Below are 144,179 nucleotides of genomic sequence, written 5' to 3' on the forward strand. Positions count from 1 at the left end.
ATGTTGAAGAAACCAGGTCTATGCAGAGGTAAGGGGAACAACTTGTTAGTCAATGTAGATCACTTCTAAAATTACAAGAGCAACTTTGCTGAACCTGAAGAATTTATGCAGTAAAAGATAATCAAGAGTCCTAATCTCAGGGATTATCAAACTGCTAATTATCCACTCTAAGCCTCTTGTTAACATTTTGCTTTGGATTAGCTGCCAGGCTGATTTTTGGCATTAACTTCTATACCTTCAGCTTTTGATAGACAAATAGGATAAACTTCTTGCTACCAAGTAGGAGAAATATCTTGTCACCAAATCCAGTAAGAATAAATTACTCATTAAAGGGAAAATGAATTGCAAGTTTCTTCTTGAAGACCTGGAAAAGTACTACCATTTCTTTTCAAAATGAATGTTTGTCTCCTATCATTTTTTTGTTGTTAACTCAAGAAGGGGACTTCATAGGATACTTCTAACAGTTGACATATCCTTCTCAATTTTTTCAACCATGTTTCTGTCATTTTCTAGGGCCCATATCTAAACAGTTCTATTTATTTTTCTGCTCTCCATCTATTCTCTCCTTCACTGTGCTGCGGACTCAGTGATTATTTTGATGAGGTTTTTACCACCCAGAAATGTCTTTGTACCATTGTTTTCAATGGCTGTTATAGCTGAGACCATCTGCTTTTTTTTTTTTTTTTTACCCCTTCTCCTGTTGTGTAAAACATTTTTGAAATACAGTGCAGAAAAGAAATGCAAGCCTACATCCCTGGGCTGTGTTGTGCCTTGCATTAATTTTCAAGCTGCTTTGCTCTGCAGTACTCATTTCTCTGGGAAAATGGCAAAGTGTTGATGCCTTGAGGGCCTGACTTTGCTTTTTTTCTTAATCATAAGTAATTAGAGAAAATGCCACATGTTGTTTTGGATAGTGTTTAAGTTCAGAAATGCTGTGAAAGGGGGATATATTCCACCAGATTAAAGATATCCGAAGGCAAATTAGTATCTTCAAAAGCTCAAATGGGTTGATTTGTTACTTCAGCCCACTCTGCAACACCTGGCTCGGCATAAAATTGAAGACTCAGCCTAAGAGAAAAATTTGTAATGAGGCACCAAAAAGAAATGATGGCTCAGTCTCCTTCTCTGCTGTGCAGTTAACCTTCTAGACAGGAAGATGGCTATATGTGGGGTGAAGCATGCCATTAGGGCCCCTCTCCCCCTTCCATAGTAACCCACGTGTCCTTTAGGAATTATTCCCCCGGGTCTTAAAAGTGTCTCATTATAAAAACTCTACTTTAAAAATTTAAGTACCTTCCTTAGGTGATACTTCTGCAGATATAAGTTTCATGTAATTGTCTAAGCTTGTCTGCTGGCGAGGAGGGAAACCATGTTGAAAAATAAATAAGTATCTAGGTTGGGGGAGCAGGAGCAGCAAGACAAAGGACAGGCGAGTTGAAGAGCTAACTCACCAAAACCCCAAAGCTGACTCAGGATCTCAGAGGTAGAAATTAAAGAATGAAGAGGCATTTGGGGTTCAGGAAATACAACCTCCAAATATGGCACCCTGACATATGCAGTGTCTTAGGCTGAAGGTGTTTGAGGAAATGGTAGAAGTAGAAAGGTCACTTTGATCTCCTATCCCACCTTATCCTTCTTCCCTGAAACAGATCATAAAATCTTCATGTAACAGGGGCCCTCCCTATACCCAGAGGAAAAGAGCAGGGACATCAGGAAGAATCCTAACAAACAGGTCTCACTAAGGTACCCCCATGTTATTACAATGACTTCACAGTCCTTAACCTGTTCTTACCACAGCTGTTCCCTTTCCATCAAACCTAGCACAAAAATACAAAGTCTGTTTCTTGGATCTTCATTTCCTTGCGAAGTCTCCCATGTCACATACAACTTCTTATTTTTTTCTTTTTTTATCGTAGTCTATTTACAATATTGTGCCAATTTCTACTGTACAGCAAAGTGACCCAGCATACAACTTACTTAAACAAATGTGTGTACTTTTTTCCTGATAATCTGTGTTTGTCAGTTTACTATTTTCACACCCAGCCATGGACCCTAATAGGATCAAGGAAAAACCTTTTTGTCACCTACAAGCCTGAGGCAATAGCCGGCAAAATCAGGGATCTTTCCAATTGTATGAGCTTCTCCATACATTTCTGACCTAAATCAATGTGGGGTCCTGTAGCTTCATTGTCAGGGACTATAGAAGTTGCCAGCTCATGGATTATCTCTTAGGTGTCCACAAAGAAAGTGCATGCCCACCTGATCTTTAGGAGAATTTAGCATGCTTATGAAGTGACATCATAGTGTAATTCTGTATTTACCTTGGATAGAAATAGGATGTTACCACATACTTTATTCTAAAAGGAGTTGTTAAAACCTAAATATCTCCTCAACTATACACTTCCAAACTCTGGATCTTAAAAACAATTAGATGTTAAGACCTTTTATGTCTCTGAAAACACACACACAACCTCCATCCCCACAAATAATAATAATGGCAATAAATACAATGATGGTCAAAAATGTATGGACACTGCAATAGCCAGTGGTCTGCCAGTGTCCTTGTCTATGAACTCTGACCTAAAGGACTGATGTTTTCATAGATAGCTGAGACTATTTCCAGTAAAAGCAGATCATTAAGGTGTTTTGTGAACCTGGTGAAAAATATCTTGAAGCCACTTCCAGCCACCAATCTTTAACTGAGGACCAGGGAGCAAAAAGCCCAGTAATGGATTATTGTATGATCTTGCTCAAATCATCCATGAACTCCAATCTGTAGTTTCTTTAGATGTGAAAAGTGGAAGATGGACTCAACAGAAGGCTTTCAGTCCTGTCTCTGGAGCCCTCTAGTTTCTGTAAAGTTACTTTCAAGGGTTACTTCAGTACTGAGTTGTGGGGAGAGAGAAGCTGTGTGAGGCTCCATTCACATACTCTGTCCCTTCTACTCCTCTGCCCTAACCAGGGAAAGGGTCTCTTTAGATGCTGGATCAACCCCCAAAAATCACCATTGTCATTATCCATATCTTTCTCAAAATGGACTCACATTGCCCTTCAAGTAAGACATGAGGTCTGCAATGTTGCACCCCAATTTATTTCCCAAAATTCTGATATTTTTAAGCCTCTGCCTTTGTTCATCTACCCTTGGACCATGAATAACATATTTGGTAATTTCTGGCTTTGAAAATTTTCCCCATTCCTCAAACCTAAGGACAAGAAATATTTGTTCCCTTTTCCTATTTTCCCACTTGTTCCCCATTCTTTCCCACCCTTGCCCATTACTTCACTCCTTCATATGCATAAATTTGTGGAGCACTGTGGTGGGTGTGGGTGGGTGTGTGTACCAGAGAGCGAGAGATTCCTCTAGCAAGCAAATTTGATAAGTACTCTCTTATTCAAGTTTATTTTTATACATGAGTATATGCTCAGTAAATGTATATTGAATAGAAAAACATTTTTAACAAAAAGTTTTATAGCTCAAATATGTGGGGAAATCACCTGGATTGAATTACCTAAAGGTTCTTTGTAGTTCTCAAGCTGTGGAATTCATGTAAGATGTTAATGCTGTATAAATTTGTGTGTTTATGCAGATGTACCTGTAGCGATATATCAGAATGTATTATTCTTATAGTGACTGCCTAACATGACACTTGTTAGTAATGGTTTCTGGTGATGGCCTCTGGATAAAATAAGTAACAGAAAGTTAATTCTTGTCACTGAGGTTGTTCATAGGGTTGTATAGCTAGAAGGGCATTGCAAATTCCCCTAGTTCAGCCCTGGACCTCATCTTCTCACCCGAAGTTCTAGGATCTGCTGTATCTATGCTCTCAGATGTTCCCTATAGTCTGCCCACCCCCACCCGGGATATTGCACATGTGGTCAGTATAAATCTCTGCCGTCTGGGTATTATGTCATCCTGCCAGGTCTCTGCTGGAGATCTGCTGTACCTATCAGGCATCTCGGTGCTCCTTGAGTAGCTGCAGTTTCCTGCCAGGGTTCTGTTGAGTCAGCTACCCTAGCTAATGGCCTAGAAAAGCAGTGCTCTGCCTGAGGTGATGACTCCTGGTGCGTCCCAGGGTGCTAAACCAACACTGTTTTTCTTTCAGTTCTCACAGTCTTTTGTGCATCTCTGCCTAGTTTCTCACTGTGTTCTTCTTTTTGGAGATACTGAACAATAAATCCTAGGTCCAGGTAAGGGGAACAGAACTCTCTTCTGTCTTATATATAATTCCCTGCCCTGCATACACACACACACACACAGGACACACACAATATATGTTATATATGCATATATATATATAATTTATTCTCGGTCAGAAAAAAAAATACAAGATAATCACAACCACAACAAAGCCAGAATAAGAAAGACAAAATGCATGCTCATCTACCCATGCTAATAGATATGCAGATGCCCTGAAAGGTCAATATTTATAAGGAAACCCAAATTTCTCAATTCAGGTTTGACTTAGCAGGTTTGATCTAGCTGGGATTCCTATCTTCAGAATCTACTACTGTCACCAAAGAACTCTTCATTTTGCAAACATCTTCAAAATTCATGGGGTTTTTGTTTGTTTGTTTGTCTGTTTTACTGTAATCTATTAAACAACACAAACTTTGTTCTATATGTTGTACACTCAGCACCCCAAATAACCCTGTGAGGTTGAGGTCCTTATCCTTACACATTTCTCTCTCAAAGTTAAGAGTAACTTTAGTTTGATTTTGCCTATTTTATTTGCCTATTTTAGTTGTAGATCCCCCGAGTTTATATTCAGGAGTAAGACACTTCCACATAAATAAAATTTCATTTGTTTTTTACACCATCTGTACACCTGAACTTCCAAATCCAACCTAAGACTGATGAAGACATACCATTTGATTTTTTCCACACCTGTTCATATCATTCAACTTGACCTAATTTTAGCTTTGGCAGGAGGAAAGAAAAAGACTTTCTTTGTGCGTAGGATGAATAATGTGAGTAACATGAACAGAATCAGAAGAGGAGTGACTGATTAAACTATTGATTACCTCCACTGCTTAAACTAATACATCAGACAGTTTAAACTGCAGAAACTACATTCAGATAATTAGGCAGGGAATCTTATCTATACCTAGAGGAACACAAAAATAAAAAGCAAGTGCTAGAATCCATGGCAGCAGCCTGCACTGGGAAGGTTACCTAATCTGATAGAATTCTCCCAGGAGTGAGCTGAAGAATGAGGGCACAAATAAGGCCAAGTGCATTCATTTTACGAGAATGTCCTTTTCTGAATTAATTCCTGAGTTTGTGTGGGTAAGTTTTATTAGAATAAACTGTAGGGATAGAAGAGTTCTATTAAAACCACCCTACAAACTGTAGTCACCAAATCTAGGTCAGAGAAGAAAAGAGAAAATAGTGGATTCTATCCCAGGGAAGCGATCATAAAATAACTGCTGAGGACAGAGTGGAATGAGATGGAATGAGAAGTGAAGCGGTGTTAACTGTGGAATAGGGTAGAGCTTGAAGAGCAAAAGAGGATTAAGGGAGGAGAGAAGATATGAATAGATCCCACTGACTAGTGTCTAGTGTATGTGACTGCCCACTTAGGAATTTTTCTCTAGACACTTAGAAGGAGAAAATCCCCATTCTTTATACCCATCATCCACTATATTATTTGCTGCCAACTTCTTGCTCCAGTTTCCAGTTTCCCCCTTTATCACACCTATTCATTTCTTTAAATAACAACTTTTTCCTTTTTCCCCATTTCTCCTCATTACATATCCTACCTAACCCTAACCTTCTCCCTTTATCTCTCCAGTGAATCTCTCTGCTGGTAAATTCCCTTTTCAAAGTTAAACATCAAAGCAAATAGCTTCTGCACTCTCGTAGCCTTTCTTGGTTCTAACTAATAAATACAAAGGCCCCATCTGACAGCCCTTAACCCCCATTTGGATATCTCCCCTCTCAGGCATGGTTCATGTTAAAGATAAATCCATATCTTACTCCATATTTATCAACAAAGCAGAGCATTTTTCCTCAGCTGGCTGATAGAAATTTGTCCCCATCTTTGCAGTTTAAAAACAAGTATAATAAAAGCACAACCTGAAGTTTTCATTTCCCCTCCGTTCTTGACAATTTCCATTGTTATTCCAATCCGTAACAAATAGAAGATATAAAAATATACTCCATCTTTTCTCAGAAATGCTCACTTCTTATGGCGTATCTTAATTAAACAAACTCTTCCAAGTAGCATAATCTTCTTACGTTTAAATGCAAAAATAAAGTACAATACAAATATTAAATATCCAAACACTTCATATTATTACAATGGAGGTTTGTTCCTTCATTCAACAAATATTTAGGGAGTTCCCGTCGTGGCGCAGTGGTTAACGAATCCGACTAGGAACCATGAGGTTGCGGGTTCGATCCCTGCCCTTGCTCAGTGGGTTAAGGATCCGGCGTTGCCGTGAGCTGTGGTGTAGGTTGCAGACGCGGCTCGGATCCCGCGTTGCTGCGGCTCTGGCGTAGGCTGGTGGCTAAAGCTCTGATTCAACCCCTAGCCTGGGAACCTCCATATGCTGCGGGAGCGGCCCAAGAAATAGCAACAATAACAACAACAAAAACAAAAAAAGACAAAAAATATATTTAGTATCTACTAAGTGTCAGGTACTATTCTGCTGTTGGTGATACTGCAGTGCCCAAAACAAAGACCATGACTTAAAGGGACTCAATTTTTCTGTTACCCACACTTGTGATAATTAAAAAAATAAGGTCCAGAGTTATGGGTGACCATCCCAAAATTTGATGATAAATAGCTAAACAATTTTGGATACTCCAAAAGCCTTAGTGCAATGACTTTTGTTAACACACTGGGAGGAGGAGTTTACAGCATTAATTTACTTAAGTCTTCTCCTGATTATGTTCTGCCACAAATTCTTTTTTAAGGAAGAATTGGGTAATATATGAAAGTCTTTAATTCAAAGGTGCCCCACTTGTCTACATGCCTAAAATAACCCTGTTATCCAAGACAGTCTGCAGTCCCACTAATGGTGATTGTCATGATTCCAGCCATGTAGAGAGATTTATTTACTGGATAATGAAGTTAAATTGGATCAAGTAACTAGAAAGAGTGTTCATCGTCTTGAATTGTGTTTTTAGGCACAGCCTACTGAATGAATAAAAATATGTAAGAATAAAAATTATATTAATATACATACTAATTAGTATAGTATATTGGTATATATACTAATTATTCCATATATTAGGAAATACATTAAAAAATTACCCCTCCTGTGGAATACTACGTTTTTTTGAACTTGTACTTTTACATAAAAAATATATATGTATACACATGTATACTATAAACATATATTTCCAAAGCATATATATATATATATTTATGGATATATGATCACATTAACTATCACATGGTTATATTTATCTATCAGTTCTGGAGACTAACAGTGGTTATTGTGTATGTGTGTATGATTGTCCACACTTAGAATACTTGTATCAGTGAAGGGACACAGCAGCAACAGGAATCACTATTTCATAGAATAAGTGTTCTACATGCATTTCTTCAACTGATCTGAAGCTAAAGAGCCTGAGGTTTAGAGAATTTAGTAACTTGCCAATGGGCACAGGACTTAATTAATTGAGAGTTTAGGATTAAAATTCAAATTTCTTATCTAGTCCTTTTCTTTGTATGGAATGTGAAAAATACAGGTATTCCAAAAGTTCACCAAAAATGTGCTATCACACCACAGGCTAACATTACACTATTAAAAATTCAAAGGGTTATTACAGATTGTCTTACTGTATAATGAAGTTATATAATTGCAAATAGTAAAAATATTATTGTAACGTAAAGCATGCAGTCTCATGTATTTGAGAAATACCTTATGTACATGTCTGGGCCTTTGTATCTATGATTGTACTGTAGTGTATCCTTTGTTTTAATAGGTGGAAGCAAAATAAAATTTTAATAAGAACAGGGACTTTGTTCCCCCTATATTCTCACTGCCTAGAATAATACCAATAGTAGGTGCTTAATAAATATTTTCCAATAAATGAATGAATCCGATAGGCAGGAGAGCATTTTTTTGAAATCATCGTGGTCATTTTGTACCTCACTTCCAAAAAAAGATTGAGATAGAATGCTTTCTAATGAAATTATATGAGCTGTTGTATGTCAGAGTTTATCCAATGAAATTCCATAAATTGCTTTGTGAAAAAAAGGATTATGTATTCAAACACATTTGGAAATCAATGTCTAAGTTACTCTTTTATAGGATTTGTAATAAAAATTGAATTTTAGAAATTTTTAAAGTCCCACAATGAGGAAACCTACTTAAATTTCTGTGACACAGGTTTTATCAGCTTGTGTATTGTAGAATCTCTCTCAGATAATACCTGATAAAAGCACTGATAATATTTTCAAATGAAATACTTTGAGGGAGACACTGCTGCTGGTTCAAAAATAGTTCAAGTTTTTTTTTTTTCTTTTGATCATTTCTCTGCTATTAAAGCAAGCTTCACAAAACTGTGTCTTTGTGTCTAGGCACTCATTTCACTCTGTAGATAACATTAGCAAGAGAGACCATTTCTCTTTTCTCAATGTCATTTTTCTATACCAACTTCTTATCTGTACTTTCGTTGGTGCCCCAGATAATAATTTTGAATTGATGGGTACTATCATACTTTGTGTGTTATATTTCTTAAATGAATACTTAATAAACTCCTGCTATATATCAGGCATTATTTTAGGTACTGAGTATATAACAGTTAAAAATACCTGGTTCATGAATTATAAATTCTGATAGGGAGATAAACAATTTTAAAAAATTAAAATACAAGGTTTGTTAGTGAACTGGTGAGGTACAAGAAATAAAATATGGAAAGGGGTTAGAGAGTGATATAGCGAGGGGATTGAAATTTTAAATATGATACTGAAGAAATGTTTGTGAAGATTATTTCAGCAAAGACCTGAAGGAAGTGAAAGCTGAAGTCCTGAGATTATATGGGCAAAGAGACCATTCAAGCCAAAAGAAGAGCAGGTCCAAAGACCCCGATGTGTAAAATTACTTCCCCATTTGAAGAGTATCAGGGATTTTATTGTCACCAGCGTGCACTGATTAAGGAAGAATGTGGAACGAGAAGTCAAGAGGCAGCATAAGGCTAGGTCATGAGCTCAGTTGGCCTTATAAGGACTTTAGTTTATTCACTGACTGATATAAGAAACCAAGAGAAGGTTTTGAGCATAGAGAGTTAATGAGATGACTTATATTTTACAAATATCATCCTGGCTTCTGGATTGACTAGAGAAGAGAAAGATCAGAATCAGGAAACCAGTTGAGGCTATTGCATTAATTCCACAGAGAGTTAGTGGATGAGACCAAAATATTATGGTAAAAGAAGAAATGGAGAAGGTAAGGGAGATATTCCCATTGTGGAGACTGAATTTTTCAAATTCAGGACCTACAGGAATTGCTTTTAAAATAAATACAGCATATTTAGATATTTCAAGTGCTACTTCAGTGATTTTGGCACGAATAACTAGGCAGTTGGCAGTGCCATTTACTGAGATGGGTGGGAGGTGGTCATAAATGTAGTTTTGAACATGTTAAGTATGAGAGGGCAATTAGATGGAGCCATTGATTGGGAATTAAATTATTCAAATCTAGAGTTTAGGTGCTCAAACTGGAAACATTGATTTCAGAAATAAAAACAGATGATATTTAAAGTCATAAGACTGTAGGGGATGGAGCAATTCGACGTTGAGAGCATAGAATCATGATGTGGATCTGGAAGTGGAGACTGAAAGCATAGTCAGTAAGGTAGAAGGAAAGCAGAGGCTGAAGGCAGCCCTGAACCTATGTGAAGGTTTGTCAAGGAGAAAGAAGGAATGGTCAACTATGTCCATTTCTGCTGACAGATATGGGAATTAATCATCAGATTCAGTAACCAGATATTAATAAGAGCTATTTCAATGGGTTAGTAGTGGCAAAAGCCAGATTTAAATAGGTTCAAGAGAGAAAAAGGAGAGAAGACTTGGAAACAGTAATTATGTTTAACTCCATGTTGTTTTGGTTCTAAAGCACAAGAGAGGTGAGGTGGTAGTTAGAATGCAGTGTATCCTGAGGTAAGACTGTATTGGTATAAACTTCCCTCTTAGAAATGTTTTTCCTGTGTATCAAAAAAATGCTTTTGCTGTGTATTAGTTTTGGATCATTGTGTTTTCATTTTAATCTGTCTCTAGGTTATTTTTTTTTAATTTCCTGATTTCTTCAGCATTCCATTGGCTGTTTAGTAGCATATTGTTTAGCCCCCATGTTCTTGTGTTTTTTACAGTTTTTTCTTGTAGTTGAATTCTAACTTCATAGCCTTGTGTTTGGAAGAGATGCTTGATATTATTTCAGTTTTCTTAAATTTACTGAGTCTTGGTTTGTGTCCTAGCGTGTAATCTATCCTGGAGAGGAATGTGTATTCTTGCTGCTTACATATAATGCTCTATAAATACCAATTAGGTCAATCTAGCCTAATGTGTCATTTAAGGTTTGTGATTTTCTGTATGAATGATATGTCCATTGATGTAAATGGGATGTTAAAATCATCCACTATTATTGTGTTATTGTTGATTTCTCCTTTTATGCTGTTAGCATTTGCCTTATATATTGAGGTGTTCCTTTGTAGACTGCATATATATTAATAGTTATTATATCTTCTGGGATTGATCCTTTGATCATTTTGTAGTATCCTTTGTTTCTCATAACAGTCTTTATTTTAAAGTGTACTTTGTCTGATGTGAGTATTCGCTACTCCAGTTTCTTTTGATTTCTGTTTGCATGGAATACCTTTTTCCACCCCCTCATTTTCAGTCTGTATGGGTCCCTAGATCTGATGTAGGTCTCTTGTAGACAGCAATATATGGGTCTTGTTTTTATATCCAGCCAGCCAGTCAATGTGTTGTGGTTGTTGAATGTAATCCATTTACATTTAAGGTAATCATTGATATGTACGTTCTTGTGCTCGCTTTGTTAATTGTTTTGAATTTGTTTTTGTAGGTCTTTTTCTTCTCCTCTTCCCTTCTTTGTGATTTGATGATTGTCTTTAGCATTGTGTTTGGATTCATATTATTGTGTTCCTATATATCTATTGTAGACTTTTGGTTTGCAGTTACCATGAGGTTTTGACATAACAGTCTATATATATGTACATGATTGTTTTAAGTTACTGTGCTCTTAATTTCAAATTTATTTCCAATATCCTGCATTTGTACTCTCCTCATGATTGCTGGGCTTGATATCATATTTGTGTATGGATGATTTCCTACTTTTACTATATATTTGCCTTTGAGCTTTACCATTCATAATTTTCTTGTTTCTAGTTGTGGCCTTTTCTTTTCCACCCAGAGAAGTTACTTTATCATTTGTTGTAAGGCTGGTTTGGTGGCCTTCAATTCTCTCAGGTTTTACTTGTCTATAAAGCTTTGGCTTTTTCTGTCAAGTCTGAACAAGAACCTTGATGTATAGAGTATTCTTGGGCTGTAGGTTTTTCCTTTTCATCACTTTAAATATAGCATGCTACTGCCTTCTGGCCTGCAGAGTTTCTACTAAAAATCAGATAATAACCTTATGGGAATTCCTTTGTATATTATTTACTGCTTTTATCTTGTTACTTTTCATATTTCCTCTTTGCCTTTAAATTTGTCAATTAATATGTGTCTCAGGATGTTTCTCTTTAGGCTTATCTGTGTGGGACTCTCTGGACATGGGTAACTATTTCCTTTCCCATGTTAGGGAACTTTTCAGCTATAATCTCTTCAAATATTTTCTCAAGCTCTTTCTCTCTCTTCTCCTTCTGGGATTGATATAATGTGAGTTTTGGTATGTTTAATGTTGGCCCAGTGGTCTCTTAACTGTCTTTATTTCTTCTTTTTTCTTATTATCTTGCATGACAGTCATTTCCACTATTCTGTCTTCCAACTCCCTTATCCATTTCTCTGCCTTCTTTATTCTGCTCTTGACTCCTTCTAGTGTATTTTTCATTTCAATTATTATATTCAACTGCATCTTAAATCTTCTAGCTCTTTTGTTAAATTTTAAATCTTCTCTTTTGTTAAATTTTTTTTGTATCTTCTCAGTCTCTGCCTCTATTCTTTTTCTCAGATCTTGGATCATCTTTACTATCATTACTCTGAATTCTTTTTCAGGTAGGTTGCCTATCTCTATTTCACTTAGTTGTTCTTCTAGGGTTTTATCTCATTCCTTCATCTGGAACATATTTATCTGCCGTCTCATTTTGTCTCCCTTCTTGTGTTTGTGGTCTCCATTCCACAGATTGCAGTATTATAGTTCATCTTTCTTCTGATATCTGCCCTCTGATGGATGAGGCTGATCTAGATGCTTGGGCAGGCTTCCTGCTGAGAGGGACTGTTGCCTGCCCACTGGTGGTGGGAGCTGGGTCTTGTCTGTCTGATAGGCAGGACCATGTCAAGATGTATGTTTCAAGGTAACTGTGGGCTCAGGAAGACATTAAGCAGCCTGTCTGCTGATGGATGGAGCATTGTTCCCTCCCTGTTTGTTGTTTGGCCTGAGACACCCCAGCACTGGAGCCTTCAGGCTTTTGTATAGGCCCTGCTCTTGGTGTCAAAAATTGCAACTACCAGGAAAGCTTATGCCAGTGAATATGCCCCAGTACCTCCTTCCCCAGAGTGAGCCACGGGTGCCCCCTGCCTCCCCAGGAAACCCTCCAAGACCACAGGTAGGTCTGTCCCTGGAACCTATGAAGCCACTGCATTTGAGACTTTATGTGCACTCTCCAAGAGAGTGGAGTGTCTGTTTTGCCCAGTCCTGTGGAGTTCCTGTGATCAAGCCCCTCTTGCCTTTAAAACCAAGTCCTCTAGGGACTCCTCCTCCGAGTGCCAGACCCTCTGGCTGGAGAGTATATCATGGGGCTCAGAACTATTGTCACTCCTGTGGGAGAACCTCTGTGAGAGAATTATTTTCTAGTTTGTGGATTGCCTACCCAGCATGTATGGATTTTTATTATGTCACAAATGTAACCCTTCTACCATCGCATTATGCCTGCTTATTTCGTCTTTAGATACAGAATATCTTTTTTGGTAGCTTCCATCTTTTTTTGTCAGTGTTTGTTCAACAATTGTGATTCTGAGGTTCCCTCAAGTCCTTCTACTCCACTATCTTATCTCCAGCTAAGAGTGCAGTGTACAGGCAAGGTACTTTGGGTTTTTATTTTTGTCTCAGTATTTATAAAAAGTCTATTTTGGTAGAAATCACAGCTTGTGTAGAAACTATACTCCTGTTTTCCAGTTGAAAGAGAAAACTGATCATATGAGGAACAGATTTATTGGCTCTGTGGCCTTGAGTAGTTGAAAAAAAGAAAAGTGTTCAAGTAAAGAGGCTGCCTGAGGAATATAGAGAGTACACTTAGGGTAATGAGGGAAAGGCAAGAATTTTGGTTACAGATGTAGGGAGGTACATAGATGTGATAGTGGGGGCAGAAAAAGAATTGCTTTTTAATTATTTTTCAGCAAAGTACACAGGCAAATAATCATAAGTTTAGAAGGAGGAGAATTTAGGAAGATTTAAGAAAAAAGTATGAAGTAGTTATCTAGGATAATGGAGGAGTAAATGGAGCAAGGAAAAATAACTGAATTACCTGGCTAGGCTAAGAGACAATTTCTGTTTAGTCTCATAAATTTAAAATGAAACCTGTCAGCACATTTGTGGGATTTTCTTCTGTAACAATCAGCCACTTAACTGATGTAAAAATCAAATACCTGTGGGTATGGATTTTCATTACATTTGGAGTTTTCCACATTAAATATGATGAAAAGTGTGAGGGACAGGGTATGATGATGATGGTGGAACATGAATCTAAATGGATTTAAAAGTGTTATGGAAGGAAAAGTGAAACATAATAGCAGTAATAGATTGTAAATCCTTGTCCAGTAAAAGAAATGTTGGAATTAGGGTCCTTGAAGGAATGAAGTGGGAGAGACTAGAAATGGTGGTCTAATGTGTCTTGTTTGAAATTTATTTTAGATGAATTGAAGTTTTGTCAATGATAAGCCTAGTTCATAGCCGTGGAAATAAGAGAATAAGGTAAGGATAGCACAAGATAAGCAGGAGGAAGAAAATGAAAGATCTGGTAAGCCATGGTATTAGGAGAATCATCTATATAGATACTGGAATCCATGAATTAATACTGAAATAGCATTGGAGAGAGTGACTCTGAGCCTGGAACAAATTCTCTAAAGAATGAAGCTGAGTAATCCAAAGGTCAAAAGGTGACTGTCACGAGTAAGGTAGTTGTTAGGAATCTCTGAGAACATAAGATTATGAGATTGAAAAACAGAGGTTTATGTAGGAAACAACTGAAAATAGCAATGAGGACCTGAAGGACACATACACTAATTTCAGGCATAAGGAGACTTGCAGGCTAATAGTCGCATCTTAGGGGAGCTGCAAGGGAAAGAATATCCTTAGGAGGGAATCTCATGAGAGAAAAAAAGTTCAGGAAATAGACAAGAACTTGATGATACAAAATATTTTGCTGCGAGTGATAATAAGAGAGATGTGTAGAACAATATGAAAGTCTGAGAGTGTGGGATAACCTGGACATCTTACACGGATGTGGGCAGGATAGGATTTGCCATCAAGGGCACATGGTGGTGATGAGGCAGGAAGTGCCAAAGAGGCAAGAAGGGTGAGCCCATCCAGGAACACAGAGCTCTGGAGACTTAAATCCACAAGACATGGACTTTATATGCTAGTCAGTGTACATAATGAGCTTATATCTCTAGGTTATTTGTAGAGCAATGGTCAGTTGCATTGTTAGTATTTTCATTTTCTATTTTTCTTCTTTCAAAAACTACATTCCAGAGAGAGGACAAGATGGCGGAGGAGTAGGGGGACACGCTCGCCCTCTCCCACAAACACAACAAAAAAAGCACATCTACAGAATAAATGACTCGCACAGAACAGCAACCAATCGCTGGCAGAGGAACCTAAACTCCCATAACGGCAAGAAGTTCGTGACATTACTGGGCAGAACGGAAGAAAAGAGGAGAGTGAGAGAAGGTGAATCCGAGCAGGATGGGCGCTCCCGAGAGGGAACTGCAGAGGAGAAAGGGATCCCGCACCCTGGAAAGTCACCTGCTCGGGGGAAAGATCAAACAAACCGGAGGAGTCTCCAATGCAGAGAAGAGTGTAGCAGTAAGTTGGAGTATGGAAAAGCCGATCAAGAACCCAACGGACCATCTGAACTACGGGCACAGTCACCAAAAATAGAGACGCCTGGGTGGGGGCTGGGCACCGAGATTTCAGCGCCAGAGGTTAGACCCTGAGAACAAGCTGGGGGGGCAGGGTGGAGCGGAAACTGCGTGGGAGGTCTAGAAACCATTTGACGGGGCAGAGACTGCCTGGGAGACTAGAAAACAAAGCTGTCGCAGAGGAAGGGAACAATACTCTAGGGGTGGGAAGTGGAAAGCCGCATTAGAGGGAACCTGGGAGAAGAGCCTGGTCTGCGCCTGTGCTGGGGAGAGGAGAGAAGAAGGGGTGGGTACCCAGAGAGAATACTCCCCATGCCACAGCAAGCTTACAGGCCCGCTAGCTAGCTGAAAGCTGTGCTTCCCAGTGCATCCCCTCCCCCCACCCCCGCCAGCCCCTACGCTCTCCCTGGACCTGGGGCTGCCTGCGATCCAAGAGGGCTGGCCTCAACAATTGCCTGAAGCCTACCACCGCAGGGGCTGTCCCTGCACAGGCCTGCTTGCCCTTTGGAGGGGCTACACTTCTTCAGAGCAGCACCAAACACCACCAGCCCCCGAGAAAAGGCCTGCAGCCCAGAAAAGCTAGAACAAGCCTAGCCAGGCCGTGAATAGATCTGCCTAATTCTCAGACAGTTTTTCTGAGTCGGGCTGCCCCAGGGAAGAGCCTCTTGGGTTTCCAACGGCCCTGCTACCCGCCCAAGCCCCCAGGGGATGCCCTAGCGGATCAGCTGCATAGGACTGCCAGCTCCAGGCAGGACCCCCTGCAGCCCAGAAAAGCTGCAACAAGCCTGGCCGAGTCGGGAAAAGATCTCAGACGATTTTTCTGAGTCAGGCTGCCCTGGGGAGGAGCCTCTTGGGTCTCCAACGGCCCTGCTACCCGCCCAAGCCCCCAGGGGGTGCTGAGACCTAGTGGACCAGCTGCATAGGACTGCCAGTTCCAGGCAGGACCCCTTGCAGCCCCGAAAAGCTGCAACAAGCCTGGCCGAGTTGGGAAAAGATCTCAGACGGTTTTTCTGAGTCGGGCTGAGATCCTGGGGAGGAGCCTCTTGGGTCTCCAAGGGCCCTGCTACCTTCCCAAGTCCCCAGGGGGTGCCCCACTCCCACGGAATAGCTGCTCAGCACCACCAGCCCCCTGGAAGAGCCCCTGCAGCCCAGAAAAGCTGCAACAAGCTCAGCCAGACTGTGAAAAGATCCGCCAACATTCTCAGGCTGTCCTTCTGAGTTGGGCTGCCCTAGGGAAGAGCCTCTTAGGTTCTCAGTGACCCAGAGAGCTGCTCCAGCCCCCAGGGGGTGCTGCACCCCTGAGGAACAGCTGCCCAACACCGCCAACGCCCTGCAAGAACCCCACAGCCTAAAAACACCAGAGCAAGCTCTGCATGACCAAGTGAAATCTGCTACCATCGTGGGGTGGCCCTCCCAGTCCTGTCTGCCCTCAGGAAGTCCTCCTTTGCTTCAAAGAAACACTGATAGCCCCATCAACACTCCAGAAAAGCCACACTGCCTCAAAAAAGATTGACCAACAACGCCAGCCCTCAGGAAATATTCCACCGCAGTGACAAGGCAAACACTGCCCGATCACGGAGAGTACAACTCCCTCAGGAGAAAGAAAACAACAAGCAAGGTGAAGAGCTGAGAAACCACCCCCAGTCAAACCAACAGGAGAACTCACCTAAAACAGTCAACAATGAAACAGATCTCTGCAGTCAGACAGACCTGGAGTTCAAAAGAGAAATAGTGAAAATACTGAAGGAATTCAGAGAAGATATGAACAGTAATGCAGATACCCTCAGAAAGGAACTAGAAAATATAAGGAGGAGCCAAGAAAAACTAGAACATTCATTTGCAGAGATGCAAACTGAACTAAGGGCAGTAAAAACCAGAATGAATAATGCAGAAGAACGAATCAGTGATATGGAAGATAGAATAATGGAAATCACTCAATCTGGTCAACAAACAGAAAACCGAATCAAAAAACTGGAAAGCAATATAAGAGACCTATGGGATAATATAAAGCGGGCCAATCTACGCATAATAGGAATTCCAGAAGGAGTAGAAAAAGATAAGGGGATGGAAAAGATATTTGAAGAAATTATCGCTGGAAACTTCCCAAATCTAAAGGATACCGGGTTCAAGATACAAGAAGGACAGAGGGCCCCAAACAAACTGAACCCAAACAGACCCACACCAAGACACATCATAATAAAAATGGCAAAAGTTAGTGATAAAGAGAGGATCCTAAAGGCAGCAAGAGAAAAACAGAATGTTACGTACAAGGGAACCCCCATAAGAATATCAGCTGATTTCTCTACAGAAACACTACAGGCCAGGAGGGAATGGCAAGAGATATTGAAAGTGCTAAAAGGAAAAAATATGCAACCTAGAATACTCTATCCAGCAAGAATATCATTTAAAATAGAAGGGGAAATAAAAATTTTTCCCAACAAACAAAAACTTAAAGAATACAGCAACACAAGACCCAGGTTAAAGGAAATACTGAAAGGGCTTCTCTAAACCAAAAAGAAAGGAAGGAAAGGGAAGAAAAAAGAAAAGAAAAAAAAAAAGAAGAAGAGGAAGAACTAGGACTGAGGAAACCGCAATCAGAGAGCAGTCACTCAAATAAGCCAGCGTACAGACTTAATCATGAACATGCTTCAAACAAAATAAAATTAAAAAGAAAAAAATAAAAAAGTGTCATCAAAACCATAAAATGTGGGCAAGGGATGTTAGGAAATAAATAACCCTTTTTGTTTGTATGTTTCTCTTCTTAATTTTAATATAGTAATGAAGTGTTTGAACTTACAGGACCATCAGGCTAAAACACACAATTATGGGAAGGGGTTAGCATTTTAAAAAACAGGGCAACCACAAGCCAAAACCAAATAGTGCATTTGCAAAAAATGAAAAAAAAAATACACTCAAGCAGATAATAACAGGAGACCATCCAACCAAAAAAAAAGAAAGGAAGAATGGAGAACCATAGAATCACCTGGAACACGAGGTTCAAATGGCAATAACTAATCATCTATCAATTATCACCTTCAATGTCAATGGACTGAATGCCCCAATCAAAAGACACAGAGTGGCTGAGTGGATAAAAAGGCAAAAACCTTCAATATGCTGCCTACAAGAAACTCACCTTAGGACAAAAGATACAGATAGATTGAAAGTGAAAGGGTGGGGAAAAATATTTCACGCCCGTAGACATGACAGAAAAGCAGGAGTCGCAACGCTCATATCAGACAAAATAGACTTTAAAACAAAAGACATAAAGAAAGACAAAGAAGGACACTACTTAATGATTAAGGGATCCATCCAAGGAGAGGATGTTACTATCGTCAACATATATGCCCCAAATATAGGAGCACCCAGATACATACAACAAACATTAACAGACATAAAGGGAGATATTGATGAGAATACAATCATAGTAGGAGATCTTAATACCTCCCTCACATCAATGGACAGATCCTCTAGACAGAAAACCAATAAAACAACAGAGATCCTAAAGGAAACAATAGAAAAGTTAGACTTCATTGATATCTTCAGGACACTACATCCAAAAAAAGCAGAATACACATTCTTCTCAAATGCTCATGGAACATTCTCAAGAATCGACCACATATTGGGACACAAAGCGAATCTCAATAAATTTAGGAGCATAGAAATTATCTCAAGTATCTTCTCTGACCACAATGCCATGAAATTAGAAATCAACCATGGGAAAAGCAAAGAGAAAAAACCTACTCCATGGAGACTAAACAACATGCTACTAAAAAACCAATGGGTCAATGAGGAAATCAAGAAGGAAGTTAAAAACTACCTTGAAACAAATGATAATGAAGACACAACCTCTCAAAATCTATGGGATGCTGCGAAAACAGTGCTCAGAGGGAAATTTATAGCAATCCAGGCCTTTCTCAAGAAGAAAGATCCCAAATTGACAACTTAACCCTCCACCTAAATGAATTAGAAAAAGAAGAACAAAAAAGCCCTAAAGTCAGCAGAAGGAAGGAAATTATAAAGATCAAAGAAGAAATCAATAAAATAGAGACTCAAAAAACAATAGAGAAAATGAATAAAACCAAGAGCTGGTTCTTTGAAAAGGTGAACAAAATTGACAAACCCCTGGCCAGACTCACTAAAAGGAGGAGAGAAAGAACCCAAATAACCAAAATTGTAAATGAAAAAGGAGAAATCTGCAACGGATACAGCAGAAATACAAAAAAACATAAGAGAATACTATGAACAACTATACGGCAACAAGTTTGACAATCTGGAAGAAATGGACAATTTTCTAGAATCTTACAGCCTGCCAAAACTGAATCAAGTAGAAACAGACCAACTGAACAGACCGATCACTAGAAATGACATTGAAGAGGTCATAAAATCACTCCCTACAAATAAAAGTCCAGGACCAGATGGCTTCACAGGTGAATTTTATCAAACATATAAAGAGGAATTGGTGCCCATCCTCCTTAAACTCTTTCAAAAGGTTGAAGAAGAAGGAATACTCCCAAAGACATTCTATGAGGCCACCATCACCCTCATTCCAAAACCAGACAGAGATACCACCAAAAAAGAAAACTATCGCCCAATATCATTGATGAATATAGATGCAAAAATTCTCAACAAAATCTTCGCCAACCGAATCCAACAACATATCAAAAAAATTATACACCATGACCAGGTTGCATTCATCCCAGGTTCCCAAGGATGGTTCAACATACGCAAATCAATCAGCATCATACACCACATTAACAAAAAAAAAGTCAAAAATCATATGATCATCTCAATAGACGCAGAAAAAGCATTTGACAAAGTCTAACATCCATTCATGATCAAGACCCTCGCCAAAGTGGGTATAGAGGGAACATTCCTGAATATAATCAAAGCCATTTATGATAAACCCACAGCAAATACAATCCTCAGTGGGGAAAAACGGAAAGCCTTCTCACTCAAATCTGGAACAAGACAGGGATGCCCACTCTCACCACTGCTCTTCAACATCGTTTTGGAAGTCCTAGCCACAGCAATTAGACAAACAAAAGAAATAAAAGGCATCCATATAGGAAGAGAAGAGATCAAACTGTCACTGTATGCAGATGACATGATACTATACATAAAAAACCCTAAGGACTCAAACCCAAAACTCCTTGAACTGATTAATAAATTCAGCAAAGTGGCAGGATATAAGATTAACATTCAGAAGTCAGTTGCATTTCTGTATACCAGCAATGAAACATTAGAAAAGCAATACAAAAATTCGATACCTTTTAAAATTGTACCTCACAAAATCAAATACCTCAGAATACACCTGACCAAGAAGGTAAAGGACCTATATGCCGAGAACTATAAAACTTTAATCAAAGAAATCAAAGAAGATGTAAAGAAACGGAAAGATATCCCATGTTCCTGGATTGGGAAAATCAATATTGTGAAAATGGCCATACTACCCAAAGCAATCTACAGATTCAATGCAATCCCTATCAAATTACCCATGACATTTTTCACAGAACTAGAACAAACAATCCAAACATTTATATGGAACCACAAAAGACCCAGAATCGCCAAAGCAATCCTGAGAAACAAAAACCAAGCAGGAGGCATAACTCTCCCAGACTTCAAGAAATATTACAAAGCCACAGTCATCAAAACAGTGTGGTACTGGTATCAAAACAGACAGACAGACCAATAGAACAGAATAGAGAATCCAGAAATAAACCCTGACACCTATGGTCAATTAATCTTTGACAAGGGAGGCAAGAACATAAAATGGGAAAAAGAAAGTCGATTCAGCAAGCATTGCTGGGAAACCTGGACAGCTGCATGCAAAGCAATGAAACTAGAACACACCCTCACACCATGCACAAAAATAAACTCAAAATGGCTGAAAGACTTAAATATACGACAGGACACCATCAAACTCCTAGAAGAAAACATAGGCAAAACACTCTCTGACATCAACATCATGAATATTTTCTCAGGGCAGTCTCCCAAAGCAATAGAAATAAGAGCAAAAATAAACCCATGGGACCTCATCAAACTGAAAAGCTTTTGCACAGCAAAGGAAACCAAAAAGAAAACAAAAAGACAACTTACAGAATGGGAGAAAATAGTTTCAAATGATGCAACTGACAAGGGCTTAATCTCTAGAATATATAAGCAACTTATACAACTCAACAGCAAAAAAAGCCAATCAACCAATGGAAAAATGGGCAAAAGACCTGAATAGACATTTCTCCAAAGAAGATATACAGATGGCCAACAAACACATGAAAAAATGCTCAACATCGCTGATTATTAGAGAAATGCAAATCAAAACTACCATGAGATACCACCTCACACCAGTCAGAATGGCCATCATTAATAAATCCACAAATAACAAGTGCTGGAGGGGCTGTGGAGAAAAGGGAACCCTCCTGCACTGCTGGTGGGAATGTAAACTGGTACAGCCACTATGGAGAACACTTTGGAGATACCTTAGAAATCTATACATAGAACTTCCATATGACCCCGCAATCCCACTCTTGGGCATCTATCCGGACAAAGCTCTCCTTAAAAGAGACACATGCACCCGCATGTTCATTGCAGCACTATTCACAATAGCCAGGACATGGAAACAATCCAAATGTCCATCGACAGATGATTGGATTCGGAAGAAGTGGTATATATACACAATGGAATACTACTCAGCCATAAAAAAGGATGACCTAATGCCATTTGCAGCAACATGGATGGAACTAGAGAATCTCATCCTGAGTGAAATGAGCCAGAAAGACAAAGACAAATACCATATGATGTCACTTATAACTGGAATCTAATATCCAGCACAAATGAACATCTCCTCAGAAACGAAAATCATTGACTTGGAGAAAAGACTTGTGGCTGCCTGATGGGAGGGGGAGGGAGTGGGAGGGATCAGGAGCTTGGGCTTATCAGACACAACTTAGAATAGATTTACAAGGAGATCCTGCTGAATAGCATTGAGAACTTTGTCTAGATATTCATGTTGCAACAGAAGAAAGGGTGGGGGAAAAAATGTAATTGTATACATGTAAGGATAACCTGACCCCCTTGGTGTACAGTGGAAAAATAAAAGAAAAAATATTAAAAAAAAAAACTACATTCCAGCTTGACAATCTAGTGACTCGGTGGTATTGAACCCAACTGTTAATAAACATAAGGACATAGGTTCAATTCCTCACCTTGCTCAGTGGGTTAAGGATCCAGCATTGCCATCAGCTGTGGTAAAGGTTGCAGATACAGCTCAGATCTGGCATGGCTGTGGCTGTGGCATAGGCTGGCAGCTGTAGCTCAAATTCACCCTCTAGCTGAGAACTTCCATATGCCACAAGTGTGGCCCTAAAGAGCAAAAAAAAAAAAAAAAAAAAATTGACACCTGAGCCTATAATAGTTTTCCTCTGATACTCATGAGCCTATAATAGTTTTCCTCTGATACTCATGTTTCTACTTTCTTATAAAAATGTATTTCATCATTTCACACCATGATCAATTTTTGGAATATGAAAAACAGCAATAACTGGTTTGATAGTAGTTACAAAAATGTTTTCTTTGTGAAAATTTTTGTTTTCTTTGTGAAAATTTTTGTATTTATTTTTTGTTAAAGCAGTGGATGGTGGTGGCTCAAAGTGTATGCTTTTAGTAAATCAGGGATGGTTTGAATCCAGGAAAGGATATATGTAGCAACTCTGAGACCTTGAATGATGAACTTGTCTCAGTTCTCTTATCTTTATAATGGGTGCATTGGGAATGCTGAATGAGGCAGCAATTATAAAGCGCTGAGATGCACAGTACAAATTAAACATAGTAATGTATATCCATAGCTCAATTTTAGCATCTGTTTTTACCATGAATAATAATCATTATGTAAAATGTATAGTCCCTTGAATAGTGATGAACTACTAAAAGCAAATGTTCCTTAAAAATTAAGAGTTGAGTTCCCTGGTGTCTCAGTGGGTTAAGGACCTGGTATTATCACTGCTATGGCTCTGATTACTACTGTGGCATAGGTTCAATATAAGAACAGAATCTTGCAATGGGTACAGCTAAAAAATTTGTAAAAAAATTGCTACTAATTTAGTGCACCTATAAGAAGTCTACATCAAAATATCGAGTATAAATCACAAGATAGAATCCTCTTGTTCTATTTTTCCAACAAGCAAGTGGCACAATTTTGTAAACAAAATTAAAATTTAGTCTTTAGAAGAGTGACCTTCCCTTAGTAAGCATGTAATATATATTTAAAACTTTGTTGAAAGGTATTTTTCTTTCAATGTTGAAATGTATTTGTCTTTCAGTATCATAAATTTTTAAAACATCTGTAAAATAGAATTTTCATTGAATTTCTAAAATCACAAATAGTAAAATAGAATGTCCTGGGAAATAAATGTAAAAAGAAGAGGAGTTGAGGAAATATATTAAAAATAACCAAAAAATATTTTAGCTTACACATTTCCACTTTCACTTAGAGCTTTAAAGCTTTCTTAAATACTTTCTTCCAGCCCCATGGCCAATATAGCTGCCACCCCTACACTATCATTCCTTTAGACATGTTACTGCCATGAGATGTATTTTATTAAATGACACATAGGGTTGGTCTTCTGTGAAACCACGATAATTAGCTGGGCTTCAGAGGCAGGTAGAAACCTTCCACATGAAAATGATCCTCACCTCATTGAATATGCTTTTTCATTAATGTTCCATTAACTGGCTGACAATAACTCCTAAGCTAATGAACAAATCTGAATGTAATTCAACATTTATTAAGTGGCCTGCATCCCTATTACAGCTCTGGCCCATCTTACATAGGTCACGGGAGAAATGGGAGAAGGAAAAAGAACAAAAAGCCAGTGACTTCCATCATCCACCTCTCATTTCCCTTTGAATGACGCTTACTTTAATTAAGAGAAAGTTAAAATAGGTGCAGCCAAAGTCAGCTTATTGGATTTTTAAATCACAGCGTCCAGAGACTGATTGTTCATTATAATGGTACTTATTAAACTCTTAACCACTTCACTTTTAGGTAGCAGAAGACTAAATCAGGCACAGCATCAATGAACCAAGAGTAGCTCTTCTTATCAGAGATAGGAAATCAGTTCAGGAAATCAACCTGATAAGACTTTGCATGTTAAGTTTCCTATTAAGATGCTTCCAGTTTTCCCATTATGTTATTTTAAATCAATAGAAATCTCCTGAGTTTTTTACTTTTACTTGACCAATTCAGATTTATTCTGGTATAAGTATTGTATCTCACAGTATAGATAACAGGTATCTGGCATTTGAAGCACTATACTCTTAGGGAATTATTTTAATATTTAGGATAAATTTTTTTCTACTGTATGAGTCAAATGCATTTTTTCTTAGATACTAGTGTTTCTCTTCTGGTATAAAATGTAATTTTTTTTATTCTTCATTCTCAAATACACTTACGGGTAACTATAGAGTTCCATATCATTTTGCTTCATGCACTGATATGATTGTACCAGTAATAATGTAAATCAAAACCATACATTCTGAAATTCTCTTTCTAGAGTTATTGGCATACTCTATTTCTTAAACATTCCAGTGAAAACTGATGCACCATTTGATGAGATAAATTTTGGAAGTTTTCACTAATGAGGATCTGACGATAAGGAGACACTGAATATCTTATTTTAAGGCCTTTTCAGAATCAATAAATTGTGTGAATGAATACAACTAAAACTTCTTTTAAGTCAGTGTAGTCTTGGGAATATGGCTTTATATTTATGATGGATCTGATTTCTGAAAACGCTTTAAATTATGAAAGAAGGGTTTACATAAACTTTGACTTTCTATTTAAAAGAAAAATATGCATGAGAAATAATTCAAGTGCTGCTAGAAGACATAAGTCAGACAGAAATTCCAGTCTAACATTTATCAGGATAACCCACTCTGTTCTGTCCCATACCATTTTTTCATAAGTCAACCAGTGTTCACTGGATTTAGTCACGTGCCAGTCTTCGGTCCTTTTCCATTTAAATGTTAAGAATTGGCTGAATAATCTCAAACAGCCTAACCTGTCACCTAAAATGATTAGAAAAAAAGAACACCCAAAACCTAAAGTCAGCAGAAGGAAGAAAGTAATAAAGATCAGAGAGAAAAATCAATAAAATCAAGGGCTGGTTCTTTGAAAGGTTAAACAAAATTGATAAACCTCTGGCCAGTGAAAACCTTCTTTTTGCTAAGAAGAAAAGAGGACCAAAATGAAAAGGGAGAAAAAACAAATTGATATCACAGAAATACAAAAAAACACACAAGAATATTATGAACAATTATATGCTAATAAATTTGACAACCTTGAAGAAATGGCTAAGTTTCTAGAAACATACAGCACAACTGCAGTTAAGAAGAAATAGATAACTTCAACAGACTGATCACTAGAAGTAAAATAGGATCTGTGATTTTAAAAATTCCCTACAGACAAAAGTCCAGAACAAAATGGCTTTAGAGAAAAATTCTACCAAACATACAAAGAAGGAACTTATACTCCTCCTTCTCAAACTCTGCCAAAAGATTGAAGAGGAGGAAACACCCACAAAAACATTTTATGAAGCCCCCATCACTTTGATACTAAAACCCAAAGAAACCACCAAAAAACAAAATTATAGGCCAATGTATTTGATGACTATAGATGCAAAAAGTCTCAACAAGAATATATGCAAACCAAATCCAACAATACACCACAACCAAAGTTGGATTCATCCCAGTTTCACAAATTCAGTACACATACATCAATGTTACACACATCGACAAAAGAAAAAAGCCACATGATCGTCACAATAGATGCAGAAAAAAAGTGATAAAATTCAACATCCATTAATGATAAAAACTCTTATCAAAATGGTTATAAAGGGAATATATCCTAACATGATAAAAGCTATTTATAGTAAACCTACAACACAGCCAATATAACACTGAACTAGTAAAAAGCTGAACGCCTTCCTACCAAAATCTAAAACAAAACAAGAATGCCCACTCTCACCACTGCTGTTTAACAGAGTGTCGTAAAGGTATCCAAATTGGAAAGGAGGATGTAAAATTGTTATTAAATGCAGATGTCCTAGAGTCTATATAGAAAACCCTGAACACGCCACATAAACTATTAAACTGTTAAATGAATTCAGCAAGGTAGCAGCATAGGAGATTAACATACAGAAATTGGTTGCATTTCTGTACACTAACAATGAAATAGCAGAAAGGGAATGTAAAAAAAAAAAAAAAAAAAAAAAAAACTTTTAAAATTACATCAAAAAACAAAATACTTAGGAATAAAAACCTGACCAAAAAGGTGAAAGATTTATGTGCTGAGAACTGTAAAACACTAATAAAGGAAATTGGAGATGATTCAAAGAAATGGAAATAGGAAGCATGCTCTTTGATTGGAAGAATTATTGTTGTTAAAATGACCATACTATCCAAAGCAGTCTGTGGATTTAATGCAATTCCCATCAAAATACCCATGACATTTTACACAGCACTAGAACAAATAATACTAAAATTTATATGGAACCATAAAAAGCCCAGAATTGCCAAAGCAATCCGGGGGGGGGGGGGAAGAAAAGCTGGGGTTATCACTCTTCCAGACAATAGTACAAAGCAATGGTAATCAAAACAGCATGATATTGAAACAAAAATAGACATATGGAACAGAATAGCCCAGAATAAAACCATATCCCTATGATCAATTAATCTTATAGGAGGTAAGAATATACAATGGGAAAAAGTCTCCTCTGCAAGTGGTGTTGTGAGTTGAGTAACTGCATGTAAATCAATGAAATTAGAACACATGGCTCACACCATACATGAAAACTCAAAATGGCTTAAAGACTTGAATGACACCATAAAACTCCTAGAAGGAAAGTGAGACAAAACATTCTCTGACATAAATCATACCACAATGTGTTCTTAGGTCAGTCTCTCAAGGCAGTAGAAATAAAAGCAAAAATAAACAAATGGGACCTGATCAAACTTATAAGCTTTCACACTGCAAAGGAGACCATAAACAAAAAGACAACCCAGGAATGGGAAAAAATATTTGCAAATGACACAACCAATAAGGGAACAATTTCCAAAATATACAAATAGCTCATACTTTTCAGTATCAAAAAAACAAACCAACCAGTTGAAAAATGGGTAGAAGATATAAATATACATTTCTCCAAAGACATACTGATGTCCAACAAGCACATGAAAAAAATGCTCAAAACTGATAATTATTAAAGAAATGTAAATCATAACTACAATGAGATTCTACGTAACACTGTTCAGAATGACCATCATTAAGTTTACGAAGAACAAATGCTGGAGACGGTGTGCAGAAAAGGCAGCCCTCCTATGCTGTTGATGGGGATGTGTGTTGTGTAGCCACTATGGAAAATAGTTCAGAGGTTCCTTAAAAAACTGAAAATACAGTTGTCTTATGATCTAGCAATCCCACTCCTGGGCATGTATCTGGATAAAATTACAGTTTGAAAAGATACATGCACCCCAATGTTCATAACAGCACTATTCAGAATAGCCAAATCATGGAAAAAACCTAAATGTCCATCCACAGATGAATGGACAAAGAAAGTGTGGAATATATATAATATATGTGAAAGATGTAATTTATTATATATATGTATAATTTATTATATATATATATATATATAAAATACACAATGGAATACTGAGCCCTAAAGAAATGGAATAATGCCATTTGCAGCAATATGGATGCATCTAGAGATTATCACACTAAGTGAAGTAAGTCAGAGAGATACAAATACCATATAATAACATTTATATGTGGATCCTAAAATATAACACAAATGAACTTACCTTTGTGAAGTAGAAACAGACATAGAGAACAGACTTGTTGTTGGCAAGGGGGATGAGGGATTAGGGAGGGACGGAGTGGGAGTTTGGGGTTAACAGATACAAACTATTATGTAGAGAATAGATATACAACAAGGTCCTACTCCATAACACAGGGAAGTATATTCAGTGTCCTGAGGTAAAATATAATGGAAAAGAATATAAAAACATGTGTATATAAATGTATATCACTTTGCAGAGTGGCAGAAATTAATGTTGTAAATAAAATATACTCCAATTAAAAAAAAATGAGTAAGAGAAAGCTCAGGAATCCTGTGAAATATAAGAGATGGTTTAAGACCTCTGTACAAAAGGTTGGAAGCTTAGTTGGCAGGGTCAGAATTGGTATATACATGTGTACCAAAAATTCAATCTAATGTACTAGAGCAAAGAAAATCACATTGTATCTCAACATGTACAGAAGTAAACTGAATTGTTGCCACCTAAAAGTAGTTTCTCTTCCACTTTCTCTTACTTCCGTAATGATACTAAATCTATCCAGTTGCTCTTAAAAGAAGACATATTTTTCGCAACTCCTAGGTTGCTCACCATTCACATTTAATCACACAATTTTATAAAATTTGATACAAAATACTTATTTCAAGATGGTTCTACCCAAGGCCTCCACTTTAGTTTAAGCCCTTATCTCCAGTCTGGACACTACTGTTCCAAATCCATACAGTAGACACTGAGTTAGAAATGCCAATTACATAAGAATTGCACTTGTAAGACATCCTCATCTCCAAATACAAAAATAGATAAATTATTAATAAAATGTAAAAAGAACATTTTGTAAAAGACATAGATGAGGACAGAAACACCACAACCATTTATATGCATCAAAAGCAAAAAACCAAGTGTGAACAAAGCTCAAGCCAGGTACATCCTAGCCTCTGTGTTCAGAATCAGGTAGAGGAACCTGGGAGTTCAGTCCATGATGCAAGAAAAACTAACCCATGTCAGATAGCCAGGGACAAGCTCAGTGTTTGAAACCAGGGGATGTAGCAGGACTCTTACTCACATTGAACAGAGAACCACAGAAGCTAATGCAGGTCACTTCCCAGGGCTATAGGTGGCTTAGAGTAGCATGCTAGGATTTCTATAGTAAGCACTAGAATAAGAACGGATTTTTTTTTTTTTTTGCTTATTAGGGTCACACTCATGGCATATGGAAGTTCCTAGGGGCTAGGGGTTGAATTGGAGCTACAACTGCCGGCCTGCGCCACAGCTACAGCAATGCAGGATCCAAGCTGCATCTGTGACCTACACGGTAGCTCACAGCAACACCATGTCCCCAACCCCCTGAGCGAGGCAAGGGATCAACCCACATCCTCATGGATATTGGTTGGATTTGTTTCCACCGTGCCACAATAGAGACGCCTGGATTTTCTTTTTTTTAAAGTAATGTAAAGTACTTTCTGTCAATATGACTTACATCTAGGAATAAAGGTGAATTTCCCAACATGAACCTGATAAAGATGTTTACAAACAACTACAGCAGACATCACATTTAATGGTAAAATATTACCTTCCTCCAGAGATCAGTAACATACAAGGGTGTTTGCCATCCACATGTCAACATTAATTTTAGCTAACAGCAGTGATACAAGAAAGAACAAAAACAATATAAATGGCAGAAGGGTTGGACAGAAAGAGCTAAAATTTCTACCAGTATAGATGACATGAATGTGTACATAGAAAACACAACAAAAACAGTATCTAGAGAAAACCTATTGGTATCAACCAATCTAGCAAGCTTATTGAATATAAGGTCAATAAGCAAATATCCATTTTCTTTCCACATACTAGCTATAAGTAGATAATTTAAACTGATCTGTGATACAATTGAAATATCAGATAATATCAAATTCCTAGGAAAAAAACTAATTAAAAATAAGGCATCACAAAAGAACAAGATATTACTAAAACTAATTTTAAAAGATGGAAATCAATGAAGCATGAACAATATTCATGAAATAAAAGACTAAGTTAAAGATGACAATTTCCCCCAAATTATTAATAGAACCAAAGCAATTTCAATCGTAATGTGGCCACATTTTTTGTGGAAAATTGCCAAGCTGATTCTAAAACTTATATGAAAATGCAAAAGCCCATAAATGTCAAGATATTGAATAGTCCAGATAATATTGAAATATAAGAACAAACTTAGAACATGCCAGGTAACAATACATCTCATTGTAAGTTAAAATAATTAAAACAGTGTGATGATGATGCAAAAATACACAAACAGGCCAAGAAAACAAATTGGAGATCCCAGAAACAGACCTATTTATCCATAAATAAAAATAAGAAAGTTTATGTACTTGTAGTGGAATACACTTGATCAATGGAAATATATGAGCAACTATGTATAAAATATTGATCAAAAGAAGCAATACAAAAAAGATGAAGTATTATATGTTATATAATGTTCAAAATAGGTAAATTCTTTAAAATTATGTAAGAGTACATAGATTTTTAAATGTATACATTTTGGGAGTTCCCATAATGGCTCAGCGGTAATAAACCTGACTAGTATCCATGAGGATGTGAGTTGGATCCCTGGCCGCCCACAGTAGTTAAGGATCCAGTGTGGATGTGAGCTGTGGTGTAGGTCACAGACGCGACTCAAATTCCACATTGCTGTGGCTGTGGTTTATATAGGCTAGCAGCTATAACTCTGATTAGACCTCCTAGCCTGGGAACTTCCATATGCCACACCTATGGCCCTAAAAAAAGCAAAAAACTAAATAAATATATACATTTTTTAAAGCAGGAATATAATTACCACAAAAGCCAGTGGTTACTTCTAGAAATAACAGGATTATGATCAAAGAGAGATATATATTGTCTTGAAAAGGACACAAAAATTATTGAGCATAAAGGGAAAGAAATCTGCTTCAAAACTAATTTTTCTATTAATAGCAAAAAAGGCAGTGGGTCAAGATATTAAAACACTTATTTGAACAATTTATTTCCATAGAATATACGGCACTCTCATGAATCAATTATAAAAATAAAGACAACCAAATTTACCAAGGTCGAAGGACTTGAACTGGATGGAATATGATAAAATAGCCTTTCAGCTGCAGCTACTGGCCTCCACCACAGGCACCGCAACATAAAATCCAAGCCTCATCTGTCACCTACACCACAGCTCACGGCAACACCAGATCCTTAACCCACTGAGCAGAGCCAAGGATGGAATCTGCGTCCTCATGGATAATTAGTCAGGCTCATTTCTGCTGAGCCACAACAGGAACTCCTAAAATAGGCTTTCTAATGGCTTTAAAATGTAGGAAGAGATGCTCAGCCTCACTAGTGATCAGTGAAAAGAAATTAAATCCAAAATGAGATTAATATACATGCTGAACACTATGACTAAAAATAAAAACTTGGGCCATACTAAGTCCTGATGAGAATCTAGGTCAAATGCAACTTTCCTACATTCCAGATGGGCATGTAAGTTGAAACTACTTACATAGAACACTATCATTTTCTACTGGTGTTGAACATAAATCTGATAATCAAGCAATTCCACTGCTAGGTGTATACATTTCAAACATGTGACACATATATACCAAGAATCATGGAGAATAATATTCATAATAATATTAATTGTAATAGCACCAAACTAGAAAGAATATGCATGTCCTGTAATTGACAGTAGAAAGGTAAATTTGGGGTATAGAACATGATACAGCAAAAATGAGTTATATATGATATCAGAGCTGGATCTTTAAAATATAATGATAAAAGAAAACATGAAAGAATAGATAACAATATTCAGTAATATAAAATTCAAAAGGTAAAAACTCTATAGTGTTTAAACATAAATGTTTAGGTAGAATAATTCAAAATAATACAAAACAGTGATAAAAATCAAGGTAGTACTTTACCTTTGGAGAAAATAGAGGAGATATTGTGTAGGGAAGGAGGTGCTTCTAAAAAAATCATCGCAATATTACTATTTCTCACACCTGGTTGTGTTTGTGTTATTACCATGGTAAGTTACTAATTTCTTCACTTTATGCAATTCTATGAATAGATACTATATTTCTAATTTAAAAATAGAGAGGTTCAATATCCCCTTCTGGAAAGATCTAATTTGAACAGACCAAGCCCCATAGTCACACTGTAGTGGCCAGAATTAGGGATGAGAATTTTCTAACCTTTGCTGGGCCAGTGGCAATTTATTATTACAATGGGTCTAGATATGCCAGGTCATTGGTAATGAAATGAATCACAAACATTAGTTTTTAAAATGTAATAGACAAAAATAGGGTTAACACATTATATACACAGAAGTTTGTTTCATGAAACGTTTAATTTTTTATTGTGCTTAGTAACAGGGAATATATATTTCTCACCATAGTATGGGAAACAGTTTTTATAAACTTTGCTGATAATTGGGTGAGGAGAGTACTACCAATTGAGCCACTAATTGAGTCTGTATTCCTTTTGAGAAGTAACTTTTAATTCATTTTCTTGAGACTTAGAGACCATAAACCATTTGTTCTCCTGTTAATAAATTTTATAAGAAATATATATCATATTAATTTGAAGTTCTTTTTAGGAATATTCTGATAAAATGTTGGAAGGGGAAAACGTACTACTGGAGAAGAAGAACATGAAGCTTGGAGGATGTTTGCTTATTAATAATTATTCTTTTGAACATTTTCAGAAGCCATATGGATGGAAGTGGACAATTTTAACTTGAAAATGGGCAAGAATCTCAAGGATGATGTAGATATAGCTTATAGCAGTATTTCTGGCAATTAATTTAAAGTCAGCAAAAGCATGCAGGCTTGAAAATAACAAGTTTGCAAGTTATCAGAAATTATCACTTCCAGCATGAATTCTGGGCTAAAGGTTCACTGAGTTTTGAAACATTCCACATGAAATTGGATTCTGGAGTTGGGTTGGTGGGGGGAAGGAAGAATCAAAGGCAACTTGTTTGGTAATGATGATTTTCGGTGTTACATGATGGCTAATGGTTACAGTGCTTCTAAAATCTATTTTGTGCTGTTTGATAGTGGAAATCAGGACAGTAATTGGGAGGAAATCAGGACAGTAATTGGGAGGAAACAGATGGAGGCTGGAAACTTTTCCCTTACCTGTACCTTTTATTCATTCTGCTCATTTAAATAGCAAGTTCTCTCCCTTAGAAGCTAAGCTACCTTAGCTTTTTTTAAAAAAAGGGAACTCCCCATTTCTTAACATTTGTAGGGAGCCTAATCTTATTTCCTGTGCCAGGTCCAGATGAGAATATTGCCAAAAATGAGACACTCGTGTTCAAGAGACCATCAGGAAGCAGGATGGAGTGGAGCCTTTTCAGAATTTTCATTATGGCAGTCAGTCACTCACAAATAAATACACAAATGATTGTGTTTAATGGCATGGATTAAAGACCAGGCTGCAGTGTTTGTGTTTGCACAAAACACCGCCCAAACTCACTAAGCACAAGCCTCACAAATGTGATACATACCAATGAAAGATAATAACAAATGACAATTTCCTGTTAACTCTACAGAACTTCTGAGAGGGTCATGTTTTGCTTAATTTATTTGTTTCCTTCCTTTAAAGAAAAATGGGCTAAATAGGAGCATTGTGCCCAAATATTTACTCAACTATTTATAATTACAGACACTTCTATATACATTGTATCTTTAGATGTGTCCTCAAGGCTAGCTAGAAAATAAGAAAAAATTTTATATGTATTTTATGGAAAAGGAGACAAGTGATTTTTAAAATGCAAAAAGATCTCAAAAACTGGGGCATGTACAAAATGAGTAGATTGAGAATATCTGTTTATGTCTACCCTTGTTAAATCCTCATAAAATGAAAAATAAAGATAAAAGATAATAAATTAGTCAATCTATAGTAATATTAAGAATGAGAGAGGGGATTTCAGCCAACAAAATATTTCAAATTATTCCTAGAAGACAAAGTATGTGGTGGAGTAATTATAGCCTACAACAAAGGAGAAATTTTCAGTGGACTTGGAGCCATTTATTCTGGCAATAGAAAATTAGTCTCTAAACTCTATAATCTGTTAGGTTTGCAGAGTGGGAATGGTGATTTAGTAGAAATCAAAATGAATTAATATGTACTATTATTTTAATACATATTATTTTATAGCATAACTGCTTAAATAACTCTCCTACCTCTTCTGTAATTTTGAGTTGGCAGCGGTGCTTATCCCCAGGCCAAAACATGAGAAATGCGCCCCTAAAGAAATGGAGAAAAGCTGCCTTGGAAGAACTAAACTGCTGGTGTGAATCTTGTCACAGAATAATGCTGTCCTTAATTATGGTGTGACTGTCATTTAGAAGTAGTCTTATTTCCCAATTCTCACTTAGATCCCATCAGGGAATAGCAGCCATCACACTCAAAAGACCCATTGGCCAAGCAGGTATGAACCAGCAGTAAGCCCCAGCAAACACATTTAGTGTGCTATTGTCTTTAAGATGGACATGCATTTTTGAAAAAAAAAAAAAAGATAAAGATGAAAAAAGAGCCACTTAGCATAAAACAGTGATAATTTGGAAACTGTAAAGGAACATAAAATTAGTTTTTTTAAGAAAGCTTAAAAGCAGTTGAATGCATTTTATGTAAATGAGTAGCTTATAGAATTCTACTTCTGGAAACAAAAGAAAAATTGGTGAGGATTTGCCTTCTCTCCATGAATAACTAGAACACAATAAAATATACAAAAATGACAATTTTCAGTCTGGACATCAGATAAAGCAGAAAAAAAAAAATTGATCCCTGCAAGAACAAAACCAATGGAAAATTCAGATTGCCTGAGCTTTCTACCTGAAAATAATTTCTTGATGAAGGCCTAGGCAGGCTAGCTCTACCAGCAAAGTTTGGTGGTCTCGCTAAGTTGAGGAGACAGAGCCCAAAATTCAGGATGGGTAGATGACTAGAATTTGAAGAACAGAGTAACAGAGGAAATTGAGATGCACAGAGAATGAACTCCAAAAACATGCACAAGAGTCACACTGAATCTTTATCTGAAAACACCTGTGCATTCATAGGGAGAAACTCTTCAAAGCAAGACCAGTAAGAACACACAAAAGTTGGTATATCTTAATGCTGACCACACTAGATCACATCTATATCAATAGATATATACAGTATCTATATTCGGTGTCATTGTTCAAATATCTATTTAATGTTGCACTATGCTACCTGCTTTATATATAGGCATAAGCATATATGCAGATCTATAAGCAATCCTGTATACATTTAGAAATTCCATGTTTGAATTTACTTTTCACGACTTCATCCAGTAATACTAGTTTATTAACTTGAAGGAATACAATAGATACTATCGAATAGATACTCGGTGTTGCAGCGTGAAAATTTTCCTATGGTTTCTGGTCTATTTCATTTTTCTTACATGCCAGTCGGTTTTGTAGTATATAACCAGAATCTTGAATATAGATTTGGTAACCATTGAAACAGATAAATTCCAATGGAGCTTGTTTTGTATCAAGGCTTTTAGGGGTTTTTTTTTCCCCCCTTTCTATGTCATACTTGGATATTTTTCCTTGCGCCATTATTACTACTATTGATGGTATCCACAAGGCTCTTAATGTTATAGTCACATAAGAATGAGAAATCAAGCAGAAGAGTGGGAACCAGGAACACATAAGCTGTGATTTAACTCTTCTGTTGTTCGACTTAAAGAGCATTTTCTGAGTAAATAACATGTTGTCTTTTGGTTCCATTAACTGTACATTTGAGAGTGACTGATGACTTAACAAGCTGGTTTGTGTTCAGCAGCCCACAGAGTGAATTGCGCTGTGTGCTGCAGTGATTGGTCTAGGGCTGTAGAATTCATCTAACTTGACAATGGCTTGTGACCAGTTGCCCTTTGAGTTTTCTCCATGGCATTTCTTGTCTAACTTCTCATCTCTGAACTGCTTTATATTTTATTTGCCCCAGTTACAGTCAGCCATGCTGAATGATTTTCCTAAGGTGGCTGTAGCCAAGAACTGTTCTCTTAAAACAGCAGAAATTTAGTATCTCCCAGCTGGGGAGATCAGAAGTCAAGGACACGGTGTCACAAGGCTGTATTTTCTCTGGGGTGTCTATGGTGAAAGCTGTGCCATGTTTTTCTCTTAGGTTCTGGGGTTGCCAGCAGCCCTCAATACTCCTCGACTGGAAGATGCATCACTCAAGTTTCTGCCTCCATCATCACATGATTATCTTCTCCCTGTGTTCTCGGTTGTCAGTCTCTCCCCCTCTAAGAGCATCAGTCATGGTGAGTGAAAGGCCTACCACACACTTGTATGCCATCGTCTTTACTGCGTTGGCAACAACTCACATCCTGGGGTAGTGGGAGTTAGAAACTTAACACATCTTTTGGGTTATACAATTTAGCCAGGTCTCAGGACCCTGCTCCATAACATATGCCCAGGAAGAAAATATCTGAGAATTTCCTACCAAGAACCCTGCATTATTGAAATATTTTCTATCAGATAATAAACTAAGAGGCTCTCACTTTCAGCCAATGTTAAATAGATACTTTGGCATAAAGTGGGGAAGAAAAAATAAATCTTTTTTTGTCACATGAACACGTTTTTCTTTGAGGCATAATTAACATTTAAATAACTTAGTTTTCTCTACTTCACTATTTTACTTAGATGGTAGTTTTCATATCCAGCACCAGCACCTCTTTGGAGATGCAACTCCTCATTTCAGAAAGACATTGCAAAGGTAGATTTATCATAAAAGGTTTACTATATAAGTCTTCATCCTTTTCAAATTTTTATTGCTAGGCAATTTCTTTTCTTGACATACCTACAGAAGAAACCATAATATATCTCCAAGGTAACCAGCCATGTACATAGCTGAGATTATTAAAATAAACCTAGGATATTTCCTATGTTTAAAAAAGTGGGTTTAAATTACCCTGAAGATCAATATAATCTCACGAACAGTAGATAGGGCTTTATTCCTATAATAATTTTGACCACCTGCTTATTCTGACTTGAAATTCTTGGGGTTGAGGCTCCATTTATTTGGCAAATAGAAATGAAGCTAAAAGGCTTTGGGTGCTCCACTCTCTGACATTATCAAGATGAACCCAGAATTTATTGTATGTAAAAATTGGTTTAGATTATCATTTGATCAATATAATATGTATAACAGATAGGATACTATTCCTGTAGTGATCTTGCCTACCTGCTTATTCCTGCTTGAAATCTCCCTGAGTGAGGACACAGGTGGAAACTTATTACACAGTCAGACATGGGACTGACTTCATAATAATGCTTCTGGTCTCAAATCCACACTATACTCTAAGTGATTTGTTTTAGACAGTTTCTTGCAGCAGATTTTTTTTTTTTTTATGGCTGCACCCTTGGCACATGGAAGTTCCCAGGCCAGAGACTGAATCTGAGCCACAACTGTGATCTATACTACAGTTGCAGCAATGCTGGATCCTTTAACCCACTGCACCGGGCTGGTGATTGAACCTACACCTCCACAGCAACCCAAGCCACTGCAGTCAGATTCTTAATCCATTGTGGCAGAGCAAGAACTCCATCTTGCAGCAGATTTTGCAAGAGGAAGGTGCCTTGGGTGACAAGAAAAATATAATTCTTATGAGTGGGGGGTAAGGAAGATGTCTCTAGTAATTATTCATATTTCATCAAGAACCCTGGAGATCAGCAACATAAATAGCTTTTTAATTATAAGTGTTTTGAGATTAGTCTAGGAGTTTGAATTATTCAGGTAGTTCTTCTTCAGATATAAAGTTTGGGTCTGGATACACAAAGTTAAAATTCAACATTCAAAACTCAGTTCATGATTTTTTTTCCTTAAAATCAGTTTCTCTTCTATTCCTTCTTTTCAGAGAATAGCACCACCATTAATCCGATTGCACAAGTTAGAAATCTCGGTGGCATCCTTAACATTGACTTCTTCCTTGCAAGCTACATTTAAAAAGACCACCAAATGTCATCTGTAATTCTCTAAATATCTCTTGAAAGTGTGTACTGCCCTTCCTCCACTAGCATAACCACCACCACCCTAGTCCAGGCTACCATCATACCTCAATAACTTCCCATCCCAAGTTGTAACCACTCTGGAATCTCTGCAAACCAATCTGTTTTTCATACTGCATTTGTTCATCCATTCAGCAAGTATGTGGTTGACCCCATGCTTAGAGTCAGACAGTATTCTAGACACTGTGAAATATAGGCAAATAAAACAAAACACCTGCTGTCATGAAGGTAAATGTTTTAGTGGTGGGAAACAAGCAATAAACAATGATAGAGATTTATATAAACAAAGATTTTACAGACAAAAGAGAGGAATGCCAAGTGCTATGAAAAAAATAAATCAGGAAGGAAACAACATGTAGAGAAAAGCTTTTTGATATAATAGCCAAGAAAAGCTTCTCTAATAAGGCGGTTCTGAGCATATACCTAATGCCATTGATGGAATAAGATTTACAGACACCTGGGGGAAGAATTCCAGGGAGAGGAAAAAACACATGCAAAAAAACTGAATATGCTTATCAGTTGAAAATCAGCTGAAAAAGTAGTGTGCTGGATAATCGTGAGAGATGGAGAGCTACTGGTAACACATTAAGTTAGAGCAGAAATGATGGCAGGAGAATAGAAGATGCAGGATTTTCTAGACCACATTATAATCATAGGAACTACTTTTGAGTGAGATGGGAATCCATTAAAGGAATTTGATCAGAAAAGTTACTTAACCTCTTTAAATTTTTGAAAGGTTAATCTAGCTGCTATGTGATATAGACTCTAGAAGGGATATTCAAGGGTGAAAGAAGAGACCCAGTTATGATCTCCTGAAATGGTCCAGAAGGAAAAATAAGCTTACAACTAGACTGACCTTGGTGCAGAAGTCATGGGGGACAGATGTTTAACTTATCTTGGAGAGTTAGAGAATGCAGTGCTTTATGATATATGACACAGTGTTAAGGAAAGAGAGGGATCAGAAGTAATCCACAAGGTATTTGGATTCAACAACTGGGAAGATGACATTCCTAGTCGTTAAGTTGTTACTGTGCTTGTTTTTGGAGGTGGTGGGAGCAGAGAAGATGGAAAAATCAAAAGATATACTTTGGCATAGGCTAAGTTTTAAGTACCAAATTAGTCTGTTTTGAGAACTGTTCAAGTGGCTGATTAGATGTAGAAATCTGGAGTTTGGAGTACAGTTTTGAACTGAAGATAGATTCATGGTAGTCTACACATCATAAGATTGACGATGATACCTCTTGAGAATAAACACATAGAAGAATTTTATCTGAGGTCAGCCTTGGACACTACAGTATTTGGAGGTCAGAGTGATGCGAATATATTCGCAAAGAGAACTGAGGAGAAACAATCAAATAGGAGGAAAATTGAGAGTGGCGATCTCCGTTAAGTTGAAATGGGATCACAATGCCTTCATGAATGAATGGGCTTTCAGTTTCCCATTCTCTCTATATAAGCTCTTGCACTACCAGGACTAAATACCTACAAACTTCATACCAGACTCCCCTAACCATCAGAGTATTTTGTTGGATTCTTCTAAAGAGGTGCACTGAAAGGAGAAAAAGGTAATTGGAAAGGAGGAACCAGTTCATCCGTTTCCAAGTAGCATCTTGGTGGTAATTTGTCTAAAAGTGCCCCCTCATGGTTTCCTTTAAAAGGTAATTACAGCTTCTTAGTCTTTGGTCCACAATATTCTTCTCCCCTTTGTTACTCTAGCTCTTCCTTCCCACAACTTTCTGATCATTCTGTGCATTCACTCCCTCTCTGCTTGAAATATATAGAGTGGTTTACCCCTTCCTGACAGATCCATAACCAGTACGTACTTAGTATGAACTGAGAGGTCCCTCAAAGGTGGAAATCTGGAGTTAAACGTCAGCCTTGAATGTGCTTAAACACAGTGGTCATTTCATCACCAACATCAATGGCATTCTGCCAGCCCATGGATAATGGTGTACAATATGACTAAGGTTAAGCATTTTAAGAGGACAAGATTGGAAAAGTGGAGGTCAAGGGAATAGGTAGGAAGATGAACCTCCTGTAATGTGCCCCATGTGAGGGTATTCACATCCAATATGAACCTTCTTCTGAGAGCACACACGGTAGAGAAAGATTTCAGTAATCGGGAAAAGATACCGAATCAGTTTTGTACATTTCTGTCACCTGAGGCTCATTCAGTGAACTTATATACAAATTGTCCAGAGCATAAGGAATAGAAGTAATGCATGTACTTGACCTCACCAAGGATGAACTGGCTAACAATATGGCAGTGATAATATTAATTACACTATTTAATAGTTTCCCATTGCTCTTAGGATAAAGATAAAACTAATTAATATTGATTAAAATGTTCTACATAATGTGACCCTGTATCAGACAGGATAATCTAGATAATTTTTCAATTAAAAAAATCCAACCAATCTCCTCTCAGCTGTGTATTATTTTTTTTTAATTGGTTTCTTTCTCCCTCTTACTTTATGTCCATTCTGGTCTGGCTGAGTTTTCACATAATCCATTTTGAAGCAACCATCTGAAGCTTTTCTGGTTGCTTTAAAGGGTAGGTATGGTGAGTCCCTCCCATTTCATTAACCAGAATGCATCACTTACATGGTCAGACCTAGTTTCATGAAGTGAAGAAATATAATCACACCATGTGACCAGGAGAACTGGAAATATTTGATGAAAAGGACTAATAGATACTGCAGTCTGCTCTTTTAATCATCAGATATTCAGTACATTCTCTTTCCTACATTTATATCATCCTTCTTCCCCAGAGAAGAAAGCCCAAGAGTCCCAAACAATCACTGCATCCAGCTCAAACTCAACTATCTTGGACTCTTGTCCAGTAGTCTCTCATTGCATATGGACAAAGATCCTTTTGGTCCAAAGATCCATGAACTGAAATATAAATTATTTGATGGACACATACCCAAAGTGCAATGAATGTCAAGACTGGGACAGGATAATCATAGTAAATAATCCACTTTAGAAGGTAAAATAATGTGAGCTGTATACAAATCACTGGTTCCTAACAATTCTGAAATCTGCCGGTCAGATATTGCAAGGACATCTGCCCTGGTGTTAGAGATGATCCTTGATTAAGCATTTCTCAGTATTGCACTGTTTTAATTCATGATGCCATTACCACATCTCATCTTAGGAAACCAGGAAAATGCAAAATTACACATGTTAAATTGGAGAACTGGGATATTTTAGAGCATTAATGACTGCACTAGTGTCTGCCTATTTTTCAAACCCAGTTTCTTCCCACCCATGCCTATATTCTTCTGTCATTTTCCACACTGGCCTCTCTGTTCTTCATCCATGTCACCCTCGCTTCTGATATAGGGACTTCTCCTCTCCTAAAACAGTCCCCCCCATTCACCAAGTTAACCTGGTTTCATATATGAGACTTCAGCTCATGTATTACTCAGAGAAGCAAACCTTCCTTTATTTGCATGACTTAGTCAAATGTCTCCATCATAGACTTAGTCCTGGATACTCTGTACTTCTGCCTAGATCACCATCAATCATCATGTGAGCAAGGGTCCTATATTTTCATCAGTGTCCTTAGCACTGGCATGTGCCTGACAATAGATGCTACATACCTACTTCTTAAATAAGTGAATGGATATAGCAGGAAAAAAATGCCAACGTATTTTTTCTCCACTGTCTCTTGTATTCAGTTGAATGGTTAAGCCCTATCAATACGGGATGTTCTTTCTCTCCCATCTGTCTTCCCCTCTCATTACCGAGGTCATAACGTGGGTTCTTACAGACACATCATTACAACAACCTTAGATGTCTGCTGCCACATTGTGCACCTTCAGCCATATTAACATCATGGCTCCTGTTCAAAGACCTCCAAGGGTAATTAAAAATTAGCTAAAAATAATGTTTTATTTCTTAAAATCATCCCTGTTGCGCATTTTAACTTAAATGTCCCAAATTCTGGTGTCAGGAACATCCAAGAGCTATCCTTCACTAGAGCAGATGATCTTAAGCCTATGAAATTAGAGTCCCAAACAAAATTATGTGCAGAGCCCATCAGGCCTTACCTGACATTCATAAAACATTTGCATTTTCATTTCCCAGCTCAGGATGCAGTTGTTTTATTCATGCAACAGGAATGAAGGACTGCTCAATATTTCCCTGTGGTGGTTTAGCCCAGACCAATCAAGAACAAACTTTTTCTTTGTGACGGCTTACATGACTTCTTAATCACCTGATTCCACTGAGAAGCTGCCGATTTTTCTCTCTCAAGTAAATAGCTCCCTTTATTTAGCCTCTGCAGTGTATACGGCAGGCTTGAATGCCAAACACAAAACAGACTGAAGGAGTCAGAGACTGAGCATGCAGATTACCTCCCCAGAATTCCCTAATGCAGAGAAATGATTTCACTGCTTTGTTAGTTATACTAGCAGAGTGCATTTCTAATGCCTCTTTTCTTCTTTCATGAGTGTTTAAACATTTTAATGAATATGTTATTTACTGTAATAAAGTCAGAGTCTGCTATTAAATTAATAGAGCAGTGTAACCAAGACTCCCATAACAGCAATTTATCCCTGCTCAGTATTACTGAGCTCTAAACACAAGATTCCTAGCCATTTGAATCCCCTGCTATTCTATGGATGTTGCATATATACTCATTAAGCTGCAAATTATCAGCAAATTCAGGTTAGTGTATGTGTGTGTGCACACATGTGCGTATTTGTATATATTATGCTTCAACATGGTGGTTAAAATAAGTGACTCCTTGAGATAAATAGCCTGGCTTCAAATCCTGGCTCTATTAGCTGGGTATCCTCAGGCACGTTGCCTTCTCTATAAGCCATGATTGTCTCCTCTGTAAAGTGGGGATAATATCAGTGTTTCCTTCATTGGGTTGTTCAGATGAAATAAATGAGATATTATGCACAAAGCAAGATGCCTGGCACATGTTAAGGCTATAAATATGAGACATCAATATTATCAAATATAAGAGCTGATCACAGTCACCATCATCCCGTTCAGAACTTTTTAGAAATTAGAAAAAGGCACCCTTTCTTGCGTGGGAAGCAAAGTGGACCAAAGCGTAGCACTCCATGAGTGGACCGTGAACTGGATGTCAGCCCACAGTCCCCTTCTTCATTGAGCATGCTCCTATAGAATAAAACTTGTCTAACCAGGAGCATTGGCTGCAGAGTTTATTTTACATCCTTCCTCCCTATCTCAGTCACACCTATTTTCTTTCTTTTTTCTTTATCTCATCTGTAAAATTTTGGAATGAGTTGGCTTTCACATGATCAATTGAAAATAATCTCTAAAAGAAAATGTTTTTTCTTCTTTGGAGTAGTTCTTCTCAAGAAAAGGATTCTATCTTTTTATCTCTAATCCCTGAGCTCCTAGCCCTGAACTTATCCTATGATGGAAATTCAATAAATGCCCATTGAATGAGTGAATAAATGAATCAATAGCAAGGAATATTTGCTACTTATTGACTTAAGATGCAAGCTAGGCTTAAAATGACAGTTCCTATTAGTCAGAATTTCACCTTAAATAGCTCTAATACCATGACAACACAAATATTTAAAATAGATCCATGGAATCATTCTATATCATAAAAATCATAATCACATAAAATTGGGAAGGAGGAACAAAATGATACAGAAAATTAAGTTCTTAACCAGACACTGACCTCAAGATAGGCATTGATCCAAATTTAGGGAACTGTTTCTAGATTAAAGTTTCTTCAAACTAGTCTTGCGGTTTCTTAATCAGGCTTGAATTCATGACTACACAGTCAATTTGGGTAATAAAAGATACTGACATTTCCAAACAGTAGACTTCCCTCCTGCTGCTATTTCCCTGAATTAGCCAATTTTATGAGATCTAGTTGTCTGGTTACTCAGGCAACTCACTGGGTAGAAAAACAAAACTTTTTTTCCCTACAAAGCCACTGAAAGCATATATTTCAAAATATTCTGCCATTCAAACGGTGTGGTAAGAACTATAACACTGACTCAGTGACACACAGCAATGCAAACTCCAACAGAATGCTAAGTGTTTATATAGCAATGGTGAGTTACATACAATCACATTTACATAAAATCTTGATACAGAGGCAAAGTGTGTTTCATGTAAAGGACAGAAAAATACATTTCCATTAGATCAGTAACAGTTTCAAAAAGAAAACTCTGAATAGTTGAAGCAGAGTCATCTTTTAAAGATGGACAGAAGACCTAAATAGACATTTCGCCAAAGAAGACATGTTTAGCCAGTAGGCACATTGAAAAAAAGGGTCAACATCAGTAGTAATCAGAGAAATGCAAATCAAAACTAAAATGAAGTACCACCTCACACTGGTCATAATGGCCATCATTAATAAGTCAACAAATAACAAATGCTTAAAGAGACTGTGGAGAAAAGGGAACCCTCTTTCATTGCTGGTGGGAATGTAAATTGGTACAACCACTATGGAAAACAGTACAGAAGTACCTCAGAAAACTAAATATGGAACTACCATTTGATCCAGCAATCCCACTCCTGGGCATATATATCTGGACAAAACTCACTCAGAAAGATATATGCACCCCTGTTCACTGCAGCACTATTCACAAGAGCGAGGACATGTAAACAACCTAAATGTCCATGGGCAAATGAATGGATTAAGAAGATGTGGTACAGGAGTTCCACTGTGGCTCGGTGGTAATGAACCTAACTAGCATCCATGAAGATGTGGGTTTGATCCCTGGCCTTGCTCCGTGGGTTAAGGATCCAGCATTGCCATGAGCTGCGATGTAGGTCACAGCCACAGCTCAATCTCACATTGCTATGGCTGTGGCATAGACCAGCAGCTGTAGCTCCAATGTGATTTGACCCCTAGCCTGAGAACTTCCCTATGCCTCAAGTGTGGCCCTAAAAAAGCAAAAAAAAAAAAAAAAAAGAAAGAAAGAAAAAAATGTGGTACATATATACACTGGGATACTACTCAGTCATTAAAAAAGGATAAAATAATGCCATTTGCAGCAGCATGGATGGACCTAGAGGTTCTCATACTAAGTGAAGTAAGAGAAAAACACCATATGATATCACTTATATACGGAATTTAAAATATTGTACAAGTGATCCTATCTACAAAACAGAAACAGATCATGGACATGGAGAGCAGACTTGTGGTTGCCAGGGGGAAAGAGGGGAGGGAGTGGAATGGCAGTGGAGTTTGAGGTTGTTAGATGCAAACTACTGCATTTGGAATGGATAAGCAGTGGAGTCCTACTGTACAGCACAGGGAACTGTTCCAGTCTCTTGTGCTAGAACATGATGGATGATAGTATGAAGAAAAAAAAAAAAATATATATATATATATATATGTATGACTGGGTCATTTTGCTGTACAACAGAATTTGAAAGAATGCTGTAAATCAACTCAATTTTTTAAAATAAACCAGAAACAACCACAAAAAATAATGACAATCTAATCAGCAAAGCCTGCCCTGACTATTCTTTTTTTAAATTGTAGGTGATTTCCACATCTCCCCTGCCTCCAGCATTTTTGACCTTCCTTATCTGGCTCTGAAATTTATTTTATTGATAGAATTCACCCATTCTGATCATAAAATTTAATTATTTACTATGGCTGCTGTTAGGTGTCTGTCTTCACCCCCATATTGTTTATCAAGGGCATAAGCTCTTGTCCAACACAGGCCTGAAAGTGTGTATGTTTTAACTCACTAGTGTATGCCAGTTACCTAGAACCCGTCCAGGTGTGTATCAAGGCTCTCAATAGATAATTGCTGAAGGAATGAATACTGCTTATTCATTAAAATCCATACCTTTCAAAGCCTTAGCCCTCCTCTCTCTCCACTTCATTTTCTCTCTTTCTGTCTACCTCACTACAAACCAACTAACTCCTGTTAACTGACACATATGCCACATTCTTTCCTGTATCAGGACCTTCTCAGGTGTGGTTTCCTTCACTCTCCTCTCTACTTCCTCCTCCTACCAGTCCCCTGGTCTTCTGTTTGCCAGGTTCTTAACCTTTAAGTGTCTTTCTAAAGATTCTTTTTCTAGAGGGTCTTTCCTCCTTATTCTAAGTAAGCATCTTCCCTCTCCTTACATCTACACCTTTTTTTTCTCCATCTTAGTTCTATACACAATTTATAAGAGCACATTTGTTTCTTCTCTGTTCCTCCATTAGACTCTGTGTCATGAGAATAGGAATTTTGTGTTTCCCTAGTGGTTTCCTAGCACATAGCAGACACTCCATTATGCTTGATAAATAAATGAGTAGACAGTTCAATTCCTTTAGAACAAAGCTCTTGATTTCTTTTTCAAGGGATATTTTTAAAAAGGATATACAATAAACATCCTTGGTCTTCTTGACCCTCTCTTTCCAGGATTTAGACTTCTGATTCTAATTTGAAGTCAAAATTAATCAATGTGTTCATTCTTCATTAAGTTAAGCATGGCCATGCAATGCTACACCTGCAGCTGTTCAGAAGTTTCCAGATGTCTAGTGTCATGACTGAAACTAGTAAGATGTTGGGGCATCTTTTTCCTATATTTTCTTTGAGTATGTATGAGAGAGAAGGCTTATTGGAAGTGATTTACACTAGTTAATTACTGATATGTCCATACACATACATTTTACTATCATCTGAATCAATATGCAATTCAGATTGGCCCTAAATCCTCTCCACTTTTATTTCATATAAATTTATTACTCCTTGCTCAGTGCTGTGAAGCTTAATTAAATTCAGTGACTGCATCTTGATTACTCTAATTACTTGACACATAGCTTGTGAGCACTTACAATGCTAAGTACTAAGCATGGATCTATTCCTTCTGTTTTATTTTATGAAAACTTTCTTCTGACCACTATCTATAGAAAAGACATTTTGCTGGTCATTACAGAGTGAGTGACCTACAGTCTATCTCTAGTCAGTGACGTAATTGGACATGCTCAAACTCATAATTTAGTTGCTGTGTTTGTTGTTGTTTTATTTGTTTTAGGAAACTTAGAATATACCCATCAACATGTAGTTGGTAATAAATGTGCACTATAAAACTGAGTTTTTTTAAAAGTCACTAGCCCATCTTACTTCCATCCTTGTAGCTTGTATTCATTACCTGCTGATCTAGAATTTCCTCTCAGACCAGTGACTCTTAAAGGCATCTCTTAATTGTCTTATCTCCCTGAAGATGGTCCTGATTATTACAAATGCCTTATAACTCAACTCTTTGACTTCTTTACTACTTACATCTGTTACTACATCATTTTTGTGCATTCACATATTAACTAACATTGTTTTTCAGAAGTTTCATCAGTTAATATCCTGTTTTCATGAAATGTAATCATAACAAAAATATAATTATGTTCTTCAAAGGGATTGCAATAGTGCTAGGGAAAAAAAGATTTCCTTTACATTTGAAAAACAATGTTAACAACTATGAGTTTACTTTTAAAATGTGTTTAAAAATTGAAGTTATTTCTCCAATCCCCAACTTTACCTCATCCCCATTCCCTCATCAACTTTATCCCCAGACATGACTGTTATGAAGCATTTGGTGCCAGGATTTCTTGACTTTTTTCCTGCTCTGAAAGTTTTTAAGTCCTTGAGCACTGAGTAGACTATACTCAGTCTGCCCCAAAATGAGGAACAAGAGCTTGTATCAGGAAGGCTACTCATTATGGTCAATTCACTGTTTTCAGAGGGACTCTTATTTCCTCAATTTAGTTTCTGGCATAGAAGCCATTTGTCTGAGCCTTGTATTCATCAATCTCAAAAGATCTCAGCTATAGACTTCTAGATTTGTTCAAAATTAAGATCTATATTCTCTCTCTCTTCTCTCTTCCTGTATGTACATACAATCTTAAAAATTCACAGACACAGTAACATAGAAGAGGAGAGGTCAAACTATGGAACAGAGGAGGAATCTTGAGATTTCTGGATCACTGGAAGAACTATCTTTAAAAGAGAAGAGAGGCCCTTAACTTCATTACCTTCACAAGTTTACCTTTCAAGTTCCTAACCCTAAAATATTAAAGAATAACAATGGCAATAAAATCATCACCTGAAGTTCATGTTTATAAAGTTTACCCATCCGAGATGTTAAATATTTTAAGTTCTATTTATATGTCATATTTTTCCATCTCCCTGGTAAGAACTCCTTCATACAAAGGTTTGAAATTTTTTAAAAGAATGGAGAAATTTGACATGGAACAGGTGTATTAGTTTCAGGGAAAGAAGACTTAAAGGCAAGAAAAAGATCAGGGAGAGGAGCATTCCATAATGATAAAGGGGTTTATTTTTCAAGAAAACATAACAATACAGGAGTTTCCATCGTGGCTCAGCGTTTAACGAATCCGACTAGGGACCATGAGGTTGTGGCTTGGATCCCTGGCCTTGCTTAGTGGGTTAAGGATCCGGCATTGCCGTGCACTGTGGTGTAGGTTGCAGATGCAGCTCAGATCCCATGTTGCTGTGGCTGTGGCATAGGCCGGCGGCTACAGCTCCGACTAGACCCCTAGCCCGGGAACCTTCATATGCTGTGGGAGCGACCCTAGAAAAGGCAAAAAGACCAAAAAAAAAAAAAAAACCAACAAAAAAAAAGTAATAATACAATCCCTAATGTGTATATGCCTAAAAAGAGAACTCCAAAATATATGGGCAAAAACTGATAAAACCGCAAGGATAAACAGATGAACCCACTATTATAGTTGGAGATACCAAAACCAGACAAAATCATTACCAAAAAAACTATAGGCCAATATCTCTCATGAACATACATGCAGAAAGCCTCAACAAAATATAAACAAATCAATTCTGTGTATAAAAAGAATTATACCTCGACCAAAGTGGGATTATTCCAGATATACAAGCCTGGCTCCATATTCAAAAATCAATTAATGTACTCCATCACATGAAAAGGCTAAAGAAAAAATCTCATGATCATGTCAATAGATGCAGAGAAAACATTTGACAAAATTCAACACCCACTCATGATAAACTCTCTGCAAACTAAAAATGAATGGCCAACAGGGACCTGTTGTATAGCACAGAGAACCCTACCCTATGTTCTGTGATAATCTATGTGGAAAAAGGATCTGAAAAAGAATGTGTGTATATGTATAAAGGAATCACTTTGTTGTATAGCAGAAATTATCACAGCATTTTAAATTAACTATACCTCAATAAAACTTTGAAAAAGGAACTTTCTCAACTTGATAAAGATTATCTGCAAAATATCCTGCAACTAACATCATGTAGTATTATGAGGTTCATCTTTTTGATGAATCTAATTCAGATGCTTCACACACCCTCACTCACAGATCCCATCCACACACACCTGTGCTTCCGTTCCTATATCGGTATCTCCCTGTGCAATCTTACCGGCTGACTATTGTCAAGGTCAGCAGCGCTTTTCATAAAGAGACGGAAAACTTGGACTAGATCATATTTGTATAAATCAATGAAGAAATACACAGACTTCTTTATTAGAACTCTCAGGGTTGGACTACTGCCTACCAGACATGAGCTGACTCCCAATTCTTGAACAGATGGAGAGAAGACAACTACCTGAAATCCTAGGTCATTTACTCAGCTGCAATTCGAGTATTGCAATTTTATTGAAATGTAATGCTAGGGTAGAACTGTCCTCTTACAGAAATGACTGTGATTTTACAAGCCTCCTGCTGTACAGCTAAAAACGTCAGAAAATCATGGTTGTTTTCTTTTCCTTACAAAGTTAAGTGGTGAGTGGTTACAGCACCCTTATACATTTGGTTCACTCTTGGTTGGACAGCTATAATGGTTCTAGAATGCTCTACCTGATCCCTTTCTTCAGGACCAAGGAGGGAACTCCCGGATGCTGGGAGTATTAGCTACTGACCACCCAAAGCTGAATGCCTTCTCATTGCTCAAATAAAGGAAGCTATCTTACTCAAGTGTTCATTCCCTCAGCCACGGGGAAATCCATATCCAGTGACTATCCAATGAAATCACAAATACCAATTTCCCTTCTCTCTCTGGAGTCAGTTTTGAAGGGCCCACTTAGTTCCAGAGATCCCCAGGGATTAACCTGACGCCAAAGACACCTGTATCTCAGTTCAAATCCTCCCTTTGACCACCTGCACTCGCCTCACTCTCACAGGTGTTGTTACTGAAATCACTCCCCAGTAAACTTCCTCCACGCAAATTTCCATTTCAGAGTCTCATGCCTGGGAAAGTAGACCTATGACAGCACCTCAGCTATGCTTCAATAGACTTAGATCTTGGAAGACTTTATCCATTTAAGAATTCTCAGCAGGTAGTTTGTAAAACTGATAATGGAAATGATAATAGTAATAATTCTAAGAAATATTTTTAGCATTCACTATGAACTAGCACCATATTCTTTTTTTTCTTGTCTTTTCTAGGACTGCTTCTGTGGCATATGGAAGTTCCCAGGCTAGGGGTCTAATTGGAGCTGTAGCCATTGGCCTACACTACAACCACACAGGATCCCAGCTGCATCTGCGACGCCGGATCCTTAACCCACTGAGCGAGGCCTTGGATGGAACCCACACCTCTTGGTTCCCAGTCACATTCGTTCGTTAACCACTGAGCCACGACGGGAACTCCTAGCACCATATTCTTAATTCATCCTCTCAACCCTGTGAAATGTTATTATAATCCCCATTTTCAGGGGAAGAAACTAAGAGAAAGTTTTAAGTAACTTGCATGAGGACCTATAGCAATAAAGTGGCTAGAAGTCAGATGAGCCTTTAATTAGCATACAATGTGATGCTCTACTAGTTTAATTATATTAAAAATACTTCATTACCAAACTCTTGGGGACAGCTTCACCTTTCCTTTTGACGTGTATTAAATAGACTCTGCAGTGAGAAATCTCCTTTAAGGAGATGCATATTTTAGAGAAATCAGAGCAAAGTTTTGAATAGTGCTGATGACCCTGATATAGGCTAAATACAAATATCATTCCTCTGGCCCCCCAGATTTTCCTTGGAGAAGACTTCCATGATTTGAGAGGATAATGCAAAATTATGATAAATAGCTAAAGTAAAACCAATTTAACACAGCTTCAGGCTTCCACTAACATGGTATTATTGACCAATTATATAAAGATTCTGGTTTCCAAGGACAAGGATTCTGGTTTTCTGCAGAACCTGAGTTCCTTTATAGTAATTAGTATCTGTTTCCCAAAATGGGTGTGGCCGTGGAAGGAGGGAAAGAGAAAACAAGAGGACAAGGAAGCAAGCAAAGAATAGAGTGGGATAGGGAAGTTTTTTAGGATAGATGAGATATGTAGCAAATACTACTTTTACTACTACAATTGCATTTACATTAATTATAAGATCGATCATGAATTAATAGCATTGATTAAGCTCTGTAATGAATCCACTCTGTCATTGCTTATGGAACTTGGTTTGAAGTTTTGTTTCTACTGATCTAGTAAAAGCCATTTGTTATCAGAACTACAAAAATTGCCCCGTCTGGCTGCTTTAATTCTTCTCTCACATTTAGTATTCTGGGAGGGAATGTTTTAAAAGGATGAGGAAATCTGCCAACATTTTTCCTGGAGCTTAATTTTTAAAAGTGAATCACCGAAAAGTCTTTCCAACATACTTGAATTGCAATAGTGCTACCATGCTAATAGGTAAAGAATAGGTAGAAGGGACCTCTCCCTCATACATTAGCTACAAATGTTTGGTAATCTGAAACCTCCCATTTATGTGATTTGCAGAATACTTGAAAATCTCAGTGTGCCTTTGATTTTGAGAACTGAATCAAAAGGGGGAAAAATGATGTTTTTTGATCTTTGGCTCTGGTTTGGAGCTCAAAAAGAATAATTCTTTTTGTGCTGGAGGATAAAGAGAGACTAAAGGTAAGTTGATTAGTCCCTATCCAAATGAAGTTGTATTTTAGAGCTAGAAATATTTTTATGAACTCTTAAGGTACACAAAGTTGTAAACTTGCTAAAAGGTAAGCACAAAATATTTTGTCTATTATAACTGGGAGTATTTTTTTCAGTCATTATCATATGTCTAAAAGAAAGAATTTTCATGCTGAGATACAAAGCATGAGTCAGGATATTAATAATGCAGGAAATCCTGGCTTCCCATTCAATAAACAGTCTAATCACACCAGAAATTTATGAGAAGAAAGAGAAATGCACTACCTTCTAATGACCACATCTGTCTGTCTAATTACTGCTTGGTTATAGTCAGGAAATTAGCATGGCTATAGGTCAATACTTCAAGGCAGAAATATTCCATCAAGTATTCTTCACATGGATATAAATATCAAAGTAAATTCACCATGCTGGGCTTTCTTTAAACACTGGAAATTACATAAAGAAACTAACTTAGATTTTATATATGTGACAAAGCATGGTTTATTTCATAAAATGATTATTTTCACTTCTTTGTCATGGGTTAAAGACACTTGTCTCAATTCACTCGTTAATGGACCATACTGAACATTACATGAAAAGCACTGTACTAAGTATTATAAAGAATGCGAAGATGAATAAAATTTCATTCTTCATTTATTTAGAGTGTAGCTAAGTGACTTATAAAAAATGTATCCAACCAAACTCTTATGCTTTCATAAATGGAGGAGTATCTCCTGGGTTGTCACAGGAGGAGGATAGGGATAGATTGAGGGGAAGCAAGTTGAAGGAGTTCATGTTTTCTAAAATTATCTTCCTTTAATCCATATGTCTATTCCCCTTTCTAACCTATTTTTAAAGTTTCTGAAGAAATTTTCTATCCAAGCAAAAGCATTTTTTTAACTTGAATAGAAAAATTTAAAAGTCAGTGGTTGAGTTAGAAAAGAGTTGAGTAAATTTCTATGGTTTATTCTTCAAATCCTACAGATTTTAAAACAATATAAGAAAATACCGTGAACAAATTCATGCCAATTAATTTGACAGCATTCAAGGAAATGTACAAATTCTCTGAAAAACATGTTACCAAAACTGACACAGGAAGAAATAGAAAATCCAAGCATCCCTATATTTCTTGAAGAGTTGAATTTGTAATTAAATTTTTTCACACACAAATCTTCTGGCTTAAATATCTTTAGCAGTGGTTTCTGTTGAATATTTAGGGAAGATATAATACCCACCATACAAAAGGTATAAGAAAATGGAAGTTTTCCCCTAAATCTCTATTATCAAAACCTGGCAAATATATAAATACATTATATGAAAAGAATATTACATAACAGATTCACTTTGCTGTACACCTGAAACTAATACAACATTGTAAGTCAATTATACTCCAATACAATTTTAAAAAAATAGAATTTGCTTCAAAGTCCAAAAACACTGCACACCAATATCCATCATAAACATACATACAAAATCCTTAACCAAGTATAGCAAATCTAGAAATTTGTACAAAGGATAATACATCATAACCATGGAGAACAATGTAGAACAATCCCAGAAATGCATTGTTTATCTGGCAATTGAAAACCAGCTTAATTTCCATATTACTAAAATAAGGCAGAAAAAAACCATCATTTCAATATACTGTAAAAGCATTTGAAATCATTCAGCATCTATTCTAGAAGACAGTTCTCAAGAAACTAGTAGTAGAAGGAATTGTCCCTAATGATGAAGGATATCTATGAAAAACCTAAAGCTAATTTATACTTAAAGATGAATCATTGAAAGCCTTTATTCAAAGGCTAAAAATAAGGCAAACATTTCTACTGTCTCCACTCTTCAAAACTGTATTAGGTATTGGGAAAACTAGTAAAGAGCACTAAACAAAATGAGCAGGAGTTCCCGTTGTGGCTCAGTGGTTAACGAATCTGACTAGGAACCATGAGGTTGCGGATTCGATCCCCTGGTTAGGGATCCGGCATTGCCGAGAGCTGTGGTGCAGGTTGCAGATGAGGCTCGGATCCGGCATTGCTGTGGCTCTGGTGTAGCCCCGCGGCTACAGCTCCGATTAGACCCCCAGCCTGGAGATCTCCATGTGCCGTGGGAGCAGCCCTAGAAAAGGCAAAAAGACAAAATAAATAAATAAATTAATTAATTAATTAAAAAACAAAAAACAAAATGAGCAAACACCTACCTTTCGAAACGTTTACATGGTTTGATACACTAAGTAATTAAAAATGTGACTTTTAATAAAAGTGGAACCCCCAGATAAGATTAGTTATTAGCATTTGACTTTAAGTGTGCATATGCCACAAACTAATACAACGTGCTTATATCCTGGCCACATCATTATAAGCAGGAATGGAAAAGTATTCAATAGCTAGGATCCATGCTCTGATCACAAGCCTTCTAGATCACCAACTTGTTCTCCTCATACAATTGAATTTTTTTTGAAATCTCTTTTTCTGAACATACTGCTTTTGGAAACCACTTATTTCATACTGAGAATAATGAAGTGCATGTCCACACCAACTCAAAAGTAATGGGGGGGGTCTATTCAAAATTAAAGCTTTTAGAAAATTTGCACAACCATAAAGAGGCCTGTGTGAGGTGCAAAGCTCCAGTTACCAAACAGTACAATAAGCCTGCACTTAGTTCATTTATACCTCTCTCAGGGATGCACACAAAGTATTTCTGGAATCTAATTGGCATGGAAGGCAGGATAAACTATGCACAACAAATTGAGTGTGAAACAATATTCATTTAGATCGTCCCCACTCCACAAAAGGGCTGTTTGGGAAGTTTTTTTAAAAAGCACCTCAGGGTTTGAAGGCTTTCTTTAATTGACTCTTGGTGCAGTCTCTTGCCTGACTTCTCTGGAAGTAGTTTAGTTATGATTTGATGCTTTTACTTAAAATGCTACTCTGTGGAATATGCCTCTTTCACATCCTGAGAGCATGGCATTATAGTCAAGGCTGCACAGGAAGATGATAAATTAGTCTTTTTGCAAACTGAGGTCATTCAAATCAGATTATCTCATTAAACTTGGATACAAATTACAATGGGAGATCAGCAGATGCTTTGGAGCAAAACATATATTAGCTATGTTCCATTTATCCAGAAACACTGCAGAAAGAAATCTGGTTTGATAGATGATCAATAATAATTCCCATCTAGTGTTAAATATTATTGTTTAACGAGTAATGTCCTTTAGGAAGAAATTCTATAGTCCTTGTACTTTTAATGGACTTGTTTTTCATCCTCTGGCTTGCAGATCACAACTCACTCATTTCAATTGTTTGTTTCCTTGGTTCTTGTTCTTAAAGAACTTCAAGCTTCTTAAAGAAATAGCATCACCATTCCTTTATACACTTGTCCCTACTAAATGTCCTGCCTCATCGTATGCATTCAATATATTATTACAGAAAGAAAGAGGCATAGAGGGGAGGGAGAGAAGAAGGCAGACAGGATGGAAAAAGGGAAAATTAAGGTTTGTCATTTTATTTGATCATGAACATGGTTTCGTTCAAATAAATTTTCTAAACTCGCCTGCTCATGACAATCACTTTGGGTGCTTATTAAAATGATCAGTAATTTTCATCTTTATGAGATCGTTTCCATCAGCATATAAGCATGTTGTTATACATCTCATACTTGAAAAAAACACACTTTTCCTCCCTCTCTCTTTCCTCTTCTCTGTTGTAGTATCAAAGAAGTTGTATGACTTCCCCAGAGGCCACATAAGAATCAAGGTGAAGACCTAACACTGGGACTGGATCTTGTCCTCAAGCCCTTTTTTTGTTTCTTTTTAGGGCCATACCTGAGGCATATGCAAGTTCCCTGGCTAGTTTCCAGCCTACACCACAGCCAGATCTAGGACACATTTGTGTCCTAGACCACAGCTTGCAGCAATGCTGGATCCATAACCAACTGAGCAAGGCCAGGGATAGAACCCACATCTTCATGGACACTATGTCGGCTTCTTAACCCACTGAGCCACAACAGGAATCCCTCAAGCTTTTATAAAAACTATGAAAACAAAGAGAACAGGGTATCACTACACAATAAAATCACCTCCCTCCTCCACTCACCCTCACTTCTTTTTGCAAGGTTTATTCTAATCCCTCTTCCTAGCCATACTATAAATGCCAAAGTACTGCATTTTGCAATTCCCTTCCTTCACTCCTGGCTTCCATGTGATGAGCTTTTCTGATTCAACTACTATACTTCTCTAAAGGGAGAGGCCAGCCTTTCCTTCAGCGAGGATTTGGGGGTCAAGGGTCTTGGCTCTCCATGGCAAGAGAACAGAGCGCCTGTTCCTCAGTTTGGCATTGGAGAGTCTTCTCAATGAGGTACCAAGTTATGTCTCTTATTCAGCCCCCAAACCAATGCCTTGTACCCATTCCTTCTGACAGAGACACCTGCCTCCTTGACTCATTCACCTATTTACACACTCCCCCCCCATCACCTGGCCTCCATCCTCATTATCCTGACACTGGCACGCATCCGTTGTGGTCTCCCCTAAACTCTACAGTGTGCTCATTGCCTCTGAGCCCTGAGAGACTGTACAGGCAAGGATTCCTCAATTGTCACTGATACACCTCCAACTCGAGCTCACAGTGCTAAGGGAGGGGGAGGTCTCAGGAGAAATGAGGATTTTTACATGGCTTCCTTGTATTCCTGAGAGCATTGGGCATATGCATCTTAATTCATCACCTGTTCTTCTATACATCCACCAAACACACAGAGTGTAGTCAGGTGCTACAAATGCCTTCTTATCTTCCTACAAACTACTGCCTCTTTTCTTTTCTCCTCATTGCAGTCAACGCCCTCAAATGAGTTGACCAGTGTCCTTCTCCCTCCTTTCTTCCAATCTTTTTTGAAAACCTATTTATTATGGCTTCGACTACCACTTGACCATGTTTGTTGAGGTCCCTAACAACCTTTGAGTTACATAATCCAATGTAAAATTCCAGTCTTTTTCCATTTTTTGACATGTCAACATTATGTGATGCAGTTGGTACCTCTCTTGAAATATTTCATTAATTTTGCTTCCAAGACACCATCATCTTTTCTTGGTTTCTCTATCTCACTGATCATTTCTGTCTGCATTCCTTTGATGTGCTTTATCGTCCATCTGGTCCCTTAATGTTGGGATATCTCCTATAGCAGTCCTTGTCTTTATCTAAAATTTCACACCTTATTTCGTGGATCTAACCCAGTCTCATGGCATTTAATACTTCCTAATTGCTGACATCCCCAGATTTATTCACTCTTTGAAGATGATGTCTGCACTGCAACCATATCCACTCAGGTCTTAAACTATTTTAGGATATTCTAACAACTTTAGTTGCCTAAATCTGCATCCATTCACCAAAGAAAGACGTTTCTCTCGTCTCTGACCCTGCTCTGTCTGCATATATAACAGGCCAGATTTGCCTCCACCAGCTACAGATAGGAGTTGGCATATAAAGACCCACATTTCTCATCTTTATGGTTGGTATTCTGAAAGACATGCTTTACGCCTTCTTGGCTACCTTCGCCTCCCCACTCTCACGTCCTCACTTCCTTTCCAGCATTTCCTGGGTTCAACTCTCAAAAATCAAGTGCACTTGAATTCTTGTCTTAGGTTTGTTTCTGGGATAAAAATAGACAGACACTCTCAACCACAGTCTCATACAACCGACTGGTGACTTCACACATCTCCATTTGGATATCACTTCAAGTTTTACATATCCAAAACTAAACTTTTGATCTTCTCTCTCTTGAAAAATGTATTCTATTTGTAGCTTTCATCATCTCAGTTGATGAAAATTCCTTTTTGGCAGTTGTTCAACCTCCGGTCTCTAAACCATTGTTGACTCATTTCTATTTCTCACAACTCAAGCTTCCTGCCTCATCTTGCTCTACTTCTTACCTTTTCTGTAGAACATCTTAAGTAGTAGTATATAATCTTCTATATAATACTATACATAAGTAGTATTAAATCTATATTTTTTTGTTATTTTCTGTTCCTAGAATGTAAAGGCAATCAAAGATTGGATCTTTGTTGTGTTCAATGGAAATGACCTTACCTTGTATATGCTCTTAATCCAGCTTTTATCAAATTGTTCTTATCTGAGGAATCTCAAGTTTTTTAGGAAGTATGCAATTATGTAATTATGTAATTACTTCTATGTCGATAATTGTGAACTTAGGTTGAAAATGGAAACAAAACTAATGATCTTGGCGGCCAGAATCTGTAATGGTTACATAAAATAAAAAATAATTATTATGGTAGTCTAGTGTGTGTTGTGTATATACCCACATGTATATACACACATATATTTATATATAATATATATATTTAAGAGTATCTGTATATTCCCTTTATTAAATTGGAAGATGAATAGTGGAATACTCTTTGTAAAAAGCTTGAGATCCAATTTGAAATATTAAGAAAGCCATTGTCTATATTTTCAAGAGAAAAATTCTGGAAAATCACCACCATTAAAGAAAGAGTAAAAGCTGATCTCCCTTTCAATTTTTATTAATAAGAAAAGATAAAGTCTGTGTATAAATCTCTGAATTTTTTTGTGTTTCCTATGGGCACATAGGTCCATTTCCCTCTTTAGATACTGGAAATATTTGAAATGCCAAATTACTATCTGTTCTTTGCTTGTTTGGCTTATTGGTGTTTTTTTTGTTTGTTTGTTTTTTTGTTTTTTTTTTTGTTAGGGCACGGCATTGCTTAATTTACTGGTAGAAAAACAGGTTTTATAATGAATTGGCATGATGGCTGAGTAAAAGCTTAAATATAGAGATCAGTCAAGGTAGTAACATTGCATTATAGAAGCAAAATTGATGTCAAATAAGACCCAGTTTTAAAATAAATAATGTGCCAAATTGGGTACCTTAATTGGGTTGCTTATTGTACTGCATTTTGAGTGGCATAAAATGTCACATTTGCTTTCATAGGTCTCTCCAGGTTTCTGTTTTCCTTAATCAATGCCTCATCTATAGAAGTCATTTGTAATCACCCTTTTCAACTTCTCATTCAGTCTCTGATCCTTCTCTACAGGATTCCCAACAGTCTCCACCCCAGCCCTCGGAGAGCATATCTAGTGACTTAAGGATACACTTTTCTTAAAAGCAGGATGTTTAAGTCATGTGATAAAAGCAATTTGGGCTTTGTTTTCACCCTACATGTGTTTAATTACCCACATGGATCACTGTAAACTTTGGTGACTATGCAAAGAACAAAAACAATCTTCACTAGTTATAAAGCCAACTTCTGTGACCCTCTTTTCTCAACCATGAAGTAAAGGCAATATTCTTCCATGTAGAATGTTAGGAAAAATGCAATATATGTTATGTGTGCTTTAACCACGGAAGTTATCCAATAAGTGGTAGATATCATAATTACTTAGTTCTACATCTCACATAGCTCTACCTGCTGCAAAGCTGAGAACATTTTCCTTTTATTACTGAATAAATCCTAGACCACAGTGATGCTTGTTGGAAATCTACTTCCTACTTCAGAGAACCCCTTGTTAAGCTATTGTGTTTTTGCTCCCAATTACTATGTAATGCATCACAGTTTCTAAAATATCCTTAAATTACTTAAAAGTATAAAGTTTTTAAGGTCAGTCAGTAGCAATTATATATGTCTCCTATGGTTACTACATTTGTTTCTTTGTACTTAAACTGCAGTGCTAACAAAAGCTCTTTATATCGTCATTTTTAGTCAACTATTCCAAACCTTTAGACTCAAAAGGCTAGTTTAGGACTGCTTTAGATGAGGTTTATTTTTTATTTATTTTTTTATAGGGCCACACCTGCAGCATATGGGGTTCTGAGGCTAGAGGTCGAATCAGAGCTACAGCTGCTGACCTACACCACAGTTACAACCAATGCCAGATCCTTAGCCCACTGAGCGGGGCCAGGGATCTAACCCACATCCTCATGGATACTATTTGGGTTCATTTCCACTGACCCACAACTTCAAGATGAGGTTTATCTTGCATTCTCCTTAATAAAGACTTTAAGTGAGCAGAACAAAAGGGCAAAGGTAAGCATGAGGTAGGTTACTTATCTTCCTAGTTTTCTTGTTTTTTATAAGCATTTCATATGGTAGCTATACATGCTTCATTTGATTAAAACGGTGTCTCTAAAAAGACATACACTTGAAAATATTTTGTCAGTCTATTTTGAGTTATACTAATAATAGAATTACTACAAGATTTTCTTCTTAAAGTCTCATACCAATCAGTTTTCACATATTCATTGCGTCCTTGGTACAGATTAATGTGATGTTAGGTTAGATATATGCTTGAATTAAGATGATTTTTTTTTTCTATTTGTCTCCAGGAAAATATTGGCTCTTATAATACTGAATGTTAATTTCCCAGTTCTATCTAACTGAAGTTTACTTTGTGTAGCACTTAGCAACAGCCTGAAGACTTGCTCTCATTGTCAGGTAAAGACTAAATTTCCTTCCTCCATCATTAAAGATTGTTTATCAAGATGCTGCAGATGCATTAGTGTAAACCTTATCATCCATCGCCGGCTAGCTAGATACCTTAGCTTGAAATTAAGAAGCTAAGTGATGGTAAGGAAAAAATTGGTCATTCTTTCTTTCCCCTTAAATCCCAGAAAAGAAAACAACAACAACAACAACAACAAATAGCCTGAAAAAACAAATATCCAAGAAGTTGTTCTTATATTGCAATTGGTGCAGCAATTGTCAATCATGAGTGGGAGCATTAATTATCACATGACCTTGAGACCTAATACACCTTACTTTTTTACGGCTTGATGTACACTATGGAACATATTCATTTATTCCTCAGAGAGGTTCAGGAAGCTGTCCAGAAGAAGATAAAAAAGTTCTAACAGTTAGGGAGACAGAGTGAGAATTGGTTGTAGGTGCTGGGCCAAGGGACAGATAAAAACAGGAAGATGAACACACTTGCTCAGAGAAGAATCAATGCAAGTAAAGACTAGAAATAAAGCACATTGTTTTAACCGTTTCTATTTCCCCATCCCTGAACAGATACTGCTTCTTTCTTGCCCACCTTCCTTCTGATTATTTGTCTTAATTTGTATCAAATTGTTGGAAGTATTTTCCTGAAGTGAACATACTCCCTCTATTAGACACATTACAAAATTTCTCTTTCATATAGAAGTTTCTGTTTGGAATAAGTTTATCAATCTTTTTGTGGCTTTTTTCTTATTCAAAAAGAGCTTTCCTTTCCTCCAAATAAAAAACATATGCTTTATATTTTTAACTTTAGTAATTTAATGAATTCTCAATAAAGCATGAGAAAAACATCTTGAAGGATATTGTTATGGGTTGAATTGTGTCCCACATGAAAGGATATGCTGATGTTCTTAATCCCTGTACCTACCACAGAATAGGAAATTAGGAATAGGCTCTATGCAGATGTAATTCGTGAAGATAAGGTTTTATCTGGGTAGAATGGGCCCCTAATCCAATATAACTGGCATCCTTGTAAAAAGAGTGTCATGCAAAGAGAGAACACAGAGATTTGAAGAGAGAGAATTAGAGCAATGCATTTACAAGCCAAGGAATGGCAAAGATTGCCAACAGACACCAGAAGCTAGGCAGAGGCAAGGAAAGATTCCCCCCTATGAATTTCAGAGGCAGCAAGGCTCACCTAAAACCTTGATTTTGGACTTCGAGCCTCTAGAATTGTGAGGCCGTAGATTTCTGCTGTTTTGTTACCCAGTTTGGGGCACTTTGTATGGCAGCCCTAGAAAATAAGTATTTATACCAAATTGAGAATAGCAGTTAGAGCTAGAAGGGGGGAAAAGAGACCAAAAATGGGGAGCAGGGGGTCAGAGGAGATAGTACAATTGGGGGTTATTGTGAACTATGATACAAGTGGGTTGAATAATATTTGCAGTGCATCAGAAATGTGTGTGTGTGAGCGAGCGAGCAAGAGAGACAGACAGAGCTACAAACCAAAAAGTTAAAAGCTTGTCTGCTCAGTACAGAAGTGGGTAAAAACCTTGAATTTAGAGAATTCAAAGAGAATCTCCAAAGAGCCAGTAAACATAAACAGTTCTTAACAACAGTACTGATCAGAGAAGTTGAAATTAAAACCACCATGAAATATTACTAAACTGCCACTAGATTAGCTGAAATTTAAAAATTACACGACCTGGTGTGACAAAGGTAGGGAATAACTGGACTTTCAGACATGCTGAGATGCTAGGTCCCTAGTAGGAACTGTGGTTGAATACCAAAACAGTCACAAATTCTTCCCATCCAGCATGCATGCCCTTTTGCAATGTTACCTTGAAGCTCTTCCCATTAAAAGGTGGTGTCTATTTCTCCATTCCTACACTTGCTTTGTCTTATGGAACATTTAAAAAAAAAAAAAAAAAAAAAAGTAACGCAACCAGAGGCTTAAAAAAACTTACACACTGGGGTAGCCCTGCTTGGTTGCTCCTAAGGAATTTTGTAACATTCACCACCTGATGAAGCACAGATTAGATAAAGACAGATTGTTCAATCATCAATGTCACTTAGGCCAACAGCTAGCAATAGGCCCCAAACATTAAGAGTAAGGTCATTCTAGGTCAACCTACCTCCCACCAACCTGCCAGCTCATTGCAGGGGAGGGGAGGCACAGCAGGAAAGACTAGCAAGAGAATTGCCCTAATCAGATTGCTGATTCAAAGAATCACTAGCAATTAAATCGTTGTTCTTTAAACCCTATTTTTAACATAATTTGTTTATACAGAAGAATTTATACAGGATATTTGAATCAGTCTCTTTTATTTTATCAATAACAGTGCAATTATCACAAAATCTTCTAAAATAAGCCAAGATTATAAATAATGTACCCAAACATCTCTCTCCATCTAGTGCTCAAAGCTCATTTGTATGATGAGGGTCTTGTCACTATAAAACATTCAGTTTGGGCTTTTGCAGTTATTCATTGAAAGAACCTAATATTTAAAAAGAACACACTGCATAGGTGAATATGTGAGCTCTGCTTTTCATTATCAAGTGAACAAGAAAGGCATTTGACTCATGCCAATTTTACTTATTGTCATGCAAGGAAAACTCTACGTTGAGTCTGAAAACCAATCAGGACCAACCCGTCCAGCTAAGCCAGATTTTAAAGCCATATTTCATTTCCTTTCAATATCGCCATCAACACAAGTATTCAAATGTTTCTTTACAACATGTGGTGCTTCTACCATCCATGTTTAACAAAATGAGAAAATCAAGAAGATCAAAGGGCAAATTATTTGAGATGATATGTACTGAGCATATGTTACAGGAGCTGCTGAAGTGCTCTGGAACCACCAGGACTCAATTCTGACAACCTTTCACTCCTGTGCTTCTCCATCAGTTCAAGACGGACTTGGATTAATAAATGAATGTATAAAGATTTCTTAAATGAACAAAAGCCAATGGGATAGGTAATTCCTATAAAAGTAAGTTACATAACTGGATAAACCTCTATAAAAACCCATTCAAATGTATTTTTGAGCATATTTAAATATCTAGTTAGATCACTAGATAATGATAACTTTTTTCTCCCTTCCTCCTCTCTGGCTGCCTCTTTTTGACCCCAACTCTATTTGATCTTGTCTACAATATAGAACTCTACCATGTTACCTCCATTATGTGAAATTCGTTTCTTACTATGAATAAATGACTAGCAAGGGAAGCTTAAAACATTTTCATTTGCTTGTTTTGTTGTATTTATTATGGCATTGTTCCTAGGTCTCTTTGTTTAAGCAGAAAATATTGTGATTTTTCTACAAAATGTCTATGGTTGCCCTTTAAATATCACTGTAAGATTAGCAGCCAATTGTGATATTTATTTAGAATTTTTCATTTTATTTTTTACATCAGCGAAATCAAGTATCAAGTTCACTTAACTAAAATAAAACATTTAAAATTAGCAAAGTGGAAGAGCCTATGGTTCTTAGATAAGTTTAACTTTCTGTCAGCTATAATGGAATCACAATATTATCACCACCTTTATTTTTAACAAATTCATTTTCGGGAATCTAAGAAAACATCACCCTGAAGGAACACTTAATGGTTTAAGGCATTTCTAAACACCAATACTCAGAAATACTTCAATAAGCTAAATGCAAAACTTAGATGTTTTTACTGGTCATAGAGTTATCGTGATTGCCGATTTGTTTTTCTAAATACTAATTTTATGTTTATTATTAAAATATTAAACAGTAATGAAATTTTCACTAAAAATGCCAAACAACCAAGAATGAGAATTTCTTACTGGGAATTATGCGAGGTAGGATTTAGAACCATCCTGAAGATTACCAAATGATATGGTTATTAGAAGCCCCTCCAGCTCCATTTGTTCAAAACTAAGGTCATTATATTTACCCATCCCTCTTCATAACCCCACAAACTTCTATTGCTTACATATGGGTAAGTTGCATCACCATCCACCTAGTTGCCCATGTTAGGAACCCTGGAGCCATTCTTGAATTGTGGCATTCCTTCTACCTCCTGAGTAAAATCAAGAACAAAGTTCTGCTCACTCTGTCTCCTGAACGTGCCTTTGATCCACTCATTCAGTATCTGTAGCCTCCACTCCAGACCAGGATAATCATTCTTATCCTGGACTAATGTATTTCAACTGATCTCCCTTCCTTCAGTTTTGGCTTCTCCAATCCACTGTACCCAGAATGTATCCACAACACCAATCTGATTAGGTAGCTCTCCTCCAACACTTTCCAGTGACTTTCAGAGCCATTGCCTTTTTGGATTTAAATGCAAATGACCTTAAAAAGCCTTTGCAATCTTGCCTCTCTCTCTACTTCCTCTTCTTGCAATCCTTCCTTTACATTCTACAGTCTTCACTGAATTTCTCAGTTTTTTATCATGTTATACTCCATCATGCATCAAAGCCTTCTCATATTTTTATTTTCCTTGTAGACACTTTCCTCATCCCCCATCATTAATTTGGCTGACTTATATACACATCCCATGACCATTTTTACACATATGCACACACAGACATCCACCCAAATGCCATTCTCCATGAAGAAGTTTCCCTGTTCTGAGCTCCTGCAGCAGCCTCCGCTATCTCTAATACAGGACTTTCAGTGCTAGGTTATAAATGTTTATTCCTTCCAATAGACAGGTCCAAAAAATTAGGAATTATATTTCCAATTGCCTAGTGAATGCCTATAAAAGTGCCTGCTTCAGGGTAGATATTGAAAAGATACACAATAAAAGAACAGAGAGGAAGTGCATTAATACAGCCCATAGACAGCCTATTTCAAGTTACAGATGGCTCAGATAAGCTTTCAAACAATAATAAACTGAATACTGCAAGGATGTGTGTGTGCACAAATCCCTAAACACTTTGTGTTCCAAATTTCTTATTTCCTAAGATGTGATTCTACCTTGCTGATCAAAGAACACCTCATATGCTTTAGATACCACGTTTAGTATTGAGAGAATTATAACTAGTTGTGAAATTTTTTGCTAATAGAAAACTGTCCTACCTGTTCTTGGCTGTGGGTTGCAGCATTGCCTATGAATAATGCTGGTAGCTTATTTGCTGTTTCAAGATCTCTGAATTTGCTCTAATATCTTGGCAAATATTTGAGATGGTATATTCATATACCAGAAAGTGTGGAAAATATAATTTGTGCCTAACTAAAAATGTTAAGACATGTTATCAGAAAGCCAATTTGTACATGGTTAAAACTGAATACAATTCCTCTGTGTAATTCAAACAGTCTCTTCTTGAAAATAAAGTGATTCAATGTCTATATAAGTCTTTAATTATCTTGATATTTAAGAACTATGTTTATTTATGGGCCTAATTGATGTTCAAAGATTATTTTAAGTTCCTTGAAGAAAAGGATAATGCTTTAATTATGGTTTCTTGGCAAAGAGTAGGAAATCCATCAATAAGATAATGAAAGATGAACAGCAGCAATACAGAAACAGAAAAACATATATAATGACAAATCGGAAACCATAATCTTAAACCCAAAATACCAAGTTAAGAGTTGGCAGCACTGATGTGTGTGTTCTTGGTCGTCTGAACTATTAGACTCCATCTGGGTTAAAGTCCTTGAGGAAAAAAAAAAAAAAAAAAAAAAAAAAAAACGCAGGAGTTTCTGTTGTGATTCAGTGGTAACGAACCCAACTAGCATCCATGAGGGTGCGGGTTTGATTCCTGGCCTCACTCAGTGGGTTAAAGAGCCAGCGTTGCCCTGAGCTGTGGCGTAGGCTGGCAGCTGCAGCTACAGTTCCAGCAGTTGCTGTGAGCTGTGGTGTAGGTCGCAAACACGGCTTGGGTCTGGCTAGGGCTGTGGAGTAGGCCAGCAGCTGCAGCTCTGATTCAACCCCTAGCCTGGGAACTTCCATATGCCCTGGTGTGGCCTTATTAAAAACATAAAAAATAAAAGAAAAAATTAAAAAACAGGATTTTTTTATAAAAAGCTTTTTTATTTCTTAGAAATATGGTAAGAGACTAGGATTTACTACTTCTGAACACATACAGGATTACATTTCCCTCAACTCATGCATTCAGACTGGGCTGTTTTTTTAGCCAATGGCTTATAAGCAAATATAATGAGTGTTGCTTTCAGGTCAAAGATTTTCCATAAGAGACCCTCAAGTGTTTTTTTTCTCCCAGCTATATTAAGAAATTCCCATCATGGTATAAACTACATCATGGGTAGAGACACTATTAGTCTATACTGATGAGCAAGGACTTTTATCCTCTCAAAAGAAATAAACTTGTTGTTTTAGATCTGAGATTTGAAGATTCTTTGTTATCACAGCATAAATTATCTTGAGTTAATATTGCACAAATTTTCTATTATCAAAGGTATTAAAACTGCCCAAATGTCCTAAAATTTTTAACAAGGAGTAAAGTTTAGGAATCAAAGTATTTTAGTTTCACCTTTCTCAGGCTACACTATCTGAAGTTTCTTGCTCTAAGAAAAGTCTCTTCTTGAAAATAAAGTGATTCAATGTCTATATACGTCTTTAATTACCTTGATATTTAACAGATACAGTAGAGAAGCCAATACAGACAATGAATGTAGTCTTAAGCAGCTGCCCTAGAGAGGTACAAAAATTGGTTGCTAGTAGAGGTGACCTTTAACTAATAGAAGGATGGAATAGCAGTGGTCACCTTAGGGATTTGATGTGGTTGTTTAAGAAAAGAGATTGCCTGTTGAAAGTGGCCTTTGGCAGTTATTGCTGTATTTATGCTGTCATTGATTCAGCTGATACTGACTTTATATTCTGAAAAAGTAGACCACGATACAGTGAACTACTCTATTTTTTAATAAAATTAGAAAATGCAAAAAAAAAAAAAGAAAATGCTATTGTCAGTAGTTTAAAGCTTAAGACTGAAAGGTACTTTAAATATTATTTCTTTTTTTTTCCCCAAGATCAGAAAGCTTTGGTCCAAAGAATACCTTGTTAGAGGTAGAGTCAAGACAAGAACCCAGGTCTCCAAATTCCCAGGCTGGTGTCCTCCCATAATTACCTAAGAATGGCTGAGGATTCTTTATAAATTTTGATTTTTTCAAAATTACATTTAGAATGGATAAGAATGAGGTCCTGCTATATATAGCACAGGGAGTTATATCCAATCTCTTGGGATAAAACATGATAGAAGATAGTATTAGGAAAAGAATATATGTATATGTATGACTGGGTCACTATTGCTTTACAGCAGAAATTGACAACACTGTAAATCAACTATACTTTAATTAAAAATTAAATAAAACATTGTAAGTCATGAAGTCCCGCCCTTCATTTTGCTTTTTGATTTATGTGGGAGATGAAGCAAAGAGAACTCTATCCCTCTTCCACCAACATCCTAACCAAGACCTTAACAGTCATGTCATCCCTTGGTATTAACACAAGAGGTTGATGGCTCTTGAAGAAATAATACATTAGGCCCAAAGGGGAGTAGCAGATGACAATCCAAGTCTGAAATTGTCTACCCAGCATATACACTCCCCCTTCACATTTCCAGTGAGATGAACGCTGCCTCAAGAAATGCTTCCTTGGGAGTTCCTGTTGTGGCTCAGCAGGTTAAGAATCCAACTAGTGTCCATGAGGGTGTGGGTTCAATCCCTGGCCTTGCTCAATGGGTTAAGGATCTGGCAAGTGGGTTAAGGTTGCTGCAAGCTGAGGTGTAGTTTGCAGATGTGGCTCGGATCCCAGTGTTGCTGTAGCTGTGGCGCAGGAGGGCAGCTGCAGCTCCAATTGACCCCTAGTAGCCTGGGAATTTCCTAAAAGGAAAAAAAAAAAAAAGAAGAGGAAGGAAAAAAAGAAATCATTCTTTGGTCCTCCAGAGCAGCGTATGCATGATGCAGTCTGTGGAGTTGCAAAGAGCCCTCTGCTTGCTCTGTCACTATCCTCAAATTCTTACTAGTTTTGGAACAAGGTGCCCTACATTTCATTTTGCACGGAACTCTTCACATTAAATAGCCAGTCCTGACACTGTGCTAATTCATTCTGTTGTTTGCACTCATAATGTCCTATATTTGTCCTTCATGGGAAATACTTACATAATTAAAGACAGCCATGCTATCTTTTCACAGTCTTAGTAGTGTAAATTCCACAAAAAGAAGAACTGGCCTTATCTTTTTCACTGTTTTTATCCATAGTGCTTAGTGAAGCTGTTGGATGAAAACAATTTTTTTTTTTTTTAAAGGGCCTCACTGGCAGCATATGGAAGCTCCCAGGCCAGGGGTCCAGCCGGAGCTGCAGCTGCCAGCCTGTGGTATAGCCACAGCAACACCAGATCCAAGATGTATCTGTGATCTACCACAGCTCACCACCACACCAGATTGTTAACCCCCTGAGCGAGGCCAGAGATGGAGCCCTATCCTCTCGGATACTAGTCAGGTTCATTTCGGCTAAGCCATAACAGGAACTCCTGGATTAAAACAAATGCTTTGATGAGTAGATGGTTACATTAGTCAGTGAACTAATTAGCAATTTTGAGTAAAAAAAAAAAGGAAAACTGGGGAAAACTTAGAGTTTTGAACAGAAGTGATAGACGTCTGCAGCTTTTAGGGTACAAGAAAACAAAGAGTAGGTGGCAAGTACAGTGTGACCAGAAAGCCAAGTCAAGAATGTGACACTTGTCACATGAAGAAATACAGAAGTTGTCATTAGCTTTTTTTTTTTGATAAACACAACATGCTTATTACCTGTGTTTCCAGATTAGATTTTATATTCTTAAAAGACTATTCCTTCTGCTTCCTTAGTAGAATAAAGTATCATGGCATATGTGAATGTAACATTCATTTACCATCAACTACATCACCTACTTAGATTTAATCCTCACAAAACACTTTAATGCCAGTTCCCACTTTTCAAAAAAAGAATCTGACGCTCCCAAAGATAAAATACTTTTCCCAAGGTAATACCCCCCCAAAAAAATGTATAGGGTTTGAAAACAGGTGTCTTTGAGGAAAATTGTCAAAATCATCCTACTCTTTATAAGACACTTCTCTAGCTTGAACATTTGCTCTTTAAGTGAGTATTTAGCTATTCTGTATACACCAACATCATGTGACTAGTGGAATAAAATCAGATTACTGGTGGATGTGTTTGCCACCAGCTATATATTCTACTTAAAACATCTCCTGAGTGAACTAAGTCTCAAAGAGCTTGAAGCATGTCTTTAGAGACATTCACTTTCTATCAGAGACTTGGAAAAAGGTAAGAAATTTTGACACTAATTTATCACGCAAAGATATTCCAATTACACATAACTTTTTAAAGAAAACTGAAGGAAAGATTTATGGCCAGAGCAAAGATTATGGCCAGATAAGCAAAAGAACTTATCTTTCCTAAGTACTGCAATATTTAAAGAAAATTGATCTCTAATTAAGTAAAGAAATTAAGACATAGCAATTTTATTTGACCATAATTTCATCTAATTGAATCATATAATGAATAATAAAATGTGCAGATCCCATCACATTGAGATAGCTCTTAGAAACAGAAAAATAGCCTCTGAGTAAATGTGCATGCTTACTTCCACCCAAAAGCCTGTCATAGTTTTTTTATCATTCTTAGTTTTTTCATCATTGCTGCAAATCCACCTTTAACTGATTTTTTATCATGTTGTCTTCATTCAGTGTAGATACTAGCTGTGTCCTGTTACCTAGTTTTCAAAGAAGGAAGTCACCTGAGGTCCTCAATGGGGAGATAATCAATGTGATGTGAAAGTTGGTTGGATAATCTTGTTCTTCTACAGAAATATAGAATCCTCACTTAATTCCATACACCACAGTAAATCCAGCCTTATTCAAGGGAGACATAAAAAAATGAAGATATGAAATTGCTAGGTTCAGAGTATGGGTTTGAGGATCAGAAAATTGGGTGTTTTATTTCATCTCCTTTGTTTATGAGCTGTGTGATGTTGAACAACATAATTTTACATATTTATCTCAAGTCTCTTAATCTGTAAGATGAAAATATATTTTATAAAATTGTAATAGACTAAATGAGATAACGCATGAAATGATATTAGCACTTTCCACAGGCACATGGTAAGGGTATGGTAATGTCAATATCACTGTTGCATCAATATGAATTTCCTTGCATAGACCATTTTTATCATTTATAAAATAGTACATTTAAATAGAAATATTAGATGAAAGTATTTTAGACCTACACTGTTCAATATGGAAACCACTACCCATATAGACTTATTGAGCACTAGCAATGTGACCTGTTTGAGGGACTGGATTTATAATTTCAATTTTAATTAATTTTAACTTTAATTATCACATGTGGTTAGTGGGTACCATACTGGTCAGTGCAGATCTAGGAAGTGTGCCCAAGGAGAGAATAAGCAAATGTGGTGCTCTAATCCAGTATTCACCTTTCCTCAAGGTTAACATTTCCTTGTGGTCTATTGGTTCCTGTCTAAAGAGAATTTCTTTGTTTTTTCTAGTTTTGTTCTTTTTTTAAACTGGAAAAATGAAAATCTAGTAACAGTGGTTTAGGTATGCTTAGTATTATATCGGCTCTTGTTGACCTGAAATATATGAATTAATTCAGCTAAATATGCAATTCTGATTGCCTAGTAAAATAAATAGTAGGAAAAGAATGGAAGGACTCCATGCAGAGTAGTACATGCTTTCCTATGCCTTGTATCATTCGACTCTGCATATAGGGCATTTTATCTTTCATGTAGGGTATGGGCAGTCGTAGTCTTTCTAGTGACTCCAACTTAGCCTTAAAGAGTTACTCCACAAACAAAAGAAATAAAAGGCATCCATATAGGAAGAGAAGAGATCAAACTGTCACTGTGTGCAGATGACATGATACTATGCATAGAAAACCCTAAGGACTCAACCCAAAAACTACTTGAACTGATTAATAAATTCAGCAAAGTAGCAGGATATAAGATTAACATTCAGAAGTCAGTCGCATTTCTATATACCAGCAATGAAATATTAGAAAAGGAATACAAAAATACAGTATCTTTTAAAATTGCACCTCAAAAAATCAAATACCTCAGAATACACCTGACCAAGAAGGTAAAGGACTATAAAACTTTAATCAAAGAAATTAAAGAAGATGTAAAGAAATGGAAAGATATTCCATGTTCCTGGATTGGGAAAATCAATATTGTAAAAATGGCCATACTACCCAAAGCAATCTACAGATTCAATGCAATCCCTATCAAATTACCCATGACATTTTTCGCAGAACTAGAACAAACAATCCAAACATTTATATGGAACAACAAAAGACCCAGAATCGCCAAAGCAATCCTGAGAAACAAAAACCAAGCAGGAGGCATAACTTTCCTAGACTTCAAGAAATATTACAAAGCCACAGTCATCAAAACAGTGTGGTACTGGTATCAAAACAGACAGACAGACCAATGGAACAGAATAGAGAATCCAGAAATAAACCCTGAAACCTATGGTCAATTAATCTTTGACAAGGGAGGCAAGAACATAAAATGGGAAAAAGAAAGTCTATTCAGCAAGCATGGCTGGAAAACTTGGACAGCTGCATGCAAAGCAATGAAACTGGAACACATCCTCACACCATGCACAAAAATAAACTCCAAATGGCTGAAAGACTTAAACATAAGACAAGACACCATCAAACTCCTAGAAGAGAACATAGGCAAAACACTCTCTGACTTCAACCTCATGAATATTTTCTCAGGTCAGTCTCCCAAAGCAATAGAAATTAGAGCAAAAATAAACCCATGGGACCTAATCAAACTGACAAGCTTTTGCACTGCAAAGGAAACCAAAAAGAAACCAAAAAGACAATCTACAGAATGGGAGAAAATAGTTTCAAAGGATGCAATGGACAAGGGCTTAATCTCTAGAATATATAAGCAACTTGTACAACTCAACAGCAAAAAAGCCTATCAACCAATGGAAAAATGGGCAAAAGACCTGAATAGACATTTCTCCAAGAAAGATATACAGATGGCCAGCAAACACATGAAAAAATGCTCACCATCTCTGATTATAAGAGAAATGCGAACCAAAACTGCCACAAGATAACACCTCATACCAGTCAGAATGGCCATCATTAATAAGTCCACAAATAACAAGTGCTGGAGGGGGTGTGGAGAAAAGGGAACCCTCCTGCACTGCTGGTGGGAATGTAAACTGGTACAGCCACTATGGAGAACACTTTGGAGATACCTTAGAAATCTATACATAGAACTTCCATATGACCCCGCAATCCTACTCTTGGGCATATCTGGACAAAGCTCTACTTAGTAGAGACACATGCACCCGCATGTTCATTGCAGCACTATTCACAATAGCCAGGACATGGAAACCAGCCAAATGTCCATCAACAGAGGATTGGATTAGGAAGATGTGGTATATATACAGAATGGAATACTACTCAGCCATAAAAAAGAATGACATAATGCCATTTGCAGCAACATGGATGGAACTAGAGACTCATACTGAGTGACATGAGTCAGAAAGAGAAAGACAAATACCATATGATATCACTTATAACTGGAATCTAATATCCAGCACAAATGAACATCTCCTCAGAAAAGAAAATCATGGACTTGGAGAAGAGACTTGTGGCTGCCTGATGGGAGAGGGAGGGAGTGGGATCGGGAGATTGGGGTTATCAGATACAACTTAGAATAGATTTACAAGGAGATCCTGCTGAGTAGCATTGAGAACTATGTCTAGATACTCATATTGCAACAGAACAAAGGGTGGGGGAAAAATGTATACATTTAAGAGTAACTTGATCCCCGTGCTATACAGTGGGAAAAAAAAAATTAATTAAAAAAAAAAAAGAGTTACTCCACAACAATGGGATTACAGTTGTATTCCAGGAACCAACAAAAGCAAAATAAAGTCAAATTGCTGCATAATCACTTGGTCTCCACAAAGGAGACCAAAACTAAATCCAGATTGATCCTGGTTCTGTGAGCTTCCTTTGTGCTCTCTTAGGTCCTGAGAGAACTTGAGACAGGCCTTTCATGTCTGTGTCCCTAACTCCAGGCACAATATATCATACATAGTACATCAGTAAACACATGCTAAATGAACAAGTAAAAAAACAAAAAACATATTCCATCTGTGTCTTTAGATGGGTTAAGATGGAGCAGAGAGTATTAAAGGCTCATTTTATTCTCATGTTGGTGAGAATGGAGAGAAGTTGCGGAACACCTTACCACTGAAGGCAGATCATAGGAATAAAAAAAGGAGGAAAAAAGGAAAGAAGGAAGGGAAAAAAAAGAGGAATTGTTTCAAGACTGATTGCTCAAACTTATGCCCAGAGAGCATAAGTTTGACCTTCAACAGACACAGAACTTCACACAGAGAGTACACCACCTCCTGCATTGGATGATAAAGATGCTGCTCTCACTTCAAAATGCAGCCTTCCTTAGAAAACCTCACTTTTCAAGCCCAAAGATGTGGGTATGTACCAGAGAGAGCTGTGTTGGCATAGCCACTCATTCTGTTTTCCCCATACGTGTATGATTTGCTCATTAACTTTGTCATTTGTACAATGCCCTAAATCCACAATGCATGCACAGCATTATTAACAATGTTTTATCCAATTTTAGCTGAACTCTTAATTTTCTTGCCATTGCACATTTTGCTTAATTCAATTGGATGCATTATTTCGTCTTTAGGTCACCACAAAAACGACTGAGTCCCTCCGCAATTTTAAGTAATCCTACAAAGAAAAGAATAAAGGCTCAATTATGGAATGTATTAAATGTAAGCTACGCTGTGACCAGATATACATCTATCTCTACCAGTTCAGTGAAGGAAGATGGGGACTCGATTTGAGTTACATTGAATTCACAATTAAATTATTATTAATATTCAAAATAATGAACATGCCCATAAAGTTTGTACCATTTTCCATTCTTCCTACCCCAAACTTCTGGAATTAGCTGTTATAATTCTTCTGTATTAAGTTGAAATGTCAGTTTTCAAATTGCAAATACAGAGAGCTCCCTTCTAGGATAAGGAAACAAGACTTCATAACTACCACATGTTATTTGATTTTTAGATTCAGTTTTATCTGCACCTTCGAGCTCATATATTTCTTTCTTTACTGTCACTTATAAGTTTCTCCTGTCCATTAGTGTCTATAGATGGAGTTAGTTGCTAAAATTTGACTAGAGCTGGAAGTTAGATATTTTTCAACTATATCTGATAAATAACGCTTGGTATCTTAATTGCTGATTCAGGTGTTTTACTATTAGGAGACAATCTCAGTAAATAGAGTGAATCATGCAATGCCTAAATATTTGGCAAAAGCAATTTCTAAGATGATTTAGAAAAATAACAGAAAATAGATCATACTGACAATTAATCAATTAGTTGTTGGGGAGAGGAAAGGCAAAGTAATTGCATTGAATCAGCAGCACCCATTGTGCTAGAGCTAATAGCCTAGAGGGGCAAACTGACTTTTGATTGTAGAAAAAGAAAAAGAATTGTATTTGACATCTAAATATGTAGTTAGCTTTATGAAGAGGGGTTCAAGTAGATTATGAATGGTTATTAGTAATCTAAGCACATCCCTCTCAAGAATATAAGTACATAATTAATGTGATAGCAACATGTTTTGTTGTGATGAGGGTGAGAAGGCCTAGTTTTATACCTTGTCTTAACTATCTCGCAGGCACACTGATGTGATAACTCCTTGCAAAAGACTGTCATACTTTTCTAGTCTGATTTCATCCAAGACTTCCTACCATTGCTTTGATGAACTTATCTTCGGCTTGGAAAGAAACAAATACAACTAGCCTTTGATGGAAGTAGGGCAGCTGCTCATTAGCAAAATTAGGTAAGTGGGATCCAGTAAAAAAAATTTTTTTTTTTTTTGTATAATCCCCTGCTCATGTTTGCTACTAAGTTTTGGGGAAAAAAATATTGTTTTTTTTTTTTTAGGGCTGCACTTGCAGCATGTGGAAGTTCTCAGGCTTGGGGTCCCCGCTAGGAGCTGCAGCTGCCAGCCTACACCATAGCCACAGCCACATCTGTGACCTACAATGCAGTTTAGGGCAACGCTGGATCCTAACCCACTGAGCAAGGCCAGGGATCTAATTCTCATCCTCACCAACACTATGTTGGGCTCTTAATCCGCTGAGCCACAAAGAACTCCCGGAATTTTTTTTTTTTTTTTTTAGGGCCGTACCTAAACAGCTTTGGAAGCTCCAGGCTAGGGATCGAATTGGAGCTGCAGCTGCTGGTCTATGCCACAGCCACACAAGATCCCAGCTGTGTCTGTGACCTACACCACAGCTCACAGCAACTCTGGATCCTTAACCCACTGAGTGAGGCCAGGGACCAAACCAATGTCTTCATGGATGGTAGTCAGATTCGTTTTTGCTTAGCCATGAAGGAAACTCCATAATTTCTTGACTTTACTATGTCAATCCTTTGTTTCCAGTCTATAACTTCTGACTTCTTCACATAGACAATTCCCAAAATAATTTCTTCACATACTCTAAGATAGATCTCTCTCATGTAGTAGAGATGTTAAACTAGTTTAGGATCTATCTTTGATGATGATTCTTTTTCTTGCCTGAGAATTTGCTCTCCACTCCTAGCCTATTCAAGCCCATTTATTGGTTGGCCCATGTCTATCATGCCATTTGAAATTAGGCAATTTGACAAGGTTTTTTTTAAAAAAAGAATGTTTTGTTATATGTATTTTAACATTATACATAATTTTTTAAATAGAGAAAATAGGAGAAAACAAAACATCAAAGTACCAAAAGCCTTATGAGAAGCCTACCGTCCTTGTCTGCACATCCTGCTTTTCAAAAGGCAAATTTGATGAGAATCTGTCTGTTGAGATCCCTCCATGGATTTCCATAGCCCACAGGACAAGCTGAATATTTCTTACCCTGGCAAACTAAGCTCTTCATTATCTGACTCCTTCCAAATTATTCTGTACAACCTCAGAATCCTAATGCAATGGTTCTCAAACTTCAGCATCTATAATACCTACTCTCATCTGAAATCTCCTTTGTTTTTCTGCAAAACCCTAGGCAGCTCACTCTGCTATTATGACTGTATAGGTCTGAAATAGGACCCCCAAATTTGCATTTTTAAAATGTACTCTGGGAGATTCCAGTCCAAGTGACTGCCAAGCTAGTCTAAGAATATTTCTCTTGGCATCTAGTCTTCGCAATTGGCCCTATTTTACTACTCTGATTTCACACACACTCTTTCCTCTGTAAGGAAAGCACTACTTATCTTTTTCAAACATATTCCTAATAATCCTTCAAGACTAAGTATCAGAATTGATCAGATTTGCTTGAAGGTAGAAACAAAAAAGAAAATGTTTCTCTGATCAAACCAATCTATTCCTTTCAACTCTATTGTGTTTATTATTTTTTCTGTCTTTCAGTTTTCAATTAAAAATCTAGAATAAAAACAAAAGAAGTATTTCTTGTAAGAACATCAATTTTTAAAAAATACAAATCTTTATAAATTTACAGCTCTCTTAGGAGTCCCAAGGCTGTACTAGGAACTGTAGAGAGCAAAATAGTAGAAAACAGTTATAGCCTTAAGGAAACCATTACTAAAGATTAAGACAAAGTATCCTAGAGAATAGAAATGTACCTAGTTAATGCCTATGCTTTATGTTACACATCTGTCTTAAGTCAGGGTTACCCAGAGAAATACACCTAATGGGAAATAAAGTCTCTCTTATGTGCATATGGGAATAAGAGAGGGAGAGCACCCCTGTAAGCACATTCTATAGGCCAAAGACAGATTGATCCTAAAAAAAAAAAGGTAAAAAGCAACTTATGGTAAATTTACCCAGACTATATCAGGGGAAATTGAAGATCTGGCTATGTCCATGGTAAGGCTTGATTGAGAGATATATGACAATCATACCAACATACTTACATACTAGACCTGGCTCCAGAGATGAAAAATGGAGTTCGGTAGGGGGTAGAGAAGGTGGGAAGGAGAGAAGAAGAAAAAGAATGAAGTCTTCTACCTTTGCCCCTTTTTTCTTTTTTTTTGTTTTGTTTTGTTTTGAGGGCTGTGCTTGTGGCATATACATGGAAGTTCCCAGGCTAGGGGTCAAAACAGAGATATAGCCACTGGCCTACACCACAGCCACAGCCAAAGCCAAGCAGGACCTGAGCCGCTTCTGTGACCTACACCACAGCTCATAGCAATGCTGGATCCTTTACACACTGAGTGAGGCCAGGGATTGAACCTACATCCTCATGTATGCTAGTCAGGTTGGTAACCCACTGAGCTGTGATAGGAACTCCCTTCTGCTTAATTTTATTTTTATTTTTTGCTTTTTAGGGCCACACCCATGGCATATGGAAGTCCCCAGGCTAGGAGTTGAATAGGAGCTACAGCTGCCAACCTACACCACAGCCATAGCCACACAGGATCCAAGCCACATCTGTGACCTACACCACAGTTCATGGCAATGCCAGATCCTTAACCCACTGAGCAAGGCCAGGGATGGAACCTACATCCTCATGGATCCTAGTCAGGATCCTTTTGAGCTACAAAGGGAACTCCAATCAGTTTTTTTTTTTTTTTTTTAATATTGAATTATATGAGCTCTTTATTTTGGATTATCAACCCCATATCAGACATATCATTTGCAAATATCTTCTCCCATCTAGTAGTTTATCATTTTTTTTATTATTGTTGATGGTTCCCATTGCAGTAAAAAAAAAAAAAAAAAAAAAAAAAAAAAAAAAAAGCCTTTAATTGGGTTCCATTTGTTTATTTTTGTTTTTGTTTCCCTTGCCTGAGGAGACAGATCCAATAAAAAAGTCTTCATGGATAGTCTTCATTGCTAAGACTTATGTCAGAGAGTGTACTGCCTATGTTTTCTTGTAAGAATATGATGGTTTCTAGTCTTAGATTTAGGTCTTGAATCCATTTTGAGAAGATCTAGACATTTTTCCAAAGAAGACAAAGATACCTAAAAGGCACATGAAAAGATGTTTAACATCAAATCTTCAGGGAAATGTCATACAAAACCATGATGAGATATCACCTCACACTTGTCAGAATAGCCAGTATCAAAAAGACAAGAAATAACAAGTATTGGCAAGGATGTGGAGAAAATGAACACTTGTACACTGTTGGTAGGAATGTAAATTGGTTCAGCCACGCTGAAAAATGGTATGGAGTCTCCTCAAAAAGCTGAAAATAAACCACAATATGATCCTGCAATTCTATTCCTAGATATATATCCGAAGAAAATGAAAGCACTTATTCAAAAAGGTATGTGCACCCTAATGTTTATAGCAGCATCATTTACCATTTCCAAGATTCTGAAGCACCTGAAGTGTCCATCAATACATGAATGGATAAAAGATGTGGTATATGTATTATACACAACCACACATACAAGGGGATATTATTCATCCATAAAAAGATTTTGCCATTTGCAATAATATGGATAGACCTGGAAAGTATTCTGCTTAGTGAAATAAGTTAGACAGAGAAAGATGAGTAATATTTGTTTTCACTTATCTGTGGAATGTAGAAAAACAAAAAATAAAAAACCCAACCATACAAACACAATGAATGAACATAACAGAAAGAGACTCATAGATACAGAGACTAAACTAGTTACCAGTGAGGAGAAGGAGGGAAGGGGCAAGATAGAAGTAAGAGATTAATAAGCACAAACTGCTGGGTATGAAATAAAATTCAAAAACATAACATACACTACAAGGAATATAGTCAATATTTTATAATAACTTTGAATGTAATATATAAAAATATAAATTATGTTATACACTAGAAACTAACATTATAAGTCAACTATACTTCAATTTATAAAGAACTAGAAAAAGAGAAGAAGTGGGAGAAAGAAGTGATAGAAGGTAAGAAAGGAGAAAGGGAAATACGGTATGCAAATTACAGATGGAAAACAGTTTGGAGGAAAACATAGACCAAAGAAAGGAAGTTCATTTAAGCCATGGCTTAAGATCCTAGACCAACCTCAAAAGAATGAGACTTAAAAAGATTTTTACAAAGTTTATAAATACATCAAAGATGACTTTAACAGAGGTATGCAAAATCAGACCACCAAGCTCAGGAAATGTTCAACATTACCATCACAAAATACATAAGAAAAAAAATTTAGAGGTTGGCATGTCTGAAAATATTATTAATGTTATGGATAAAAGGCTGAGATGAACATATATGCAGAGAAAAATGACACAGATTACAGCAATTATAAATAAAAGATAATAGGGGACAAAGAACTATGTGCAGGAAATTTTCCCTTAAATAAAGGACTTATTGAGCACTTCAAAAGAGCAAATGATAACAATAACAACTTGTAGAGCGCAACACCGGGAAAAACACCGTGTAAATTATCAAACTTCATGAATAAAAGACACAATCCCCAACAGGGACCTGCTGTATCACACAGGGAACTCTGCCCAATATCCTGTGATAGTCTACATGGGAAAAGAATCTAAAAAAGAATGTGTGTGCGTGTGTAACTGAATCACTGTTGTACAGCAGAAATTATCACAACATTGTAAATCGACCTCGAGAAAACTTTAAAAAAGGAAAAGGACAAAATTCTCTTAGGCAAGGGAAATAAGTCACTAACGAGAAATCAGACTGGCCTCAGACTTCTCCACAATCACATTCAAAGATAGATACAAGTTGTTCTAGACACAAGTTTCTGAAAGGAGAAAAAAGTCTCACCTAGGAATATTCTACCCACTCACATTGTCTTTCAAATATAAAGACAATATGTAGCATGCATCTCAAATATGTTAGAATGCTAGAAATATAGTACCCAGGCATTCTTCTAAAAGAAAAAAAAAAAAAAAAAAAAAACAGAATCCGGCAAACCAGGAGATCAATAAAACAAAGAATGAAAACGCATGATAGGAGTGATGGTGAACATTAAATCTAGTAAATGTTTTCCTAAGACTGAACATCTGGGGAATTGCGGTTGCAGAACAGATGGCACATTTTATAAAGTCTAACAGTTTAAATATCATAACTAACAAACACTGGATGATGTGAGGTGGAGAAACAGGAGAAAGTGTACGAATACTGATCATCTTTCCTTCAACCTAAAACTGAAAGATGGAGTTAAAAAAAAATCAGATCCCAACCACTTAACATTCTTTTCTTATTCATATAGAAAATATACGGGGATGAATCTGTTTTGAAGGGAAAATCTAAGGTTCATTAGTTTTTTCCCTTTTCAAATGCTTTGTTCTCTCTGTAAAATTCAAGTGAACAAATTTATTTTAAAAAATATTTCTATCTGTATATACCCATCTCAACACATACTGTTTCTACATGCATACATAGAATAATATATCTGGAAGAATATAAAAATATTAGCAGCAGTGGGATTTTATAATTTGTTGCTTTATAATTTTGTGTATGGCTTGTATTTTCTTATGATCCTGTGTCATGTTGATGGTAAAAAGCACAAAGCTTTAGTGATAGGAGATCAACTTGTAGTTTAGTGGAAATATTTCTCGTTTTATTTCTCAAGTACTATAGAAAGATTGAAAGTGATAGCATTTGTTTCAGCATGGGAAATATTTGCCTTCCTTGTAGCATCCTCATTAGAACAAATGAATGAAAGGCCAGTGTGGAATGGTAGCAAGGGGTATTAAAGTGACAGCTTTGAGAAATCAACCCCTGATCTAGATTGTCCAATAATAAACTACCTGGCTATTCTTCACAGTCCATTCACACTTTAGGGCCTGGAAATCATGGTTTTGGACACAGAACAGTTTTATTTATTTTTGCTTTTTATTGCCACACCCACAGCATATGGAAGTTCCCAGGCTAGGGGTTGAATCAGAGCTGCAGCTGCCGGCCTACACCACAGCCACAGCCATGCCAGATTTGCAACCTACAGCACAGCTTACGGCAGTGCTGGATCCTTAACCCACTGAGCAAGGCCAGGGATCAAACCTGCATTCTCATGGATACTAGTCGGGTTCATTTCTGCTGAGCCACTATGTGAACTCCCCAGACAGAGTTGTTGATGAATAAATACCCACTGAATTGTTCTGCCCAATAAATTCTAAAGCTTTTACTTACAGACAGCTTATTGGGCAATACTTAACTAAAGTTAATAAACCTTTATTAAGAGCTGCGCTCCTTTCTAGGTGCTGCTTTTTTTCCTGAAAATGTACTTGTATCACAATTGCAAATGTCCAAAGAAACTGCATGATTAAAGGCAGGTAGGAAGGGCTCTGTGTCATATGGAACAAAAAGCAATTTATTGCCTATCAACTTTTTTTTTTTTTGCTTATTCATGATAATTTCCAGCATTTCAAATAGTTTGTTTTCATAGTTGAGTAAGGCTGAGGCTAGAGTAAGGCTGAGGCTAAAATCTACCATGATCATGCCAAAGGTTTCCCTTTTTTATTTCTATCATACTATCATTAACTGTTTATTTTTCCCATTTTCCTCCCATTTTAATAAAACTAAGAAAAGATGCAATAAACACAAAATTTAACCCACAGCTCAAACTAAACAGTGACTCCACAGTTAGTGCCATCGTACCTGAGTCAATATATAAAGTCAAATTAGAACCAAAAACAGTTCCAATAAAGAATGTGAATATGTTAAGTGTACAGATGTCAACTGGACAACAGTAAGAACCAGCTCCAATCCAAAGTGCACCAGAAGGCTTTAAACATCCTTTAAATTTGTTGAAATGGGGCCTTGGGAAATGTGATCACCAAAGGCCACAGAGTGAATTTGTCTATGAATCATGACAGCTATAGAAAGGAGACTGTTGGCCAGAGACACAAACACAACTAACAAGCTAAAAGGTCATGAAGAAAATGCTCTAAACTCAACCTGAAATGAAGGGAATGACAGGGCTTTCCCTCTGACTGATACACAGAGCAATTTTTTTTTCTTTCTGTTTATGGCTGAACCTGCGGCTTATGGAAGTTTCTGGTCTAGGAGTCGAAGCAGAGCTCCAGCTGCCAGTCTATGCCACAGCAACACAGGATCCGAGCCACATCTGTGAAATACACCAGCACTTTGTGGCAATGCTGGATCCTTAACCCACTGAGCAAGGCCAAGGGATCAGACCTGCATCCTCATCAACACTATGTTGGGTTCTTAACCCACTGAGCCACAATGGAAACTCCAAACATGGGAAAATTTAAATGAAGTATTTAGACCCTGGAAAATACACCTATAGATGTGATGGAATATTCGATAAACATTTCCTCCTCTATCCTGTTACCAAGGTTTTGGCCCTGGAACCATATCCTTGCCCCTCCCTCCAAGTAAACTTGCAGAAAACTACAACTAACCTCTAGCTGATCTCCCAGCACAGAACAAGAAAGCCTAACTACAGAAAAGCTGATAAAGGAGGGTTCAGCTCCAAAAGTGGGGCAAAGGTTGCCCTGCAGCTCATTATCATCTCATTGTAATAGCAAGATCTCCACCAGGTGGCCTGTGATGGTTCAACCTGCTTCTTACCCAGATGACAAAGGACCACGCAAGGGCAGAAAAGAGGTGGCTCCCCAGGTCCAGAGAGAACCCCATCTATTCCCAGAAAATCAATGCACACACCTTCCCCTTATTAACCTTGCCTTGAAAATCTTGTCTTTAATTATTCCCCCAGTGAGAAGTTGATTCACAGACCAAGTTCCTGCTTCTCCATTCTCTGGCCATTGAATAACGACAGTGCTGTTCCAATCTCAGCATCAGTTTTATAATTGGCTGTGTGAATCCAAATGGAAAAAGAACCTTCCCTGCAGAGGCAAGGGACTTTGGCTGGCTAGGGCCCAAGTGGGAGTCCCTATTACCAATTCAATAACCACTCCACACAAGCATCCTTTCTTTTTTTTTGTCTTTTTGCCTTTTCTAGTGCCCCTCCCGTGGCATATGGAGGTTCCCAGGCTAGGGGTCTAATTGGAGCTGTAGCCACCAGCCTACGCCAGAACCACAGCAACCCAGGATCTGAGCCGCGTCTGCGACCTACACAACAGCTCATGGCAACGCCAGATCCTTAACCCACTGAGCAAGGGCAGGGATCGAACCAGCAACCTCATGGTTCCTAGTCGGATTCGTTAACCACTGAGCCACGATGGGAACTCCAAGCATCCTTTCTTTTAATATTAGGATGAACATTTTGCAGCGAAACTTTATTGCAAATGTTTCTTGCATTGTTATCAACCTGAAGAAATTGTCTTCTGTTTGGAACCTCACAGCTGTAGAGATCATTATGTCCCCAGAAGAGAAAGGTTCGAAATAAATTTTCAGCTCATATGCATCTTTTCATGCAAATATCTCCAGTAATATAATGGAAGAGAAAGTGTTAGAAATGTAATAAGTACATATAGTCAATTGCCTGGAAATAATATGTTTGTCAAAAACCAAGAGTGTCCTGAAAATTCTTATTTCATGTTAAGAAATATAAGGGAAATGAGGTGTTATTATATATAAATTTAGTAGTTATTGAGAGCTGTTTTGCTATTAAGTCATTTATGCTATTGCATTTGAAATATTTAATAACTTAGGACACTTTTATAGTTGGATTTATGAATTTGACTATGAATTTAGACTACCTGAGATTAATCTGTGGGAATTTTAGGCCTTGGGAAAATTACTGAAAGCTCTGTGCCTCAGTTTCCTCATTTGTAAAAAGGGAATAATAGTATTCCCTCATATCGTGGGAAAAGTTAAGTGAGGCAGTAACTAAGCACATCCATGTGAAGCACAAATGCTCAATGAAGATTAGCTGTTATAACAATTGGTTCATTATCTACCAAACAATAGGGGCCAATAGATTTCTAGCAATTATGTGCTCCACAAAGATCTAGATGCTTTACATATATTAGCTTGCTTAATCCTTTCATAGTCTATGGGATGGGCTCTATTATTTTCCCCACTTTACAGAAGAGGAAATTGGGACCAAACAGTGAAGCGGACTGCCAAGAGCCTTTTTTCTTTTTTTTTTGTCTTTTTGCCTTTTCTAGGGCTGCTCCCAAGGCACATGGAGGTTCCCAGGCTAGGAGTCTAATCTGAGCTGTTGCTGCTGGCCTACACCAGAGCTACAGCTACAGCAGGACCAGAGCCGTTTATCTGCAACCCACACCACAGCTCACGGCAACACCAGATCCTCAACCCACTGAGCAAGGCCAGGGATAGTACCTGCAACCTCATGGTTCCTAATCAGATTCATTAACCACTGAGCCACAACAGGAACTCCAAGAGCCTTTTTTCTTAACCATCTATTTGATTCTCAATTTTGGCCTGACCATTAGAATCACCTGAGGAGCTTTTAATAGTCCTGTTTCTCAGGTTAATTGGTACCTTAATGCAATTCAATCTGAATCTCTAAAATGGGCCTCAGTTTGAAAAACGCCCTAAAATACAGCCTTAGGCTAGACAGATTTCCCTCACATCTGCAGGGAATTGAGTCCATCCTGCCACCCCATCCTCCACCTGCTGCAGATACTAAATCTGGATGCTCAGGTCCTGGATATAAAATGGGAAAGTACTTGCATATAACCTACATACATTCTCCTGTCACTTTATTTTTTTAAAATTGCACTGTAATTGATTCACAGTATTATAGTCATCCCTCAGTATCTGCTTGGGACTGTTTCCAAGAGATCCCCATATACTAAAATTCCCAGATGTTCCAGAAAATTTTCATTCATGGTTAGTGGAATCCCAGGATGTGAAACCCATGAAGACAGAGGGCTAACTATATTTACTGAATAAACTAAGTGGATTTGTGCACTTCAAGCCAGGTTGTACAAGGTCAACTGTATGTTAGTTTCAGGTATATGACATAATGATTTGATATTTTTATGGACTACAAAATGATGATCATGGCAAGTCTAGTTACTATTCACCAAAGATTCTATTTAAGTTATTACAATACTATTGATTATATTCCCCACGTTGTGCATTAGATCGCTATGGCTAACTAAACGACCTACTACAGTATAAAGCTATGTTAGTAGTTGTAAATACAATGTAAATTATAGTGTTAAAATATAAATCTAAAGAAGGACCATACCCTAAAAGTGGTAAAAATCTGGAAAGAAGAAAAAAAATCTTCTCAATAAAATATTATGAAAATCTGAAAAAATTGGGGGTATGTAGAAGGTTAGTTAGAACTAGTTACTCAAAAAAAAAAAAAAAAATCCCACCTGCAGGATTATCGTACTCAAAGATCCAACCCAAAACAGATAATAAATGATGTATATAAATAATTCTTAAGCCTAGAACATAATCTACCTTGAAGAGAAAACATCTTAATACATGATCCAAAATACTGTCAGTGGTTTGATAGTTTTCCAATGATTTACAATTCAGATTTTAACCTTTTCATAGTTTTTTTTAACAAAACATTTCTCATCTAGTATATAAGTCCCACTTAATTTTGACTTTTAGAAAATGAAGATCAAAACAGCCTATAAGGCAATCAGATACCAGGGGAAACAGATTTCTATTTCCCTCTACTCCTACCAAGGTGGATAAGGTTAAAATAACTTCAACAGTTTCACCCAGCTGTCTTTACCTTCCTTTATCTTCTGTGTACTTCTACGAATATGCTAAAACATTACTGGGTATGCTGCTAGGAAAGAGAACATTTATGTGAAAAATATAAGTTTACATGGTAAACAAACTTTTTTTATGAAATGCAGATGTAGGGGTAAGAATATGTATTGTTTTGTAATTATTGCCAAAGCTCCTCCTAAGAGTTCAGTGCAAGGCAATAAAGAACAAATAAGCCACATTTGAAAAAGAGAAATATTTCTTTCAAGTTAAAATTTGTATCCAAATGTCTTTTCCTACTCCCTTTTGCCTCAGACCTTCCTTCATACCCAAGAGCTCTTGTAATGAGGAGGACTCTTCATGCAAACTTAAATTATAGACGCAATAATTCTGTGTTAGACTTGCTTAATTTCATAAATTCTACTTGCTGAAAGCCATGGATGGTTGGAGATAGAAATGAAACAGGGTACAGCTGCAAGGGTCCATTTAGTACCATCTGGTTTTCATTCAAAATACGTTGATTATCTAGTCACACCTGCTATACTTCCTTAAACCCTCATGAATCCACCCTGACAATTAAAGGAGAAACTGTCATTTTCTGCCATCCTTTTCTTTGTCCTTTACGTCTTCCCTGAAGTTACCTCCCACAGTGTTTTTGACACTACATAACATCTAATTTCTGGAAGTGTGTGTGTGTGTGTGTGTGTGTGTGTCTGTGTGTCTGTGTGTCTGTGTGTCTGTGTGTTTTGTCCTTTTTAGGGCCACACCCGAGGCATAGGGAGGCTCCCAGGCTAGGGGTCTAATCAGAGCTGTAGCCACCGGCCTACGCCAGAGCCACGGCAATGCCAGATCCGAGCCACGTCTGTGACCAACACCACAGCTCACGGCAACACCGGATCCTTAACCCACTGAGCAAGGCCAAGGATCGAACCCGCAACCTCATGGTTCCCAGTCGAGTTCGTTTCCCACTGTGCCACAACGGGAACTCCTGGAATTTTTTTTTTTATTAAGATCTGTCACCTGAAATATACTTTTGTAGTCATCCTAAGAGGGTACTTGCTCATAATGTAAGGTCACTGAAGGAGTCAGAAGAAAAGTATTTTAGCTGAAGTTCCCTTATCTGACTAAAGTAGAGAACCCTGAAATGAACAGCTGCCATTACGGTCAATCCAACCTTTCCCCGCCCCACCCCTGAGTTTCCTATTTGGAAGGTTGACCCTTAGCAGGAGAGGTGTAGAGTTAGCTCCATAACCCCACCTCCACTACAGGAGAGCTTCCAGCCAGGAAGGAGATGGTTCATTATCATCAGGATGAAAAAGCCCAACAGAACCTTCCATGCTCTCCCAATAAAATCCTAGTTACAACCATCCCTTTTGTTAAGCTGATATAGAAACCCTTACCTCTGTCTATTCTGTGTTATACTAATTCCAACATGGGTATTAAGCTTTTTTCCAGTAACCTGCCTATTGTCCCTGAATCCACAGGACTCCAACCATATGACCTAAATTGGCAGAGAAAAGGTTTTATTCCCAATATTATTATCCCACACAGATTCCTGATACCTATATATGTTTCAGAGGAAAGAAATCCAGGCCAAGTAGATGATTTTTTTCAAGGTTTTTCAAAACTCTATAAGGAGTGTATGCGTTTCCCCAAATACTTAAATTTTCTGTATTTGGGAATGTAGGCCATAGCCCAGATTTTGATATTTTGATGTAGCAAATATTAGTAGGATTTTATATTTTTCACCGCCTCACTTGACAATCAGAACTGACAGTTGGTTTCAGCTGCAAATCATTTAGGGTGCAAAGAACTAGAGAAGAGATAGAAGAAGAAATTAGTGTCAAACCCATTTACTTGCTTTGAGAGGGTGGAAACAGGCTCCTTAAAATTGTAGGGTTCATACATGACAGCCAACTGATGACATGTTTAAAACAGCCCACATTCTAGCCTTGGTTAATGATCATTTAGATTGAGTCAGACAAAGTGGTTTTTGTTTTTTATGGCCATACCTGCAGCATATGGAAGTTCCCGGGCCTGGGATTGAATCCAAGCTGCAGGCAATGCCAAATCCTTAACTCACTTCCCTGGCCAGGGATCAAGTCCATGCCTCCACAACAACCTGAGCCGCCAGTTAGATTCTTAACTCACTGTGCCATAGCAGCAACTCCAGACAAAAGGATTTTTAACCAATTAATATAATCAATTTGTTTCAACTAATTGTTACCAACATTATACACTATGTCCCAAATATTGCATCGGACATACATACTGTAAAAAAAGTCATTGTTTATCTGAAAATCGAAAGAAACTAGGCATCCTGTATTTGTTCTAGCAGTTTTTTTTTTTTTCTTGAGTTCTCTGGAGCATTATAATGTGGAGATAGGGTTGAAAGTTACAACACACTAAGTGTCTACATTTGTTTATAATATCCTTTTTCTTACTGTGTTGTTCAGGTGATTGCTCTTTGGAGACAAGAGAAAATAACAGAGCATGGACAAACCTTAAGCAACAGACCTCTACTAATGTAAAAAATGTAGAGTCTCTGTATGTAACTACATCATAAATCACTGCTGAATATAAATAAAAGAACTTTCAAGGACTCAAGGTGTTAATTGAACAGAAGCACAGCCAAACCTCTCATGTTTCATATATGCATTGAAATTTGGGAAGAAGTGCAGATGATGATACTCTAAAGAGGGTAAACATGGGCATGCTGGGTCACTAAAAAGAACAAAGAAGACACAAAATAAAGTAGTATAGCCTTTCAAATAAAGATATTTTTCCCTTGGCCAATTTCTACAAGCAGCAGGTAGCCCTTAATTCCTGTGACTATATGAGTTGCTCAAGTGAAAGGATTTAGTCTGTTCGAGCTGCTACAACAAAAAGACCATAGACAGGCTGCCTTAAATAACAAACAATTAGTTCTCACAGTTCTGCAGGCTGGGCAGGCCAAGATCAAGGTGACAGGGGCAGGCTTGTGATGGGGTGCGATCACTCTTTCTGGTTCCAAGACTGCCTGTCTCCTCACTGCATGTGAGGCAGAAAGAGTGAAAGAGCACAGCTAGTATCTTTTATAAGAACACTAGTTCCGCTCATGAGGGCTCCACCCTCATGACCTAATCACCTACAGGCTCCACCTGCAAACATCACCTTGGTGATTTGGTTTCCACATATGAATGGTGGGGGATAAAAGCATTCAGTCAATAGCAACATCCTTTGACCCTTCAGACTCAACAAGCCTAAGCAGGCCAGCTCATTATCATTCACATACTACTCCAGAGAACTTGGGCCATAACCCAGCACATTTGGAAGAAGAACATCAGGCACTTTCTAATCAAATTTAAATCTTGTCTAAACAAGTAGATATGATTATTTCAGGTACATCAGCAAAATCGGCAGCCAGAATGCCAGCTCAATATTGTTTTAAGTACATACATATTGATAAAAATCTAATCTTAACTATATTTACTTGAGAAATATCTCTACTGTAATATATGGCCATAAGAATGCCAAGGACAAGGATATATTTAATAGGGTTTGTAATCTCATCACTTTAAAATCACCTTGGGGAAAATTGCCAGTGTTCCTACCAAGGACAAGAAATATCAATATGTATAGTGGAATTGAATCATATTTTATTTAGATATATTCTTATTCACTGTTTTTAAAGTATTAGCATAGTCTTTCCTAAGCAATTCTGACAACTTTCTAAGTTATACTTCATTAAGTTATATTACCTCCTGCCTAGCAAAGGAGGTACGTACGGTGATTCAGAAAAAAAAAAAAAATTAAGTCAATATATTCAAATAACTCTCCCATTTATCAGAAGGGGAGGAAGAATAAGGGAAGTGGTTGGGTGAGTTGCAAAATGGAATTTGCTAATTAATTGATTTCTGATGATTATGTGGCTGAATCTCTCCCCTCATTTCTGTCAATCTAGGCAAAAGGATTAGAGTGTGATTGGATTAAAGCAACATATGCCCTGGAAAGATTGTACTCTCCTGTGTTTTCTGAAATGATACAAGTGTGTAACGAAACTGTCACAAGAAGCATGCTTCTATTCCATTTCAGCAGCAAGTGATAAGCATTTATCAAAGAAAATTGAACTGAGGCTCTTGCCACAGAACCAGAGAGAAATTGGATTCAAATGATTCTTACCAAGTAGGCCCAAACCCTCTGATAAAAACAAACAAATCTATTATCTCTACAGCCCCTTGTCCCTTGCAGGCAGAACCAGGTCTTTAAAGAGCAGTTCCTATCCATATGGCCACTGATGAGGGAAGAAGCTTCTCCCCAGGGTGGAGAGCAAATATCCATGTGTCTATACCAATCGGGATCATTTATTTCCCTTTGCCAGTGGCTGGTTTAGAAATAAGACACCCTTCTGAACCATGAATGCCAGTCTGCTGAGAGCCTACAGTTTACCTTTATTTTTATTTTATTGCTATATTTTAGGACCACACCTGCAGCACACGGAAGTTCCTGGGCTAGGGGTCGGATCAGAGCTGCAATTGCCAGCCTATGCCACAGAAACACGGGATCCGAGCCATGTCTACAAACTACACCACAGCTCATAGCAATGCCGGATCCTTAACCCACTGAGCAGGGCCAGGGAATAAACCTGCATCCTCATGGTTACTAACCGGGTTTGTTACTGCTGATCCACAATGGGAACTCCTCCTATACTTTTAAATAGAGATATATAAAGACAGACTTCGATGCCTATCTCTGAATGAATTTATCTGAACAAGATACTTGGAATGGCCACAAGCCTTTTTAGAGCCATGAGACGCTAACCTAAGAAAACAACCCAGTGTTGTAAAGTTGGTAGAGAGAGGAAATGAAAAGCACCTGGATCCCTGATCCTACAACCAAGTCTCTGAATAAATTAAATCTGGAATCATTTAATTTGTGTTTAAGATAACAAATGTTTTGAGTTTGATTTCTTTTACTTGCAGCCAAACTTTCTTAAGCAGTGAGAAACCATTATCCAGAGAGTCTATTATTCATGTCCCATCTCTTTTAAAGAGACACATCAGGTCTTACACTGATGTGGGACCACTCACAAAATGTGCCTATACTCACACAAAGGGAAGACTGTCTTACAAACTCAAGGCATTATGTTATTTCATTCAGTGCCGGAGTAGCTCACTGCTCTTTCTTTCCTTCTGTGATGTGTAGGCCTCTACACACCATGCTTCTTCAATTCATATACCTGTGAGATAACCAGTCAGAATTTAAAATATCTAGAGGATTTTCACCTAATACGTGATCTCCGCTGAGGTTAACTGTCCCTTATTAACTGGTTTCCTGCTTGTTGTGTATGATATTCCTTCAGATTGCCTATCATGAAGGACTGTATGTTATGAGTAAAAGCTTCAGTTCACATTGGCCAGAAAAATAATAAGAATATATGGGCTCACAAAACCTAGGTGCTCTAATTATATCAGCTACCAGCCTGGTTTGTCTCTGAGTCTCTCTTCTGCCTTCTAAGAGCATTGGCTTTCTCCTCAGGCTCTACAAACCTTCTCCTTCAACCAAACCAGCTGTCCACACTCTTGCTTCATGGTAAGAGAGTGATTACAGTAGTTCTCAAACTCAAATCCTAACCCCATGGCACCTAGGGGAAGAAAGGAGGCATCTCTTTCTTAGAAGATTCAAAGGACATCTCACAACCTGTTGGCTCTGATATGTATATAGCAATTGGTTAGATTAAAAGGAGGGAGTACATCAAATGCTATAGAGTACTAATTGTCCACTCCTAGAATGAAGGGAGGTTAATTCCACCTAAACAAATAGGTTGATAAAGAAAGGGAGATATTCAAAAGGAAAACCACAGTCCTAGAGAGGTTTGGGGAGGTAAAAAATTAATATCCATGGAGAAGGTTGCTTGGGGAGGTAAAAAATTAATATCCATGGAGAAATTAGCATGGATTATTTAAAGAGACCATGCATACAAATGAATAAAATTTTATTTCAATTTATTATTCTTAAAATCTCACTATTTTTGTATCTAATTACCACCTAATCAATTTGTGGATAAAGGTCACAAATTTGACCTATGGGCAATGGACAAATAACTCTAGGGAAAAATCACATACACTACAGTACAACTTGAGTTCCAAGGCTTTTATTGAGCAGGTTGATTATTCAGTGCATGTTTTTATTTCTTTTCTAACATTAAATTCCATCTCCACAACCCCCACAATAGCTGTCACTTGTTTTACTTTGAAAGCTCCAAGAAAATAATACACAAAAGAAATTTCAGAGAAATTTAAATGTACTTTTGTCTATGATTAAATCTGTGCACAAACCTGCCCCATCCCATTTTGTTTCTTGCTAAAACCTCTACTTGACTGACGTCTAGTTGGCCTGGGGTAGAAAAAGGAGAGGAAATTTTAAATAGAAATATTAGTCTTTAATGCCCACAATTTCCACATAATAAATTTTCCTCTCACATTAAATACTTGCACAGTGTATTCAGTTATGCCCCATTTAGCGCATTATACAATTTTGAGCTAATTGTACGTTGTTTCCTATGTAAGATTACCATTGTGTTATGTCATTCATCTTATTGTAAGCTTTCTGCTCTTTTGAACAACTCAGAGCATGAAACAGCATAGAAATGCAGGATATGACTCTCAGTATCATTACCATACTTTAGTAGTTTTAATGAGGTAGGGCTTAGTAATTCATAATAAAGATTATGTAATTTTCAACATTGCAATTTTGAAAGCGGCTTAGTATCCACTCAATTTACCCAATGTTAATTTAAGTACACATCACGCTATAAACTTCAGGTAAAAATTCTAACTATATATACCAATATCATGAGAAAAGCAGCATCCAATACATTTTATTATTTATTTATTTTTATTAAATCAAAATAATAAACAATTTTATGGATGCACCCATGGCATATGGAAGTTCCCAGGCTAGGAACTGAATCCAAGCCTCACCTGTGACCTACACCATAGCTGCAGCAATGCCAAATCCTTTGACCCACTGTGCCTGGCTGGGGGAAAAAAAGTGTACCTTCAAAGCAGCTACCTGTGCCACTGCAGTCAGTTTCTTAACCCACTGTGACACAGCAGGAACTCCCTGATGCATTTACTAAGAATCATTAAGACTTGTCAACATACGTATTGAAATGGAACTGTATTCACTAACTGATCCAATCAGACATTTATGAATGCGGGCATTCAGGCATATTCTAAGTTAGGCACTGTATATACAAAAGGTAATAAGACACACACCTTGCCTCTAAAGAGTTGACTATTTACCTTGTCCATACACTTAGACAATTTAGTAATTTAAGGTGAGTTTCTTAACTTCTCTGTGCCTCATTTTCATCAGCTATCTAGTACAAATGATAATAGCACCTATCTTGTAGGCCTGTTATGACACTAAAATAGGAAAATACACACAACACACTAAGAACAAATCTAGCAACCTAATATGCACTCATTAAATATTACCTATTATTTTTAGTATAATAGAATAATTACAAAATTATTACAAATTCGATTAATTTATTCAACATATTCTGCATGCTATGTTCCAGTCTATGCTATGTTCAAGTCTCTGAGAATAGAGCAAAGATTAAGACAGAAACATTTTCTCCCTCAAGGCATCCAATCTAATTCAGGTAAAAAAGCAATCATAGTGATATTCAAAGGAACATGTACAGCATGGAAGAGACAATATAAAATATCTAGTACATGCCACACCCACACCTTGTGCCAAAAATTTTAGAGAAATAATCTCATTTTATTATTTCACGTGGCACAGCTCAAATAGTGGCTCAACTTTACACATTACTCTTTAGGAGTAAAGCCAGATCCAAATACAGAACTATTTTCTGCACTATATATAATGGCCTCCTAACTCACAGAGATCAGTTAGGGTAGTTGTGGAAGTCTTCCCCAAGAAAATAAAGAGCTTTGAAAGATTACTTTGAAAAGGAAGTTTGAAGGAAATAATTTACATTATTTCCCAATAAGTGTTCTGTGGAACAAACCCTATTTGCATACAGTATTGGTGACCTCAGTCAACACTAAGAAGATAACTGTAGTGGTGTAGTTTTTTAATCTCCTTGAATCACACAAAATCAAATAATTAGGGAAATTCGTTTGTTGCAAAATCCCATAAAAATTACATTAAAAACAAAGGGCAAAGTATTCCCATGACTCAACAATATGAAGGGGCAAAAAAATACCACCAACTATAAGGCCTGTATGGTATCAGAATCCATGCGAGAGGAAATAGGGAAGAAACTGAGTGTCCGATGAAACAGAGAATTGGAAAACCTTAACATTATCAATAGATTCTCAGCAGTGGACCAAACTTCTGAACTAAGGAGTGGTTTTACATACTCGTGGGTGAGTGGAAGGAATATGTGGTAAAGTCTGAAGGGCTGAAGCAATCTTATACATTCCTTTTTTTTTTTTTTTTTAAGGGCTGCACCTGCAGCATATGGAGTTTTGTTTTTTGCTTTTTTTTTAGGTTATACATTCTTTAAAGCAGTCTGCCAAAGCCCCCAGGACAAACAGCAACCACAGAGAAACATTTGGAAAAGGATTTAAAATTGGGAAAAACAGAGGCAATAGAAAAAGAGGTAAAAATGGGGTGGAGAAAAGAATAAGAAAATCTCCTAAGTATGAGAAGATGGGTTAAGATTTCACAAAAGAGGTATTTATAGACAGAAGTTTTAAAACAGCTTTTATGACCAACTTCTCCCTTCTAAAAGAAACAGCATAAAAAATATAATTTAAAAATAATCAAACAAATATTTTCAGTGAAATATTATAAAAAGACATAATGAATGAGGAAAAGGACTAGAATAACATCCCTACAATTACATCATGCCAGCAAGACTAAATTGGTGGAAAATATAGCCCAGTATTTCCAGATATATAGAAATATATAAACACTATACAAAATATGAATGTACAGCATAAGTGATTAATAGTAGAACTCAAAAATGGGTTTTAGCAAAGTTCCCTGGTGGCACAGCAGGTTAAGGATACGGCATTTTTCATTGCAGAGGCTCAGGCCGCTAGTGTGGTGCAGATTCTATCCCTAGGCCAGGAACTTGCACATGCTACAGGAAAGGCCACAAAAACAAAACAAAACAAAAAATTAAACTAAATGGGTTTTATTCAACCCCTGGCCAGGAAACTTCCATATGCCATGGGTGCAACCATAAAATTATTTTTTTAATGGGTTTTAGAAATCAATACGAAATAGATATTTTTTTAAAAAAATAAGTCTAAAACAAAAGGAACACAAAACACAAATTCTTCAATTGAATTAGATGTTGAAAACATGTAAGTTAAAAATATCAAATAAAAAACATTAAATACTTTGAGGAAAAAAACATAAGTAGAAAGAGAAGTTTCAATATATGTATAATTGATGTTCCCAATGAAGAAAACACAAGCAATATATCAGAACAGGTATTTACCTGAAATATATACAAATGTATTAAACTACATATTGAAATATATTTGTATCTTATATTTATATTCATATATAATTTTATCAATATATTACTATGTTTTATATGAGTAAAATATATATTCATATTCATGGAATGACATACTTTATATATATATGTATATGAAAATACTCATTGAAAATAATGAATTACAGGAGTTTCACATTGTTTAAAAAGTCAAATGGACTTATCACTTCCTCTGCCTCTGAACTAAGGAGCCTATAAAAATTTAGTGTCTCTGAATTATATATTGATGAAAACCATGTAACTAATTACTGATGGTCTTTAAAGTTGTAAGTTTAAATTAAGATTAGCTTCCCATGGTGTCTGACCTGACATTGCACACTTAATCCCTGCAATCTCCCAATTTCGCAACACTGGCACCAAAATACCTTAGACCCAGAACACTCCAGCCCCTTTAAATAATTCCATGCAGTGCTACCTGGCCACCCTAAGCATTATTTCCCTCAATCGTAACTTCCCTGGAAAGTATTTCCCCCATCCACCCGACCCGGATAAGGTCTCTTTGAGCTGGTCACCCCAGCTCTCTGCCGTTAAGCATACTTATCCTCTGGCTCCGTTTATTTCTGGCAGTTCTACATACCACCATTGATTGCCCCACTTCTAGAGCTCATGGGGACTTCATCATCAATAACTCTCTGAGTTGGTTCTCCCTTGAGGAGGAGATTCCATCAGACCCAGGTAGGTCACCCAGTGGGCAGAATGAATGGGAGTTGATAAATCTCCATACTGCCACTTCTTTCCAGAAGATCTAGGAGCAGTACAATTAGGAATTTGTCCTGAGGAGTTCCCATCATGGCTCAGTGGTTAGTGAACACGACTAGCATCCATGAGGACACAGGTTCGATCCCTGGCCCTGCTCAGTGGGATAAGGATCAGGAGTTGACATGAGATGTGGTGTAGATTGCAGACATGGCTCAGATCCCACGTTGCTCTGGCTCTGGCAGAGGCCACTGGCTACAGTTCTGATTGGACCCCTAGGCCTGGAATCACCATATGCCATGAGTGTGACCCTAAAAAGAAAAAAAGACCAAAAAAGAAAAAAAAAAAAAGAATTTGTCCTGAATGTGAAATGTGTTGTTTTGTGATTACCCTGTAATTTGTTGTAGATATTCACAATCCACAAAACATTACCTAATTTTTCCTTTAATTCCATTTGAGGGATAATTTTTTAAATTTAATTTTATTGGAGTATAGTTGATTTGCAATGTTGTCTTAGTTTCAGGTGTGCAGCAAAGTGAATCAGTTATACATGTAAGTATATTCATTCATTTTTTTTTTTTTTGTCTTTTTGTATTTTTTTTTTTTTAGGGCCATACTTGTGGCATATGGAGGTTCCCAGGCTAGGGGTCTAATCAGAGCTATAGCCACCAGCCTTCGCCACAGCTACAGCAATGTGGGATCTGAGCCACATCTGTGTGACCTACACCACAGCTCCCAGTAATGCCAGATCCTTAACCGACTGAGCAAGGACAGGGTTTGATCCCACAACCTCATGGTTCTAGTCAGACTCGTTTCCACTGCGACACTATGGGAACTCCTCCATTCTTTTTTCCCATATAGGGTGTTACAAACCATTGAGTAGATTTTCCTGTGTTAATACAGTAGGTTCTTGTTAATCATTTATTTTATACAGTAGTGTATATATGTTGTTCCCACCCTTCCAATGTTTTCACAGCAACATGGATGGAACTAGAGATTATCTTAACTGAGTGAAGTAAATCAGACAGAGAAAGACGAATACCATATGACATCACTTATATGTACAATCTAATAAAAATCATTCAAGAGAATTTATTTAAAAAACAGACACAAACAGATTTATAAACCAACCTTATGTTTATCATAGGTGAAACTGTTTTGAGAAGGGAAGAATGAGGAATAATCTTAAGCTTGAAACTGCTCATTCATCCCAAAGACCACTACTCACGTAAGTAAACCATTATCCACAGTATATATACCATTCAGCAATATTTTTTTCCTTTCATGTCAAGTCTACATATCAACAAAGTCTTTATTATACAAAGGTTCTAATAATTTCCTTCTAAGTAAAGTGATTTGGATCTTGCCATGCTAAAAGTACTGTAAAAATAGTAAATTTGATCTGCTAATATGGATGTGCAGACACTTGATGAAAAGGCCTTGGAATGGCTTTAGGGAGTTATTGATAACAATTCTTCTGAAAAATAGTCACTTTCATCATTCTTTACCAAATAGCTAATAAGATAGAGATGTATTGCATAGTGATAAAAAGAGTCCAGGATTAAGCCTTTCAATAATTAATTTCTTATTTTTAGCAGCTGCCTTAGAAATAGATGTCTGCCTAGGCATTTAATCAACTGCACAGGTTACTGAACATTGCTTTCAGAAAGCTCAAATTATGAGATCAACAATTTTTTTTTTTTGTCTTTTTGCCTTTTCCAGGGCCGCTTCACACGGCATATGGAGGTTCTCAGGCTAGGGGTCTAATCGGAGCTATAGACACCAGCCTATGCCAGAACCACAGCAACACGGGATCTGAGCTGTGTCTGCGACCTACACCACAGCTCAAAGCAATGCCAGATCGTTAACCCACTGAGCAAGGCCAGGGATTGAACCCGCAACCTCATGGTTCCTAGTCGGATTCATTAACCACTGCACCATGATGGGAACTCCAAGAGATCAACAATTTTCAATGGTTGTTTTTGCTCTTGTTGGTCTGATTCAATTTAAGTGAGAAATATGGGGATATAATTATCTACATTATTTTCAAGGTAATTTCCAAGAGTGTTGACTTAATCATCCCTGTGCCTAATTACCTTACTTCTTGATATTTTCAAGTGAGTATAATCATATTTTTAAGAAAACAAGCCTTTTAGCCTGTTGGGAGAAACAAGTCCAAGACTATGAGAGATGAAGCAAGGGAAAAAACATCAAATTGTACCTAAAAACCTTCAGAGACAGTAATTAGTAGCAAAAAGACAGAAATCTGTAGGATTTTTCCATACAAGACTGAATTATCCCTAATCTATGAGTTCAAGGAATTTAACAATTCTAATTAAAGTTACATAGTCTGGTTTTGAATCTTCTGGGAGTCCTGTCCTATATAGAGTCTGAGACAAAACTGCTGTCAAATGAAGCCCTGATGTGACTGCCTAAGATACTGGCTAATACTTTATGAGTAACATGATGAGTATTTATTACGTGTCAGGCATACCGCTAAGTAATTATTTACATTGTATGATAGTTCATCTATGTATCAACTCGGCCACAGTACCCAGAATATCTGGTCAAGTATCATTCTGGATGTACCCGTAAACTTATTTTTGTATAAAATTCAACATTCAAATCAGTAGACTTCTCATAAAACAGATTACCCTCTGTAAGGTGAGTGAGCCTTGTCTAATTAGTGGAAGAATTTAATAGAACCAAGAGTGACTCCCCCTGGGAAAGAAGGAATTCTGCCAGCAAACTGTCTTTAGTCTCAAACTACCTACCTCTTCCCTGGGTCTCTAGTCTGTTACCTGTTACCTGTTAATTAATCTACCCTATAGATTTTTTTGTTGCCAAGACTTCACCATCACATGAGCTAATTCCTTTAAATTAATCATTCAATTTCTCTCCCTCTCTTTCTCCCATACACACATCCCATTGGTTCTGTTTCTCTGGAGAACACCAACGCAGGTATTATCTTAGCACTCCAACAAGTCTATAAGGTGAATACTATTGATATTCTGGATTGACCAAGAGACTGACCAAATCAAGGTCATAAGGTTTCAATTTAAGTTTGTCTTCTTCCAAAGCCTAGCTGTGGCTGCTACACAATAATCCAAATTAAGCCAGTCTGTATATGAACATATGTGTACATGTGCAGGTATGTGTATGCATGTTCACATGCTATTGAGCGTGTGTGTGTGTGTGCATATTGGGAAAGTGGCAACCATAGAGCAACTTAGATGAAGGTAGTTTTCCTCTGCACATCTGTAGTGTAAACTCCCCATCTGAAAACAGATTTTCTTTGTGGCCTTTCTTACATGGTTGCCCTATGATTTTAAAGTTAATGTAAGCCTATCAGAAGCTCTATCTCCTTATAAGAAATTGATGTCTTCTTGGATCTTGGGATCAATTCTAGGTCAATTTCATGCTAAAGAAAGAAATGTATTTTTTAAAGGATATGCACCGGGTAACTGTCAACTTATTCTGGTTTATATCTCAAAGAATAGGACTTCATATTTAACTCCTTTACCATGCTGCTGGCATGGAACTGGTTTATTATCGATCATAGTGTCTCATTATGTACTTAAAATTCTTTGTGCACACATGCACACACTGATTGTTGGATAGATGGATGTATTGATTAATTGATATTTCACAGGTACAATTTGATCTTGATATCTCCCAGACTTCTGTGATAGTGATTCATATACTCGCATGAAAGGAGGGACATATTGCTTTCCTGTGTCCATTTATTCCCACAAGGCAAACCTGGTTTTGGTCCAACGGTATCAATGAACTAATATACTTCCCAAAGTACTCAACTCATGATTAACACAGTCAGGTCATCAAGGTACTACTTAGTAGCTTTGGAAGAAGGCCAAAACCTAATGCCAGGCACTGGTTCAGATGCCCCAGGAATTTGGCTGAACATCTTTTTCAGGAGCTCTGGGAAGCACACTAAATCACACACATCACAATTTCTTCCCGCAGTGATGCTGAATGGGTTCCACGATTGCTCTAAAGCCCTTCCAGAGACACCTCCTGCGGTAAACACACACTTTCTTATGCTTTAGCATAGAATCAAGGAAGGTCAGAGCAGTAAGAATTGAGAGATTGTAAGCCAGCACCTAATTGTACAGGTAGGAAGACTCAGTCTCAAAGAAGAGAAGCAACTTGTTTCAAGTGCACCAAGTGGCTACTTGCACAGTCTATTTTCCTTTAAATGATTGGTTTTATATTATTTCCACTACTCCACATGCCTCTTAACAAGGTGTACTCACTCACCTGCAAATTTAGGTGATAACAACTCCATCAAAATTGGAGGTTTTTGTCTTCTGTTTATTCTTTTATTACTTTTTCCTGGTACTACTGTTTCTGCCCAAATCATGACATCTCTCTGTTTTTTGTTTTGTTTTGTTTGCACTTAAGGATGCTGATGGAGTTCCCATCATTGCTCAGTGGTTAACGAATCCGACTAGGAACCATGAGGTTGTGGGTTTGATCCCTGGCCTTGCTCAGTGGGTTAAGGATCCAGCGTTGCCGTGAGCCGTGGTGTAGGTCACGGACACGGCTCAGATCCTGCGTTGCTGTGGCTGTAGCGTAGGCCAGCAGCTACAGCTCCGATTTGACCCCTAGCCTGGGACCCTCCGTATGCCGCAGGTTCAGCCCTAGAAAAGACAAAAAAAATTAACTAAGGATGCTGAAAGCACCCTTCTCCAAGTGATTCTGACTTTATCTATTTTATTATCAGCAGTGGAAAAACCCTTTTCCCTGGTGTCAGAGGCAGAAAGTCTGCCGTCCCCATGGCAAAGCCTTGGGCCTGGCACCTCCACCTGGACTGGTGGTTATTTTTACCTTTTTGATGCCCTTGCCACAAACTCTACTGCTCATATTTTCCAAAACAGCAGGAAGTTCTGCAATGTTTCTGCCACCAACAGCAAAATCCAAAATGAGCCAGAAGAATGAAACTCAGCAGCCTGGAGCCAAGCCAGGAAGCCCAAGGGAATTCAGAGGAATCCTAGGAAGACATAGTTCTTGATGAGGTCAAAACAGATGTCTTTTCCTGGGTTTCCACCTATTTTCCACTGCTTATAGGATGAGAATAGGAGCTAGAATTGAGTGGGTGCTTCCTTTCTTCTTGGTGCTTTACCTCTGTCACATTCCCTTTAGCTCTGAGAGTTATTATTGAATATTATTATTGGATATTACTGAAGATTTACAGAAACTAAGACACAACAACCTGGTAATAAGGGACAGAATCAGGAGCCTGACCCAGAGGTCCTGTAAATACCCTGTGCATAAATGACGAGTGCATTTCATGGGGGTATAAGAACGCCAACTAGAGAAAGCAATGAATTTCTAAATGGTAAATAAAATCTATCACACTCCTCATGATGACTGCTACCTAGGCTTTTCTAATTATTAGTGATAAAATGGAAAAGCAGAGACTTTTTAAATCCTAAACCAAAAACAAAGTCATCAATCAATCCAGTCAAATAACCAGTAATTCAATTAATTCACTTTAAAAAAAAATAAGCAAAATCTATTCACTTCATGAAAAGGAATGGAGGTTAACTTTGAAGGATTAATCACTTCTATCAAAACAGACAAGTTGGTGGTTCAGTGTGGGTACCACTACCCTCTTAGGAAACACAGCAGAGTTATCTGATACAATCAGCATGAGTTTTCATAGCTTCCATGGTAAAACAAAACAAAACAAAACAAAAACGAGTGAGGCCACAAGGATGCTAATATATCATAGTGAAAATTGTTATTTATGAACAGCTGAGGTCATAAATAAAAGTCAAAAATAAAAATTAGCAGATACTGGTATGGATAAGAGCCTTGAGAATATTTCTCTGAACAGGCAGGAACCCTGCAGTTTGAACTTGAAGGACCTACAGATCAAATTAACAGAAGTGAAATTTGGAAGGGCACCAGTGTGTAAATGAGATCTCAAGTCGTCGCACAAACTGAAATGACACCAGGAAGGATTTGCCATTAGTTATGTAAATGTGGATTTCTATACTGACAGCCTGATGGATGTAGGTTCAGAAGGGTAAACAAGAAGCAATTCAAACATTGCCAGCTCAGGAAAAATGGCAGGTCTCAGTCAGGTGGCAGGGAGCATGGTCCAAAGATGAATGATAAGAAATTGAACTCAAGGTATCCTGGTTTCACTTCTAAGGTATCTCGCCAGGAAATTAAGTTCCAGTAAGCAATAGTCAAAACATGGTATTGGTGGTGGTCATTGTGAGAGCAAGCGGATCTAATCTACACCTTCTGACCTGGAAGAAGGAAGAGCAGTCTTCATACAAAGCTTACCCTATCTGTTCAAATGTCTCGCAGTCCATTAATGCAGGCTTTCTCAACTTCTTAGCAAAGTATTAGCAATAGCATTTGAAAAAAATCACCCCCATAAGATGACCAGGCTTCTCAGGGAGGGAATAGTATGAAGAAGTTTAGGTTCAGTTAGGCTGTTGAGCAGTTAGGCTATGAACAGTGAGAAGGGCAATTTAAACACCATTTTAAAGTATGCCCAACAGCTTTGCCTAGACCTTCCCTAGCTTGATAATAAACACAAAGAAATAAACAACAACATGGAACCTGTTTAATCCTCCAGAAAAAAACATTGCCTGTGATAGAATGCAAATACACACACACACACACACACACACACGGCCACAATCTACCTTTCTCTATCCTGCCCTTTGTGATTTGACTTGCCTGCTTGCCATGTAAAGGTGGAATGTCTTTTCCCTCTTCTACAGTCTGGCTGGTCTTGCTATTTGCTTTGATCCATAAAATTCGGTGGAAGAAATGCTGTGTTCAGTTCCAAGCCTAAGACTCTGGAGTCCTAGCGCCCTTCTGCTTTCTCCTAGAAACTTGTTCTGCTGTCATGTGAACAAGCCCAAGCTAGCCTGAAGGTGATGCCAAGGATATATTGTACAACAGAGGGAAAATAGCCAACATTTTATAATAACTATAAGTGGACTATAACCTTTAAAAATTGTTAATTACCCTATTGTACACCTGTAACTTATATAATATTGTCCCTCAACTATACTCCAATTTAAAAAAGTTGCAGCAGGAGTTCCCATCATGGCTCAGTGGTTAACGAATCCGACTAGGAACCATGGGGTTGCTCAGTGGGTTAAAGATCCGGCATTGCTGTGAGCTGTGGTGTAGGTTGCAGACGCTGCTCGGATCCCATGTTGCTCTGGCTGTGGCATAGGCTGGTAGCTACAGCTCTGATTCGACCCCTAGCCTGGGAACCTCCATAGGCCAAGAAATGGCAAAAAAACAAAAAATTTAAAAATTAAAAAAAAAAGTTGGAGCAACATGGATGGAGGTTATCATACTAAGTGAAGTTAACACAGGGAAAGACAAATATGATAACACATATGTAGAATCTAATAAAAAAGGATGAAAAAGAATTGATTTATAAAACAGAAGCAAACATAGATTTTGAAATCAAATTTTGGGCTAACCAATGGGAAACTTTTGGGGGGGAGGGATAAATTGGGATGATGGGATTGACACACATACTACTCTATATAGAATAGAGGACTAACAAGGACCTACTGTATAGCACAGGGAGGTCTACTCAGTGTTCTTTAATAACCTTAGAGGAAAAAAGAATGGATCTATGTACACGTATAATTGATTCACTCTGCTATAAATCTGAAGCTAATACACAACACTGCAAATCAGGATTTCCCATTGTGGCTCAGCAATAACAAACATGACTAGTATCTGATGAGTCGGGTTCAATCCCTGGCCTTGCTCAGTGGGTTAAGGATTTGACGTTCCTGTGAGCTGTGGTGTAGGTTGTAAACAAGGTACGGATCCTGCGTTGCTGTGGCTGTGGTGTAGGCCAGCAGCTGCAGCTGAGATTTGACCCCTAGCCTGGGAACTTCCATATGCCACAGGCGTGGCCCTAAAAAGCTAAACAAACAAATAAACGAACACTGCAAATCAACTACATAGCAATAAAATTTAAAAGATAACTGCTAATACAAAATTTAAAAGAAAACTAAAATACCATAAAAATGAAGGTTATCCTATTTCTAAAAAAATAAATAAAATAAAAAATTAAAGACAAATTTATAGGTGGTCAGCTATCAAGGCTAAAATCCCATAGGACAAAATCAAAGTCCCTTTCCCAACCTGCAAGAATTAAAAGTCAACTACATGACTGTAAAAGCAAGTCTTTGCTAACGAATGCAATCTCCCACAAGGACGAAGTCCCCACATAATAATGTCCATGATCTAAATTTAGGGGACTTAGTCTCAAACAAAACCTCTACGGTATACAGTTCTCCCCAATTATTGCTGAAAATGTATGGCCTAATATGCACTCTAATAATTGGAGATTAAATTAATCCCTTGAAACTGCATCTCACTTCCCTGCCACTCAACCCCACCCTTGACATAGAGACAAGCGCTTCCTCTGGGAACAAGACATGGAGAAAAACATGGGAGGACAGATAACATCCTGCAGTTGACCTGGTTCCAAGCCAAGAATAAAGAGAAGGGAGCATGGCTATACATTTCTAATTTCTCTCTCCAAACTTAAATAAATCACCTCTATACATCCCTAGAGGGATATCATATGATGGTGGGAGGAGAAAAGTGTTACATTAATGGAAGTTCCTCCACCTGGAAGGAACCATGGCCATGGGCTTGTCCCTGGTTAGGCAGGGTACTTACAGTTCTCCTCTTAAAACTTTATATTCGCAAATTACTAGACTGATTATAATTCTAATTCCACATCGTGTTTCATGCCTTTGTGTCCATGTCCATGCTGCTTCCTCTTCCTCCCACATCTTTCTGTCCCCCTCCCATCCTCCATTCAACACCTGCCCTTGCCCTTCATTCTTCCAGGGGTAAATCCATTAATGATTCAAGGTTTCGCTTACATGCCTTCTTTTCTTTCTTCCTCCCTCCCTCTCTCTTTCTCTTTCTTTCTTTCTCTCTCTCTTTCTTTCTTCCTTCCTTCCTCCTTCCCTCTCTCTTTCTCTTTCTTTCTTCCTTCCTTTCTCTTTCATTCTTGCTTGCTCTCTTGCTCTCTATTTTTTTTTTTTTTTTTTGTATGCCAATACCTGTGGCATATGGAATTTCCTGGTCCAGGGGATTAAATCTGAGCTGCAGCTCTGAACTGTGCTTCTGTGGGGATGCAAGTCACTGCAGCAGGATTCTTAACTCACTGCACCACAGTGAGAACCCCCTACATGCACTCTTTTCTAAGAAGCCTCAGTAGCCCTCCTACTGTTCTGTACTCTCAAAGCATTCTTGTTCTCTGGGCTGTTCTATTTCTAGAAAATGACCAGATGTATTGAAAATATCTATTCATATGTTTGTTCCTCTCTTAAAGGAAAAAGACTAATGAATGAAACAAAACAGAGGTAAAATATGAAACTTTATCACTTTCTAGCCCACTAATCACACTCATGAAATAATTTTAAATGACACTGAAATCCTCTTAAAGTGAAATGCAAATTAAAAAATAATAATTGTGCAGTGGATGTGTACTATTTGTAATATACTTGAGATAGAAGCCATAACATTAGCATGTGTTTTACCTCCTGTCATCATCTGACTCATTAGCTCATTTGGAAACAACAGCAACAAAGTATTATGAGAATACTTGTATAAAAAAAATTATATACTCCCTAATACAGAGATGTTTGGGCAAAAGTGAGGAGTAAAGATTGTAATCATTCTTTAAATTAAAAAGCAGAAGTGCCATTGTGGCTCAGTGGAAATGAATCTGACTAGTATCCATGAAGATGCAGGTTCAATTCCTGGCCTCAATCAATGTTTTAAGGATCCGGTGTTGCCATGAGCTGTGGTGTAGGTCACAGACATGGTTTGGATCCTGTGTTGCTGTGGCTGTGGCATAGGCCAGAGGCTATAGCTCCAATTCAACTCCTAGCCTGGGAAACTCCATATGCCATGGGTGGCCCCTAAAAAAGACAAAAATAAATAATTAATTAAAAGCAACTATTCTTTTTAAAAAAGTCATTCTTTAATTATTTTTACATTGTTATTTATTTTATTAATAGATTTTGCTTTTTCACACAAATCATTCATACTTACTGGCTATCTATTCTTTAAGAAACAGTAAACCTTCTTTTTCAATACATAGACTAATTCTGTTTGTGAATTTTTAAAAAATGTATCCAGTTAATATTCTAGAAACGTGAGTCTGTTCATGCATAGATGGTGACCCTGAGAATGTACTTATTTCATCTACACCATACCTTATAATGTTTAATGATCTATAGATACCTAAATATACATCATCTTATTTGAGGCTTACAACAATTTTCCATGATATTATTATTTCCCCCTTTTTTTTTCAGATGAGTATAATAAAGCTAGTGGAAGATCTGACTTCCAACCCAAGAAAGATTTTACTCTAGTTCCAATAATATTTCTATTATGCTGCAGCTGCACCTAGGCCAACCCTAAAAAAATATATACTATAAACTCATTTACAGCACAAATCATAATGTAAGATTTTAAGTTCACATACGAAATTCATGATTTGTCATTGTTATTCATTTATGTAAAAGAGTAACACCCATTTAATTAACATGTAAAAATTCACTGTAGCGAATAAAACAAATTTATGTCTAAGGAAGCTTGAAAGAAATCAACAAAGACAAGAATACACAGAATTTTAATTTCTTAACTTATTTTTAAGAAATAAGTTAACTTCTTATTTTTCACCATCTAACTTACCTTAATAACCTGAAGGCAATACTACTAGGGATCTCCTTAATACATTTCATTTTTCAAATGTACTGGAACAATTTAGCTGTCTGATTTGAGTCTATTTACTAATGAATTCATTTAATAGTTTAAACCATATGGAATTGCCAGCATTCAAATATTTTTGACTTACAAAAACAGTAATTTCATGTGATTCCATTTAATGTTTGTGTAAATTGGGATAGAACGGCAATATTTTCTGTCTCTCCAGTCAGCAAACAGATTACATCAAATTTGATGAGATGCCATCCATGCTGAGACAGACTGGCAATTTCCTGAAATAGCATTTTAGTCATGAATCTCATATTTAGCATTATCTAATGCAGTTTCAAGGCAAATTTCTGAGCCTTTTTGGCATGGCTTTACCTACACTTTCATCACAGGAACATGGGTCTTATGACTGAGATAGAACTGCAAGTGTGTTAAATCTGTTACAACAGAAGCAAAATTGGGGAGTGTTTCACGATATACAAGTCAATGGCAGTGACTTGGTAAATCAAGTGTTTTCAACTTTTTGTATATTTTATAATCTCTGTGGTAGGATATAGAAATAAATACATAAGGAAATTTGGGTACCATGGAAGGAAAATCAAAATGCAACAGGGAACCCTATCCTGTCTCTTGGATAAGAACCTGAAGGAAAATGGAAAAAAAAAAAAAGGGTGTGTATGGGTGGCTGGGTCACTTTGCTGTATAGCAGAAACTGAAGGAACATTGTAATCAACTACATTGTAATAAAAGTTTTAAAAAATGGAATCAGATTTGCCAAGAGAGCTCTCTACAATGGTGCTGGGAAGCCACGGAGGAAGTGTCACTTAAGTACCTCGCAGCATGGATGGAATCTGATCTTTTGACCACTTATTGTCCTATTCAAGATACTTATTCCCACCATGGTGCAGTGAAAACGAATCTGACTAGGATCATGAGGTTGCAGATTTGATCCCTGGCCTTGCTCAGTGGGTTAAGGATCTGGCGTTGCCATGAGCTGTGGTGTGGGTCACAGATGCAGCTCGGATCCGGCGTTGCTGTGGCTCTGGCACAGACCGGCAGCTATAGCTCCGATTCGACCCCTAGCCCGGGAACCTCCATATGCCGCGGGAGTGGCCCAAGAAATGGCAAAAAAAAAAAAAAAAAAGACAGAAAAAAAAAATGTCCAATAAAGCTCTTCAGAACCTCAATATTGATTATTGTTGGACAGAACATTGGGTTGAGATCAAGGCATGAACTTTTATAAACTTAAATTATTCTGATTCATACCACAGGTTAGAAGCAACTGCAATAAACCCCAATTGACTGAGATAAATGCTGAAAGCTATTCATTCATATGGGCACCTTAAGCCTGTAACTCTAATTTATGACGTAAGCAGCTCTTTTGTCTCTCTCCTGTTTGCACATTTCTGTTCCCCTTAGACCTTAATTATAAAAATGAGATCACAAGGTTACATTTAACCTACCTCCTGACTTAACACTTTACTGAATGTACATTATGCTTTGCTTAACCTGTTGATTCCTGTCCTGGATTAAAAGGAGTAAGAAAGAAGAACTAAGTCGTTAAAGAATGACTCTCTGCTCCCAGCAACCCCCTTAGCAAATCCGCAGGGGGACCACGTGGGCAAGATAGCATCAGAGAAGTCAGCAGGTCTCCTCAGAATGGAAAAATGACAAAGAATCTGACTCCTTATCTTAATAATTAACTGAGAGTATTTCCCCTTTTTCTCTTTAACAGACTCTTTGGAGTTGGTGTTGAGATAGGCGTTCGCTTTCTCCCTGAAGATCAGCTTTCTGATTAGAGCAACTCTCTGTTCTACCAATACTTGCCTCTTGACTATTGGCTTTTGAGTGGTGAGCAGCTAAACCTGAGTTTGCTAACAACTCAGAAGAGCAACCTCGGGGCGTATATCAGAGTCTCAAAAGAAGAGGACAGGATTCAGATAAAAAACAAAATACTAGTTAGCTACTTGTACATATTCAGATTTAGAGTCTTCAAAGCCGGAAACTGCAGCTAAGGGAACAATAAAGGAATCACCATCACTCACTTCCATCCAGAATATACTATCTCACATATATCCTGGTCCACATCCCTGCTGAGGGCAACAAGACTTTATCACCTTCTTGAAGTATTTACTTACTAATGCTGCTATAACAAACTACTGCCAACTTAGTGGTTTAAAGCAATACAAATTTATTCTCTTATTGTTCTGGTCAGCTATCTAAAATCAAAACATTGCAGGTTGCACGCCTTCTGAAGCTTCAAAAGAGCATGTTTCATCGCCTTTTTAAGTTTCTAGAGCTGCATTTCTTATATCCCTTGACTTAATGGTCCCTTCCTCCACCTTCAACATGATGACAAATGAAAATGATCATGGAGTAATCTCACTATGGGCATACACAACTGCGTAGGGCAGCCACTGAGGATCTGGTCTCAGACACATCTCTGTGCCACTGAGAACTTATACCTTCCTTGAAGGACATCACCAGCCATGTTCAGAACAACCCTTGCCAGCTGCAACTTTGCGGTTGCTGTGGCTCCCCTCCTTGCAACTATGCAAACATTTTAAACCTCAACCAATCTTTACTGAACAAACACTTCTATTTCTTGCCAGCTCCAATTATAATTCTTGATAAACAACTCCTGTAACTAACTGTAACCTTGCAGTTTTTGCCTGTATAAGTTTCCCTCATTTTGCAGCGTATGGAACACAATTCAAGTGCTTCTTGAATCTGTGTCTCTTGGGAGCTACCGTCCTAACAAACTCCAGATAAACAGTTTTTAAATTTCAGTCAGGTCTCTATTTCTAAAATTTTAGTTAACAAAAGCCAGCAGTGTGATCCCATACCTTTCTCCTCCTTTGCAGTCAAATTGGCCTTTTATAAGAATATAACACATTTAGCACCCACACAGACAGTTTAGAATAATTCCTCATCTGAATTGTTTGTTCTTAAGATTTTTTAACCTAATCATATATGCAAAGTACCTTTGGTTGTATAAGATGATATTCACAGTTTCTAGGGATAAGGTCATGGATACTTTTGATATTTATGGATTGATAGATATCACATATACCTATTCATTCTATTGCACTTTTCAACACAACTTTCCAGGCAACCACTGACAAAAGAGAGAGGCTGGCCCATGCTATGAACCCTCATTTCTTGAGATGAAGTCTATTTGAATTCTGAGTATGCAGTTTGAAAACTCTAAATTCTCTCATCTGAACTCCTCATTGGATTGATTGTAAAAATAAAATCTCCTATTGGGAGCTCATAAGGTATCTTAGGTGGCAGATCTTGCCAGTGGCAAAGCCAGGACCAGAGCCCAAGCATCCTGATGGCTACACCAATGTTTACTTCATCTCCATCCAATGACATGATGACCTGACATTTGGAAGGTAGCAGTATGTGGGAAGTTCTGGTCCCTGAAATAACCTTACTCTGCGCCAAGCACTGTAAGCGGGAAAGAGTTCTTGCTACTTGCTCCCAACCTCACTGAAAATTCTGCTGTCCTGAAATGGATCAGGGATTATATAGGCTTTTAGAAAAGCCAATCAATTTATTTATTTTCTTGGTTGTAGAAGTAGTTATTACTTTAAATTTAGTTAAGAAATTGCCCTAAAGTCAAAACAGGTAGCTATTTATAGCTTTCTCATAAACTTACATTGACTTTTTTTCCATATGTACTCTTGAAGAATGATTTACTATGGCAGGAAGAGGAGAGAGAGGGAGAGAGGGAGGGGAAAAAAAGAAAGAGAGGGAGAGAGAGAAGGAGAACTTCCTTACGTGGTCAAAAGGAGGCCTATCCAGACAGCTATTCCTTTTTCTTGAAAAATATGGGGGCAACATTTGCGATTCTGTAGGACTTACTGTGGAGAATAGTCTATAGGCTGTCCATCAATGGGCATGACCATGACGTGGGACACTGATGGTGAATTTGGGCCTCTTGTATTAATTATTAATACATGCAGGTGAACATAACAGAGTATCTCCCTGATAATAATTTAACCCATAAGAACACAACTTGCTTATTTAATGAGAAGTCTAGAGGCAGGAATCTCAGGGTTGGTTGTACCCCCTAATGAAGCCATTAAGAGCCTCATCCTCAGCATGCCGATTCCTGTCCTCAACCTGCTGATTCCTGTCCTCAGCCTCCTTGCCTCATGGACACCAAATCACTGCCAAGGTTCAGTCGCTGGCTCTTACCACAATAGTATCAAGAGTGGGAATGTTGTTGGGCAAGGAATCCAGAGGGAATGCAACCTATCTTCTTGTGCCCCATATTTCAGGAAAGAAAAACTTTGGTAAGCATCACCAGTAGATATCTCCTGGCATCCCACTGGCCATAAGTAGCTGAAATGCTTTCTAAGGACGATTCACTAATAAAGGGGAATTAAATTGCTATGATTGACTAGAACGACATCTCAAGTAGCCAAAAGCATTGCTACATAGAGCCAAGAAGGGTTCTGTTATGAGAAAGAAATGAAGTACTATGGGTTAGGCCAAGAGAAAGTGCCTGCCACTGTATCTACATATATGCCACACAGGGTCACTTATCTGTCTCTTCTTACTCTGGGCTCCTTTCAGAGATAGATAGCTTTTGCTTATTACTCCAAGTCATTTATCTGTAAACTAGACTCTCCCCCAACTTATGTATATTTTAAAGGCTTCATACAGTTATATACTAGAAGGCTAAGGCCTAGGCCCATCATCTTTAGTGGTGGTTATGTTTACAAGCTGTTTTCTTACACACAAAGAATATATTATAAAAAAAATCTATGAACACAGAAGAAACTACTATGAGATTTAGAAGATACACAAGTATACGATAGGGTATAACAAAACCCTAATTATCAGTGTGAACATTGTCCTCGTTGACCTGAGAGAGTTCCAGTATGACCTATTGCCCTAGGTAAGTATGAATAGTGTCCACTTTCACTTTCAAAAGCGTCCAGATTTGCACAATAAATTATTTGATCATTTTTTCTAGTACTTTTTCACAGCACAATGTATTTACATATATACAGTATAAACATGTAATAGAAACTCATATCAAACTAGCTTAGAAAGAAAAGGGGAATCCATTGGCTTCTGTTCCCCGAAATTTCCAAAGGTAACTGGCTTCAGGAATTATACCTTAGAGCCTTGTGTCTTTTTCCCTCTCCCAAGGAATTTACCTGCAGGTAATAAGAACAATCACTTATGACAGTCCTTTCATCATGTCCTAGCCCAGCAACCCCAGTGAAAAATCCCATCTTTTAAAGGTTCTGACAGAAGATTCCCAGGAAGGAGTCTGGTTGGACTGAACTGGCCCCATGTACCCATTTTTAAACCCACCACAAGGTTCAGGAAGATCAACTAATTTTTATCATTCAAGCCCAGACTCCATGTCCACCACTATGTCTTGGGCAGATTTTATGAAGTTAAAGGACTTCACTCTGTTGAAACACACAGAATAGCTTCCTGAGAGAAAAATCCATTCTGTTATCAGAGAATTGGAGAAGGGAAAGCTAAACAAAACAGATGTTCACTACCCACAGGGACAATTCTTTGCCTAAATCTTTCAGAAGATGCATGAGTGGCTCTACCCTTACTATTGCAACATCTCATTTGTCTTCTAGTTCAGCAATAGGCCCTCTATTAGAAAAAAATCATTATAGTCATAATGACAGAAAATAGAGGGAGAAATAGGCCCTAACCTATTCAAACAGGGCTTTATTGTAATAAAGCTTACTTTGGTTCACAGTCTCCCACATGATAGTTTATAATTGTAAGAACCAAAAGCACACAGAAAGGGAGATGAGCCCAAATGCAAAAACAGAATGAGGGCAAATTATGCTTTAAAAGTTCTATTTCAAATGAGCACCCCCACCCCCACTCCCCATTTTCTACCTAAGTATTATTCATGTGCAGCTAAAGCACACTTGAAATATTGGCCACCGCAGAGCAAAGTGTACTCAGGGCCCCACTGCCTTTGCTTTGTGTTTGTCCTGCCTGTGGAGGGAGGGATGGAGCCCCACATTCAAAGTGGATTCAAATGCCAAGACTGATGGCATCATATATCACCAAGAAGGTATAACAAGATTTATTAGTCACATAATGGGATTTATTTTGAGTAGAGCAGGGCAGGTAGCCAAACTGGTAAGGAGCAGCTTGAGAGAAGGGAGAAAGAAGTGGCTTTGGTATTTATTGTAGTTGGCGGGGTGGGAAAAAGGATACCCTGCTTGTAACCAGGGGTTTGAGTGATTTTTTTTTTCTCTTTAGGGCCACACCTGAGGCATATGGAGGTTCCCAGGCTAGGGGTTGAATTAGAGCTACAGCTGCCAGCCTACAATACAGCCACAGCAACTTGAGATCTGAGCCGCGTCTGTGACCTACACCACAGCTCATGGCAACGCCAGATCCTTAAACCCACTGAGTGAGACCAGGGATCAAATCCGCATCCTCATTGATCTTAGTTGGGTTCATTGACTACTGAGCCACAAAGGGAACTCCAGGGCTTGTGTGATTTGATTCCATTTTTATACTGACTTGCTCAGGAGGGGTCAGGTTGAAAGGAAAAAGGAGAGGGTGGTGCCTCAGAGCTGCCAGTGGTCCCACATCCAAAATGAAGCAGGAGACCCTTTATGACAATTCTTGTGTGAGAATCCCAGCTCCACCACTTCTTAGCTGCATGGCCTTGTTAAGTGAGATCAAGTTTCTGGGTTCACTTATATTTTAAATGAAGACTGTGATAACTTAACCCATTGGATTGTTGTAATGTTTGAATTATGGAGCAGTAGAGGGCTTAAGACTGTGCCTGATTCATGATAAAAGTATAAAAAATATTATTTCCTTTTCTTCCAGTGCCCCTTTAATCTTCTTTATGTTCTAAATGCTAGAGTCTAGGAAGTTATTCTTGATCTTCTTTTGCAGAGGATATACATACATTTATTCATTAAGATATAGAACATATATTCAATATGTAAATATACTACACATATAATCCAATATATGTCTGCATATAAGAAGAGAACCTGTAACTAAGCAGGACCCAAGGGACCTTCCTGGGACAGACTCCTCCCGCATATCCTCTGCTATAGTTCCTCTCTGAAGTTCCTAGATGAAAGTATCTGATGCATGCTTCATGAGCTGTTTTCCAGATGTTGAAACCACCACCAAATGGAAAAAAATAACTACTTGATGATCACGAGCATGTAGCCCCCAGACCTTTCAGTGCCTAAGGATTGGTCATGTTAACTGCCCTATTATATCACCATCAACCAATCAGAGAACCGCGTACAAGTTGACCACATACTCTGTGGCGTCCCTTCCTTCACGGGGCCTTTAAAAATGCTGTCCTGAAAGCCTTCAAAAAAAAAGCTCTGGGTTTGGGGTGGAGCATAAGCCATCTGTTCTCCTTGCTGGGCCCAGCAATGAACCTTTCTCTACTCCTAATATTTCAGTTTGTTTGGCCTCACTGTGCGCTGGGCACACGAAATTGCATTTGGGAACAAAGCCCAAGGTAAAAGTGAGGATTAATCCAAGAGAATGAATGACTAAAAGAGGGAATTTAAGGTATTAGCAGGTCACAAAGGACAAGTTGGTGGCAAGAGGGTCCCAGTGGCTTCAACAGACACCAGCCTTCATAGACTCTAGCCTACACCACACATGTCAAATTCTCTGTACCTTGTCCAGAATGATGGCATGGCAGGTACATTTCTTCCTGAGAAAAAGCTTAGAGATGGATATAGGAGGTTCCCTCCAAGAATGTGACCAAGATGGCCTTAGTTTGATCAAACTTTAGGTAAGCTTCTCCCTGCCTCTAAGCCCTTGACCTCCCTTAGAATATTTACTTTAGGAAACTTTAAATTCTTTCTCTGCTCCTTTGAAATATATGTAAATCTTCTCCAAGCCTCTGGCCAATTTTACAATTTTGCAAATGCTTTTCTCAAGGATGCATCTCTTTGAAAGATAATCACCAGTGAAGATAGAACGAACTCCTATTTCACAGTCTCCTTAGGAGGGTGGGCTTCTTGTTTTCGGTTGTAAAACCACCTCCTGTCATGAAACTAAGAGAAAGTTTAGTTTTCTTAATGGATAAGACCAATTTGCCAATGCAGATGCCTCTGGTCCCCTTCACCTCATCCCTTAAAAACGCTCTAACATTTCGTTTCAGCAGAGTTGAGCTCCTATGGGTTCTGGCCTCTCTCTCCTGTTGTAAAGTCTTATATCATCTTTACCTGTTCAACGTTGACAGGATACCAATTTTTTTCCCCTTACATATCCAATCTTGCCATTGTCTTGCTTTGCAGAGAATACTTTCATGCACAAGGTGGTAGGTTTTCCTTGCTCTCTCTCTTGCTCTGTGTCTGGGGGCACACATGTGTGCTTGTGCATTTCCCAGGGAAGGGGAAACCCAGTCAGGCAGTTAGTACACTCTGAATGACACTTGGAGTCTGAATTGCTCGTGCTTTCCTCAGTGACTGCCGGCCTGAGGCTCTCTCTCACACACAGTAGATAATGACTTTTCCCACTTGTGGGTCAAAAGTCGAAGTGCTATTTACTTCTGTGTGAAGAGAAGAGTGTTGTTTTCCAAACTTGGCTAACTCCTCTGGGAAGACGGATGATAGCACTTCCTAGACTCAGGAAAGGGCCATAACCTCCCCGATGGCTCACCAAATCTTAACACTTTTGTTACAGCTGAAATTCCAATCAGGGATAACGGATCCCAGGAAGAAAAGCATCCCAGCCCTTGATCTGCTATTGTCACAGCAGTGGGGTTTTACCAAAAAGGAAGCCTAAATAAGAGGACTGAGAGCCTGAGAAATGTATGGCAGAGGGAAGGAAAAAATAGAGGGAGATGAGGATGAAGATAACAGGTGTCCCTTCAAAAAGGACAGTCAAAATATCACAAAAGGCAATTTATTCCCTACAAAGATACTGCTATTTCCACTACAGTTTTTGTATGTTATACAATAGTTACGCTTCCATTCTCTGAAAATCTATGTTGCAATTCACATTTAGAGAGCATTTTCTATCTACTCATCAAATGAATGCTATTCTATGAGTTTCAAAATACAGCATACCCATAGAGATAAGCATGCTCATAAGCAGCATCAAAAATAGTTGTGGCCCTAAATTAATTACCTTAGGTAATCCAGGTAACCTAAATCAAGGCAAATTCTATGCTCTTGAGTGGAGCAGAAGGAAATAATAGGAAAGCCTATGCCTCCATGCCAAGAGCAGAAGAATAGCAGAAAGAAAAACTAAAGGAGAGTATTTGCAATTAATACCAAGGAATAGAGCTCCAGGGTAGAAGCTGCTCCAGAAAGATAAGAATAATAAGCAGAGAGAAGCCTCTCCAAAAACAACAAGGAAAATCTAAGTGAGTTCAAAACATGACTTCTCAATAATAAAGAATAGATACATTTAAATACAAACTTGAATATGAAAATCATCTTCACTTAAAATAACAGGGAGAATGATGATAGAACACATTTATTTAAAATGAATTTTACCTTTAAATGTTTCTAATGTTTATCATCTTATTATTTTAATATATGTTCAATATGTTTATTTTTATCACCTTAAATGAATGTTTACCACCGTAAATGATTTTTAAAAATTGTTTTTGTCTTTTTAAGGCTGCCTCTGTGGCATATGGAGATTCCCAGGCTTAGGGGGTCAAATCAGAGCCATAGCTGATGGCCTATACCACAGCCACAGCAATACCAGATCTGCGCAGCATCTGTGACCTACGCTGGATCCTTAACCCACTAAGGGAGGCCAGGAATTGAACCTGCATCCTCATGGATACTAGTTGGTCTCTTAACCTATTGGAGCCATAATTGGAACTCCTTAAAATTATTTTTATATAATAATACTAGGTCATCCTTTGTTTAGGCCAAAAATGTTAAGAATTAAAATTGTGTATTCTCATATTCAGCTTGGACATTGAGAAACAAATGTTTCTTGAGAGTTCCTGTGGTACCTCAGTGGATTAAAAAACATACTAGTATCCACAGGTTTGATCCCTGGCCTCGCACAGTGGGTTAAGGATACGGCATTGCCATGAGTTGTGGTATAAGTCACAGACATGGCTTGGATCCTGCATTGCTGTGGCTGTGGCGTAGGCCAGCAGCTGCAGCTCCAATTCTACCCCTAGCCTGGGAACTTCCATATGCCTCAGTTAGGGTCCTAAAAAGCAAAAAAAAAAAAAAAAGAAAGAAAGAAAAAGAAAAAAGAAAAGGCTGTGGGGGGTAGTTCCCATCATGGCTCAGTGGTTAATGAACCTGACTAGGAACCATGAGGTTGCGGGTTGGCTCCCTGGCCTCACTCAGTGGGTTAAGTTAAGGATCCATCATTGCTGTGAGCTGTGATGTAGGTTGCAGATGCGGCTCAGATCCCATGTTGCTGTGGCTCTGGCATAGGCCAGCAGCTACAGCTCCAATTAGACCCCTAGCCTGGGAACCTCCATATGCCGTGGGTGTGGCCCTAGAAAAGACAAAAAAAAAAAAAAAGGAAGAAACAAATATTTCTTCTCTCACAGAGCTGTCCATTAACAAAGTTCACAATTCTGCAAATCTCTTGCCCAGACAAATAGCTTCATTGCTCTTTACAGAGACTTCCTGAAATATTTACCAACTCTCAGTAGAATGCATTGATAGACAGATAGTTATGCCCTAAGACTCTTCTGAACTTTCAGCCTTGAAATCCTTGCCTTGAGATTTCTATCAGTTCTGAATTATGATGCCATGGTTCTTACCCAATTCTAATTAAGCCTTCCCCCTCCCATCACTGCTGATACTGAAATATACACCTTGTCTTCCAATTATCAATAAATTCCAACCTTTCTTTCTCTCCTCTGGGTCACTGCCAAAGCTTTGGAAGTTGAATTTTCTCTGACCATGAAAAGCAATAAACTCAGTTGTGCCTTATCAACAGCTTGTAATAACTAAGAAGATGATATTACACTCTGCCCATGCTTAAGTGATTAGATTTCTAATGTAATTAGTGAAGATTTGAACTTCAGAGCAGAGACAAACTGCAAACCAAAGAACAAGTTTCCATGCAACCGCCAGATTGCCCAATCAAAGGAGACATTTGTAGGGTTCTGGCCAAGTTGCTGCTTTTGTCTTCCTAACATATTTTTTCCCCATCTTCTTGTATGAAAAGCCCTTTTCTTGAGGGAAACCCATTCCATAGGGTTTACTTGAGACTCTCCCTTCTCCTACCACTACACATAGGGCATCTGATGCCAACCTGGACCATCAGAGCATTGCATCCTCAAGCGACAATGATCAGACCCAAGACGACTCAGTCAGAAGCTCTTTTGTGACTCTACCTATTTTGGAAAAGGGATATTATCTTCTCTGCAATCTCAAATTATATGGCCAATGGTTTAAGCGTAGAGTTTACAGGAGCCATTTTTGCTACCCTCTGGCGAGAGCTTGTTTGAGAAGGAAACCAGCACAAAAAGAAGAACTGAGGGAAAAAATAGGCATGATCTCTGAGGACTTGTAAACTCCTGAATCTATCTATTGCCGAAGCACCACCCTTGAGGGTTTTGTGAAATGACACCACCATTTTAAATCCCTATTAAATGATGAATATATTCTTTTAGTTCAGCTTAGTGAGGATGAGTTTCTGACTTTGGCAATCAAGGTTCCTTCTGTGATGGAAAGGAGAATCAGGCTACAGGACTGGTCCCACTGAGACACAATGAGTCACCCAAGATCAGGGCTATCTATACATATTGCCCCATGTCAGTACAAAGCTAATCCAAGTTGCTCTGAAAGCACACCCAAGGGTTTCTGTTCACTTTACCCTGGCTTCAATCACACCTGAAGCTTCTTGGGATTGAGTACCAATCAAAAGACTACTGAATGTGTTCCTGTTATTACGAGCAGGAAAACCTTGTCAGGTATCAGACCACTGAAAGCTTTACCCACAGTTTGCTGATGTGTATGCTTGGTGGTTGCCTCCTTGGTGGTACTCCTGGTAAGTATTTTTGGTATTTAGGAACCTTGGTACCTGTGTTCCTCGCCTTGTCTGAGAACACCATACACACTAAGCTGAGGAAATACATTTTGCTTTTCTTCCCTCTACCATACTCAAACAACTTGCTCTAGAGTAAGATGTCCACAGGCTTTGGAATAGAATGAAAAGGAATAACTGGAGAACCATGAAGCACAAAGAATCATTTAGCTTCAGGAAAAGAAGCTTATCTTTGGCTGGATTTAGAGACTTGGAAACATGAAAATATTTGTTCTGTATCCCAAGTACACTTCACTCCAATTTTGATTGTACACAGTACTTTAAGCAGCCTCCCCAATGATAATTTATTGAATTGGCTTCTGCAAATTGCCTGGAATATAGTAGTCATTGTCACATAATGATGTGCCTTTATTCTCTTCAAATCTCCATAAAGTACAGTGTATCAGCATAAGCTAGACTATGCTATGGTAACCCAAATCCCTAAATCTCAGTCACTTACAATCACAAAGTCTCATTCCTTATTGAAACCTTATGACCCTCTTGGGGTCTCTTAACTCTAGGACTGATTCTGACAGAATAGCCTCTCGCTGGAACATTCGTGATTATTGTGGCAGAACTTGACCTTACACACACTGGAGATAAAAGCTGCCACTCACGTTTTGTTAACCAAGCCTGACATCAGTAGAGTAGGGCAGCACAATCCTTCCCCAGGAAGAGGCAGCAAATATTTTGTAATAATACTCTGGCCTATACCATATGTATTGCCAAATGCGAATCTGAATTTTAAAGAATCAGAGATACTGCTGGAAGTCCATGTACATATCACCTGGTCTGAAAGTCATTTTAAAAAAACTCAACAAAGAACATGCTTTAAGAGGGAACATAGGTAATAGATCTGATAAAAATCCATCAGGGATCCATGACAAGCATATTCATGTCTGTTTGAGGTGGAGAGATATTTGTCCATGCCCTGCTATCAATTAAAGAGCAGAATAGACCACCCCAAAATATGCCACCTTGGCATTAGGGTTAATTTGACCTGAAGGCAACTGAGACGAAGCAAGACATAGGCAAAGCTCCCTGCCTTCCACTTATTTGTCTGAAAGCAGAACATAAACTTTCAAAGGCTCCCCTTTTCTGTTCTCTACCAGGAAGAACAGAAGTTAGTCACTGGAGAAAACTTTGGCTCCTACTGCTTGGAGGAGGCCCTAAAGGATTCTACGTAACAAACTTTCCTAAGCCTTTATCTGCTAGTAGTTTACCCTCCCATACTTTGTCATCCTTACAAGCCTAAAACTGCTTTCCTTGGTACTGTTGTTTCTCCAAAAATGCGTTGTTCCTTGTTGAAGACACTATAAAAGACAGAGTTCTGAGCCACTCTGTTGAGTTACTCACTTTCCCCTGGACGGCTCCCAAGGATGCAAGAGATATACATGTTAATAAATTATGTCTGCTTTTCTCTTGCTAATCTGTCTTTTATTGCAGGGTTTTCAGGCAAGAACTGAGAAGGATAGAGGGGAAATTGTTTTTCCTTACACAATCAATAGGAGGCATGGGGAAAATGGAGCAATATGATGCGTTCAGTGGTCCTATTACCTAACAGGGAGGATCTGACCTGACAGGTAAGACATTTTGAAGAGTCCAGTAAATTCCTCCTGTGCCTATCCTCACTTTGGTAAGGCACACAGCAGCAACCATTATTGGTTAAAATGATACTATCAATAAGGTACACAGAAAGATGCTGAATTACAAATACCCCCACGGACCATCTATTTAGCACTCTTTCCAGTACTTTTCTAATGCTGAGGAGTTGAGGATTGCAGATGCTGGAAATATTATTGTTTTTTTTCAGTGCATTATCGATATATGGTAGAAAAATGATCATCTGATTCGTTACTATCCTATCATACTTTGACTATCTGAGGGAAAAGGAGGAGAAAATATCTTTTCTATTTGTTAGTCAATTTTTTAAAAATAAGAAATATTTAAAGGGAAAAAACAATTTCCTTAATCTAGCTTTAACACTTTTTAATGGTAGTATTGACTTTGTCTTCTTTAACTTTAGTGATATGAGGAGAGCTTATAACTTAACAGTGGGCTTCCTTCTGAGAGCAAATTAGCTCCATTGCGAAGAGCAATACAAATTTGATTTATAAAATTCAAAGGAGAAAAAAAAAGTTAGAAAAACATTTGAGCCAGTGTTTCTGATACTCTTAATGTTTGGATTGATAACACTGTCAAACTGTATCTGACAGAACCAGTCATTAAGTTGCCAAAAACCACTGACTCAGCAACCATGAAAAAATGACAGTACTGATATTGAGTGTTATTGGGTTGCTTGGTATATTTTGTAGCCAATCTATTCACACACAGATTTCTATACAACTTTATTCCATAAACTCATGTCAGAATTCTACTTGGCATTTAGTCTGCTCCTCCTCTTAAACAGGCCAACTTTGTCTTAGGGAAATTTAAATACAATGTTTAGTAGGGAAAAAAAATTAAAAAAACAAACCCTGCAATCATATACTAATACATTACTAGTGGAGAAGAGATGGGCCACGGATCTCTGAGACACATTAGGGACCATTAGTTTTACTTACTTCAGAAATACATTTTAGTTGTTCTTTTTGAAGGGACTGTAAATACAAGAATGTATTTGGAAAAGGTCAAATAAACTGGGGCTGTATAAATAAAATTGATATGGTAATTACTCTTACATGGCTCATCATGCCGACAAACATCATAAACATGGGTAGCATGATGAATTACAAGCATTCAATCACAGGGAAGCTGGCTAGATTAGTTTCATGAGCTTCTTTAAATTGTATTGCTCTACTAAAGTGGAAATGAATAAGTGAAAAAAAATTCTCCCCAGAAGCCATCATAAATAATTCATGCAAAATATTTTAAAAATTGGTACAAATTTCAATTCAAATTGGGTTCAATTTTTTTTTTCCTACTCTGCCTCCTATTTCCCAAATTAGCCTATATTCCAGGACCACTCTAGGTATCCTGAGGTCTGAAAGTCAGTAATATAGTGCTATTAGTGAAGGACATATATTTTCTTTTGGCTTCAAAAATTTATCATCAGTGAGGGTAGGGATGTACTATTACATTTAGAATGGATAAGCAATGGGGTCCGACTGTACAGCACAGGGAACTATATCTTATCTCTTGGGATAGAACGTGATAGAAGATAGTATGAGAAAAAGAATGCATATATATATATGATTGGGTCACTATGCTCTACAGCAGAAATGGGCACAACACTGTAAATCAGCTGTACATTAATAAAAAAAGAAAAAAGAAAATTTATACAATGAAAAAAAAAAAAAAGGATGGGAAGTCTTATTCTATGCCTTCATTGTTAAAATGGAAATAGGGCTCTACTGAGGAAATCTCCTGCACACTATTGTATATGGAATGGCCAGTCAACAGGGACCTGCTGCATAGAAAGGGAACTCTACCCAATAGTCTGTGATAATCTATATGGGAAAGGGATCTGAAGAATGGATGCGTGTATACAAATAATTGAAACACTTTGTTGTACAGCAGAAATGATCACAACCTTGTCAATCAACTATATTTCAAAAAAACTTTTAAAAAATAATAAAAATATAATGGAAATAATGCTCTGTTGAGGAAGCCTTCTGTTTCTAGCATCCAGCACATTCATCTGCCCCCTCCCCCAATCCACATTTACTTTGATTGGCTGAAGTGAAACCCTAATTATGCTTGGCTAAGATCTAGAAGGACTCAGTGTTCATTCCAACTTTTCTAACCCAGTCAGGATCTCATAGCTTTCACACAAGGAAAGGAATTACATCTTTCAACTCTGGCAATCTGTAATTAACACTGTAAATAAAATTCAGATATCCTGCAGACATAGTGAAGATAATTTGTTGCAGGCAGAATTACAATCTTATTGCATCAATAAAGCCAAAGCATATAGACAATTCTATTGGGCAGAAAATTTGGGTGCAGTAGTTGGGGTCTGTAAATTAAATCACAATAGAGTAATGGGGGAAAGACAAGGTTTTTGTACAGGTGCACAGGGGGTTGCTCTTGATGAGTAACTTGTGGAAGAATCTTAAGTAAAAGTTTATATAGATCATCTTAACAAAAGAGGGTCTTTAGAACTTCAAAGGGAGAGTATGGCAGATTCTATTGGGTTTTCGGAGTACTAGTGGGAATGGGCAGTTTATTTCCAAGGCATCTGAATTCCCTCATATGGGGTGTTAAATGGCAATTGTATTTTTGAGAGGTCTTGCTTTAGTCAGATTTCTTTTTGAATATTCCAAGTTCAAATGTTTCCGCTTTAAAATAATCTTTATGCCATCTCTGAAGGTCTTAGTGTATTCCCACAGCTCTCTTTGTGCAGATTCCTAGAACCCAATTTTGCCTTTACATTCTTGTCATGATGGACAGTGGCCATAAATATGGTCTACTGCTAGAAGGAAGGTTAAAAAAGGGGCCTTTTGCTAGGACTTCCATTTGCATTTAAAAGAGAGACTGGATAAGCTGTGTACATGATTTGAAGATAATTACACAGCATGTGGCCCCATTAAATTTGAAGAATTTGTTTTAAGTCACTTTCAGAAAACGGAAAGGAGGCCTAAGTTTTTAATTCAAAGTTTTGTAGTCCTTGCATAATTATTTGTCTAGGAAAAATATATTTAAATTGATTTTACCCTTTTTATAATATTTAAGTTGCACCAAGTTCATTTTTATCAGTAATATTTTAGGTGTCATCCCTTTGTCTGCAAAGTTGCTGATTTTTCCAATTTAGGTCACTGTAAAATTTACATCAGGAGTTCCCGTCGTGGTGCAGTGGTTGATGAATCCTACTAGGAACCATGAGGTTGCGGGTTTGATTCCTGCCCTTGCTCAGTAGGTTAAGGATCTGGTGTTGCCGTGAGCTGTGGTGTAGGTTGCAGACACGGCTCGGATCCCGAGTTGCTGTGGCTCTGGTGTAGGCCAGCAGCTATAGCTCTGATTAGACCCCTAGCCTGGGAACCTCCATATGCTGTGGGAGAGGCCCAAGAAATAGCAAAAAGACCAAAAAAAAAAAAAAAAAAAAAAATTTACATCAAAGCTTTTTTCTTTTTCCTCCACTCCATTTTCTATTCCTTTAGGCCATGAATGAGTTTTACAACTGTTAATACATAGCTCATTTGTTTTTATACTGATCGAGATTACAGCTAGATTTTTAATCAAATAGTGGATATATGAAGTCACCTCAGTCTTGTGGATTGTTGCAGGAATCAGAGAAATCGACAGATAACATTTAGGTCTCACTTCAGGACACAATACAAAAAGCAAAGTAAAATGATGAGATTCTTATCTTTCAGGAAGTTAGAACTTATACTGACACTAGTACTTACAATTTTCCTAAAAATAGTAGGTTGATACAGTCCTGAAAGATAGCAGAATATACCAAAATATGCCTTTTTGGCATAAGGATTATTTCAAGCTGATTATTCTTGAGAAACTGCAGACACAGGAAGTGCTCGGAAAACAGAGTAAAAGTTACTCTTTTGTATGAAAAATTCAGTTTTGTAAAGGAAATAATTTGTAAGGGTGTCACCTTTTCTAGAAGAGAAGGATGACCCTAAATCACCAAAAAACTCTTATCAGTGGTGAAGAAATAGACAGAAATCTGCGTAACAAATCTTACATTGTGTACAATGCTTTTCCTGGTAACTTCCCATAATTGACCTCCACCTGACCCCAACATCTTTCTTTTATTTTGCAAGACATATTTAAGGGGCCAATCTAGGGAAGTTTTTGTTTGTTTTGTTTTGTTTCAGAGCTGCACTTGCAGTTTATGGAAGTTCCTGGGCTAGGGGTAGAATCAGAACTGCAGCTGCAGGCCTATGCCACAGCCACAGCACTTCTGGATCAGAGTTGCATCTGGGACCTACACTGCAGTTTGTTGCATCGCCTGATCCTTAACCCACTGAGCAAGGCCAGGGATCAAACCTGCCTCCGTATGGGTAGTATGCTGGGTTCTTAACCCACTGAGCCACAAGGGGAACTCCAATCTTGGGATGTTTCATTCAATTTTCCTGGTATCTCCCACGGATGTTCTGAGGTATCTGTGTTATTAAATTTCTGTTTGTTTTGCTGTTGTTAATCTGTCTTTTATTATAGAGGGATTTTTACCCAGGGAACCTAGAAGGGTAGAGGGAAAATTATTTTTCCTCCCTAGAGCCCTCTGCTGGGTTCTCAAAATTGCTACTAAGTTTTGATCATACAGATTCAAAGGAATGTGGCATACAGTATTCTAAACAATGGAACATTCTCCAGGAGGTCAGTGGTTCTCAACCTTGGCAATTTTGGCCCTCAAAATGATTAATATCTGAAGATATATGGGGGTGGCAGAGCTGGGGAGGTGCTGCTGGGATGCTGTGAAACATACTACACTGCACGGGACCACCTCCTACTTACCTAGTACAAAATGGCACATCACAGGTTAAGAAACCCAGTAATACCTTGGAAACATTAGGTGTGGTCTAGAGACCCACATAAAATAGTACTGTTTTGAATTCTACCAAAAAAACCTATTCTAATAGGTTACAATTATGACGGATTTTTTTTAGTCTTGGTTGTTTTTGTTAAAAAAATTAGCAAAATCTTCTTTTATGGTTAATCATATGGTTTCAACAGATCTGATTCATTTATACATTGAGCCAAATAGCCTATTATTCCTCAGATGATCATTTAAATTCTGGCTCTCCCATCTATGATGAAAAAGAAAAAACAGTTAAAGCTGGAGTCTTAATCATGAAACGTGAGTCTCAAAAAGTACATTGTTGATGTTACATAGTTTATATCCATATGAAGCAAATTAATTCTTCAAGAGAGAAATACAGCTAAGAGAACCAAATTTATACCAAAGCGGCACACAGAAATATTGATTATGCTCCTGAAGATCCTAAAATCATATTTCTGAATCAATAAACAATTCAGGGCATTAGTTGAATAACATCTCCATTCAAAATATATTTTAGAATGGACATAGTCACCTTCACATCAAAAAGCATTAGGTAATATCTCTCTAAAATATACATCTAGAAATATCACTCCGCCAGTATAAAAGTCCATACCATCTCTCTGCCTAAAAGAACCTTTGAGAAATAATTTCAAATAACTTCTCCAGACTTAAATATTTCTTTTTCTCTTATCTGTAATCTAATCATTAAAATTTTTTTGTGCTCTTCAGTCTGTCACTGTTGGAGAGAGAAAATTTTACCTCTCCTCCTTTATAGTTTTTGGCTGGGGCTGAGAATACAATTGACATAAATTAACAGGAGAAAAGCACACATATTTATGTCATATTAGTTTTATGGAATACAGGAGCCCTCACAGGACATGAAGACCCAGAGAAATGGCAAAACCAAGATGCTTTTATATTAGATTGGACAAAGAGAGATAATTATGGTAAAGCTTGTAAACAATGTGGGGAGGCTGAAAGATTAGAATTATTTTAACAGGGTCTGTTTGCAGAGATTTCTCTGAGCTTCAACTTCCTGTCCTTGATGATAAGAAAGTTACTTCCTTCCTGATACAAGGAGGATGTCTTCAATGAGGGGGTTCTAGCTCCTGATCTCAGGAGGAAAAAGCGAATGGTCAGAGCGCCCTGCTTATACCTGCTATCTTTAAAAAAGTCTTCAGTTCAAAATAATTTTCTGTCAAAGTAACACATTTTGAGGTGATAGAGTCTGGCTTCTTTCGTCATGCTTTGTCACTTCCTTGTCAAGATTTCCTGCCTTTATAGACTTTAAACTACCTTCTTGTCCTAAGTGATTTTGGATTATTTCATGTTTCTGCTCACACAGCCTCGTCTCAGAAAGTCTGAAACTAACTCTCCTACTGAATCTGAGCAGGATTCTGTGGGGCCCTCCCAAGTGAAAAGGACTTCCCATGACCCCCATTTCTTGCTTGTAGGAAAAACATTCAGCCTCCAAGACCTTCCGAGTTCCAAAGGGCAGATTCAAATAGTTACTAATCAGGGAAGTGAGGGAACATACAAACAAAGGAAGGGAAGTCAGGAAACAATGCAAAAATGCAGAAATGGGGCAAGGTCCTGGTCCCTCCTGAAAGGATATATATTTAATCTGATATGATTTATGAGCTCTTCTGTGGAAACTAATGCCCCTGCTAGGTGGAGGATAGAGCACAAGTACAATCATGTGGACCCCAGACTGGTTGGAACCGAAAGGCTGATGATTGAGATTCCTCACTGCCAATCAATCAGAGGAAGGTCTTATGTTCTGCAATCCTTCCTCAAATTTTGCCTATTAAAATCTCTTCCCTGAAAACTATCAGGGAGTTTGGTCTTTTTGAGGACTACCTGTCCAGGACTCTTTGGCTGGTGCCTTACAACAAATGCTGCAATTTCCTCTACCACAACCTGGTGTCAGTAGGGTGGCTTTACTGTTCTCAGATCAGTAGCATCAAGTTTGGTTCAATAACACTATTTCCATTCAAATCTACTGGGTCACATGCTCTTTGTTTTGTTTTGTTTTTTAACCTATCTCAGTTGACCAACATTATAAACTGTTATTATAACTACTGGTAACTACTTTTGCACGTATTCCTGATTACTGTATTCATTGTTGTATCCCTAACAGGCAACTACTATACATAGTACCAACCAAATAGACTGTGTTTGCTGAATACACGCATACATGAAGGAATTAACTTTGTGACTAGCATTTCAATGACAAGTTACTTTTCCTTAAGGTATTTTATAAACTTACTACACATGAGCAACCTTATCACTTGAGAGAGGGGGAAATCATAAATGTTTTCAATTAATAAACAACCATTAAATTAATTTGCATATGTGGCCACTAATGACAACAGTAATACCCAACTGAGAACATAAAACGCGTTCAACACTGGGTAATGATAAGAATGTAAAAAGTGACCCTGACTTTAAGAATCCTAAAATCAAATTTAAATACAAGGTAGGTACAGGATGGAAAATATAATTAAATGACCAAACTCAAAGTGTTTATCAGTTTCTGGCACAAACTGGTACCCAGTGAATATAATCTTAATAATAAGATGATGGTGGTAACGATCCCAAGTGTCAAATGAATGGTAAAGAAATTAAAACTCTCACAGACATGAAGAAAGAAAGATTACATAGGCAGGAGCAGTATGGCAACACTTCATAGTAAGAAAGGTAAGATTAGAGTTAGATCATTGCAAAATGAGGGGAAGAAATTATGTGCACACGAACAAAGGCACATAAGTAAGAAATGCATTTGTACTAGTTGAGCAAGACAAAGGTCACTGCTTAAGAAAGGAATAATTTTAAAAGGATAGAGAAAGAAAGCTAAGTTCAAGGTGGTAGGATATTTTAAATGCCTGTCCTCAAAATTTAATGTTTGTTCTGAATGTTATTGGGAATCATCAGAAGTTTATGAATAGGATGGATGACATTGCCAACAGTAGTGCTTAGAATGAGCCTTGCAACAATGCCCAGAGGGAAGGAGTTAGATTGAAGAGGGTAAAGAAAGGGGTCACTGATTAGAAGTTTATTTACATATGAATTAAACAATATAGTACTGTTGAACAAACATCACATATTTTTGGAAATCACTCTAGAGAAAAAAAGAAATGTTATTATATGGTCATGTTCCCAAGAGGTTCTGTAATCTTTCTGAAGAGAGAAATTTAAATATAAGAAATAGATCCAGGGAGTTCCCATCATGGCACAGTGGTTAACGAATCCGACTAGGAACCATGAGGTTGTGGGTTCGATCCCTGGCCTTGTTCAGTGCGTTAAGGATCTGGCGTTGCCGTGAGCTGTGGTGTGGGTCGCAGACACGGCTCGGATCCTGCCTTGCTGTGGTTCTGGTGTAGGCCGGTGGCTACAGCTGTGATTTGACCCCTAGCCTGGGAACCTCCACATGCCGTGGGTGTGGCCCTAGAAAAGGCAAAAAAGACAAAAAGAAATAGATCCAGAATGATAAAGAAGATAAAATATAATAATGTTCCTAATTAAATAACACTTGTAAGTGAAACAGATCAGAGGAAAAGAATATGGGAGTCAATGGGGAAATCTTCATGAAAAAAGGGGATATTTGAAATTGTTCTGGAATGATGAATGAGACTTAAACAGCCAAAAAGGAGTGGGGGAAAAAGATGTCTTGATGGAGACACATTGTAAACAAAAGTGTGTAGCTACGAGGGAGTGTAGCATGGGAAAAAAGGGTAAAGAAAGAGCAGTTGAGGAATCTATGCTGGGGTTGAGAAAAAGGGTTGGATAAATAAGCAAGACCTAAGTAGATGTTCAAGTGGAACTATCTAATTATCTACTTAATTCCAGGCATTGCTCTAATATTTCATACGTGGGTTGTTTAGTGCTCACAAAAACCCCATGGACTAGGTATTATCTCCAACCTACAGAAGCAGAAACTGAGGCTTGTGAAGCTTAAGTTAGAAAACAGGAATTCAGTTCCATTTTTGAGCCCCAATTATGTGCACAAACTGCCAGTTATTTTATGTATATTTATATTCATATATATTATATATATAATATCATTATATATATCATTATATATATATATCACATATATAATGTTCAAATAGAGTCAGTATTTGAAGTTAAATCCATTTCACTAGAAAGACCTGCAGTCTCACTACCCCATGTTGCCTCTGTCTATCTGGCAACCTAAGGCCCAGAAGAGAGTCTTAAAGAGTGGCAGTGGAACTTTAAGAGTATCACATCTCCAAGATGCCTGACACATCCCCCAGGTTTTGTCAGCACAGTCATCCTTTTTATTGCATCCTTTAAAAAAGTCATTCTTAGTCATAAAAAGCACTTTCTAAAACTGGAGTTATAAATGGGGCCCAAAGTCAGTGCTTTGTAATTGTGATGAAATGACAAGGCAATACCAACATTGCCTTAGACTCCACCCATGAAAAGTGTCTGTCTTAGACTCCACCCATGAAAGGTGGCTCTGACTCCATGGGGCACAAACTTGAGCTGAAACACACGAGAAAAAGCAAGCTAATAGGGCTACACTATAGTATGGGGGTGGGGGAAAAATCCAGAATAAAACAACAAAAAACAACAAAGCATAACAAAAAATGAAACATATAACATCATCTCACAGCTATCTGTATAAAACCATGATGGGCTTTAGTGAGATTTAAGTTAATGGGCTACATGCTTGCAGTGACAATTTACAGACCTTTAAGCTAACAAGAAATTTATGCTAGAGAATAGCTATGTCTAAAACATCCCACCAAAAAAAAAAAAAAAACCAAACAAAAAAACCCAAAAACCTGGCACATCTCAATAGATACAGATCATTAGACAGGTAAATTGAGAAAGAGAGAATGAGAGAGGGAGGGAGAGAGATTGAAGGGTAGCAGATTATGCTACCCCCAAATATGCCACTTTGGTGTATTGATTATTTTGAGCTGTAGGCATTTGAAAAAGAGCAAATGCAGAGAGACGCTTCCTCTGGACTTTCCTTATCTACCTAAAGGCAGTTCCTTCACAAGGGACTCAATTGTCTACATCCCCTCCCTGGGAGTTTTATCAACCAACGAAGATTGATTCCTGTCACAGGAGAGGAGATGAAAAATTGACACCACACTCAAAAACACTTCGTCACAAATTATCATATCTCCCATCAATTTGTCTAAGGGCCCACTCATCTCTTTTGAAAATCATTTACTTTTCTGTAAAGGGTTTACATCACCCTTTGCTTTCCCTATTAAGAGAGCATTTAAGCTTGAATTCTAGGCCACTCTGGGGAGTGACTCATTTTGTTAGGGAACCACTGACTGCCCACCTTGGCAAGGCAAGATAAAAACCAACCACTTGTATGAGTTTTCTCCCAAAAGGTGGTTCTCATAAGGAACACGTTACTGCCACCAAAAACTAATTGGGAGAATTTGGGAAGGGCCAAAAAGAGGGAAGAGACGCCAGCTATAATGTGTCCTGCCAACCTCCCTGAATCCTTCACACTAGATTCCATCTGGGCTGAGAGACACATACCGCACCAAGAAGGACCCTGAGTCAGACCAAATATGGGCCAAGCAAGATGATTGGCCAGAGACAACCCAGAAAACAAACCCTATTACCTCAAGACCTGAGACTGCCTGTTCCAATCATGTGGCAGAGCTGTTCTCCTAGGTTCCTTTAACCTGCTGCTTTCCCTGGGGTAGCCCTTCCCAGGAAAAGTAATTTGCTTTGTCAGTACATGTGTCTCCTCAGACAATTTATTTTTGAGTATTAGATAAGAGCTCACTCTCGGGCCCTGGAAAGGGTCTCCCATCCTGTACCAATTTTCTCCAGGGTATCTCCTATGTTATGTGAAGTACACAAGTTAATCAACTTCTGTTGGTTTTCTTTTGCTAATCTTTTATTAGTGTGGTCTCGGGTGAGATCAAAGAAAAATACAGGGAAAATTACTTTTCCTTCTCTACAATATTTATGTCTAAACACACACACACACACACACACACACACACACACACAGAGTCACTCACTGCTAATTCAGCTGAAAAAATGATACCTTACATAAGAATTATTTTAAAATGCATATACTCCTTCCTTTCAGCCAAGCCAAATACAACCACAGATTAAGCAAAAGGTTACTAGAGTCTAACACACAGTAAGATTATTTTTACTTATTTAATTGACTCTTATGGGATTGTTAAAAAGAAAACCACAGGCCCAAAATGGTGTCACTCTGGCAAAAGCCTAGAACATAAAACCTACTATTTAACTCTGGTCTAGTTGCAGTTTCAACCTCTTCCAAAAACATCGTCAGTCTGGAAATTTCTGGTCAAGCACCAGTAAAGTAATCTGTTCTGGGGGCCTTCCCCAGCTCCTCAGAGGAAGGAGAGGCAATCAGCATAATAAAGCCTTTGCTGAGTTTCCTTTTCTCACAGAACTTGAAGTCCAGGCTTAAAAAGAAACCTTTCTTTTCTCTTGTTAATACCTTCTTGCCCCACCCTCCTGTTCCCTATAAAATCCTTTCCCCAGAACACCCTTCTAGTTGTTAAATGGGATGCTGCCTGATTTATGAATCTTTGAAAAAAGCCAGTTAGAACTTCGAATGTATTCTGTTGAATTTATTTATTTATTTATTTTTGTCTTTTTAGGGCCGCACCCGCAGCATATGGAGGTTCCCAGGCTAGGGGCTGAATCGGAGCTATAGCCACTGGCCTACACCACAGCTCACAGGGAACGCACCTGCATCCTCATGGATGCCAGTCAGATTTGTTTCCACTGAGCCACTGAGCCTTCTTGTTTTTTAACAGGAAGTTTACCTTCAAAGATCAAAGTTAAGCAACTTAATGTAGTGGAAAGGGTATGGGAACTGGATTCCAAGTGAGGTTTCCACATTTCACTTACAGATAATAATAGCTTTGGTAAGTTACTTATTATCTCAACCTAAATTGTATAATCTGCAAAATGAGATGCAACTACTGGGTTGCAAGGATTTATGAGAAATAGTTAAGTGAAGTGACTAGTGCACTATCTGCCATGGAAGACATTCAGTGAACACCAAGTCCTTTGACCTTGTCTATGGTTGTCTTGTCTTGAATCCCTGAGAAGCAAATCCTGAGAAGAATATAAAGATAAGATGTGACCTGGAGGTGAGGGAAGAGGAGAAGACAGGCAGGGATTGAGGCCAGTAAAGAATCTGCTACTGAACCAAGAGATTTTGGGTACATGAAGCTTAATCCCATGGTGAAAATTTGGGGGACAAAGTGGGATAGATCTTAGAATTATCCAAAATCAGAAGCAAGGAAGCCAACTGACTTAGCCACTACTCCGCATCTGTCATGGGCTAAATGGTGCTCACTTGGGCATTAACTGTCTGGCTTGTTACTTCTGCTGGCTCAGGGTGCTCTCTTTGGCTAGGGGGGAAAAAGGGGTTCTGAGGCACAGAGAGTCACAGGCTTCAGAGTTGAACTCCTTAAGTTTTGGTTGAGGGAGATGAGAGTCAAGAAGATGTGTGCAGGGCAAGAACAGCAACGGCTCCATAGATAAATAGAACGATATTTTAAAATGTTGCCCTTTCCACGAATTTACCAAGATTCAGTCCTCATCCTTTTAATTTGACTCCTCTAAGTTCCAAATGTACAGCCACCATAGAGGCCTTGTTTACTGATTTATCCCAAGTTCCCAGGGCGTGGTAGGCTTTTCATAGGTATTTTCCTTCATTTTGGAATACGAATGAGACACTGTGATGAGCGATTTTGATACATTATTTTTTTTTTGATCTTTGTTATTTTCCTGTACGTCCACTGAACAGAGGTGAGAAAAGGTGGACACAGGTTAGAGCATCTGCTCAGAACCACGCAATACACTGACTGCAAAGGCCATGCCCTTGATGACAGGAGCCTGCCTTCCTCCCAACCTCCACACCCTTGTAGCTCTCATTCACTTTCTTTTTCTTTTTCTTTCTTTTTTTTTTTTTTTTTTTTTTGCCTTTGGTGTTTTTTAGCGCTGTACCCATGGAGTATGGAGGTTCCCAGGTTAGGGGTTGAATCGGAGCGGAAGCCGCCAGCCTACACCACAGCCACAGCAATGCAGAATACAAGCTGCATCTGCTTAACCCATGGAGCCGAGTGAGGCTGGGGATGGAACCTGCTTCCTCATGGATGCCCGTCAGGTTCTCTAACCGCTGAGCCACGATGGGAACTCCTCATTCACTTTCACGTCTTGAGCAATCATTTTTGGTGGATGACACCAGAAGCATCACCTCTAGTCCTCCTTCTTTGGTTATCACACCATTCTCTCAATTAAACCTCTCTAAGTAAAGCCCTTACGCTAGTAATTTCTCTCGTGGACAAATTGAATCAAGGGTACCAAGCTCAAATCCACTGAGCCACTCCTGAGGCTGCTTACCATCCCTAGCACAACAAGTGTAATAGTTTACATGACCAGTCTTTAACTCATTCTCTGCTTGGTACTAACAACTTAAATGATGTGGATCGTAGGACGAATCCTCTTATGGAGATCGATGTAAATCCAGATGCTAATCCGGACATAAATATCACGAGGGAGATAATAGTTAAAAACCACACTTGAGTTACATGAGAAATGATGTGGGAAAATGTAAGATGACAGGGTTATAAAACTCTCTGCGGTCTTTTCTGTGACTCCTTCTCCTCTGCCTGCTAAAAGCCCCATGATTCCAACTTAAAGAGAATAATCTGTTTTATTTACATATCATGGCTATTAGTGACCCCCTGGGAATCACAGCAAGAATTTACTCTTGGACAATGAGTAGCAATGAGTGGCTGGAAGTTGGGCTTCTTCATTACTGCTTTAGGCCTGGCTAGAACTGTCCTAGTTGTCAGGAAGGTTTGAGAAAAAAATCTCTACTTTTTGCCTATCTCTTTTAAGGTTAAAATAAATGCTGGGGGAACATAATGGTTCAAGCTCTGTGATAATTCGGTAATGAAGAATTTTAGACCTGAAAAGTCCTTTCTATCATAAACACACTGATATCTACAAAACAAATATTTCTCTCTCCAGCGGGGACAATGTTATCAAGATGAAGGGACTGGCAATATGCCATGTTGCATTAGTTGAGTATTTACATCCACAAACAACAGCTATTTATTATCACCATGAGATGGGAACAATTTAGACAAGGTGGGTGCAGAAGTAAACAAGATAGTTAGAGGCATGTCCCTGGGGATACAAGGGCAGGGGTGACAGAGTGATTTCGTGTCCTTGATGAGGTTTGAAGCTTCAATTAAAATTGTCCAGGGCTACTGTTGTCTCTCTTATCCATTCAGAAGTCAGAGAATCATGCAAGGGGTCACCTGGACTCTACCAAATGAAGGCGGCCACAAATCTGCTGACTGTGATCAAAGGCTCTTTCTAAAATCTTATGCTTTTTGCTCTGAAATCATGTTTTAATAGCTCTAAATACAGCTAAGCATAGGATCTATAGAGAAAAGAATAACTCTCCAACATCCAAATCCCTCAGAGATTCCAGTTGATCTTAATTTTCCCTCAATTTTAGGGAAAAAATGAGATACAACAAAATCCATGCATTCAGTTAAATAAGACAGATGTCAGGCAAGTCAGGGGGCTGGGGTGGGAGTGATAAGTCCTGTGATTCTATAGACTTGAGTTCAAACTCCAGTTCCCAGTTTATTAACTGTGTAACCAGAACCTGTGCTTGACTTTCTGAGTCCACTCATTATCACAGTGGTTTAGAGAAAACTTAGAAAATGACTTGCATATAGTACATAACCCGTACTTACCCCCTTTTCCTAATATTCTCAAAACTCTGGGAGGAGAAAGGTAACTTGTGAGATGAAATGATGGGGAAAACTACCCAGAAGATTAAGCAATTGGGGACAGAAGGAAAGAAGTAAAAACAAACAAAAAAAGGAAAAAGTCACTAATTATATAGGATAGTGATTTGAAACTTCTTTAATCCCAACGGAAAAAGGTTCAGAGTAATGAGAAGTTAAAATCTTATCTCTGCATCCTCTAGAATGCCGAGATCTTGCACATAAATTCCCAATCGATATTCGATAGGAAATAATAAAAGTAAATTATATTTTTCTTCCATGTAGAGATTTAGACTGGTTCATTTCTGGACTTCTAGTCATGCTCACATGACAAGATTTTTTTTTTTTCTTTTTTGGAAGTTCAATTCATCAGCCATCCTAATGGTCTTATTTTTTTTCTTTTTAATATATGATAGAGGAGATTTTGTAGAATAAGAGAAAAAAAAATGAGACTGTGTTATCATTTATCACTGTCCAAATCAGTCACTTTACTCATGACCTAGATGACTTCCCCAACAATAATATCTCATAATGTAATCCTACAAGCCTATCCAATCACTTTAATGAACTTCCACCAAGTCTGAAAAATAAAATGCCCTTTATGACTAATTTAATGGTCGGAGATAAAGTTGTCTGGATTTCTCTACTAAATGGCCTGGTGCAGCAGTTACCAGCAGCTTCAACTCCTTTCATATAATGAGAAAAAAAATTGAATTAAACTTGAGAGCTTTGAGCCATTATAATGGTTAAATCATATTTCTCTATTTTTTATGTCATGCATCTATATTTCTGCTATATAATAGCAGGGGAACTCAAAAAAGGGACAGCTAATAAATGAAGGAATATTGTGAGATAATAACTACAATTCTCTTTAAAGGTCATCTATAGATGAGGAAGTATAATATTCTATTAATATTGCTTGTCGTTTTATGACTGAGCATCATTTCCTTATAGAAATGTAACCCCAGATGGCACTTTCTCTCTCTTACACATACAAAAAAAAAAAAAAAAAAAAAAAAAGATTAACATCTGACAATGTATTAATCTTGAGAAATGCCCTGCCTAGTAATGGGTTTTTAAAAAGGAAAAAAAAATATTCTGAATGAGGAAAAATGTTCTCTTCCAAGTTGCCAAAATTTATCTCTTCCTTTTCTTTGGTTTTCTCTGGTTGTGCACTCTCTGAAAAAATCTTTGTCATAAAACAGGGTTGAAACAATATCCTGCCCTTGCTTTTAGTATAAATGAGAGTCAAAAGGATACATTAAATTTCTCAATTTAATAACATAAAGAATATGATTAAATATTCTATGAAATAATTTTTTTGAAAATCAGTACCCTATTATTTATATATTATTTAACATATTAATAATGTCTATTTATATACTAATTAAGAAACAGCATAATATAATTTAAATCAAATGTGTTTTATTATTATAAAACACTACATGATTTATTATTCCCCTCAGTCTTGGGTAGTTGCATTATTTTTATTATGTAAAATAAAGATCCATGAACATTCTGGTAGAATTTTACGGACATTAATAATTATGTCCTCTTATGATTGTACTTTGACTATTACGGTCTGGCTCAGGGTGGATACCCAAAAAATACACAGAGTCTTATTGAGTTGCAGGACTAGTACACATCCTTGAGATAATAGTCAAAGGATTACCTACGTCATGTTTGATGAAAAGACCACAGATACAAAGAACCATAAATCCTTACTGAGAATGCTTGGGCACACTTGACATTTCATAAAGAGTTGGTTTCCTTGATGTGCTTAGTATTCTTCGTTTTGGTCACTGATTTCCTAGTATACTCAACTTACTTCTTGGTATTTATCATCATGGCTTTTATTCACATCTGCCTTCTAAAGAACCACAGCTCACCTGAGAAGTTCTTTCCTCTTTTTGCCCACTTTAACCTTTTGAATACAATTGTCTGTTTTCATTAGAAACAGAGTCTGTGCTTAGTTAGCCAGTAAATGTGTCTTTAATTAAGATGTTACTGTGTGACCAGCATTATGATGGAGGCTATGGGGAAATATTAAATTAGCATATTCTGTGAGTTGAAGGTATGGTGGTTTCTATTGTTAAATAACCAACTTTGCGTAAGGCACACAAGAAGAGTTTGGGTTAAGAGACAGACCCATGGAGCATAGGTGAAAGTAATTGAGAAATTTTCATTGAGGGACTGGGACTTGACATAAGTTCTCAAAGGTAAGTGAAATTTGAAGAAAGGTAGGACCACATCCGGTCAAAGAAAAACATAAGGAAAGCCATTAAAAAAGATCATTGTTATAGATTTAAGGTATTGTATTTGGGAGGAGGGCAGCATATGATGAAATGTATTCCAATGACTCTGCTATGCCACAGTAGGGTTTCTTCAAAGTTTCCATTTCATGGAACACATAGAAAATGGCTTTTGTACAGCACAGCAGGTAAAGATGAGGAAATAAATGATTGGAGGTGATGACCTTAGGGGTTCCACCTGCTCAGGCTCAGCCTGCCTGTACTAAGGACAGAGAGGTGAATACTCACAGCAAATCTGAATCCTCAGCTCATGGAAAGCCTATGCGAAAGCTCAGGATATGCTAAACAATTTAAGTTTGCTACTAACTGGTATGCTTCTATTTTTAAGGGACAAACTTTAATAAAAGAGAATTTGGAAAAATAAAAATATAGCCTCAAAAGATGTCCTCTGAGTAGAGAAGATTTGGCGGGGGGAGGTCAGTTTAGATTTTCACAATATTTATTTATTTGCCCAAGGCAGGTGGAAGTTCCTGGGCCAGGGTTCGAATCTGTGCCACAGCAGTGACTTGATCTGCTGCAGTGATAATGCCAGATCCTTAACCTGCTGAGCCACAAGGGAACTCTCATTTTAGCAATATTTAAGTCAAATACTGATCTCTTTAATTTAGTAGAGAGCCCTCATTTAAGACTTATAGGTTTGTCTATATAACTTGTCCTATGGCCAAATGGCTTTGTGTGTAGGTGGCCAATGATATAGGTAGCCATGGATAAATTGAGTGATTAGTTAAATTGCTCTAAAAGCTTGGAAGTAAAATACATATTCATGTCAGGGTCATGACAGGACCCCAAAGCTTAGCCAATAGAATAAAATCTGTTCTTCCATTGTATCAAATCTAGCAAATTTTTGAGTTGTCTGTATCAATTTCAAGGACAGTTCCATTGTGAAGTGGAATGGGAACATACAGAATCTCATCCTGACCCCTCGTTTTAAATATGCGGAAAAAGAGAACCAGTGAGGCAAGGTGATCTGTTCAAAGTACTTAGTGAACTGAATGTCCAAGACAGGGCTGGAATCCATTTATTTCTCCCAGCCCAAGGTTCTTGACAGGACACCCTACTGACTCAATGGCAATTTTGTGTGAATATTAGAATATAATCTAGTCAGGTCCCAAGAATTTTGCCAAATCACTACATTCCAAAGATTCAGTTGAAGCCAGTGTCATTCCATCCCTCTATCTTTATCGGGTGCTTTAAGAATGAATATAAAATGTATATGTGTGCCATCACTGTGTTATAAAGCAACTCAACATTAATAGCTAAAACAGGAGTTCCCTGGTCACCTTGAAGTTAAGGATTCGGCATTGTCACTGCTGTGGATTGGGTTTGAACCCTGGCCCAGGAACTTTTGTATGCCTCAAGTGCAGCCCCCCTAAAATAGCTAAAACAACAGCTGCTTATATTTTGCTCATAATTTTGTGAATTAGCTACTTGAATAGGGTACAGGTGAGTGGTTCATCTGATCCCACTCATGTGTCTATGTCTATGATCTGGTATTAGTTCAGCTGGTCTAAGACGGCTTCAGTTGAGAGGGCTCATCTCTGTTCCATGTGGTCTTCCATCCTTCACCATGCTAGACAGGATTTGATAACATGGCACCTTGGATAGAATTCAAATAGACAGAATAGAACATTCAAAGACATCTTTTGGCCTACATACATTATTAGGGTAATATCACTTCTACCACATTTTATTGACAAAAGCAAGTCATCAGCCTGGCCCATATTCAAAGCATAATAGATTCCATACCTTGATGAGAGGAGCTGCAAGTCAGATATTACGAACATGAATGGGGGAGGAGAAATTGGGGCTTTTTGCAGACAACCTACCACAGAGAGAAGGGACGTCCATCAATATTCTTTCTGCAATTTACAACCTAAGAAATGACTGTATTGGAAAGTTGAATACTTTCAGTTTATATTAAGTCTTGTGACAATAGGTGAAATGTCCTTAAATGTACACACAGGGAGGGAGGAGGAGTTGGGAAAATCATTTTTGACCAAAAAAAAAAAAAAAAAAATTAGCAGTGTTGTGAATGGAAATTGAAACTAACAAATTGAGACTCTGTTAATGGAAGTAAAGCTGAGACATTTTCTTCCCACACTTTGCACAACCTTTTCAGTCTTCCTCCACTAGCCCTACAAATAAATGTTGGGCTGCCACTGGATTCTTTCCTTGGAATTGTTCTCCTTTCTCTCTATATTTTCAAACTAGATGTCATCAGTCCTGTCACCTTAAATATCACAGATACACTGGTGGCTGTCAAGTTTAATTTGCCCACCCAGAGCTTTCTTCTAAAACTGGATTTATAAATAACGGCCTACCCCACATTTCTGTGACCAACGCAAACTTAACATGCTCTAATCTACAGAACTGATTCTTTATACATAAATAAATAAATGATAAATAAATTTTTCCAAGCATTTTTTATCAGGATTGATTATCGAATGTTCATGTCAAAACAATTTCCTAAATTCTTCATTATTTGTCCATCAAAATTTTTGTCGTGTTTATTTACTTCTAAAATACACCTCAAGTCCATGATTTTCTTTTCTGTGGAAAGGTTCATTGGTGCTGTATATTAGATACCAGACATGCGTGATATCATTCCCATTCCCCCGGGGGCAGCAGGAGGGAGTGGGAGGGATTGGGAGCTTGGGGTTAATGGATGCAAACTATTGCTTTTGGAATTGGATTAACAATGAGATCCTGCTGTGTAGCACTGGGAACTAAGTCTAGATACTTACAACGGAGCAGGATAATGGGAGAAAAAATTATGTATACATGTATGTGTAACTGAGTCCCCATGCTGTACAGTGGAAAAAAAAAATTGTGTTGGGGTAAATAACAATTTAAAAAATAATAATAAAAATAAATAAATAAATTTATTTTATATATTTAAATTTTATAAAAATAAATCAATAAAATACACCTCAAATATGACCAGAGTTTACTAATACCCTATTAGTCTAAAAACCATTTTCCATCACCTCCAACAAGTCTCCTACAGTTTTCCTGATTCTTATAGGCTATTATTCCCCAAGATCAACCAGAGTAACTTTTTTTTTTTTTTTTTTTTTTTTTGCTTTTTAGGGTCACACCAGCGGCATATGGAAGTTCCCAGGCTAGGGGTTAAATTGGAGCTACAGCTGCCAGCCTGTGCTACAGTCACAGCAAGATCTGAGCTGTGTCTGCAACCCACACCACTGCTGCAGCAACGTGAATACCTGACTACTGAGCATGGATACTAATCAGATTCATTTCTGCTAAGCCATGACGGGAACTCCCCAGAATAACCTTTTAAGAAGTACAGCAGACTATGTCATTGCCTAGTCTAGACCTCACCAGTAGTACTCCATTTTATTTAGATTGATTTTTTTCCTTTTTTTCAGGGTCACACTTGTGGCATATGCAAGTTCCCAGGGCTAGGAGTTGAATCAGAGCTGCAGCTGCCGGTCTGCACCACAGCCTTAGCAACACTGGATCTGAGCTGCATCTGCCATCTATACTGCAGTTTGCTGCAACATCAAATCCTTAACCCACTGAGCAAGGCCAGGGATTGAAACCGCATCTTCACAAACACTATGTCGGGCTCTTAACCTACTGAGCCACAATGGGAACTCCTAGATTAAAATTTAAACTCCTTACTCATTACAGCCTAAATGGCTCCATCTAACATGACCCACTCACATCTCCAACTTTGTATCTATGATCCCTTTTGCTGCTGCATCCAGGCTTTTCTTTACATTTGCTGTTCCTTCCACCTAACATTCTCTCTGTCCAAATTTCTGCACAATTGTTTTCCCATTGTTTTGGATCCAACTCAAATGGAACCTAAGAGGTTAAAGGAAGAACCCACCCATCAGCCTAATTATTCTACCATATTACATTCTTTTATTTTCCTTTTAGCTGTGAAAAATAATTGAAATCTTTACTTATTTTCTTGAATTTTATTGTCTATCTTTCTCCCCTGGAATTTAACTTCATAATGATAGAAATTCTATTTTGTTCATCACTGTTCTCATAGGAGATGCTTGATACATATTCATTAACCTTCAGTATTTTAGAAAACTCTTATTTGAATATATAGAGCAAATTCTTGAATCTCCCCACCCCTACAGTGGCCCAAATTGACTCAATGGGAATTTAATTATCTAAGGCTAACTCTTTCTCTTTTTGTTTTGTTTTGCGAATACTTTAAGGAATGTTGGCTCTCAAAGCCCTGTTTCCTTGGGCTGTGAGTAACTTAAAGATAAACTTGAAGAATGTATGCCTGATCATTTATGCTCAGTGCTTAATTCAAACTATACTTATATATTCCTAATTCCCAGTAAAGACTTTCCTGAAACATCTGTTAAACGACTTTAGTCATTATCAAATCTCACAGTAAAAGAAATAAGTCTAGATGTAGAGAAAATGTTAAATTCTAAGGTAAGCGTCTTGTCAAAATTATCTACTCTGAATTTGTTAGTGTTGTTGTTTTCAAACCAAGGCAGAAATGAAATCTTTCACATCTCTTGGAATTACCAACCCTACTTCCCTCTCCTCGGTCATTTTAAAATGACTAAACATGTTATATAGACATGGTTTATGAATAAATATGCAGACATTTGGCAGAATGAAACGACAAATGTGTATGTCCAACTGAGTTAAATGCTCTTCTAAATTCACACTACTTTGGTATTATGAATAACTTGTTTAAAATAACATTAGTGGCAATTTTTCTAGGACTCTGGAGGCAAATGTGAGTTTTCAGGAAACCAAAGGGAAGGAACAAAAGTAAATAATCCAATATGATGTCTTTTTTAAACTCAAAATTGTCAAAAATCCACATGGCAGCTTTGTTCTAGACTGAAATTTCATAGATTATAAATTTCTCAAATGGCAATTAACTTTAGCAAACTATTTTTACTACCTTAAATGTCTTGGCCACTTGTTCCAAACAGAAAATAAACCAACAGGTATTAGCTAATTGCTTTCTTGTTCAGTGTGACATAAAAAATTTAATACCCAAAATATTTTCTCCTCCATAAATTACTGAACAGAATAGTTCAGACAGTGCTGTGATTTTTGTTCATTTGAAAATTGGTACTGTACAGATAGTGGCTGGGTTTGTTTTTTCTTTTAAACAGCTAAAGAAAATAGTTGGTTTTTAGTTGACAGTGCCTGAATCTAAGTTTAAATACTTGTTATACTTGTAAAAACAAGAAATAGGGTGATGCTTTCTATCATGTGATTTTTTTTTAAGCCAGTGAGATTTGCTGCAAAATCTATAAGATAGCTTATATTTCCTCAAGCTCTGCTTTCATTATATGTGTGAAATAATTATATTTTTGCCCCCTTTTTAATACAAAACAACACTATACCTCTCTGACACAGTGAAAACAGAAATCTAATAATATCGAATTTAACTTCTAATCTTGTCCCATTTTGGAGAGTTAACCAAATCTACCTTATCAATAAGGTGTCAGTATCCTTACCATTATGGTAAGCATATTTAAAAGGGAAATTCTGGAGAAAAGGTAACTGTAAAAATTTAGCAAATCCCCATGATACCAAAACAATTCTGAAAGAGATAATAGGAAAGAGGCAACCCCATATACATACATATATGTATGTATGCATGTATGTATGTATGTATTTCTTCTAGAAAAGGAAGGCAGGGAACTCTACATATGGCCATGTTACAGAAAATATATTTATCCCATATCCTTAATCAAATAGAAAACTGGACAGAATATATTTATCAACAGTTCTCAGATATTGGACAATGAGCAGAAGTGACTATGATACTTGCAAGAAGAAAAATTACATTAGTTCTACAATTATTTCAGATTACCATATGGCCTGAAGGCAGTCTGCAGGCTTAGTGCAGAGAGCTAGAATGCCAATGAAACCCAGCAATCTCACTGTTTACAAGAGACAGAGATGAGTGTTTCTGGAAGTTAAAGGAACTAGAATTAACCAGCAGTGCACCAGAGAAGAGAAAACTTCCTAAATAATTCTGGAGATACACAGAGAGGCCCCACAAATATTTAGCTGAGTACTGATCTGTGTGTATATTGAGAAGAAACTAGCTGAGGCTAGCAAATGCAGAAAAGTAGGTTATTATGCTCTGTACCAGAAGAAATATGAATCAATAGACACAGAGCTTGAAATGATAGAGAAAATGAAATAATTAGATAAGGATATTAAAACTGCTTTTATAAATGTGTGCCATATATTTTAGAAGGTAGAGGAAAACATAACCACAGGGAGAGAAATAGAAAATACCTTTAGGAGGTCCCATGGTTGCAGCAGAAACAAATCCGACTAGGAACCATGAGGTTGCAGGTTCGATCCCTAAACTCGCTCAGTGGGTTAAGGATCTGGTGTTGCCATGAGCTGTGGTGTAGGTCACAGACGCAGCTTGGATATGGCATTGCTGTGACTACAGCCTAGGCCAGCAGCTGTAGCTCTGATAAGACCCCTAGCCTGGGAATCTCCATATGCAGCAGGTGCTACCCTAAAAAGGACAAAAAAGACAAAAAGA

This window comes from Sus scrofa, chromosome 2, assembly GCF_000003025.6.
Source record: "Sus scrofa isolate TJ Tabasco breed Duroc chromosome 2, Sscrofa11.1, whole genome shotgun sequence".
Taxonomy (NCBI): Eukaryota; Metazoa; Chordata; class Mammalia; order Artiodactyla; family Suidae; genus Sus; species Sus scrofa.